Source organism: Anastrepha ludens, chromosome 6, assembly GCF_028408465.1.
Source record: "Anastrepha ludens isolate Willacy chromosome 6, idAnaLude1.1, whole genome shotgun sequence".
NCBI lineage: Eukaryota > Metazoa > Arthropoda > Insecta > Diptera > Tephritidae > Anastrepha > Anastrepha ludens.
The window spans coordinates 116,327,276-116,471,454 of record NC_071502.1 but is presented as its reverse complement, the minus strand read 5'-3'; the positions used below and the strand labels follow the sequence as shown (position 1 = coordinate 116,471,454).

General features: G+C 34.4%; 10 protein-coding genes, 1 long non-coding RNA gene and 4 other non-coding genes across 16 annotated transcripts; 10 read left to right on the top strand and 5 right to left on the bottom strand.

The window, feature by feature from the left end:
- Positions 1 to 19,935: 19,935 nt before the first annotated feature.
- On the bottom strand, positions 19,936 to 21,944 carry LOC128868411 (lysozyme 1-like). The gene is made up of 2 exons (XM_054110478.1): positions 21,891 to 21,944; positions 19,936 to 20,503 (listed from the first exon to the last, which is right to left on the bottom strand). Exons 1-2 carry the CDS (start codon positions 21,927 to 21,929, stop codon positions 19,994 to 19,996), a joined length of 549 nt encoding a protein of 182 aa, XP_053966453.1. The 5' UTR covers positions 21,930 to 21,944; the 3' UTR covers positions 19,936 to 19,993.
- An 8,234-nt stretch (positions 21,945 to 30,178) lies between these two features.
- On the top strand, positions 30,179 to 30,801 carry LOC128868409 (lysozyme 1-like). The gene has a single exon (XM_054110477.1). The coding sequence runs from the start codon at positions 30,224 to 30,226 to the stop codon at positions 30,716 to 30,718; it is 495 nt and encodes a 164-aa protein (XP_053966452.1). The 5' UTR covers positions 30,179 to 30,223; the 3' UTR covers positions 30,719 to 30,801.
- Positions 30,802 to 30,803: 2 nt separating this feature from the next.
- Positions 30,804 to 32,837, bottom strand: LOC128868410 (uncharacterized). Its single transcript, XR_008455112.1, has 3 exons — positions 31,507 to 32,837; positions 31,172 to 31,272; positions 30,804 to 31,108 (listed from the first exon to the last, which is right to left on the bottom strand). It is a non-coding gene; the product is annotated as an uncharacterized LOC128868410 (long non-coding RNA).
- Trnae-uuc (transfer RNA glutamic acid (anticodon UUC)) lies at positions 31,366 to 31,437 on the bottom strand. Its single transcript has one exon. It is a non-coding gene; the product is annotated as a tRNA-Glu (tRNA).
- A 5,881-nt stretch (positions 32,838 to 38,718) lies between the features above and the next one.
- Trnad-guc (transfer RNA aspartic acid (anticodon GUC)) lies at positions 38,719 to 38,790 on the top strand. Its single transcript has one exon. It is a non-coding gene; the product is annotated as a tRNA-Asp (tRNA).
- Positions 38,791 to 40,696: 1,906 nt separating this feature from the next.
- LOC128868407 (uncharacterized) lies at positions 40,697 to 53,163 on the top strand. 2 transcript variants are annotated; one of them, XM_054110476.1, is made up of 9 exons: positions 40,697 to 40,844; positions 41,460 to 41,796; positions 46,647 to 46,840; positions 47,098 to 47,211; positions 48,296 to 48,478; positions 48,560 to 48,886; positions 49,061 to 49,163; positions 49,228 to 49,380; positions 49,484 to 53,163. In XM_054110476.1, the coding sequence occupies exons 2-9, from the start codon at positions 41,572 to 41,574 to the stop codon at positions 50,963 to 50,965; spliced, it is 2,781 nt and encodes a 926-aa protein (XP_053966451.1). In that variant the 5' UTR covers positions 40,697 to 40,844; positions 41,460 to 41,571; the 3' UTR covers positions 50,966 to 53,163. The 2 variants fall into 2 exon arrangements, with proteins under 2 accessions (XP_053966451.1, XP_053966450.1); XM_054110475.1 differs by lacking the exon at positions 40,697 to 40,844 and adding an exon at positions 41,153 to 41,257.
- Positions 42,224 to 42,295, top strand: Trnae-cuc (transfer RNA glutamic acid (anticodon CUC)). The gene has a single exon. It is a non-coding gene; the product is annotated as a tRNA-Glu (tRNA).
- On the bottom strand, positions 43,058 to 43,129 carry Trnae-cuc (transfer RNA glutamic acid (anticodon CUC)). The gene has a single exon. It is a non-coding gene; the product is annotated as a tRNA-Glu (tRNA).
- Positions 53,164 to 57,109: 3,946 nt separating the features above from the next.
- On the top strand, positions 57,110 to 61,586 carry LOC128866027 (lactoylglutathione lyase). The gene is made up of 5 exons (XM_054106492.1): positions 57,110 to 57,337; positions 57,533 to 57,669; positions 57,795 to 57,881; positions 57,955 to 58,068; positions 61,305 to 61,586. Exons 1-5 carry the CDS (start codon positions 57,266 to 57,268, stop codon positions 61,426 to 61,428), a joined length of 534 nt encoding a protein of 177 aa, XP_053962467.1. The 5' UTR covers positions 57,110 to 57,265; the 3' UTR covers positions 61,429 to 61,586.
- On the top strand, positions 59,670 to 60,430 carry LOC128867910 (uncharacterized). The gene is made up of 2 exons (XM_054109523.1): positions 59,670 to 60,044; positions 60,105 to 60,430. The coding sequence occupies exons 1-2, from the start codon at positions 59,926 to 59,928 to the stop codon at positions 60,388 to 60,390; spliced, it is 405 nt and encodes a 134-aa protein (XP_053965498.1). The 5' UTR covers positions 59,670 to 59,925; the 3' UTR covers positions 60,391 to 60,430.
- A 1,581-nt stretch (positions 61,587 to 63,167) lies between the features above and the next one.
- Positions 63,168 to 76,708, top strand: LOC128867339 (gustatory receptor for sugar taste 43a-like). Its single transcript, XM_054108473.1, has 12 exons — positions 63,168 to 63,337; positions 64,237 to 64,291; positions 66,888 to 67,032; positions 68,687 to 68,786; positions 68,852 to 68,908; positions 69,443 to 69,586; positions 69,719 to 69,844; positions 72,672 to 72,750; positions 72,847 to 73,039; positions 73,116 to 73,184; positions 73,270 to 73,359; positions 76,646 to 76,708. Exons 1-12 carry the CDS (start codon positions 63,184 to 63,186, stop codon positions 76,706 to 76,708), a joined length of 1,275 nt encoding a protein of 424 aa, XP_053964448.1. The 5' UTR covers positions 63,168 to 63,183.
- A 9,357-nt stretch (positions 76,709 to 86,065) lies between these two features.
- LOC128867257 (gustatory receptor for sugar taste 43a-like) lies at positions 86,066 to 107,186 on the top strand. Its single transcript, XM_054108362.1, has 10 exons — positions 86,066 to 86,169; positions 97,130 to 97,274; positions 98,878 to 98,977; positions 101,998 to 102,075; positions 102,811 to 102,889; positions 102,982 to 103,174; positions 103,301 to 103,369; positions 103,476 to 103,565; positions 106,384 to 106,461; positions 107,166 to 107,186. The coding sequence occupies exons 1-10, from the start codon at positions 86,066 to 86,068 to the stop codon at positions 107,184 to 107,186; spliced, it is 957 nt and encodes a 318-aa protein (XP_053964337.1).
- A 4,240-nt stretch (positions 107,187 to 111,426) lies between these two features.
- Positions 111,427 to 125,983, top strand: LOC128866885 (gustatory receptor for sugar taste 43a-like). The gene is made up of 12 exons (XM_054107925.1): positions 111,427 to 111,580; positions 111,645 to 111,699; positions 119,619 to 119,763; positions 119,827 to 119,926; positions 120,618 to 120,680; positions 120,787 to 120,930; positions 121,001 to 121,132; positions 124,831 to 124,909; positions 125,048 to 125,240; positions 125,329 to 125,397; positions 125,566 to 125,655; positions 125,900 to 125,983. Exons 1-12 carry the CDS (start codon positions 111,427 to 111,429, stop codon positions 125,960 to 125,962), a joined length of 1,287 nt encoding a protein of 428 aa, XP_053963900.1. The 3' UTR covers positions 125,963 to 125,983.
- Positions 125,984 to 127,915: 1,932 nt separating this feature from the next.
- Positions 127,916 to 134,636, bottom strand: LOC128866674 (ATP-dependent RNA helicase DHX15 homolog). Its single transcript, XM_054107579.1, has 7 exons — positions 134,454 to 134,636; positions 133,552 to 134,345; positions 133,015 to 133,488; positions 132,688 to 132,951; positions 129,041 to 129,163; positions 128,607 to 128,960; positions 127,916 to 128,533 (listed from the first exon to the last, which is right to left on the bottom strand). The coding sequence occupies exons 1-7, from the start codon at positions 134,504 to 134,506 to the stop codon at positions 128,406 to 128,408; spliced, it is 2,190 nt and encodes a 729-aa protein (XP_053963554.1). The 5' UTR covers positions 134,507 to 134,636; the 3' UTR covers positions 127,916 to 128,405.
- Positions 134,637 to 134,948: 312 nt separating this feature from the next.
- Positions 134,949 to 139,223, top strand: LOC128867785 (kinesin-like protein costa). Its single transcript, XM_054109280.1, has 4 exons — positions 134,949 to 135,718; positions 135,773 to 136,517; positions 136,581 to 137,032; positions 137,097 to 139,223. The coding sequence occupies exons 1-4, from the start codon at positions 135,106 to 135,108 to the stop codon at positions 139,031 to 139,033; spliced, it is 3,747 nt and encodes a 1,248-aa protein (XP_053965255.1). The 5' UTR covers positions 134,949 to 135,105; the 3' UTR covers positions 139,034 to 139,223.
- Positions 139,224 to 144,179: the final 4,956 nt, after the last annotated feature.

Below are 144,179 nucleotides of genomic sequence, written 5' to 3'. Positions count from 1 at the left end.
AAAAAAAACGCATTTTAGTGCGTTTTTATATCCAAAGCTAGGCAACACTGCAGTAGCGAGAGAGAGATTTGACTGCCGAAAGCAGAAGAACACCAACAACACCTGCAATCGCGGGCAATACCATCAGATGTTAAAAAAAGTAAAGCTAAATAAAACTGGGTGAATCATTTAAATAATTATTAAAAAATGTATATTTTACAAAATTATAAACATTATATTTTAATTAGAACAGCTAGAAAAATATCATGAAGAAAGAACTAAAACTCCGAGACTAAATAACAAAAAAAATGCTAAATCAAATTACGAAAATGGTAATCTGGACATACTGGAGCTAAAATCACGTAACTAGTTGTTAAATTCGCTGAGAGCAAAGTAACGGGACCACGATCTCATTATTCTCTCCATCGTGGGGGACAACCATAGTGAAAAGAATTGAGGTGTGACCAATGACAGAATGTTATCAGGCTCTGAGGGGCAGACTCAGCTAAGGGGCTGACGTAACTGGAGTCGCGAAGCGGTATGTTTGCGAAAAAACTAAAATTATGTTAGTGATATAGGAAAAAATTATCCCAATGTCACTTCGTTGCCATCTGAGCGGTCTCCCTATATACCTGAATCTTAGTAGTCTCGATAAGCAACCAAGCTGAGAAGTGCCATAGGTGCTGAGGTAGTCGCATTGAATATAAGTGCGTTTAATGCGCATTGCTCACATGCGAGATTTGAAACTTTGTTCGCCTTAGAAGTTCCCTTCGAGTTTGCAGGTACTTTCTTTATTTAGTTATGTAGTCATTACCTTAGTGGAGTAAAAGAAAATATGCGGAGCTTCATAAAGATTAGAATAGAGTTAAAAATTTTTCCAGCTTCCAGAAAGCTAAGACTTTTAGAGTTGAGTATAAAAAGGCCTTTTAGATGCTTCAAATGAAGAATTACCATAACCAAACCACATCGAGCAGTTCTTTACTCTTACCTTCTTTGAATTATATTAGAAAAATTAATTATTCACATAATACTACTTGTAGCTTAGACAAAAATACAAAAAAAGCCATTACTTGCTTTCCTTTTCGCTTAGCCGAATATTCTCCAAAAATTGTATTTAACAATATGTCCAATAAGCACTAAAAACCCTACAGCGGATGTTTCCCGTTTCACGTGCTTAAGTGGCAAGATAAGCCATCAGAAGATAAATTCAAGCATCTAGCAAATAAGTTCAGCCAAGTCTGTAGGTGGTTCCCCAACAGATAGATGATTTCGTCCATACCTATATTGCAGCCAATGTGTCAAGTGCATTTATTTAAAAGCTGCAAACGCTGTCTGAAATTTTCAGTTTGTTTAAACCGTTTTTAGTAAACAGTTCGCAATGTTTTTGTTGCTATTACAGCCAAATAATTCAAGCATCGATAATATTTTATACGAGTGCAAGGGCAGTTGAACTTTCTTATTTATTTTTTATTTTCTTATTTTATTGCTGAGTTTTTTTTTTATATGTTTGTTTTTATTTTCTTATTGAAAATTGAACAAGCAAACAGGAGAAGCTATTTGAAATCAGCCTTAACCGATCTTCGTTTCGGAAGTCATTCATATTTTTATGGCGCATTATTTTTATGATTACAATAAAAATTGTGGCTTGGAAGTGGGGTATAGAATTCAAATTTCGAAAAATTTCCTCCTCGTGGTTCAGATGAATTTTTGGTATAGTGCCGGCTCAATTTCCTTAAAGAAGTGTTAAATCTCGATTTAGAAATCAGAAATTGCTCTTTACCACATGCCCGCTGGCTTGACCACCCTGTATTAATTTCTACATTTTATTTAAGCACACCCAAGTTCTTTAAAAAACTTACAACTCCACCGACTTCGAAGTTAATACCCCAAAGTCGTGAAGAAATGATTATAACACTCGTCTAAAGCCAAAAAACCTCAAGAAGCAGAACTGCAAATTTGTATGTAAACTCAGTCGTTAAGGCCACAAATCTATTTAAAACTTTTTGCAAATCATTTTCTTAAAATATAAATAAACGAAATTCACATTTTAGCCAAAAAAAAAAAATGTTTTTTCAGTAGTCTGCAGGCAAAAAAAAAACACTCAAGAGCCAGAAAAGAAAATTCCTACGTAAGGTCAGTGGCTAAGTCCGCAAATCCACATAATAATTTTTGAAAATCAAAATCTTAAAATACAAATCGAAAATTTTCATATTTTTGCAAAAACTAAAAATTTTCACTAGTCAACAGGCAAAAAAACCCACGAACCAGAACAGAAAATTTCTATGTAAACTAGGTCACTAAGTCCGAAAATCCACACAAATTGTTTTGAAAATCATTTTCTTAAAATATAAATCAAAAATTTTCATATTTTTGCCAAAAATTTTTTTTTTTCACTAGTCTACCCAAGAAGCGGAAAAGCAAATTCCTATGTAAACTTCAAAAGTTCACATAAAAAATTTCGAAAATAATTTTCTTAAAATATAATTAAAAAAAATTCTTATATCAAATTTCGAAAATAATTTTCCTAAAGTATAAATAAACAAAATTTCATATTTCAGCCGAAAACAAAATTGCTTCAGTAGTCTGCAGGCAAAAAACACCCAAGAATCGGCAAATTTCTCTGTAAACTCGGTGGCTAAATACGAAGATCCAAATAACAATTTTTGAAAATAATTCACTTAAAATATACATAAATCGAGAATTTTTACAAAAAAAAATTTTTTTTTTTTTTGAGTTTGTAAATATTTTCAAAAAGTTTAATAATATAGTAAAATTAAATAATAATAAAAAAAAAAAAAATTAATATAGTAAATTTACTTGCCTTCAATATTGACTTTTTTCAGTTACGGTATTCTCCAAATACTAGAAATTTTAATGATCTACCATTTTTTCATTAATCAAAAACCGTTATTTGGCGATATCTCGACAGAAAAGAACGACTGGTTAAAAAAGAAAAACAAAAATTAGGAATTTGATGGTCCCGTTCTTAGGTGAAAGAAATAATTCATTATTTGTAGACCTGTGTAATTTAAATAAAAATTCGATTCAATTTAAAACATTTTCAAAATAATATTAGAGCATATTAACTTTTTTCCTTTTCTTCTATATATTTTTTCAAGTTTTTTTTTTTTTGTGCTAATTTGCCTATGAAAATATCTGCATATGCACAAGCCAGACCTAAAACCTGGTACCTACAAATGCAAATTTTTTCAACTAGTGAGAAGAAAATAATCAAACAGTTGACAGTTTGTCAACATAAAAGTGGCAGCTGTCAACAACTCAGCAAAAAATAAATACAACAAAAAAACGCAACAAAGTTGCGAACCTACGATTGAGCGAATAATCAAAAAAAAACCTTACCCACAGTGGAAAAAATACCGGAGTTGCTTATTTATTAGACTCGAGGTGGGAAAAAGAAATGAAAAATCGCCAACGACAAAAATGTAAATTAATTACAATACATTTTTACTCCTGATTGGCGCACAAAAAAATGCATTCGCATGGGGCGATGGTGCATAATTTAGGAGCTACAAAAGCGTGTGGGAGCTGGCAGCAAAAAAGCAAGCAAGAAAGGGTTATTGCCAACAAATAAGAGACGAAGAGAAAATCACTGCTATGGCAGATGATGTCGTAAGCGGAAAAAAAAATGTTTCTGCCGAAATAAAATTTAAATTTGGCAAATAATTTCTAAGTTATAAAATAAACGCCGTAGAAAGCGCACGGCACAGCAGCTGAAATAGCAAATAATTACAAAAGAAAATTATGGAAATAATAAGTGTAAATAAGCAATGACGTAGAAGCACAAGAAATCCACAAAATAAAAATAAAAATTAAGAAGCATAATTGCAAAGTGACAGTGGTAATAAAACAATTATGCGCCGGTTTGACGGAAGTCATCAAGCAATCCGTTTTCATTTTCACAAAAACCTCAACAAAGCCTGTGTGAATGCCGCAAAGTGTCAACGTAGAAGTTGCTAAAAAAGTGACAAACGAGCGACACATCTTGATTGCATTTAAGATAAGCTAAAATGCCATCAACGGCAGCAGCAGCAGCTGCCACACGATTAAATTATTCGTCATCAAGCAAGAAGAAATGAAGATAAAGAAAGCATTTACATTTGCCAATGTATGTGTGTGCTTGAAAAAACCTATCTAAACGGCGACCCAGCTACCGAGTTACCGAGTCAGAAGCGTCATGAGAAATCCGCTTACAAAGATGGAGATATTTTCCCATGCAGCTTCGTAATCAGCAATAAAATAGTCATCATGTGACCGCTTACTGTGCCACGCAAAACAAATGTCGAGTGAAGAGAATTTTCAGCATTAAAATTAATTTATTTTAGTTATCTCTCACTCTTTTATCAAAGAAAGTTGGCAAAATAAATTATGGCCCAAACTCTTAGTGTTATTCGCAATAATATTCGCCTACTAAACTATAAACAGAAATTTCTTCATTTTTACCGACGACTTTTGCGCTACGATTCGTCTGGAAAAAAATACGTCCCGTGTCGTTTGCGTGAATACAAATTTTTGACTTTGGTTAATAATTATTTTTTTAACGAAAATAGGCATACCCCCATCTGAAAAGATAAGTTTTTGTTTCGAAAAAGCAGTAAAAAGTGCCCTGATCTTTGTTTTGCTGATGTAGCCAATTGTGTGTTCGAGTGCTCCAAAATGGAGGTAAAAAAGACAAAATTCAATTAATTCCTGAGTACCATTACGGCTAAGGTCAAAAGTTGGAGCAGGCGGTCAATGAAATTGTGCTGCTAATGGAACCAGTGTAGTATCAATGCAACAGAAAAGCTATGGTTCCAATTATTCCATTCTGGACGGACATAAGGACGTCGAAGATCTCAAGAATCGACAAAATCATGGAAATCGTGGGTTCAGACCAGCATAAATTTGAGCACTTAATCCATTACTCAGGAACTGAAAGTTAATCAGACAATCATTTGGAACCATTTGCACAAGGCTGGTATTAAGAAGGAGCTCGAATGTGAGTGCCTAACGAAATGATGCAGAATATCCTTTGGATGGATTCACGATTCTTTGGCGAAGTCAATAAAGTAGTAATAAAGTCAACCTATTTTTCAAGCGTATGATAAGTAGCGATGAATAAAACATACGAAAACAACAGCCGAAGGCAAATGTGGCCAAATCGCGATGAGTCAGCCTAGCCCGGCCCAGCCTTAATTGTAAGTCAAAAAGACAATGAACTCCTAAGATAAACACTCAATTAGGACCTTTAATATCAAAAGCTGACCAAATTGAGGCAAACAATCGACTAAACACGTTCAGAATTGACAAATTGGCAACGTGTTTCCGCACATTTTTTCTTACCAAACGCCAGAGGCTCAAGAAGCTGCGATTGGAGATTCTATCGCATTCGCCGTATAGTCTAAACCTTCCATTAAGCAATCATCACCTTGTGAAACTCTTTCTTGATGCTACACAAAAGAGACCACAAAAGATGAATTTGAAAGTGAGCTCGTCGAGATTTTCATCGATAGTGATGAGAACTTTCAGTGATGTAACTATGAGAGGGGTTTCAAAATGGGCAAAGGTTATGGGGCCAAAACGGCGGATATTTGATTTAAATCGGATAATCTTAACTAAGTTTCGTTAATCTCAGGACGATCACTTGAAGTTATATGCAATGAAATGCAGGTAGCTCTAAATAAGATTGAGTATTGGTGCGAATTGCATTGTCTTTCGGTGAATCCTACAAAAAGTACCTTAGTGCTTTTCACTAGAAAACACAATATGGAAGGCCTGTTACTACCCACATTGAAAGGGGTAACACTGCAACTGTCTTCTGAGGTTAAATATTTAGGAGTAATCATAGATAGTAAGCTTACCTGGAAGAAGCACGTCGAGCAGAAGGTCTCTCGAACACTTAAAGTTCTCTGGCAGTGTAAGAGAACCTTTGGCAAGACATGGAATCTAAGACCGGCGATAGTACACTGGCTGTACATCACCCTGATTAGACTCATTATTACATAGGTCTCTGTAGTATGGTAGAAAGCCTCAATGGTTAATTCCAGAGTAAAACCCATAAACAGGCTACAGAGAAGTGTGTGCTTGGGTATCACAGGTGCCATGAGTACGACAACTCCCAACCTCTCGATATTCAAATTCGAAAGGAAGCAATGAAGGCGGCGTACAGGCTCAAGTTAAACGGAGTCTGGGGAAATGAAGTAAGCACTGGCCACTGTCGGCGCGGTGCACACTGTTCTCGGTGGCCAATCGGGTGCCTGTCGTTGGCCTCGGTGGGAAGTATGACGTTTTGATCCCAGATAGAGATCAATGGTTAAGTCCAGAGAACCTATTAACGGGATATCATCACACTTTCTACACCGACGGATCCAAAACCAGGGATGGAAGCGGATCTGGATGGTACCTAGACGAAGACACTAAGCACTCCTATGCCACAGGACAGATGGCTACGGTATTCCTTACGGAAGTCTGTGCTATCTTGAATGTGGCGTACTGGCTAATTGAGAAAAAGTGGCGGGGCAACAGTATTGTAATTTGTAGTGACAGTCAAGCTGCACTGAAAGCCCTTGCTAACCCACGCTGCTCTTCGAAGTTAGTCGGTGAATGTAAGGCAAAACTGAACAGTGTTGCAAAACACAACAAAGTTATCTATCGAATGATTGATCTGCAAATGGCACAGGCCCTGAACCCTTTCTAGGTGTAAATTCCGCATCGATTCAACTATGGATTGACGACTTCATGCGGTCTACCCACAGAGGTCGTTGGTCTGAGTTGAACTCGTGCAGAGTAGCTAAGTGCTTTGTGAAAGAACCAAACAGGAAAATAGCGAACTTTCTCCTAAAACTCAGCATAAAGGACCTGAGAGTACTGGTGGGTGTAATCACAGGGCACAGCGAGAGAGAATGACGACACTACAGAGCATTTTCTCTGTAGCTGTCCAGCATTTTTCAGATAGAGACTTAGGATATTGGGTTGCGATATACTGAGTATGGATAGAGTTCATACTCTTTCTCTTCCGGATCTCTTAAAATTCATCAATGAATCCAAGAGATTTGTGGAAGAGTGACCAAAAACTAATTTATCCGTCTTACCATCCACTTTTTATCTGTCCTATCTCTATTCTTTCTACTGAAATTTATCCGGGTGTAGTACAATGGTGTTCTGACTGAGGGCTTGGACTTGTCCAACCCCCCACAAATCCAATCTAAGTAAATTTCGTCGTCGAAATAAAGCAAACAAATTCTAACACCTTTTTACTTCACTGAATTTTTAAACATATAAAATGTATATTATAAAAACCAAAGCAAATCTATTAAAGGTAGTATCGGTTAATCAGCTGATTTGTTAGTTTTTTTTCGTTTGCCATATCCTTGGGGCTGTCCTCAGGCGAATTCGTTCTTTGCATTCTGCTTTACCAATATTTTGGAGACAATCCCACGTACAAAACATTATTGTTTGTGTAGTGCCACCAGCTTTAAATAAAAAATTTAATAAAGGCAAGATATCTCATATCAGTTGAACAGCAGGGTGGTTAAATTTTTTATTTTCATGTAAAATCAGCTAAACGCATTTTGGAATTAAATAAGCGAGGCCAATAGGACTATGGGATGAGATATGAAATCACACCGAGGAGTTTCCAGGGATCTAAATGAAACTAGTAAAATTGAGCAAACAATTTTTACAATTGCAATGGTCCTACGGCGACCACCAACTGATCTACACTTGCGAATGACATAAAATAATAAATTCCTCTTTTTAAGAAAAAAAAAATTGTATGCAAATAAAAAAAATTTGGGGACGAGCATCTCAAATATTCCAAAAAATAACTTTTTTCAAAAAAAAAACAAAAATTACTTTACATACATTTTCTTCAGTTTATATCTTCCTTAGTTTTAGAATTATATTCAATTTAATAGAATGTGGACAAAAACTAGCACAGCTTCGAACTAAGTGAACAATTTGGGCTTAAAACAAACCTCAAAGGTTGCTTTATGCTTTATTGTTGCAAAACAGAATAAGCTTGTACTTATATGGATTCCAGGACACTGCGTTGCTCAAGTGAATGAAATTGTCGGTGAACGGGCCAACTGTGGATCAGCGGTCCCCCCACAGGAACCAGAGGCAATAATCGGGATCAGTTCTACAGGAATCATGAAGTGAATCAGCGATTATTTTTCATAAAGAGCGATGGTCCGGTCTATAACGCTGCAGAACTGCAAAGTGTTTTGTGACAAACCCGAACAGAAAACTGTCGAACTTTCTTCTAAAACTTGGAAGAAAATACATTCGGTTGATGGTCAGTATTGTTACGGGACACAATCCATGGGGTCAACATATGACCACCATTGGAATCATTCAGGACTCCATTTACCTGCTTAGAGGGGGCGGATAGCACTGAGCACTTTCTCTATGAGTGTCCCGCATCTGCTAGAGCAAGGCTGCGAATTTTGGGTTCCATGGTCATGAGAACGAGTAAAATAATGTTTTCAGATTTGTTAAAGAAACAGGTCTAACTACCTCTATTTTTCTATTCTATCCTATTTTTTCCTTCAGTTGCTTCTCTCTTTTCCGCCTTGACTATCTACCCTTTCACTTTCCAAAGCTTTGAATACAATGGGCGTTTGAGCTTGCGTGTTTTAGGAGTTACCAAATCTCTCAGTGCTTCGAGGATAGACTTTTAATTTCAAGCAAACTGCAAGTAATTTTTAGATTTATTTTTAAACTTTGGGAAATAATAGCCTTAATACTGTAGGACAGTTGGGAATCTGAAAGGCAAACGGTCGCAGTGCTTTCTTCCAAAATTTAAGAGCTCCGAAAATTTAATAGCTTGGATGAATGTTTACTAAAAATTGCATACCATAAAATTTATAAAATATAATTGCGTTGATATTTGGACCTGGTTGGCACAGCCGAGAGCTCGTGTGCATTAGTTTTATTTTAGGTCGATATATCGACAAAAACATCAAAAGCTATAATTTAATTTGTTGGTTTTTGTTAAACAGAAAACCCATTGGAGGCAACTAAAACAGTTTAAATTTATCAGTTTAATATTATTAGGACAAAAAAAATCAAATCATAAATTTTATTTTTTATACTAGTAGACTCCTTAAAATTTCACCTTTCATTAAAATAAGAAAACTATGGAGACTTCAATAGTTTTTGCAAAAACAAGGTCAGTGACTATATAAATAAAAGTGTTGTTAAAATTCCTCTAAATCGATTGTAGGTAGTGTAAGCCAAATAAATTTACCACAAATTACGCATTCCTCCTATCTGAAATGTTATACAATACAAAGTGTAGACAAAAGTACTTAATCGCTACCAATCGTTCAATGAAAATCGAAATCACACTTTAAACTAATTAAAATGCCATTTAACAATTATTTGCACAGCAGCTGAGAATTTTCAACTTCCATTGCACTACTTGAGCGCGCTCTTAATATTTGCACAGATATCATAACACCTAAGCGCCTGAAGTATTTACTTTTGTACACCCATAGCACATGCTCTACCCTATAAGCACACATCAATACATGTAAATGCGTCTGTGTCTAATTGCCTAACATCTGATTATTGGCTGTTCCAACATCGGCAAAATAATGGTGACAAGCACTTTAGTTTTCAGAGCGAGCGCCATGCTTTTGCGTGCGCTCCCAAACCCAAGTAAACAATTCGACAACTCAGAGCGGGCACACTCTCCACTAACAACATTAATGCAGCAGCAGTACTGTAAATGCAATAATAAATGCGGATCGCGTTTTGTTTGCATTGATTTTTTTTTTCTTTTTTATCTAATCACCTGTCCAAATTTACATCACTTCAACACTAATGAACGCAAATTCTTTTACTATCAAACAATTTGTTAAATAATTGCATGTCAGGCTGTGTAAACAAGGCAATACTTGTAAAGTGTAAATAAAAATTTTAATTAATTCAAAATGCCAACTTTGCACTGGCGAAATGCATAAAAAGGTAATATATATGTATGTAGATGTGATAACTGTAGATGCAAGCAATAATCGGCTAAGTTGATTTAGGTAATAATTGAATTATGTTAGGTGAATTAAAAAGTTCCGAGTATTTTAAGCTAGTTGTCTTAAAGAGCTATAACTCGAATGACATTACGCTTCGAAAAAAGTTGCGAAGGCAGTTGTGTGTTACAGCGTTCCAAAATAAAAGTAAAAAAGAGAAATTTCGATATATTCTTCTGTAACACTACGACTGAGGTGAAAAGTCGATGCAGGTGACTAAACAAATTTTTGTTGTTTATTGACTGCATACTGCCAACGAATGCAATACAAAAGCTGTTATCCCACCTGCCCCGTTCTGGCGTATGGACGTCGAAGAGACATACTCTGTTAAGGCAATCGTCGAAAATGTTAATAAAATAATGGAAATTATAGAGCAGGACCGCCATTTGAGCACTTATGTGTAACATTACCCAGGAATTGAAGAATAGTGCGAAAACTGGATAATTATAGCTATGTTAATTTCTTGAGGTCCTATATTCCACCTAGGAACCACGGTGAAATATATACATATGTATTAGGCCGGGTCGATTTGTGCGGAGGCAAAAAAATCGCCCATTGCTCTCTGAAAATCATATTCTAGGGATCAAAATAAGAAACTTTGCCGAAGGAACCATACCTCTAAAACGAATTCTGATGTCCCCCAATTTGGGTCGAACTTTTTAGTTTCTTTTCTCATGTAAAGGCCAAAAATGGTGATATTTTGAAATGATTGTATGGGGAGTTCCAGGGGGAGTTCCAGGGGGTGTGCCACTGGTATGGGTGGATCGGCCGTCCAAAGTTAGTGGGGGTCGGCCATACATTTGGTGTCGATTGGAACACTTTAAATGGGTCAAAGTGGGACTTTTCGTTCGACCCAAATTAGCGGCAAAGTTTCTTATTTTGATCCCTAGAATACGATTTACACATACATATTATGTATACTCATATATATACATAATTTCCTCCTCGAAATTAAACGAGAAAACTTGGAGAACTTTATACTTCTTCTTCTACTATATTTAGTTTGTATGTATGTGAGATCGCTTATGTATGTGCCACACACAATGTTTTTTAAAGTTATTAGTAAAAATATATTCTCTTCCAGGTAATTTATAAACATATGTATATAAAATGATTTTTCCCACAAGCAAAATATATGTCTCAGGCGGTTATTGATTTCAAGTCACATAGCTCTTAAAATGTGCACCATAAAACAACTATCAACCCTCAACCGTTTTGTTCATTTTCGCTCCACTCATTTCATTTCAAATCATATCTCTGAATTTCCTGTCAACCACATTCGAATCGTGTTGAATGCGACAGTTTTGCCGATAAGCCAATTATTTATGATTTACTGCTTAGACTAAGCATTTGACTATTTTTACACCATAGCTTGACTCGAACAGGAACACGCCCAATGCGGCAGCAATAAAGTTAGTTATAAATGTGAACACATTTTATGGCGCTCTATGGTATATACACTCATGGTCAAAATAATAAATACAGTATATTTTGACCAGTTTTGGCAACTTATATTACTTTTTTTAATTTTCATAATTTTTTTGTTTCAAATATAGTTATTCTACAATACATTTTATATTAATCAAAGCTTAGAATTTTGTAAAAAAATCAATAAATTCACATTAGAATTCAAAGCCTTTTAAACAGAGTTTTCAAAAAATAATTGGGTACACAGTTTGATGATTATTGAATTTTAGTGTAATAAAGTCTAAGTTTGAAGCGGCGCAAACATCGTGTTGATTTTTTTACAATTTTTTTACTAACGACTTGGGAATTTTCTCCTTAAAAAAAAACTTCAAGCATTCGTTCTTCCATATAAAAATAAATTTTAAAAAATCAACGAAAGTTTTAAGCCCGTCAAACTTGAACTTCATATGATGGACTATAAAACTGCGTACCCATTTTTTTTTTTTAATTCTAATTAAAAAGTTTCAAATTTTGTTGAAAGTTTGTCGAATTTTTATTAATTTTGTACAACGTTTTGAAAACGGATTTAGATGCTATAGCACGAATTATTATATACTTTTATAAAAAATTTATGAAAATTCAAAAAAAGGATAATAGTCAAAAGTGGTCCAAATTTAGTGTATTTATTACGTTGGCCATAAAGCAGGAAGCAGGTCCACCCAGGACTGTCATACTAAGAAAGAAGAAGAAGATTAAGGTGACTATGAGTGTATACGTGTGAGTATATTGTGTTATTGTAAATTTTAAATTCTAAATCTTCTCAGCAATTGGTTGGTGAATCCACGGGTGGTGGTGTCTTTATCACAAATTTTCCATTTTATGACCTCTGCCAAGTAACCAATTGCTGTTTGCTGATTGTCTAGACGACATTTTAATAAATAAGCGAGGTAGTAAAATTGAAGCTTTGATAGATTGAAGCTTTTAACTAGAATCGCAAGCTTTTTATACACAAAGCTTATAGAGGATTTTGAGCAACTGACTTTTATTACTCACTTCTTTTGTGTGACATAAACGCAGTAGAAGGTTCGTTTCAATATGAATCGACAATCGTTGTTAAGTATATAAAATCAATTATGAAAATTGAATAAATATAGTAGACTTTTGAGACCCACAAGTTTTGGCTATTTTTGATCATAAAATTTGGTAATAGTCCTTCTAACCGTCGTATCCGAGTGTACTTACCATTCTATTGTTCCGTGCTTGAAGCCCTCTATGAACAGAAAACAATAAATTATGTGGAAGAAAATTTTACCAGCAGTCGCTGCTTGGCACAAAGCGCATTTATGTCACAAAAAAAAAAGTTTTTTTTTAAACTGACATTCGAAACATCAAAGTATTAAAAAAGTTTATTCTAAAGGTGTTTGCCTCTCCAAAAGAAATGGCAAACTTCCAATGCTTTCTGAAAATGCCTCTCTTAAAAACTATGGAACATTTGGAGCTGGGAAGAAAGTGTAGATCACTCAGTTTATAGAAAAAAAAACCCCAGTTATTTTGTTGCCAATGATGTCAGTAGAAGAGAAGATTTTTTCCGATAACCGATTTTAAAATCGATAATAAAAAAATAAATCAATTCAAATAGACCATTTATTGTGTTGGCAATAAAAAAAAACAAATAAATAATTGGCGCGTACACTTCGGTTAGGTGCTGGGCCGAGCTCCTCCTCCTATTTGTGGTGTGCGTGTTGATGTTGTTCCACAAATGGAGGGACATACAGTTTCAAGCCGACTCCGAACGGCAGATATTTTTATGAGGAGCTTTTTCATGGCAGAAATACACTCGGAGTTCTGCCATTGCCTGCCGAGGGGTGACCGCTATTAGAAAAATGTTTTTATTAATTTTGCTTTCACCAAGATTCGAACCAACGATCTCTCTGTGAATTCCGAATGGTAATTACGCACCAACCCATTCGGCTACGGCGGCCGTGTTGGCAATGCTGTCAATAAAAAAAGAAAATTATTTCCGATAACCGATAAAAATAATCGAAAAAAATCGATAATAATTTATTTTTGATTAAACGTTTTTTAAATACAATATTATTATTTCGTATTTGAAATGTATTTATACTAAATAAATGACCGAAAAACATATGGTTTCATGAAGGTATTTTATCATTTTCCATGTCAGTATTTTTCATTATTGGGTCATAGTGAACTGCGACCTCTAATGTGGTCTATTGTGCTTGACCGCGAGCCTGTGATTGAGGGTTTCTAATGAATTTAAGCACTTTCTGCGGCTTTTCGCTTCATATCACCAGTGGATATAGAGTCACATCACTTAAGTGCATCCAGGTGCTCGATGCTTCCGCCGTGGACGGAAGAAGACGCATTCGCGTAGAAGATTTTCTGGCGATTCAACGTCCAGCCCGCCGTATTTTTACTTCATAGCCAATGCCATAAGTAAATTTGATAAATTAATTTTTGATAATATTGTAATAAAAATGTTAATTATTCGACTCTATGCAATACTGGTCAACAATGAAAAAATACTTTACCTCATATGCGATTATCCCATAAAAGTGCCATTTTTTCTATCTGCTTCTCTTATTACTATTATCTTCATTACTCAGCACTGAAATATTTTATACATTTTATGCATTTTTTTATATTTACTGTATATGCTAGTGTCGGAGGACTGATGCCATTTTTAGTCGGAAATCTTTAATATTCATGCACAAAAAAAGCCTTGCACCACAAAAAGTAGGCGAAACTATGCATGCACATAAATACATACGTATATGACATAGCTATACACCTTTTGGTGTTTACATTGGAGTTAAGGCAAAACGACATCTCAAAGTGTAGTCCCTCTTTCACGCTTATTTGTCACTGCCATAAACAAAAAGATATAATTTTAATATAAAAAATAGCATTGCCTCTTAGAAAATTTACTGTCGCACACATCAGCACTAATAAACATACTTCAAATTGAATGGCATATTGAAATGGCAAAACATTGAGTTGCAACGTGCATCCGCAACTTATGGCAGGCGAACATAAATTATTGGCCATTTTGGCGTAAGCGCCAATGACAAAATCGGCGATTACATCGAGTCTCGGTCTCGGTGGAGTTTTACGCTGTCAACACCCGATTTACCCGAGAGCAATTAGACACTCATACATACATACATACATATGAGTACATACGTAGTGTATGTATAACTCAACTGTGACAGTTAAGCGAGCAACAATTCAATAAAAATTTTATTATAAAATACAGTGTGTTGCAGCAGCTGTGATGCATGACCGATACCAGTTTGTTTTCGATTTTTCAAGGCAGAAGCGGTGCAGCAGGCGAAGGCCAGAGTTGGCCAATAAAAGTGAAAACGGGGCTGAAAAAAAAATTATTTCACTTTACAATAATAATAAATTTTCAAAGAAAAAAATCTATTGCAGCAGTTCACTGCGTCGCCGGCCAGGAAAACAGTGCTGCTGCCAAGTTGCAAGACAAAATAACAAAGAAGTCCGATTAGCGACTTTTGACAGTTGCACACCAACTAGGCTGGTGTGCATGCAGGCGGCTGGCTAATTTGCCTGTCTATTTTGCTTGTCAGCTGCTACAAATGTTGGTCACCGCTCACTATACTCACTTTGCTGCTGGTGTACCCAGTATTGCAAGTGCGTAATCGTTACAAAAACTCGTTGATTGCTCGTTGGTGTCCATCCGTCGTTAATTTGTCGACATTTAATGCTACCCAGGCGCTGCACATATCTAAATGCCACACGAATGAAAGTGAAAATTTTACACATGCATTGGCAATATGTTGCTAGTGAAAATACAACAACAATCGACAAGACGTAAACAAATGAAACGTCACGAAATGAGAAAAAAATCTCACTTAGCGCAGATTCGGAGTCTTAGTGAAGTAAACAAATCGCAACCGAACGCATGCAACCCTCTACACAGTTAAGAATCAGTTAAAACTTCCATCCAAATGTTTTTATGATGTCTTCCGATCACAGGCTTTAACTGGCGTGGGTCGCTAAATTAGACGAGTAAAGTGCTTAAGCTCCACTTCGTCTAGTTCACTAAGATCGTGCACGCCAGCAGATGGGTCAGTTTATTGAAGCTTTTCATTGGCACTGAGCTCGTAAATAAGGTCTGCAAATGAAAAACGGAAGGCGAAAGAGGAACGAGAAAGAGGAAAGGGGAAAGAGAATTCATAGCACACCAACAGACTCAATAAGTTCATTCCAAAAGTGCGCTTGGATGGATGAATTTGCGATCGTACTTGGAAATCCAACCAGGCAGTCAGAGATATCCATGGCACCTGCGCTAAGGCCCAAGACAGGAAGTAAGAATGAGCAAAAGGGGGAGGGAGAGGGATGTTACCATTTTAACTTTTCATCAAGCTCGCCCTAACTCTATAATGAACTAAAAACATGTGCTGAGGCTAAGAAAATGTAGCTGATAGCTGTTTTCTGGTCCACAAATAATCCTTCTGCGCCTAGCGAGTCCTGCATAAAAATTGAAAAAGTGCTCCGTACTGTCATCCCTCTCAGTCTTCTCATCCACCTCCAGACTAATGGTACATTTTTTTTTATTAAATCCTTGTTTACTTCGCTCGGGAGAGAGTAGGACCTCGACAAAGCTCTTCCATCGTACATGGTTGTGGGCTGTTGTTTTTGCGCCGACGTATGTGATGTCGGCAAGTGATCTTTGGCCGACCGCAACCTTTACTCCCCTGCACATTTTTTTTTGTTAAATTATCATTCACTCCTCTCAGAAGCATACATAGGATCTCGACAAGACTCTTCCATCGTACACGGTTCTGGGCTGCTGTTTTTGCGCCGTCCGATGTGATATCGGCATCTGGTTGCTCGCGCAACATCGCCCTTCTCCAAGTGATCTTTGGCCGGCCGCGACTTCTGCTCCCCTGAGGGTTCCAATTCAGGGCCATTCTCGGGATACCATCTGGTGGGTTTCAAAGTGGATCGCCAGTATATCGGCCGGATTAACCATGCCTCCTTCCTTTTTAGGTTAATGAGGAATTCCGCTACCAGCCTAATCAGCTTTTTCAAGAAGCAATTAGTTATTTTGCGGGCGTGAGACAAAGTCCGTGTGTTTGTTGTGCAAAGGATCCAGCGAGACTGGAACGGTAATTGGCTCTGATTCCTTTAAGTAAGCCGCGAATCCGCATTTCGCCACTTCATCAGCCTATGCGTTACTCTGACACAGTGTCTTCGAAACCCATATAAATGAAAACTAATTCCCCTTTGCCACAGAATTTAGCCACAACTTACATTCCTATTTGGTTTTTTAGGAAATACGATGGTTTTTAAGTGCCTTTAAATTAGTTTGGCTGCCGTTGCAGACTCCGATATGGTAACCACGCTACCTCCTCTCAATGAACCATTTTCCTAAAATATACTTTAAGCTTCCAGAAATCGAAAGGAAGCCATTTTCTGACAGAACTCGCAGCTTTCGCAGAGCTTTGAATGAGATGCCTAAATAATTGTTAAAAAGAAAGCGGATTCGCCCGAAAATGCGAAATCTTAGTTATATGTTGATGACGACGAAGAGAACACCCAAGTAGCTACTAAAAGCCATTTTTTGCTGCCATAATCTTCGCATTGTTGATACTATTGAGGATTTCGTGGACAAATGCTGCAAAAATTTGTGCTCATCCGCTTCTAGAGAAGTTCTCCGTTACTCAACTATCTCTGTTCAATCTCCTCTCACACACAACTTCTGCACGCATGGATACCAAGAACCAATGCTCAGTAAGAACGCTCTCGCAATGTCAGACCTGGCTTTGGCTAATAGACAGGAGAACAGCCTGGTTCAGCCCAAATGAGTTTGACCTCCACTTATGCCGCCTATGATCCGATTGCTGAAGGGAGTGAAAGTAAAGGTTCCTATTTAGTAATCTTAGCATTCAAGCAGGCATCCAATCATTGCTTGAGATTTTCAAAGATCGGCTTGCTTGCGGGAATATTTTGATTACCAGCGGATCCAATTTCATCAACCGATCACTGTTTACAGACCAATTCTGTATAGCTTATCCTGCGTCTATAGGGTTATGATAGGCTTCACTGCTTCAAAATAGCTACGCTGAGTATATGAAAAGATGAGGTAGAATTTCCTTTGAAAGTGTCGCGATTTAGTACACTCCTAGAGGCAGCAGGCTTTGGTAATGGCTGACACTTTTGCTTGGAAAAAACTCATAAAATGGGCCAAATGAAAATATCTTCTCTGCAATAGTTCAAAAAAGAAGTCTGGAAAATTGTGAAAAATTATGTTGTTTATAAAAAAAATGTATATGACAACAATAACAATGCAAATTTATATTTATATCCATTTTTATTTAATTAATCAATTTTATAAACCTCTGTCATTTGTATACTTCCTATTTTTCCTTTTCCAGCTCTTTATTCCGCTTTGCAATTATGTTATAATTTTCCTAAGTATTTTGCATATACCTTTTACTCATTCATATTTATTGTCTACCTACTTCCATTTTGTTAATAAATTGAAATTTCCACATTTTTCCAGCAATTATAGCCGAACAAGCGTAAATTTAACGTGCCTTATTTCCTATCCATTTATTTTCTTTTCTTTCTTTTAAAAGCAAAGCAAATTTCAAATAATGTAATTTTACAAAATTTCTCCTTCATGATTTTCAAGAAAAGTGAAATAATAAAGTAAATTCATATTTTGCTTAAATTTCGCATAATTCATTGTGCACGCAGCTTTATTGCCCACCGCTACTCTACCTGTTCATGCACGCCCACCTTTCATTGCTTCCGAAGGCAGTCGAAAAACACCCACCACTGCCAAGCGATTGCTCATTTACCGTTGCCTACCTTCCATCAATTCACCAACACCCAACACCCAACACACTTTGCTTTCCTTCCTCTTTCCCATTATTATTTTAATAAATGCTTTTCGCATTCAAAAGCCTTTGGCGGCTGTCAAACAATTTTTGTAGCTTTGCAGCTCAACTTCACTATGCGAACTGCACAAAAGACGCGCCTGCGCAATGCAACGCATTCCAGTGATCTTTTCAATTGAAAATCGCTCCTAATTAGCAGTTATTGCAAAGAAACTTTTTCCCATTTTATTTGGACTTCTGCAGATAGTTGATTTGATTGAAAATTTGCATTCCAAACTGGCTACGATTAGCTACAAAATTTGAAGCAATTTTTGTTATATTAGATGTTCTATTTTAGTTTGTGGGCTTTCATAGAAATTACTCGATTCAATAACAATGAAGTTGGGAAGAAAATTTCACCGCTGGAGGTCACTTTTATTGAAATTTTATCACCAACTACTTGCCCAAACCGCTATAAACTCGTGCCCCTACTATTTCTTCCCATAAACACGTCGTTGCAAAAACAAAAGTGCATGGCCCAATTCCATAACCCACAAACATAACTCACTCTTCCCCATCTTTTCTTTCTCCGCTTTAATCCCACAACGGCATGACAAGGGCCCAAATGTTGTGTTTTCGCCCAAGTGGGCCTTCGCATGGGCAACCATATAACCTAATCTAACTTAATATTTGTTAAGAAGAAAAACATTAAAATTAATAAAAAAAAATTAATAAAAAGAATAAATTAAAATATTAAAAAAAAACATTAGTAATTGTCGTCTAAACCTCATCGACCTTTCCACACTTGCTAACCGCCTAATCGTAGCAAAATTCTAGGTATAATATTTACTTATTACTCACAAGGCCAAGTTTTAGCGTATTTCTTTTAGCGCTAGTTAATTTTGACTAAATTCAATAAATTAGTGATAAATTTTTATTCAAGAGATTTCAGTTGTGGATTTCGAGGCGCCAGCTCCTCCTATTTGTGGTATGCATATTGATGCTGTTCCACAAATGGAGGGGCCTACAGTTTTAAGCCAGCTCCGAACGGCAAATGGTTTTTATGAAGCTTTTATGGAGCTTTTTCATGGCAAATATACACTCGGGGGTTTGCCATTGCCTGCCGACGACGGACAGCTAATAGAAAAAACTTTTTCTATCCTTTGGTGTTTCATGCACGGAAAAAAATAAATACAAAAATAAAAAAAAATAAAAAAAACATTTTTAGACAAATAATGGAGTAATTTTTGTTACAGTATTTTAGGAAAAAAATGTTTTTAACAAATTTCATTCTCGCGCAGTTTAATAGTTAACCTCGCTTTTATTTTTGATGTTTGGGTACAACAAGAAATCAATGGGTGTGAAATAAGGATGTGTGAGCCGATACGTGAGAGCTCGCATCGGCTTGGCGACGCATGAATCGTCATCGGCGGTTGGTTTTCCTTAATTCACGGAAAATTTCTGGCAAGCAATTAGTTGTGTAGCACTCAGAATCAACCGCTTTAAGTTGCGGTATGACCAGATTTTCCGAAAAGAAACCGGAGACCAAATCAGCTGCTACAGCGGAATCACCTTATGTGGATTCGAATTGTATAAGGCTATGAAAAAGTCACAAGTCTACAGGAAAAAACACACACAAACACATTCAATACTTGCATATAATTGAAATTTATTTAACAGCCAAGCAATGTAACATCACAAATCCAATTAGAAACAATCGTTAATGCTGGGCAGCGCACCATTGCAGTATTTCCAGGTGGACCAAGCAGTCCAACCTTGCTGTTTTTGGATCTTGCGCGCGCATTTCACAGAGTCTGCGATGTTATCGGTCAACAGTGCATTGCAGCTCAAATTACACTCGTTATAGGAGAAGCGTCCATCAGCAGGCTGACACCAATATTTATTGTTGATCTGGAAGATACCGTAATCGTTGGAACCATTAGAATTAGTTGGACCGACGACGTTGGTACGGAAAGAGCTTTCGCGTTGAGCAATACAAGTCCAACGGGCCAATTGATCTTTTGGTACGCCGAGAGCATACATCTCCTTAGCCAGCGAGCAGCGATCGAAAGTTTTACCCAATGCTGGAGCCGCCAAAACCAAGGCGAGCATGAAGAAAGCAACCACTTTCATGTTGATTAGTTTTCGTTGATTGGTTCCGTTGGCGCGTGTTTTAAGTGTTTGTAGTAAACTTATGATTGAAGTGCACATTTTGGACTGCTTTTATAGTAAATATTTTGCAAAAGTTAGTTGTACTTATGACGCGCAAAAGAGATAAGAATAACACACCAAATTGCCGCATTAGGCAACATTCTGTCAAACAAGTACCGGGAATTGTTCGATACAACCCAAAATAATTGTTTAATCATCAAAATTTATTTTGCCGCCTTCCAAAAAGGCTCCATTCGAAGCAAAACACATATGCCAATGATTAGTGAATTTTCCTTAACGACTTCTATCGGCTCAAAGCGGCGTCCGCGGTGTAGCAATTTAAGTTTTGGGAAAAGGAAAAAGTCAAAGTTGCGGTGGTTCTTTGATGATATTTGTCGAGTTTTTGGTCAAAAAAGAGTTCACAAAATGAGTCTTGTGAGACGGAGCGTTTGCATAGTGCAAGATCCATGAGTTTTCTTTCCACATTCTTTTTCAAACGTCGCATAACTTACGAATAATATTTTTTAGCATGACTTTTACTTTTCACCGACTTTGACGTGGTTTTTTGGGTTTCAGCTCACGTGCATAGCGCCATTCAGCCGCCTGTTGACTGGTTTGCATGTCAAATTCATATACCCACGTCTCATGACCTGTTTATGATGCGCTGGAGCAACGTTGGGTCCGAATTCACTTGCCCAAGCTTGTCTTCGGCCACCTTCTTCCGATGAATTTTTTGAAAGAAATTCAACTCTCTTGGAACGAGTCGAGCAGCCACGCGTCGTCACGATGGTGTAAATGTTGCGAACTGATTTGTGAGACTCGCTAAGGTCACGAGCTACCTCCCTCAAACTTAAATGATGGTTTCCAGCACCATTTCCTTGACTTTGTCGACGTTTTCATCCGTTGCAGACGTTGATGGGCGATCAGATCGGCGAAAATCTTTCATGACTGCGCGGCCTTATACCACTCGTAGACCCGTGTTTTTGATAAAGTACATTCGCCATAGGCTTTCTGCAACATTTTCAACGATTCGGCATACGAAATTCCATTCAAACATACCAAATTTAAGACAAATTCTTTATTCGATATTTTTATCCATAGTGAAAATCGCAGAGCACTCCTGAGGTTGTCTGATATACTTAAATGCCAAAAAAAGCTCATTGATAGATAACGCTCAAACTCAGCGATACTACAGAGGACAGTTGCACCAACATTCCAGCAAAAAAAATTTAGACTTATGTGTAACGCGCGCTTTTCAAATGAACAATTCCTGATTTTTTTTTTTGACAGAATGTATACACTGTATTCTTGATATTTTCAGCAAAATATCTTGCTATATATTGTAATTATTTCAACAACCACAATGTAAAATGCAATTAGTGATAAAAAATTGCAATTTTAACAAACTATTTTTTTGTTAATAACTTTTGAACGGTTAAAAAAAATTGCGCACCGTTTTCGGAATATTAATATCGGGACCAAAACGCGCCATTGGTATCTCTATTGGCACATTTTCGCACACGGGCTGTTAACTATATAATTACCTCCAGTTTGAATAATCAAAAAAATAAAATAAAAAAATCTGTGCTCTAGGCATGTTAACTGTCCGAAGTTATCATTGAACGATTTACGTATACATATACATTTCTTTATGAAGTCTACTGATTCAATTAATATGCAATGTAAACGAAGATAATGTTAGTGAAATTTAATTTCACAGTACGCACACAAACTCGACTACATTTTAAATTTCTGTTAACTTGTTAAAGCTGTGTAAACTGCTCTCTTTAACTTCGTATGCCATATTGGGATACTCTTTACTCACATTGGCATATTAACAGTGCACCGTAGAGAGTGAACAAATAGTGTTAGGAAGAAATTCTCAAAAAATTCTTATCATTTCCCTGCTTCCATTGAATACTAGTAACTTTGTCTGCTTCATCTTCAGCGTGTAAAATCTGTACTTCAAATTTTAGCAAGGTTTGCTCACTCTATTAAAAAACATTAGTGTAATGTATAGATTGGCTTAAAAGTATTAAGAGCGACATTTATTAACCAGTAGAGGAATCAAAATGTATACGCCATTTTAATATTTCTCTGTCATTTGCGCACCCAACAATTTTTATTTCGATTTGTTAATTCCTGTTTTGCTTATAAGCTATTTGAAGTTCACGTGTCAGCGTATTTTTCCACAATGGAACGAACCGAGAATTGGCAGTGAGAAAAATGTTTGTTTTTGAAGGTTTATCAGCAAAACAAATTCATAAGAAATGGTAAATATTTAAAGGACATCGGTGCATCGATGGGGCTCAGAGTTGAAACGTGATCATGCAAGCGTTGAAGAATGGCCACGTAGTAAAATGATAACGAAAAAAGCAACAACACCAATATGAAATATATAATATTGTTTGTTTGACTAAGCGTATAATTGCTGATACTAAATAAATAAATTACAAAAAATAAGAAAAATAAGTAGAAAAGAGGTTGTCTGTAAAGTCGGTTTACTGACGATAGTTTAACGTGACAACGTCATAAGAAAATGTTGATGGAATGGTTGCAATTTTCAAAACAAAATTTTAATTTTATTTGTTTCATAGATATTTTGTATGGATATAGAGGAGGAGGTAAATGGAATTGCAATGGAATAGGTCAAGTTACATTTACACAAACGTGAAAAATGACGAAACATTTATCAAATTCATGAAAGATATCTTCAATTTCGATTGTGCATCAGACGTTAATAAATCCACAACACTAAGAGGCATCATCATCGATTTGACTTTCTCAAGACACATTACACTTGAAACACTCCCTTTCATTTCCTATTTTTTCTATCATCGTCCTATTCTCAACCATTTCTGGTTCATTACCATGCACACAGGAAGAAGGCATTGCAATTGCAAACGGAATAGATTCGTATATATGATATGTCCATATGATTTGTATGCATCTTTACATATAGATTTATTCTTTTTGAAAATTGCGCGAAATTGTATATGCATATGCATATTTATATACATATATTACTATACAACATATCTTATAAGGTATGTGGTAAATATTACCATACATTTTTTCTTTCATATATAATAAAAAAATTAATAATAATAACATTAAAACAACGGGTATTATTCACAAACTTGGTTTTATTTTAAATTCTTCAAGTAAATCAAATTAATAATAATCAATAAGAAGGCATATGCAAATACAAATAAGTGAATTTATATATGTACATATGCGCATATACATACACATATACGCTCACTTAAGTAGGAGAGAGCAAGGTGTGGAACGTTGCCGTTCGTTTGCTTTGTCGTTCGTTCCGCGCTTTCGCTTGCAGTTCATTCAATGCAATGAGCAAGGTAACGACAAATGAGTAAGGTAACGGCAATGAGCAAGGTAACACTAATGAGCAAGGTAACGACACATTTTTTCGTGCGTGCAGCCTGTTCAATCGAATTATAAGACGTTATCACGTCAAAAAAACTATGTTTAACTAACGTTACGTAGCTAACTTCGCTTTTATTTTTGATGTTTGGTAACAAAAAGAGATCAACAGGTGTCAAATCAGGGCTGTAAAGCGGCTAATTCAATCTTTTCAATGTTCAAGAGTTGTCTTGCGTGAACCGATACGTGAGAGCACGCATTGGCTTGCTAAAGCATAGTTCGTCTTCGGCACTCGGATCAACACTCGGCACTCAACTTCATATTCTACATGAAGAATTATACATATGTACATAGGAAAACTGTTCGGAAATTTGGCCGCATTCGTTGACATTCCAACAAAAAAATCAGGGGAACTATATTTTGCACAAAGCTTCCACAAAGTGGATTGGAGAAGTGATATAAAATTAATGGAGGATTATTGGAATGAGTGTATGAAGTTGAGGACGATTTTATTGAACTTTTCAACCAAATTATATCATTGTTGGAAGCTCTTTAAGGAGCTTGCATTTCAGTTCAAAAAACTATAAAATGCTCTTGAATAGAATGGAATTGGCGTTGAATTCGCTGTGTGTGAAAAAATGCTCAACTCTCTCAAAAAATTTTCTCAGCGGCACCTGCACTTGGTTATACATATGTGCGCATACATAGGTACTTGCTAACCACACAAATGAAGACGAATTTACGTTGCTTTTATTGCTATTATACGAATAGATAACTTAAAATTATACTACTAAACTTAAGACCTCTTACGTTTTCTATAAATTTAACATTTTAACTAACAGAAAACAAATAAATAAAAAGTAAATGAAATAGCTAGAGAGCCTGGTTAAGCCTGGCACTCATAGGTGGACGAGCACACATACCGCTGTAGTGGAACCGTGTTATGAAAGTCTTTTGTTGTAGTTAAGGCTGCGCACATACATACATATGTGGCCCTATGCTTCACTATGGAGTAAAAGGAATAAATATACGAGGTTACCTTCTTCTTCTTAATTGGCGCTATAACCGCTTACGCGATTTTGGCCGAGTTTAACAAAGCGCGCCAGTCGTTTCTTTCTCGTGCTAACCGGCGCCAGTTGGACACACCAAGTGAAGCCAAGTCCTTCTCCACCTGATCTTTCCAACGCAGAGGAGGCCGCCCTCTTCCTCTGCTACCACCAGCTGGTACCGCATCGAATACTTTCAAAGCCGGAGCGTTTGTATCCATTCGGACGACATGACCCAGCCAACGTAGCCGCTGGATCTTTATTCGCTGCGCTATGTCTATGTCGTCGTAAAGCTCATACAGCTCATCGTTCCATCGTCTGCGATATTCGCTGTTGCCAACGTGCAAAGGTCCAAAAATCTTACGCAGAATCTTTCTCTCGAACACTCCAAGCGTCGCTTCATCGGATGTTGTCATCGTCCAAGCTTCTGCGCCATACGTTAGGACGGGCATGATGAGAGTCTTGTAGAGTGTTAGTTTTGTTCGTCGAGAGAGAACTTTACTACTCAATTGCCTACTTAGTCCAAAGTAGCACTTGTTGGTAAGAGAGATTCTACGTTGGATTTCAAGGCTGACATTGTTATCGGTGTTAATGCTGGTTCCTAAATAGACGAAGTCTTTTACAACCTCAAAATTATAACTGTCAACAGTGACGTGGGTGCCGATACGCGAGTGCGCCGACTGTTTGTTTGAAGACAGGAGGTACTTCGTTTTGTCCTCGTTCACCACCAGACCCATTCGCTTTGCCTCTTTATCCAGTTTGGAGAAGGCAGAACTAACAGCGCGGTTGTTAAGGCCGATGATGTCAATATCATCGGCATACGCCAGCAATTGCACGCTCTTATAAAAAATTGTGCCTGAGCGATTAAGTTCTGCGGCTCGCACGATGCTCTCCAACATCAGGTTAAAGAAGTCACACGACGAGGTTACCTAGGCTGATAAATTAGGGGAATAACTTCTGATTATGAACTGTCGGCAGACATTCGTTGATATTTTCAGCTGGTATTTTATATTATTTTTATTTTGAATCACCTAACATGCCTTTAAGTTAGATAGTAAGCACTCAAGTGGACTATCAATTAGAGATCGCAATGCCAACAGCAGCTTCTGGACAAATAACAACAAAAATTAATCAAATGCTCAACATTCGGCTAACATTTTTATCTCATACAAGAAAACAATATAAAAAACAAATAGTAATATAATATAAAATAATATTAAAAAAAAATAATAGGAAAAATCGCACTTTGTATTATGCGAATACGTTCATCCACTAGTGCGTTAAAGTAATATTTTCATGCAATTTTTTAATTTTTTTTATTTATTTTTAATTTTCTTCACAAAAATATGTTTATATTTTCATGTGCTCACAATTTTCGCTTTTCGCAACAAATGAAAAATCGTAAAATCGTAATCGTGCAAAATTTCGCACGCTTCAGCGTATGTATATATGTATGTACGAGTATGTTTGTCGCTACTCGTGAATTTTGAATTACTGTAAAATATAGTAGACATAAAAGAGGTAGTCAGTCAGCCGCCACTGCGCGATTCACACAAAGTTCAACTGCAGCTACTTACAGTACAAATGAATGACTGTAGGGTATGAAATAGCAATGTGCAAAAGTGCACCAACAACTTCGTTTTTGTTGCTCATGAGGGCCAATTGTAAATTTAAAAGTGCCTGTCAGCGCGTGTATCAGCGTATTATTCTCCATTGCCACTGTCATTATATTTATGTGTGATTTTTATTGCATTTTTATTTTTCTTCGCTTATCATTATTGGTTTTTTTTCTTATTGAATTTTGAATTTTCTTTTTTTATTTCTACTTTTTAAATGTTTGCTGTTTTATTGTACGTTTTCGTGAAAGTTAATAGTTGTATTTGTTTTTCAAGTTGTTCCAAATGATTGTACGAAAATTAGAAAAAGCAAATCATGTGCGTGGAAAATATAGGATAGAGAATATGAGTTCGGATTCAAAAAGAGAAAACTCGCCAGTTTTTCGGTCATTTGTGTAGATTTTCATGAGATGATTTTCAACGAGAGCTTCAAGATCGATTAACAGTTTAGTTCAAATATTTACATAAATATCTGAAAACTCTTTGCTTTTAATAGTAATTGTTTTTTTTTTTTTGTATGTTTTTGAAAAGTCCCCAAAATTTTGTTACCACAAATTCTATTACAAAAATAGTGCTATGCAAAAAATTAAAATAAATAATTTAAGTAAAAAAATTTCTAAACTCATCTTATAAACGGTGTTACGCACGTTTTTTACTCAGCTTTGAGTAGTCAATTGAAGTTAACAACCAAAAATCTTAGATAATTTTTTAAATATTTTTTTATTACTTTATGCTTTTTTCTTTAATTTTTAAATTTGTATATAATAAAGAAAACCAGAAATTAAAAATTTGTTAAAAATGGTAATAAAATTGTCTAATATTTTATACGAAAATAAAAAGACTTAAAACTTATAAAAATTAAAAAGAAAACTTAAAAAAACAATATAATTCCTTCTCTTATATTTTGAATATTTATAAAAAATTTACATTTACAAAGAATTAAAACAATAAACTCAATTAAGAAAAAGTTCTTAATAATTCTTTGTTCTTTAATTTAAAATAAAAATAAAAAAATACAAAACAATAAATAAAAATTTGCTTTAAACACTTTAATAATTTTTACATAATAACGAATCTTTACACAAAAATATTTTTTTTTAATAAAATATTTAAATTAAATTTATTTAAATTAAAACTAAGAAAGAAAGTTTAAATTTTTTTTTAATTTTTCTGTTTGGATAATTTGTTTTCAAATTTATAAAAATTGGAGCAATAAAATTAAGAAGAAAAGCCTTTTAATAATTTCCTTTTAATTTGTAAATTTGTAGGGAAAATGGAAAACAAAAATTAAAGGCTGGTTCAAAAAATGGTTTAAATCTTTTATACAAAAGTAAAAAAAAAACTATTTAATATGTAGAACTTAAAGCATTCAAATCAAAGAGGCAAAATTTGATCAAAAATTATAATTTTTCTTTAATTTTCTTTTTAAATTTTTGTAATAAAATTAACTTTTCTTTTGCAAAAGAAAACTTTGGTATTTTTTCATAATAATAGGCATAATTTTTAATAGAAAAATAAAAAATAGGAACCAATTTATAAACAGTTAAAAATTAAAACTAAAACGAAAAATTTTCTGAAAAAAAAAATATTTTTAACTAACTTTTTAACTAATTAAGGTTAAAAAGTTATTATACATTTATAAAAATTAAAGCAATAAAATTAAGAAGAAAAGCCTTTTAATAATTTCCTTTTTAATTTGTAAATTTGTACAGAAAATTGTAAACAAAAGTTATAGGATGGTTTAAAAAATTGTTTAATCTTGTATACAAAAATTAATAAAAAAAAAATATTTAATATGTGGAACTTAAAGCGTTCAAGTCCAGAAAACAAATATTTAGAAAAACAATTACAGTTTTTCCTTTAATTTTTTTTTGCTTCTCTTTTTAAATTTATCTAATAAAATAAATTGTTTTTTTTTTCAACAGAAAATTTTAATACTTTTTCATAATAATAAACATCATTTTCTCATTTAACTTTTTTTACTTTTCTTTTTAAATTTGTATAATAAAATATTTATTTTTTTTTTTGTAAAGAAAATTTTAATATATTTTCTTAATATTAAACTTCATTTTTTATGAAAAAATAAAAAGAGGAAAGAAATTGATAAAAAAATTAAACACTTAAACTAAAAACGAAAAATTTGTGAAAAAAAATTATTTGTTAACTAATTTAAAATTAAAAGCTAATTAAAATTTTGTTTTCTTTTAATTTAACGAAAAATTTGTGATAAAAAAAATTATTTGTTAACTAATTTAAAATTAAAAACTAATTTAAAATTTTTTTTTTGATAATTTAAGTATTTATAAAAATATTGGTATTTTCTTTTCTCAAATTTATAAAAACTACAACAATAAAATGAAGAACGAAAGCTTTTAATAATTCTAAATTTGTAAATTAACTTCAATTAGTTTTCAATATAAAACTAGTTTTTAAATTTGTAAGCCAAAAAAGGAAAAATTTAATATAAGAAATTAAAACATTCAAATTAAAAAACGAAAAATTTTGTACAAAAAAATTATTTTTCTTTGAATTTGTTTTTTTTTTATGTAAAAAAAATCTGGGTTTTTTTACATATAGAAAAATAAAAAATTTATTATTATTTCCTTTTAGTTTTTTCTACATTTTTTTTTAAGTTTCTTTTTCATATTTCGTGCACTATTTTTTTCAATTTTTTAATTCATTTGAAAAGTAATAATTAGTTGAGAGAATGACCTTAAATTAGGTTAAATAAGTTTCTTTTTCATATTTCGTGCAGTATTTTTTTCAATTTTTTAATTAATTAAAGAAAATATTGATTAGTTGAGAAAATGATCTTCAATTATGTTAAAAAGAAGGAAATCAACTTAAAAGATCAGGGAGAGCTTCTTTTCATACACGTCTTCTCTATTTCCACAGCAAATAAAGACTCTCATACTCAGACTCTTCTCATGACGCCTCTAATTATCAAATGATTTTCTTGAGAAGCTTTCCTATAGCTTAAATACATTTGAAAGCTGGACATAATCACAACCTCAAAGTAAATATCGGTCTCGTAGCCATTGATCTAACGGTCCAAACGCTATTACTTAAGCTAGAATTTGTTAACATTTTCCGATTTGCTCTCAAAATTTCAATTCGAAAAATATCGATTTTGTTGAAACTAGCGAAAATGGAGTCTTCTTTCGAGTTCTTTAATGGATAACTCACGAACGGCAACATTCAAATGTGCACAAAGTTGGTCGACTAAATAATTCAGTGATTTTGTATTTAAACACCCATGTCCAATGCAGCCAGTGTGTTAAAATTGTTAGTGCAATATTTTATATTAATTATATTAATAACTTAGTTGTTTAGTTCTTCTCTAGCCTACGAAAATTCATTTAAACAAATTTGTATAGAATATTCATCGACGTGTACCCAGTAAGGAATTTAAGTTTGGAAAAATATAAACTTGCAAAGCGAAATCAGAGCTTTTGCAATATTTTTTCCAATTCTGCTTTTTTACTTTGTACTTAACGCCTTGGGTTGTGAAATTGTTGCGAAATGCAAAGCAACTTATCGCTAGAAAAAAGTAATTAGAGACTTAAGTGCAGGCACTATAAAATCCATATTCTCCGACACCGAGTTCGTGATACTTTTGATTGAAAAGTAAAGCCATAAAGTAAATTGACATTTCTCGTATTAAGTCACCTTCTATAAAAGCTCCACTTTTTGTCCATATATTTGTCAGTGTTCTGAGAAAACTTTTAATCGTTCAAATGGAAATTGCAATTAGTTTCATCGCCGCTTTAGTCTTGGCTGCACCAGTTTCTGGTATTGTCATGAACCGTTGCTCGTTAGCTCGTGCGATGTATTGCTTGGCTGTACCAGTTTCTGGTATTGTCATGAACCGTTGCTCGTTAGCTCGTGCGATGTATTGCTTGGATGTGCCGAAGGACCAGTTAGCTCGCTGGACCTGCATTGCCGAACACGAAAGCTCCTTCCGAACCAACGTCACTAGCCGAATTAACACGAACGGTTCTAATGATTACGGCATCTTCCAAATCAACTCCAAATACTGGTGTCAACCTCCTGATGAACGTTTCTCCTACAATGAGTGCAAATTGAGCTGCACCGCGCTGTTGACCGATGACATCAGCAACTCTGTAACATGCGCTCGCCAGATTCTAAGGCAACAAGGTTGGACAGCTTGGGCCACTTGGAAATATTGCAATGGTACATTGCCAAGTATCGATGACTGCTTCTCAGCATAAAAAATTTATTTTAAAGTTGTTTGTTTGTTTTGTATATTTCATTGTATTATCGAAAAATGTATAAAATTTGCTAATGTGGTGTACGAGGGTTGCTATTTTTATTTCTGAAAAAATTAATACTAGTGGTTGTAGTAATAATCAATATAATTTTGCATAAGTTTAAACAAATTTTCGAAACACTTTGTCCGAACATGCAAAATCTTAGTGCTGATCAGTATACTAATGTCCAAGTATGCCTCAATCTCACTGCATGTGACATGATCATCTTACCCAATCATTTCCGCTGGTAATTATTATATGGCAAACCTGGAATGTGTTGATGACTACTTCTTCTAGAGGATGGTGCTCACTCAACTTGTAATGAGTTTTTTTTAAGGATTTATCTGGGAGCTGTAAATATTATATAAAATTATTATCTCGTAACCTTTTTCTTTAGAATGTACTATTTTTCACCCATTGCGCTTTCGTATCTGGCCATGCTCATAAAACTGATATTAAGAAATATTCATAGGAAAATGCACCAAATTACGAAGAAATTTTTTATTATGAATTCACTGAAATAATTTCAAAAATGTTTAAAAATGCGCAAAAAATAAACAACAGCACTATAAAAAACAATAAAAACAAGTAATTAAAAAAAATCGTACTTCCCATACCGGGAATCGAACCCGGGCCTTCTGGGTGAAAGCCAGATATCCTAGCCACTAGACCATATGGGAGGTAAATATTTTAAGGCTCATTGTAACATATTAACCTTTAACATTACTTCTTCTAATACACGTACTTACCACCATGTATATTAACATAGAAATGTTAACTGCTGCATACAATACATTGCGCTCTTCTGTCCACTAACAGCAGTAGTCAAGTAACAAAATACAAGTAGAGAGAGAAAGATTACTGATACAACAACAACAACAACAGAAAGATTAGGTATGAATTAAAGAAATGATGGTTTTTGGATTTGGTTATGTATATAGTATTTTATATTTACTTCATTTAATGATATTGCAAAAAAGCAAAAATATATATAATAAAAAAGTATTTTTGTAAGAATGAGACAAACTCATTTCAAAAAATGCCTGCTTATTGATTGACTCAAGTTTATTAAAATAACTTGGGCAAACGCCCCTTCCTATAATCTTCCACAAATAGAAATATGTCAACCCTTTCCTTCGTCTCTACCAGCAGGTGTCTCATCGAATATTTTCTGTTACTGAACATCCAGCATCATTAAAGAAATAGTGTGAGTTTGTAACTTTTTCCGAATATTAGCGATATTGAATTTCAAATTGGAAAAATTGTATCCTGATATTTCAATCACAAAATTATTGCGTCTCTATTAAAAGAAAAAAAATGTCATTTCAATTTCATCAAAATTACCAAAATATAAAGAGAACAGAAAGCTGCTGAGCAGGGTTAATCAGAGTACTTGGGGATATCTAGTGAAACATGGTGACTTTGCATACCCTAAATTTGAAGTGAATTGCACTTCCGTATTATATATACCTAATTTTTCATATACTTCTACAGTCTGATACGAGTATCCTAGTAAAAAGTAAAAAGTCTGTGAAACTCTTTCTTAACCCTCTTTAAAAAATGTTGAAGAAATAAAAATGCCGCTCTATGAAAACAAAAAGCAAATCCTTCTGCATGTTAGTCACGTGCGTAACCAATAATCGTTATTGCTGCGCTCATAGCATATGAAATTATTGCAATAACAAACAGACAAGCATGAACAGGTAGTAGGAAAATATTTTATGCAGAAACTCATGACAAGAAATTCGTAGGAAATTAAGTAATGAAAAATAGGTAAAGGCTGTGAGTTTGCATTATAAAATCTTAGGTGGCTGAAGGCTGAGGAGAGTAGAAAGAGCAGGATGAGCATTGTGAGAAGCAAGAGTGATAAAAACTAAAGCTTATATAAAATAAGTTCTGAACACTGAATTCCAATATATTATAATTGGCGCCTAAACCCTTTTTGGGTGTTTGGCCGAGCTCCTTCTCCCCTTCTCTTATTTGTGGCGTGTGTCCTGATGTTGTTCCACAAATTACAATACATCGTAAAAAAATTAAGACCTTTAGGCAATTTGTTGTTGTGAGACTATAGCGGCACTTAGGCAAACGGATTAATTTGACGATAATATAAAAATATTAAAAATTTAGAATGAAATATGTGCGCACGCATGTATTAAAAAGTCATATAAATTTTTATTATTCTTTTAAAAAGAAAAAAGCAAAAAAACGTCAACCGTCAACCGCAATCGGCAATCAGAGCCCACTGCCTGCTTACAGAGTCAAAGCGAAGAATCGTTACACGTTCACCGGTGCGGCTGACCGATTGCTTAACTTTAAATTTTTTTTACTTTCGTTTATGCATTTTTCCCCCAATACACGTTTTGTTGACAGTCCACACTTTGTAGAAATACTATAGTGGACACAATCGTTCGACGAGCCGCCAATCGCCACTGTCACCTGTCGCTGATGGAATTCCGATTAACGCCTACAGAACAGAGCGCGTTAACTTTTCATTGAAGACTTTGTGTAGGTACAAGGCACGAAACAACTGAAAATTGTTATTGTTTTTTTTTGTTCTTTTTTTTCCTTGTAAACTTACAGCTTTTTGTATTTTATATTGTTGTTGCTTTGTTTTTTTATATTTTTTGTATCTCCTTACTTTGCTGTGACAGCACCAGCACCGTCGCCATCACCAATGGATCAACAACAACAATTAAGCGTAAACTATTGAGCCCACTGTCATAATTCGCGCTTTGGAATTTCGATTTGTTGAAAAATAAATATCAATTGAAAGGGGAAAAACTTTTTTGAGCGGTCAAAGAGGTACCGTTAAAGAAAAGTGTACTACCACTACCGCAAGCATGCATAATTACATTGCTAGGTGGCTGGTAAACGAACTGGGTACAGTTTTGAAAATTATGCGAATCAGTATTGAAGATACTAACGGCAAGAACAAGCAAAGCCACAATAAAATGCATTAAATAAACGGAACAGCAATAAATAAATATTGGAAATGAATAACTGCATGGAAAATGAAGTTATGGAAAAGAAGCGGCCAACTAACGGTCTAATGGGCGATTCAATGAACGTAAAACTGGTGGTATTGATATCGCATTTACTTTTTGTAGTGGAAAAATTTGTCTGCGCTATTTTTAATCTTATTTTGTTATTGTATTGCATTTACGTTTTTCTGGTTTGTTTTTTATAAAATGGAATCAGCTTTTATTAATAATGATAATGCGAACATAACTGATTTTAAAAAATGAATTCAAACAATTTTTTTTAGATTTAAAAAATTCACACTAAACTTAAAAATGTATATATACATATTTCTTGTGCATTTTTAAAATTTTTTAATTTTATTTCTCGCATTGGAAAACCCTTTTTCATTTTCTTTTTTATGGAAATATCTTTACCAGTTAGGCACCAAAAATGGAACTGCCTAACAGAATTCTAATGTGACTCAAAATTTAGGGTATAATCTCTAATTGGCAGTAAAATTTAACGGGTCTCATAGATTGCCATCGGACAGTACCTGCTTAAGACTCCTCACCACTAATGAGAGCTGCGGCTTTGTTAGTCTTAAGTAGGGAGCTTTAACCGCCCACAAATTAAAAGGGCCCATTTTGCCCGAAAAACACATAAAACAAAGGAATTAAATTTTTTACTATTGTATAATACATTTTATTAAATTTTTTTAATAAAAAAAATTATTTTTGTTTACTGAATAAAATTTGTTTTACTAAAAACTGTTTACTGTTCTGTTTACTTAAAATATAAAAAAAATTCCAAACAAGACACACCTTGAAAACAATTTAATACATAATTTTTTTCTACTTAAAATAAAAAAAATAAGCAAAGAGACGTCATATTTCGAAAAAAAAATTTCGAATAAAATTGAGTGCAAAATTATTTATAAATTATGAAGAAGACATTTAAAAAAAAACACACACACAAGCACACACACTGAAAAAAAACTTTTATTAAAAAATAATTAAATTTTGTGTACTTAAAATTAAAAATCTTACGAAAAATAGCGCCATATAAAATTTTAATATTTTTTAGGTTTAAATTTTAGTGTAAAATTTTTAGTAATTTTAAAATAACATTTTTTAGTATTTAAGCGGAAAAATAAAATGGCGGCTCCATTATAAATACAATTTTACTTAGTAAACACAAATAATTTTTTCTACTTAGAATTTAAAAACGTACGAAAAGTAACGACACATTTTTTAAAATAAAAAAATAAAAATTTGTTTAAAAAATTTTTCGGGTAAATTATAAATTATGAAGGAGATAATTACAAAAAACAAAACACACACTGAAAAAAATCTTATATAAACTTTTTTAATAAAAAAAATATTGTTTTTTGCTTTTACTTACTTTAGTTTAAGTCATATAATTTTTAATTTTTTTTATTTGACGTCAAAAAAAATTGTATTTAAAAAAATGAACAGTAAATTTTTTAGTAATTTTAAATATCTTTGTACAGATAAAACAAGGTAAGGGTTTTAACTCAAAGACAGGCATAATACTTATATAATATATTAATTCGTATCCAAATCTTCGTGGCTCATGTCGATACAGTGAGCAAAATAAAAAAAAAAATCCCTTGAAACCAACGATACATGTGATTTGGCAGCACTGCATTATTTTCGTTTTGACAGTTCACAAGAAAAAACAAATCTAAAGACAATTTTTTGTGATCAAAGAAAAGCAAGCGAGAAATATTTCTAAAACGAAAAGATATCTAAAAAATACAAAAACGAACAATGAACGATTACATTTGGTAAGAATAAGCATAATCCGTAAAATAGCCCCACTTACTCGTATACTTGGAAGCACTAGCGTAAGCATGTCGCTTGTGGGTTGCGCGGCTATAAACAAAGTCACTTGGACATCGCTAAACTGTTATTACTTTCGCATACAAATTTTTCGCTTGGCGAGCAGATAAGTGGTGAATCGAAGGCAGCTATTATTTCTTATGTTTTCTTTTTTTAACTCACATTACTCTTATTGGGAGGTGCTTTCTGAACTCTTTTTGAATTTCAACTTTCCTGTACAATTTTTTCGTTTTTTTTTTTTTGACATTTAAAATTTTTGTAATACTTTTATGACAAAAATTATGATTATTATATATAATAAATTTTCTAAATTTCATATTTAACGTGTGTTTAATTGGTAGTGAAAGTGAAATTTCGTCGACAAGCTTCTTCATAAAATTGCTTTTGATTACAATTTTGCAAAGAAAATTAAAAAAGCAAATAACTGATCTTGAAACTTAATGGGTCTATGCACTTTATAGCCCAACCAATTCCTATCCTTTCCATACAAAATCAAAAACCATAAAATGCATGAACTCACTCATTGGCTCACTTTATGTTAATATTTTTTTCTCCATCATCTAACTGCCTCCCCAAAAACTGCCACTCTTTGTCAGTTATATGTCTGTGAGGCAGTTTTATCGGCAATGATAAACAAAACTGACAAAACAAACGCATTTGCTTACATGCCATGGACAGGTGAATGCAACAAAAGTCATGAAAATAAACTTGAAAACTTGAAAACCGAAGGAAAACTGGTTTGTAATTTTTCCTAAAGTCCATTTTTCAATTTTAGTACATCAAATCGCGCAGCCACGCCTCCATGCAAAGCACAGCTGCGAAGACAGTTTTATTTTAATTTTTTTTTTGTGCTTCCCATAACTCGCTTGCACATTTGCATGTGTGTATGTACGCGGTACTAATTGCGTTGGTTTAGCATCAAATTAACGGTATTGGGCATGACTTTATTACCTGTAATGAACCACTTGAACACAACTTAATTAATTGTAATTTATTAGGTTGTTGTGAAAGGTGCGCTCCTATTTATTTTTATATGCTGATATTTTCTATAACAATAATAGAAAAGAAGTAGGCAGTGTTATTTCTCACTAGAAATTAGCAACCACAAGGAAAAACTCAGGAAAAATGTCTAAAGTGCATCTAAGATATATAAATATAAGGTATCTGTTTCCTCTTTCGCGGAACGAAAATGCCTAAAACGTTGCATGGCTTTGAAATTTTAATCTCCATTCTCGCTCGTCCATCGACGCCTAAGAAGTTTCACTTCAAAAAATATTTGTATAAACAATAAACAATAACAACAAAAAAAATTTTAAAAATCTCAACTCCGGACTATAAAATTCTCTCAACATCGGTATGCATAGCCTTCTGTATTCTTTCAACCGTGTCGTTTACCATCCAAGAGTTGTTTAGAGAAAGGCGCTTGAAGGTAGTGGAACGGGCGAATGCTTTGGGGATAAAAATCTGCATATGATCTAGATTTGGTCTACGGACTCTTGTCGTTTCTGCGTTCAATCTCAGAAACTCCAATGCACCTTCTCTTGGAATGCAGCGCCAGAGCGCGGTGAAGGTTAAGACATCTTGGCGAACAGCAGCCAGAAGAAAGGCACATACGCTCAATCCAACTCAGCTCCATCCTGAGTTGAATAAGGGAATTGGGTCTGAAGGAGGTACAAGGACGAGTAGAGGGCACAAAAGACTCTGAGGTCGATGTGCAAACCTCATAAAGAATCTAATCTAATCTAATAGAAATATACCGCCTCGAAGCACAAGGTATCTTTGCAATTTTGAAATTCTTCTTCACATCTCATCTAAATATAATGAAATTAATAGCATTTTTAATAGTCTCCATCTTTATTTCGCCCTTCCTAGATCTCTATTTTTATCTAGGCTGGAATCAAATTACTTTTTAGTCTTAACTTTAAGTCCGTTTGTACCGCTGGGCTGTAAGATTTTGTAACAATGAAATGAAAATATACGTCTTGGCGAATTTGCTCTCGAAATTCTGCGTAATTCTGTATTCTATTATCTTAGGCGCGCAATGACTTAAGCTGCGATTAGTCGTGCCGTACCTTAGCCTTAACCGTAACCATAGCAATCAGCTGTTGGACATGAAAGAAAAGTTAAGGTGCGCACCATAACCCCGTAACCGTAAGCAGCTGTGATATTTACGATAAAAATTCGAATATAAGAAATGGACGACGAAAAATTAATTGACTTAGTGGAAAATTATGACGAAATGCAAATTTTGATATTAATTCTACTTCGATATCAGTTGTTTATGGTTAAGGTATAACTAATCGACAACTCCTGTAATGTTGCGGCTGTGCTTATGGTTACGGCTTTTTCGTTATGGCTACGGCACCCCTAATTACAGCTTTAAGTTAGCCTCGCTTTCTAATCACCGAGAGGTCCACATCAGTGAGTAAGCAATTTTGAAAGAATAGTTTTTTTCTTCTGTGCTTCGAAGATTTAGTTGTGGGTTAGTATTAAAATTGCTTGATTTTTTTAAAAACTTCCACTCTTATTTTTATTAACGCAATATTTCTGAGTATTTGATCACTCAGGTCTAGAGCATTTAGTACAGGGATGTAGTTCCAAGAGTCTGGATGTAGTTCCAGTAACGTCATTTTAGAACTCCAAATTCTCGGATTTCCCGAAAGCTTAAAAGAAATTTTCGTGAGTGAATGCTTCATGCAGGCTACAGTGGACGTTTACAGGTAGCAATGCGCAATTTTTTGACATGGAAGAGATTTTTATTGAATGTCCTTCAAGATAATGCAACATGAAAAAATATAAACAGATGAGAATACTGATACTTAGATTAATTATTAAAATTTAAATTTAAGACAAATTCAAATGCTTGTCTACCTCCTTTCACATCCCTTTACCTTTCGAAGTTGCATTGTTATACACTTTAATCCTTTTCTTCCTGTTATACTGCCACATTTAATGTGCTCGTTTTCCTTCAACCTCAATGCGCGTTGTTTCCCTCTTTCTTTTTTTTCTACCTTCCTTCTAGCACGTTTTTGTTTTTGTTCTGTTGTCCTTCTTATCCTTTTTCAGAACTGTTAGCAAACATAGTTATGTCTGCCGCTTTTGTAATGCATTGGCAAGATTTGCGATTTATTTTAAGAGTCCTCGGTAGTATAGTGGTCAGTATCCCCGCCTGTCACGCGGGAGACCGGGGTTCGATTCCCCGCCGGGGAGATAAATTTTTTTTTTGCGATATCCTTTTTTATATATTACAGCGACTAATTAATATTTATTCTCTACATAATGTGTACCAAAAATGGTCTCCTACTCGGTTTTCACACTTTTGTAGATTCCTATGGTAAATCGGCATACGAAACTGTTCAAGAAGATGTGTTCAGCAGTTCGATAGAAAAACTAACGGCAAACATTTTCGTGGAGCATTTTAACCCTCTAACTCCCTCATGTATGTGTATTTTTTGTCTCTGTTGCGTGAAAATGCCAAAAACTTTTTAACGGAGAGATATGCAGTGTTAAAATGTACCACAAAAACGTTTGTCATAAAATTGTACTATAAGTCTCCCAATACACCAAAGCTCAAAATTCAATTTAAAAGTTAGAAAAAAGCCAAAACGGAAAATGTGTAAGGGTTAATTTCTTCAGCGTGAATAGAAAACAGTGAAAGTTACAGTTATTGTCTCTGGAAAAAGTTATTGTCTCTCAAAAAGGAAAAGTCAATGCGTTCTTCCTTGATTTGCGGTCAGTAAATTTCATTTCAACAACTCTTTAAATTTCAATTTAAAGCCAAATTTCTATTCATTTTTCTGTTTTCACAAACAAAATGTGTGGATTTTTTGGTATTCGAAATTGAGTCGGATTCCCCATGTAACCCTGTGAAGATTATTAAATGAGAAGAGCAAAGTATGTCATGAATCATAAAAGAGAAGAAAAGTGGAAGAAAAAATTTATGTTAAGCATATTCGGCTGCCGTAGGCGAATGGGTTGGTGCGCGACTACCATTCGGAATTCAGAGAGAACGTTGGTTCGAATCTTGGTGAGAGACCAAAAAGCAGAAAAAGTTAATTCCAATAGCGGTCGCTCCTCGGCAGGCAATGGGGGGAAACATTCCGAGTGTATTTCTGCCATGAAAAAGCTTCCCATAAAAATATTCTGCCCTTCGGAATCGGCTTGAAACTGTAGGTCCCTCCATTTGTGGAACAACATCAAGACGCGCGCCCAAAAATAGGAGGAGGAGCTCGGCCAAACACCCAAAAAAGGTGTACGCGCCAATTATAAAAAAAATATATGTGTATATTAAAAAAAGAATATGAAATTTTGAATTTGTTTTTTTTTCAGTTATTAGATTATTTTAAAATTATACAAATAGGAGCACCAAACCATAAAGGAAGGGGATGTTGCGGTCTTCTCAGTATTTCAGCCTCTAAATTTTATTTCAAGTCCTCTCTAAATTTCCCAATTTTAAAGCCCAATTTCTCTCCATTTTTCAATTTTCACAAACAAAATCATAAGATAGCAAACCGCGATAGAGCGTAATTGCGCGTATCTGAACGCGAAAGTCGATAACTCAATAAAAATGTACTTGCCTAAACATAAAGATCTAAAAATTTGCAAATTAAAAATAAAACATTTTTTTTTAATTTCGAAGGGAATAGTATATTATTTATGCATTATTAAATTAACGTCGGTCCAATGCTTTATAAAAATGTTTCCCCATTATTATAATTTTTTTAATTTCGAAGATGATAGTCGATTATTTACACAATATAAAATTATCTTCGGTCTCATTGAAATTTTGAAAAAAATTATTTATGCAACATAAAATTATCTTCGGTCTCTTTGAAATTTTGAAAAAATTATTTAGACAACATAAAATTATCTTCGGTCTCATAGAAATTTTGAAAAAAAAAATATTTATACAACATAATGTTATTTTCGCTCTCATTACTTTATAAAAATGTTTTGCTCAAATTATTATTTTCTTTTTTGCACACTTTTATAAAAATTATAATAAGAATAATCATTATTTTCATGTTTTTTTATTTCACTTTCTTACTCATTTTTCAGTTACTTTGAAGTATTTCACATTTCTCACCCATTCACATCATTTAATTAATCTGGTAATTACGCCCAACCCATTTGGCAAGTGAGTGAAAAATCACTGAAACAATTAACGCTCTTTCCTGCTGTCCATTTAGTGTCATTTTTATGGTGATTTTCCTCCACCCAAGCAGGCACCGCACAAGTGGGATGTCAATGCAGCAAAATTAAAAGTAAATAATGAAGAACATAAATTTTAATAAAAAACAAAAGCATGAAGGAGTTGTAAAACAGGTTTAGGAGCGGTTAAATAGTTTAATCCGGCAACATTTTACCAGACGGTACAGTGTAAAGTAACAGCGCAATGTTGGCGGCGGATAACAACTGACCACAACATCTTCATCACTATCATTCAATGGCGGAGGTAGTAATTTTGTGTGTGCAGGATAACAAGACAACAGGGTCATTCAAGTGTGAAGGCTAAATGCCAAGCCTGCAAGTATCTGAAAATTAATCAGTCATGCTGAACTTTAGTGCAAGACACACCCGTAACTGGGCACAAATCTTACGGAAAAATGCCTTAAGTGAAAAGTGGCAGTCAAATTAGTTGATCCTCACTCTCACTGCGCCGACGCAGAACTCAATTGTTAGTTTCAACTTCATTAGCAAACGGCAAGCCGTATTATTCATTGCCGAAAGTTGCATATCCCATCAATCAACAGTTATAATCATACAATTTTTCTCTTTTTTTTTTGGTTTTTTGGTGTTTCTCTGTATTTTCACTACATACCAAAAATCACTGCTTTACTAATAAATAATAATTTTATATTTGTCATTTCTGCTTGCAGTGACATCTCTGCCTATTATCAGCAACGCTACGCACCCACTCAGCAACATCACCACCAGCTGCAGCACCAACAAAAACTTCAACGTCAACTGCGTCATTTAAATAGTTATCCGATGGCGCCGAGTGTTTGTCAAAATTCACCAAAATTAACTGCAGCCGCTGCACATAGCGCCACCGTGACCACGACCATTGGTGGTGGTGGTGGCGGCGGTACAACAATCTCTGCGCCATCCATTACACAGAAAAGCAATTGCGGTGGCAGCAGCATTAACGGCTCCATGGCTTCGTACAAAATGTCCAGTTCGGAGAATAGCTGGTCACAGGCTGTTTTCAATAAGGTGCGTACAATTGAACCAAGTTTATTTGTGTGTATGTATGATTCAACTCTCCTTCGTCTTCTCTGCAAATGATATATTAACAAAGTTTGCTTAAATAAATGCTTTATAGCCAGCATTAGTCATGTTCATGTTAAAAATTGCCTACATTTCTTATGAGAGGGAATGTTAATGAACATTCTCTGTTATGAGCTAAGTGAGCAGCTGTTCAATTTGTACAGCGCTGTTGTATCTTACGGCTGCTAATTAACAGTTGATTTACAAAACGCCGTGTTGAAAGCGGAATGTTATAAAAAATAAAAAGTGGATTATTAGCAAAGAATGTTAATAAAATGAGAAGCGCAATCTCTGTTATAAGTTATTGGTTATGTGTAGAGATGCAGTTATGAACAAGTAGTTATATTACAGTTTTAGTTTAATATTGTCAAACTCCCGTATTGTCTAGTGGTTAGGATATCCGGCTCTCACCCGGAAGGCCCGGGTTCGATTCCCGGTACGGGAAAAATATATTTTTACAATAAAAAGATTTTAGAATTCTACAATTATTTTATTATTGGAAAATTCCTTTAAATTTTTTTACTTAAACGTTAGTTATGAAGCAATTTAATGAGTTTTGGAGAGTATTACATATATATCTGCATAACTGGTTAATTTTTTTTTGCATGAATAACCTTTCTAATAAAAATATATTTATTTTAATAAACTTGAATATTTTATAAATAATTTTTATTTTTATAATTTTATAATAATTTTTATTTGTATCATATTTTAATAAAATTCATATTATTTACGCAAATATTTTACATATCTGAGTATTGGGACTGTTTGCCCACACGCATAGTTCAACTCTATATTTGTTTCGTTGGATTGCTGGATTTATCCTGAATCGGATATGCAAAAAAATACATTTGGAGGTATTTTTATAAGTTGTGCTCTCACGATTTAACACGCGTCACTTTGTTTTCATTGGTTTTTTCGTTGAAATCTCACAAATGACTATATTCCCAAGCCATTTACTGAATTTTCACAAACATGTAATTTCTCCTTCTTTTGTTGTTGTTGTTGTAGCAGTGTACTCCTCCTTTTCTTCGTTTGTTTTGTATTGGAAAGGAGCCTGACGTCACACTTATAAAAATCGTGAAAAATTAAGTAACTGTTTTGTGAAGACGTCGCCTTCAGTCTTCAATTCGCTATTCATATACATATTTATATGTCCATATGTTAAAAAAAAAATTTAAAAGAAGTGTTGAGAAAAAAATTTATTTTCCCGTACCGGGAATCGAACCCGGGCCTTCCGGGTGAGAGCCGGATATCCTAACCACTAGACAATACGGGATGTTACAAAATCTAACAATTCAATTATTAGAGCTTGTATTTCATACATATATACGTAATATATTTATATATTATTATTGTAATTATTTTTTAGTAAAAATTATTTAAAATTTACTTGCTTTCTGATCCCATTTCTCTCTGAAAATAGCTGCAAATTTAATAGTGGCTTTGGGTGCGACATGGAAGCAATTCGTGTAGAATTTACTTCCCCAAAACTATAGCAAAGACGAATAATTTGAAAGCACCGTATAGCATTTCAATTTATGGCTGGATTTACCACTTTTACTTGTAAATATTTTCATTGCCAAAATTTCTCAAGTAAATTGGTGCAGAGAAACAATGAACCGCTCACTTTTCCGTCATTGCTTTTTTGAAATATAACAACCAGATAATCAGCTGGCATCAAGTGCATATTTTTGCAAATTTCTGCTAGAGGACAATAATGTAGATTTCTCTCTTGGAGAATCAAATATTCCTATGGAGAAGAATATGCCTACGGAACGGTGCCAAAAAAACCAAGAGGAGGCATGGTTTTAGTGGAATCACAACACAAATATTAATGACGGATAGTAAGCATGGTGGGAAGGCATTTTTAACCCAATCTGAGCCAAAACAAAAAAAAACCAAAACGAATTAGTTGCATGGTAACATAGTTATATACCATTTAACAGCAGTGGTTTTTATTTGTATTTTTTAGCGTAACTTTCGCTAAAAAAAACAGCAAAACCAAAAGGCTGACAATATTGACATATTAGTCCGAGGATGAATAACAAGAAATATAATAGTAAGAGAGTTATGCCTTTTACTTACTTCTCTCCTATGGGACAACAAAAAGTTTGTTTTTTACCTCAAATTCTGCAACGCTGCTCATTAGGTTATGATTATAATACGCAGCTAATTCAGCAGTTAAATGTGAAATAAAGTTCATTTTTAATTCAAGTATAGCAAATAACAATCACTTTAGTTATTTAAAACGCATCATGTACTCGTACAAGAGCCCGTTATTTGGAAAAGAATTTATGCTAAAATGCGATAAGTGAGAAAACAGTTAAGTAATATATTCATATAAGGCATATAACAAAATTCAGTTATATATTCAGTAATAATTCCATTATGCCTGTATGTATGTATATACTAAGAAGTTTATGTAAAAGTGTACAGAAAGCGCAATACCCAGTATCAATAATTTATAATAACAAAACTTGATTCTGATACCAATTTTTCACACACCCTAAATATACGAGGTGTGTTCAAAAAGTATCGCGAATTTTGTGTTTTTTCAAAAATTATTTATTTATTCATTAATATCTACTTTGTTCCCTTCAAAGTAGTCCCCATGAGATATTATGCACTTGTGCCAACGTTTCTCCCAATTTTTGAAGCACTTCAATAATCAATTTTTTTTTATCTTGTTCAGCTCCTCCTTCGATGCCGTCTTTATCTCGTCAATAGTAGCGTAGCGTCGCCCTGTCATGGGCCTCTTCAGTTTCGGTACCAAGAAAAAGTCATAGGGGCCAGATCTGGGAATACGGAGGCTGTGGTATCATTAGTGTGTTGTTTTTGGTCAAAAAGTCGGGCACAAGAGTAAATTTATGTTCTTCAACAAATCCGGGCGTTTTGGCGGATTGCTTAGCGCAAATTGCGCATAACTTGCAGGTAATATTCCTTATTGACCGTTTTTCCCTCTGGCAAGAACTCATGATGCACAACGCCCCTGCAATCGAAGAAAACGGTAAGCAAAACTTTTACATTCGACCGAACTTGGCGCGTTTTTTTCGGTCTTGGTTCGTGCGGTAGCTTCCCTTGAGATGATTGAGCTTTGGTTTCTAAGTCACAACCATAAACCCACGATTCGTCACCAGTTATGACCCTCTGGAGCAAATTTGAGTCGTCGGTCGTCGCGGACAGAGTCCAACATCTCATTAGCAATGTCCATGCGAAGCTGCTTTTGGTCGAAATTGAGCAGTTCTGGTACGAATTTTGCGGCGACCCGTCTCATGCCCAAATCATTGAAAAAAATCGAATGGCAGGAGCCAATCTAGGTTTTCAGCAACTTCTCTAATGGTGATTCGACGATTGGCCAATACCATTTTCTTTACTTCATCAATTTTTTCGTCTGTTGTTGAAGTGCTGGGGCGTCCGGCACGCTTTTCGTCGTTCACATCTTCTCGGCCTTCTGAGAACATTTTTTACCACCGATAAACGTTGTAGCTTCTCCGTATGACACAATCTACATTCGGAATGCATCAGCTTAAATTCGTTTTTCACACAAAATTTGATACAGATTCTTTGATCTATAGGTAAAAATCGAAGACGAGCCGAAACACGTGCAGGCAAAGCAGCTGTCAACAATTAAATGAACATTCGAAATGGCCGAACTCGTCGGCATGAGAGAGAGACATGAGTACCAACCTATCGCCACAAAAAATTCGAACATACGTAACCTGCGAAAAGTAAAAATTCACGATACTTTTTGAACACACCTCGTAAATAAGTCCAAATACGTATGAGTGCATAGAACAGTTTGTACTTCTTAGTTCAAAATATGTGTATATTTTTTATCGCCGTTGTCGAATTTAAGGTATAAGATATAAATATGTATCAATGAAGAAAAAGCAATGTTAAAAAAATAAGAAATGAAATAAAAAAAAAAAATTTAACGGCACCACCAACATAACTCCTCGGTAAAGATTTGAACCCGGTAAAGATTTCAACCCTGCCGCCTCGTGCGATGGGCGACAGTATTTGCCACTATACCATCGAAGAGAACAAATATAATTTTATCAAAAACTACTTTTCACGCCATCCCCCAATAACACTGATACTTAATCAATAATTCCGCCATAGAAATTTAGCTGAAAATATTATTCTATTCAACTAACCATTCCCACCACATCGGTAAATTTAACATTTCACCTCTAATGTGTTTTGAACTTAACATGAGAAAAGTTAACAGATGTTGTGTACATGAGCTACTAAACTGTTTGCATGAAGTAACTATTTGTCATGCGCTGGGTTTAGTTTTGCACATTTACGTAACTAATTATTTTTTATTTGCCAATTTATTTATTTTTATTCTCTTAAAGCTTCAATAACAATAGAATTATTAAATAAACAAAAAGATAACGCAGCGCTGGCAAAGGAGGCCAATTGTTACATGCATTATTTCATTTTTACTTTAAGAAGGGTAACTCCTAACTCAGCAATATAAAATTAAACCAAAAACTTACCAAAAAAGTTTTTGTGGGCATTAAACAAAATACGTGCATAATTTGAACGATTTCTAATTGAAACAAACATTTTTTGTTACAGTTTTTGTCAAACAGTGTTTTTGCTCGTTTTTCTGATAAAAGCTCATGTAGTTTTATTTAGTCTAGAATTTCAATTTATAATTAGAATTTTTAACTTTCCAAATACTTTAATAAATTTAACAAATTTCTTGTATGTACAGATATATGTTTGCAGCCTAACTTTTCTTTCTTTAATTTTTGATTATTTTCCTTTATATTTCTTTTCAGGAAAATCAGCGCCCACCAGTCTACAATCCAGAGGACTACGTGCAGTCATTGAAAAAATTCGGTAAACGTCAGAGTGGGCAAAATGTGCGTTCAATCTATGATAACCATAATGAAACAACGGCAACAACAAATAGCGGTCACAAAGATGAGAATCATAAATCATTAACATTGCCACATAAGCATGCAGAATATAAGTAAATATGGTTTTGAATAAAATAAGTATATAAAAATAATATTTGAAGTTAAATTGACGCAAAAAAATCAGTTTACAAGAAAACGAAAATAAAATGAACCTTAAAAATCTAGTTTTCGAAAATCCAGGCTGCGACTAATCCCTTCATATTGAACATTTATACAGAAAATAAGAACTGAAAACGCAAATAAATTTATTTTGCATAATTTTTAAAATTGCAAATATTTTATATTAAAATTTACTATATTTTTCACTTAGAAGCCCCATACCGGCAGCGCCAGAGAGTGATGGTGAGATGTCCTTGCGGCAGTTTGCGTCAGTAACGGACTTACTGACAAAACTTCGTGCAGATCTAAGAGTCTCGTTTCCAAGGTTAGTATTAAATATTCTTAAAAAATATTTAATGAGCAAAGCTGTATCTTTTTTACTGGTGTAAAATGAAATGAAATCCACTAAATGAAAAAAATAAAATAAAGCAATTTACCCAATAGCTTTTGCTGCTATTTGACTTAATTGTGTAAAAGAATCAATTATAATTATAGCAGATGTTCATAAATAAAAATTAAAAAAAAAAACTTAAAAAAAAATTAAAAAAAGTGCGTGTAGCGTAGTACACATAACAGAAGTAAAACTTTCAAGGCAGACAAAGAAAGAGGGAGAGACCCGAGAGAGAACGAGAGAGAGAGAGAAAGAATATATATCTGAATAAATCCACAACATTTGCAGAGAATACAAATAGACAAAATTTACAAAAAACGGAGAAGGGTCGACCGGTGTAGGTAAACGCCGGACACAAACCGACAACAACGCGCACTACCCCGAGCGTTTATCACCCGCACAAACGCAGCGATTCCAGGACCGCAGCAACGGCAGAATACCAATAAATCCGACGCCGGAATGGATAGCACTTTATAGTACTCACAAGCACTAGCCAGGAAACGGAAATAAGCGCCAAAAAGTAGCCACCAAAAAAAAAACGCCCAAAAAATTGGGACCAAAAAACGCCCCAAACAGTAAACATCACGGAAATATAACGCCAAAAAGTAGGCACCAAAAATATATTTCCTACAAGTATGCACCAACAAACAAGCGCAAAAAAGTAGGCAGTGTTATTTCACACTAGAAATTAGCAACCACAAGGAAAAACTCAGGAAAAATAGCCTAAAGTGTATCGAAGATATATATAAGGTATAGCTCTCTCTCTCCTTTTCCTCTACGTTATATCTTTTTCCCCTCTCGCATGTTGCATGACCTTGAAATTTTACTCTTCATTCTCGCTCATTCATCTACGCCTAAGAAGTTTTACTTCAAAAATATTTACAAATAATGCACCGTTGCCTAATTTCAATTATACTTTTTTTGCTTATCTAGTTTAACATTTGCCGAATGTCGATTTAAATTTTTTCCAATCACATTCAAACAATTTTCTTTTCTTTCCCCATTCTCTACAAAACAGCTTCGTTCAGGAATTCGTCGCAACACCTTCGGACGGCATCAGTTTACTTCTCGAAGTGCTTCGCGCCATACAACTTTCCCAAACGAGCAACTCTCCCCTGACACCAAATCAAATGTCCGCCTCCATGCCACGAAATGCGCCCTCCTATCAGAGACGTGCGTTGCTTGACGAGTTGGCTTGCCTGTAAGCATACCCCACCTCTCATTTAGAGCTTTAAAATTTTTATATAATTTTACTTCATAAATTGCTCACATTTTCTTTCAGTCAATGCCTCAGCATTTGCTGCTCTCGTTCGTTGGACGCAACCGCCCGTTTGGGCACAACGCCAGTCGGTCTAATGCCTTTGGCCTCCTCGGCTACAGGTCAGGGCATACGCGCTCGTATCTTGGCCATGCAACTGATGTCAGCCGCTTGCGATAAGACGGCGCTGGGACATGGTTCACAAAAATCGGTCACAGCTGGGCATACAGCCGTCTCAGAGGCTATGTCAACGTTACGTTTACGCTGCAGTGAACCAGTACGTTTCCGTCTGCTTGTGGGGATGCTCAACAGTGGCGGTGGTTCGGGCGAATTGCAGGCAGTTGGAGTCAAGTGAGTGGCGTGAGCAATTAAACTAAGTGAGGGAGGTGAAGTGGGAAGAGCTCGAAGAGCCTTAGACTGAACTAAGAAAAGAAATTCCGCCCAACAACGGTTTCACTTCCGCTTCCACTTTTGTATTTTCTTTTGTTGGGTAGTTTCAAGTGATTTTAAAATTTCCTTTCATAGGTTTATTAATTCCTTCCTGGAGAGTTCGGAAAATCTACAACAGCGTTTGTATCTGCAAGCAGAACTGTTTCAGGCCGGTTTCGAGCCAGGTTCCTTAGCCAAGGTAAGTGACGGTTTGTGAAAAATCCCAACTGGGCCATTTGATGTTCACTCGTAAACTTCACTAGACTATTTCATCTGCTTCGTCTTGGCTGGAAAAATTACGTAATGAGATAAAACGTTTTCACGAGCTTTATGTAGATGTGGACAAAATGATCACGCAGGCGCGTGAAGCCGATCGTGTGCGCACTCAGATGGTCATATTGGAACGCCGAGTGCAGGTAATGAGAGATGAGATAATATAAGAGTTCTAAAATGCGCCAAAAAATCATTATTTTTTCACACTCAATTTTTCTCTCCTTCATTTGCGTCTATTCCTTTAAGATCCTACACGAGGAGAAAGCCGTTCTCACCTCTATGGAACGTCGTCTGCAGGAGCGTTGTGCCGAGTTGCAGCGCGAAATATTCCGCCTGCAGGGCGCACAGAATGAAAATACCTTCAAATCGCTAGACAAACAACCAATAGCGCTGCCACGACATGTACCGCCGGGCAAGAATGATAGCGAACATGAAGATGAGGGCATAAGCAGCTCGGAGACGGGCCCCTCACTTAGTCCAGTGCCCATATTAGTGTTACCTCAGAAAGCAGGCGTTTCCATGACCACCAAACAACATCATAAAAACAAATCCAAATCACCGGAGAATTCAACGGGCGACAGCGGTGCTGCCACCGGCACTGCCACCACCATTGAGGATGTTATGCAAGAGCTGGATCACGTTGTGAGCGAGGCAGAGAAACAGATATCGACACGCCAACTACAGCAACAACAACAGCACCACCAACAAATCAAGCAGCAGCTAAGCCAGTCCAAGGCCGCCAAGGAAAAAGATATTGTACCGGTGAATATTGTGCCACAACCACCACGTAAATCGCGTTCACTCGCACATCTCGTATCACAAGCGGATGGCTCCGAGCTAGACGGCTCCGAATATGGCATGTTAGTGTTACAAAATCATGGCGATGGCGCAGCCGTGGAACGCGTCACAGCGCTGCAGACATTCTTCGATGAGACGGACTATGAGCTACCCGCCGATATAGAGAAGCCATACATTATCGAATCGCCGGATATACCGGAAGTGAATGCAACCAACGTCGCATACAATGCGAGCACGACGCGTGAATTGCTTGATGTCATAATGAATGCACGACACACTGAAGATGATCCGACAATGAAAGCCTTTCGCGAAGCGAGTAACCAACACACGCATCAACACCCACATCAGCACCAACACCAGCATCAGCACCAGCATCACCAACATAACAACAATGGTGGCGGCGGAAATGCAAATAATTGTGTTAGTAAACGACAAAGTATGTCAGCTGCTGCACCACCACCACCACCGCCTTTGGCAGCCAAGAAGCCACAAGCGCCAGCGCAACACTTCAACGGCGTCTTCTTTATGACGGGCATGAATACGCCGCAAAAGTATCCAAAGCCAGATGTAACAGCTGCGTTGCAAGCGCGTCGTGTGACCAAAAATGTGGAGCGTCTCGAAGCGGCTTTTGCTTCGTCCAGCCACGAATCATTGTTGGAAGGCGGTACACCGCAAGTGGTGCATCATGTGGTGCGTGAGAAATCGCTCAGCAACCAACAGATCTATTTCGGCAGCAATCCGGCAATGCGTCTTAGCAGCGGCAGTAATGGCGGTGGCACCAAGAATGGGGGTGGCAACAACGTGACAGTGCTGGTGCAACACGGAGCAGGCATGCAGACGGCGCAACAGGCGAGCAACAGTGCGACGATGCGCACGCGTTCCTGCCCGCAAGGCTCAAAAGTGACCGATACGGTATCGGGATTGTATTGAGAAGCAATGGAAGTTTTGTATTTGAAAAATTTGAAGCATTTATTTGGTGTCTAATTAGACGAAGTAGTCATTGAAGTGGAATTGGATTTCAATTCTTATTCAGCTCGAATTGTAATTAGTGTGTGGAGTTTAGCATAAATTTATTTGAAAGGATCTAGATTTTAGTGCTGCTCTTGAACTGGAAGCTTACGTGAACTAGCGCTTTAAACTCTTTTATTGTAGAAAAAAATTGGTATAATTCGGGCTATGGCCTATTTTTAAAGCCACTTTAGAAATTGCGATTTTTTTTATTTACAATATTTTGTTAATTAAAAAAAAACATAGTGACAGGTTTTCGTATAAATCAAAATTCCAAACTTTGCATAAAATTCACAAAAATTTAACGAATTTTTCAAATTTTTAATCAGAATTTTTACCGAGCTTCTGAGTATGCAATTTTATAGCTCATTCAATTTTAGTATAATAAAGTGTAAATTAGAAGTAGTTCAAAAATAGCGCTGATTTTTGATAATTTTTTTTTTTTTTTTGCATACAATGTTGACAATTTTCTTTCATATAAAGCTCATGTGCGGAAGTCTATAAACACATACAACACATGTTTGCATATCAGCTGAAAATGGGCAGAACATTTTGCTTGACCTAGTACTTAATAAAGAGTGTTTTTTTAAGAGTTTGATAAGTTAAAATGGTAATAAAAAACAAAAATATTGTTGTAATGATTTTTTTCTATTTATTATAATCTGGCAGATAATTTAATGGCATTTATTTGTCTGAATTTGATATTTGGCGTATATCTGGCGCGACTACAATTCACATGGGCCATTCATCAGTCCAATTTTTGACTACTTTTTGCGAAAATCTGAATTAAAATCTGGATTAAATCAAAATGAACCCCATTAAGCAAATGAAAATCCTTACGTAAAATTGTCCACGTGGTCGAAGAACAAAGGCCAACAGGTTGAGAACGACGTACGTGTACTGGGAATGTTTATGCTGCTACAACGACAACAATAACAACAACGAATTGACATTTCGGCATCTTGTTCCACACTTCGCTCTACGAACTTCGTGAATAGATTTTTTTTTTTTTTTTCAAACTAAAAATATCCACAATATGGCAGAATTTTTCTGGCGTTAAAGGGACAGATACCTGTAAACGTACATATTTTTCCTGATTTTCATTAAAATTATTTAAAATGAAGAAGTCAATATATTTTTTTCAAAATTGGCATACAGTTTATTAGGATTATATTAACATTTTATGAAAAAAAAATTTTTTTTTTCGAAATTTTACAATAAGATATAGTAAATTTTCTAGATAAAATTTTAAATAATTTTTTTTTAATCAAACAATTTTACATAAAAGTGCGAGGTCTTAAAAAAAGTTGAAAGTAGTTAAAGAGAAACATAATTTGTAGTCTAAAATCGCCGATATTTTTAATTTTTTTTTGGAAGTTTCTAGCGACAACGGTTGGACTATTTTAAGCATAAATATATTTTAATATAAAAAGTCACTTTAAATAATTACAAAAAAAAAAAAAATACTTTTAAAAATAAAAAATAGTTATGTTTGCATATGTTTTTATATTTTTATACGAGTGTATATTTTAATTTATTAAAAAAAAACAGCAAAACAAACAACAAGCAAAAAAAAAACAGAAAACAAAAAATACCGGTTTTTATATTCCGATTTTATTTAAGAAAAATTCTTTTTAATTGCTTTAGCTGTTAGTAAAAATGTTTTTTGTGAATATATATTTTTTTATCGCCTGATCCATCCGGTGTTTAAGTATAATTTATATATTAATTTAAGTATTTGTAAAAATTCTATCTGTTTGTAGAGTTTTTAATAAGTACAATACTTTTCCCCACTGCCCCTACATAAAAATACCAATTATTACAATTATTTTTCACTATTTATGCAAAAGTTAAGCTATTTTTATGGCTAATTCTAGAACGACAGATGTCAGATTAACATAAGTTTACTTTATTATCATAAATTATAATTTTTTTTGTTTTAATATTTAAACGTAAAATATGTCATAGCATAAATAAATAAAATATTTAAAAAACAAAAACAAATACAATATATTATATAATTAGTAATAGGCGCTTAAATGTATAAACTTGCTACATACATACGGTTCCATAATAAAAAACAATTTTCGAAAAGAAAAATTTGTATTAATAAAAAGTGGTCAATAAGGCCGAAGAATTTATTTTACAAATAAAGCACAACAAAATGTGTCGAACTTATTTTTCTATATCATTATATTTTCTAGTCCATGGCAATTATGTAATATATGAAACACCATTTAAGGTAAATGTTCATCACAACTCCTCTGGCATCACAGGATGCGCATAACAAAATTTCCCATCACTTTTTGCCATAGTTCGGGCTGTATATCATTTAAGGTACTTGACCACCTTATAAGTTTCAAAAAATTAAATTTTTTTTTTTTACATTTTTTCAATCCTTATACTTTTAAAAATCATCACCTGAAACTGTTTTTTTAAATTCGAATTCTAACAAAGTGAAATCAGTGAAAATGTGCAGGCGCATCCTGCACTCATTACTTGCTGACTCAGCGGAAAGAAAATAGCAAGTTTTAACTTTAAACGCGTTTTTCCAGAAATTACTTTTTTTCGAATGGCGGACACTTTATCTCCGAAACTGCTTAGCCGATTTTAATGATTTTGGTCTTGTTTTATTTGTTAAGATGTTTTGTATGCCAATTTACCACATTTTGCAAAAAAAAAGTTAATAAAGTATTGCTTTTTAAGCATAACATTGTGAAAAACAGGGGTGTTTTCTTAACTTTTTTTCAAACATCCGCCATTTTTTTATTATTTTTTTTTTTGTCAGTTTGTGGTAAATTCTCACGCAAGGAACCTTCCTTTTGAAAATTTTGTTTCTCTCTTTTGTTTTAGAATTACCATTTCTAAGATTAACTGTCCGCCGCAAGACATGATTTTCTTCAGGCCTCGACTTTGGCGCCTCCTGGATATATGTTAAAAAAAGAAATTTTAATAAATCAATTTTTTTTTGTATTATATAAGCTCTAAATAAAAATTTAAAAAAAAATTTATTTTAATATATTATACAGAACATGAAAAAAAATTATTGAATATGTTGTACTTTTTAGCTTTCCAAGGTGGTCAAGTACCTTAAGGCTTATATGATTTCGTTAATCAGCTCTGTAATAATCTCAGACTTTTGGGCATAAACCATTAAATTGAAATTTGAAAAGTCGAGCCAAGGAGCACCGAGAGTTTTGGTAACTTCTAAAACACTCGGGCTAAAAAAACTCAGAGTATTTAAAGATCTGGAAAATGGAACAGTCAAGGAGGAAAGGAGAGAAGCAACAGAAGGAAAAAGATAAGATAGAATAGAGAAATAGAGGTGGTTAGACTTGTGAGAGTTTTCCAGATTCTTTGGCAAATCTGAAAATGTTCACCAGTTTGAAAGAACGAATTTTACTCATAACAACGGAAGCCGAAACTCACAGCCTTGCTCTAGCAAATGCAGGACACTTACAGAGAATGTGCTCAGTGCTATCCGCCTTCTTTAAGCAAGGCAGGGTAATTGTATCCTCAATTATTCCATGAACTGTAGCTCTAATCATACCGACCATCAACCAAACGTCTTTTCTTCCAAGTTTTAGAAGAAAGTTCGACAGTTTTCTATTCGGGCTTGTCACAAAACACTTTGCAGTTCTGCAGGGGTAACTGCTGTTCCTCAGTTGGCAAATTCATAGGCAATTTCATTTCCCTGAACAACGCAATGTCCTGTAACCCACATTAGTACAAGCTTATTCTGTCATGCAACAGAATTAAGTTTCTTCTTACATTTTTGAACAATCTTGGTTGGGTACTAGGGGGGCTCTAGACAAATTTGACCAATTTTTGTTTTCAACCCTATTGTTTATTTTTTTACATGTTAGGGTTGACGGTTCCATAGATTTGTGTAAAAATGTCAAGCAAATCAGACGAAAATTGAGAATTATAGAAATTTTATTATTACCTTTTGAAATGTGTTAAAAAACAATAGGGTTGAGAACAAAAATTGGTAAAAAATTTGCCCAAAGCCGCGCTAGCAACTATTTTTCCTGTCTGAATCCTCTCAGTCAAAGTTGTACACAATTTTTCCTGCTGACGGTGTTTTGTGCTTTCCTCCATATATCCCCGAATACTCGAATTCTTTTTATATGAAGGAAAACACCCATAAAGGTATAATAGATATATATTACTTTTATTAAAATATGTTTCTTTTTTATAATTTTTATTTTTAATATTAAAAAAAAATTGCTTAAATTGTCTCGATCTTTATGTTATTTGAAATTGACTTCTTGAGCTACTTTCGAATGTGTGCTGGGTTGTTTTGGAAGCTTTTCGGAAAATTTCAACTTAAAAGACAAGTTTTCGTTCGCCACATATTCGTTTAATCTGCGTGGAGACTATTTATTGATACAAAAAACATAATTAACAACACGTCATTGCTGTTGTTATATCATGAAACATCCCCCCCAATATTCTTGGAAATGACCCAGCAAATCACACAGTTGGGATATACTTGCCTGCAATGGAGCTGGGTGTAGCAATTTAATTTAATTTCATATTTGTGTAATTTTATTTAAATGAAAGTATTACGAAATAAAATCCTAGTTAGTAGTTATAAAAAACATGTGAAGCAGAAAAATTATTATTTTATATATTTTTAGTTCAACTCGTTTCGTCTTATTTCATTTCATTTTGCTTTGATTTGATTTAATTATAATACATAACAAAATATGTAGTTTTATAAAAAATAATATTCCGAAGTAAAAAATTTATTTTAATGAATAATGTTTTAATTCATACAAAATAATATTCTGAAACAAAAACCAAAATATTGTAGCATAATATATTTTTATTAATTAATTTAAGTATTATAATGTGGCTTAAACTCAATTCGCAAAATTTTTTCGTTTTGATTCATACAAAATGATATTCTAAAGCAAAAAAAAAAAAGTTTTATCATAACATGTTTATTCATTAATTTAAGTAATATAATTTAATTTCCACTCAATTCGTTCAATTTTATTTATTTATTTTTCGTTAACGATTTATACAAAATAAAATTCTGAAGCATAAAAAAAGTTGGTTTTATCATAGTATATTTTTATTAATTCATTTAAGTATTTTATATTTTTATTTCAATTTGTTTTAACCTTATAATGTAATAACATATAAATATTCCAAATTGAGCTGACGCAACATTTCTCATCCAATTTTGCTTTTGAATACTTGTTTTTAAGAATTATTATCAATATTTCGATATATGAAATTGATAAAAATCTTTATTTTGACCTTTATGCGTTACATTCCTCGTATATTTGCATCAAGGTGGATTTAATAAGGTGACAGCATTCACCCAGCTGAATTTTTCACCGTAGGTATGGCTTACGTCAAAATGATATGCTTTGTTTGTATGTATTGGTATGTTTACATTCGTATGTTTACATTTGCTTGCTGATTTTGACATGATGCTTGCACCAAACGCAACAACAAATACATGTAGGGTTTTACTTATATGTGTTTGCTGTCACCTGTAATAAATTCGCCTTGATTTGCATACTGCAACTGTCTGGTTCACAAGTGTCAAATATTTTGACGTACGACGCCATTTGCCAAAATCATAAATAGATTTTGTGCCACCTTATATAAAAATGTGTGTATGGAGATATAGAAAATTAAAACAAAATGTTTGCAAGTATGTGAAACGAAATGGTTAATATGTATACTGTAAAATATTTATTTATTTATCTTTTTATACTCCATTTGATTCCATTTTGTTTGAGATTTTTTTCATTTCGTTTTAGATTTATAATACCTTTAGTTCCAGATTTCATCCGTTCGTTTATTTATTTATTTTTATTGTGCTTTATCATATTATTTAAATTCAATCTTAACTTCAATCTTTATTAGTTTCTAATATAGTCAGTGGGTTTCATTTCAATTCACTTATACTTCAAACTCTCCAATTTTTTCTACTACACACCTCTCGCTAGTACTCTACTAAATTTACTAATACGCAACAAGTAATTACTGATAAGTGGCAGCGCTGCAGCTAGTTGTTCAATTCCATTAAATATGAGTGCCAAATTTTTGCTGTCAAATTCCACTCGACTACTGTGCGGAATTATTACCTTCCATTGTGCCCGTTGCAAAAGTGCCGGCCGCATAGTAAATCCAGCATTTGAATTATTGCAAACTTGTACAAAGTTCTCCCGGACATTTGTTACTACTCAAGCAGTGAAAATGGCCGAAGCAACTGGTCTGACGAACGAGGAGGCAGTGGAATTATGCAAACCCGCAGACCCGGCTACTAAGGTAAGGCAGGCGTGATCACATCCGCTCAAAAGAATGCAGTTACATACATATGGAATAATGCTCAAAAATACATATATTTCCTTATGTGGACATTATTAAACATACTTATAAATATATACTAGTGCAAGTATGAACAAATTTGCATACCTACAATGGCAATCGTATCATGTTGATCGACAATGAATTACATTTTAGGATTTTCTTTTCCAACAAACAATGTATCGCATCAAAGATCCACGTAAATCGCTGCCTTTCTACACTGGTGTACTGGGCATGTCATTGCTGGTGAAATTGGATTTTCCGGAAGCCAAGTTTTCGCTCTACTTCATGGGGTACGTGCATGCATAAAAATCTATTTTAATCTATTATCTAAAGTTATTTGAAGTGCTGATGCCTTATCAGTTTGCTTTTTAAAATTGTATGCAAACAATTTATATTTATTTCACTCTGCTTACAGCTATGAAAACCCCGAGAAAGTGCCGAAGGATCCATTGGAACGTAGGCGTTGGGCTATGAGCCGCAAGGCAACTGTTGAATTGACACAGTAAGTGAAGTTTCTAGATTTTATGGAACAATATAATCATGATAATGGTAATAAATATTTAAATTTTTCTTAGCAATTGGGGCACAGAGAATGATGAAAACCAGTCGTATCACAATGGTAATTCTGATCCACGCGGCTTCGGTCATATTGGTGTAATGGTGCCGGATGTTTATGCGGCCTGCAAGCGGTGAGTATGAATAAATTATTGGATTTGGTTATAGAAATTTTGTCAACGATATTAAAGGCAAGAAAGAGATTTTCGGAATGTCTCGCCGCTTAGGAAAATTGGTAAAATTAATCTTAAAATTATTTCTATACGGTATGTCCAAACCACAATCATACAAACAAATTAGTGATTGTTTAGTCCCATATAAGTACAGAATTCGGTTCATATCTTATCGTATGCCAATATTCAAATAAATTGTCACCGCAGCTGAGTGGGTTGCTCTATGCTGCTATGCCCACTGTATTCTTCATCATCATCATGAAACGTCAAATTATAGAAGTAGTTTTTTCTAATAGCAGCAGACAACGGGCGGCGGCTAGCTATTTTTTTATGTGAAAGAAAAAGAAAATTGTAAATGAAAAATAAAAAACTTCTCATCTACTATGTGAATATTCATAAAAAATTATTAATAGCAGATTGTAAATACATATTTACCTCAAGAATCTTCGATTCCTTTGTTAATATGTATTATAATTTTGGGTGCATAAATAAAAGCTTTGCAAATTATTTGATTTGCTAAATAAACGTTTCAAAGGAAATATGATAAGATCGATAGCCAGGCAGTGTATGATTGGTTAGTTCTTTTTGATAAAAAAGCTACAAAAAATTCTTTTTGTGAAAAAATATTCAATTGATAAAAATATTGATTTTAATTGATTTTAAATTAAAAATAATAAAAGTACGTAATTGTTTTTTAATTCTATATAAGATTTTAGTTCTTTTTGATAAAAGAAAATTAATATTTTTGATAAAAAAATATTCAATTAATGAAAAAATTGATTTTAATTTATATTAAATTAAAAATAATAAAAGTAACTGATTTTTTTTTTAATTCTATATAAATTTTAATTCTTTTTGATAAAAAAACCAAAATTTTATTTTTGGATAAAAAAATATTCAATTGATAAAAACATTTATTTTAATTTATAACAATTTAAAAATAATTAATTGATTTTTTTATAAATTTTATACATTTTTTGATAAAAGTAAATTTGATAAAAAGATTGATTTTAATTGATTTTAAATTAAAAATAATAAAAGTACTTAATTTTTTTTTAATTCTATATATGATTTTAGTTCTTTTTGATAAAAGAAAATTAATATTTTTGATAAAAAAATATTCAATTGATGAAAAAATTGATTTTAATTTATATTAAATTTTATTTCTTTTTGATAAAAAAACAAAAATTTAATTTTTGGATAAAAAAATATTCAATTAATAAAAACATTTATTTTAATTTATACCAATTTAAAAATAATTAATTGATTTTTTTTTATAAATTCTATATAAAAGTTATACATTTTTTGATAAAAATAAATTTGATAAAAAAATTGAGTTTAATTTATATTAAATTAGAAATAATAAAAGTAATTGATTTTTTTATTCTAAAGGGTTTTTCAATTGGCGCAGGTCGATTTTGGCGGTTCCAGCAGGACGGCGCTACGTGCCACACAGCAAACGCCATTTTATTCCATTTCAACATCTAGCCGCCCTTATTGAAAAACCCTTTATATAAGATTTTTGTTATTTTTGATAAAACAAAAATTTTATTTTTGATAAAAAAATTGGCCCCTATTATGAGCAACATTCGATCTTCGACTGTAGTCGAAAGTGCTGATCGAACGAATTTTCATTTGGTATTATGGTGCTCATTCGTTGAAGAATAGGACTATTGTGAATTTCGATCGCTCGACGCATTTACAATAGATAATTTTTTCTCAGCTGATACAGCAAATCAAAATAAAAGAAAAACCGATTGTGTTGAAATTCTTTGCTAACATTATTTTTAAAAGGTAAAAAAAGTATTTTTTGTGAAAATGAGTACAACAGAGTTGTGGTTCGACGATTCATCGGACGATGAAAGATTAGTGGAACTAGCTAGAAGTAGGAAACAATTGAGGGACGCATCCAACCACCTAGAAATGGCTTCCACTGAGTAAATTTAGAGCTTTCAAAATGTGTTAACGTACTTATTATTACAGAAATTTCCTTACAGATTTTTAAAGAACTTTAGATTATCTAAAGAGCCGTTTGTGAACCTACTGTCCAGTACAGAAAACCAGTTGCAGCAGTGCACCCGAGCCAAATTGATTCCAAATATTTTAAAGCTAGTCACAGTTCTGCGATTTTGTGCTCAGGGATCGTACCAATTGAGTATTGGTAATGAAGGTATGCTAGGACTTGCTCAACCCAATGTGTACGATGATGCTGAAGATATTGAAGTGGAGTCAAATAACGGAGAATTAGAAAACATAAGAAATGAAATTTTGAGAATATTATAGAAAAATCTAAAAAGTATTAAATAGAAACCTTTACACCACACTTTCTGTTTTATTTTTGTTATACATTTTCTTTATTCAATTATTCGTCATTCGAAAAAAGTATGAAAATGTATTTCTATAAACATCACAAAAAAAAACCATTATTAAGCTTAATCCATTTTGCTGCCGTTCTCACTGGTGGTCCCAAGCAATTCAGCTCCGTTGTAAATTCCTCCCATTTTTTTGCTGCTTGAAGTTTGGTGCAAATCCCTTTTGCGAATTGTGGATTCGCCTTTCTAATTGTTGTTTGGTACTCACGACTTTCGCCCTGCATAATATTAACAAAATTAGTATATATTTATTATTTGGTTACTATAAAACCATAAATAATCCCAAACAACTTACACTTTAACAAGTTTTCCCACTATACGCTACACGATCGAAAGCAAAATTGCATTCGACTCTAAATTCGGTAAACAACGAAAATTTCGATAGGGTTGCACCGCTCATAATACCAAATTGACATTCGATTTTCGATCTTCGACAACCAGCGAATATCGAAGAACGAATACAACTCATAATAGGGGCCATTGATTTTAATTTATACCAATTTAAAAATTATTAAATAATTGATTTTCTTTATAAATTCTATATACAATTTTAGTTCTTTTTGATAAAAAAGCAAGCAAAAAAAATAATGTTTCATATAAAAAAAAATTCAATTAATAAAATAGTTGATTTTAATTTAAATTAAATTTAAAAAAAATTTGATTGATTTTTTTTTTATAAATTCTATTTAAAATTTTAGTTCTTTTTGATAAAAAAAAAAATACTTTTTTGATAAAAAAATATTCAATTGATAAAAAATTGATTTTAATTTATATAAAATTAGGAATAATAAAATTAATTGATTTTGTTTTTATACATATTTCCAGTTTCGAGGAGCATGGCGTTGAATTTGTTAAGAAACCCGACGATGGACGGATGAAAGGATTGGCGTTCATCAAGGATCCCGATGGTTATTGGATTGAAATTTTCAACGCCAACACTGTATGCTAAAGCAAACCAGTAAATTTAGATATTTCTTGGGAATTCAGTTCTAAAATGTTGATTAAGTTTAATTATATGCTTACATGCCACAAGTTGTACATAAATAAAATTTCAAAATTTGTTAAAAAAATAAAACATAAATAATATAGAAGCAGCGAGCATTGAGACACTCGAAGTTTGTTTTCTGGGTCTACCGTTAGATGAGCTAGACGAAGACGACTGCTACTCTGACAGGGCAAACAACAACACTGGAAGTTTGTTACGATTAAAATTAATAAAAATTACACAATGTATCTTTCGCAAAATTATTTACTCTTAAAAACGTGTGAATGAAATCAACGCATTTAGCAATATTATTTACATTATTTACGGACAAATGACTGGCTGATTTACTTGGTGTTCCTCTCAACTACTATTACAGCTCCTCAAACTGTATTGCCGTTTCAATATGTTTCTCGTGTGCGGGCTTGCGGGCGCATTTAAGATAAAAATCTAACATTTATTTGCAACAAATTTTTTCCCAACTTGTTTCGATATATGTACTTCGACAATTTAACCAGACACGACCCGACGTATCTATGCGTATGCAAACATGTGCACGCATACGTATGTAAACATACCTGTACCTACTGCCTAGCCCTTCGATGTGCCCACTTTGTTTACCTCAACAATAAATCGCTTGTTTGCGCCTAAATGTATGACACATTAGTAACAACGGAAAGGACGAAAACGGTATTTACTAGCCATTGTTTGTGTGCCTATGCAGTGGCGGTCATTTATCAAAAGCGGGCATAATAACTTGAACTTGACGAAATTTAAATTTTCACTAAGTATTAGCTTGAGAAGGCGATGCCAGTTGACGAAATTCAGTCGGCGCGTACGGAGGTCATACGCTGATATCTTTCAAATAAAATTTGAGGGTGTTAACGGGAAGGAAAATATATATTATATAAATATATTTATGTACATACAAGTGGATGTGTGTATGCCTATATATTTTCATGCTGTAATTTTGGTGTTGAATTGAAAACTAATATATTAATTAATGTGCAATTAAAAAAGATAGGAGATATTGTGCTTATAATTTAAAATCAAATTTACAAAATGGAAAGCAACGAGTTTTTATTTTTAATTTCAAAATTTTTTCTTATTTCAGCAAACTCGTGGCATTAGCTTCGACTTCGATGCAGCAAAATGCAAAGGGCGTAATTGAGATCAGACAAAAAAGTAATAACTGCCCTCAAAAAACTCGACTGGTTTTGGTCTGGCAATTGGTGTGTTTAGTTATGAGGGAAGAAGCAGTTAAAGTTGAACTTAAATTGAATTTGTACAACTTGATTACTGCCTAGTCTCTTGACGTGTGTGCATTTTGTTTACCTCAACAATAAATCGCTTATTTGCGTCTAAGTGTGTGGCCCATTAGTGGCAACGGAATGTGGTGACGAAAATGCTGTTTACCACCAGTGCTTGTTTGTACACCGCCACTTTCGGTCATTTATCAAAATGAATGCATAACAACTTGTACTTGACGAAATTTTAATTTTCACACAGTTTCAACTTTAATAGGCGATGCCAGTTGCCGAACGGAGATCGTACGCTGTTGCATACGGAGGTCATATGTTGATATTCAGTTAACATTTCGGAGTGCTAACGGGAAGAAAAATATATACATATATAGTACATATATGTAGTATACAATAGAATTTCAAAAAAAAAAAAAAAAAAAACAATTTTACTTTTTTAATTAACAATCAAATTTAGAAAATGGAAATCAACGAGTCATCTTTAAGTGTGTTTTATCTCAGCAAACTTCTAGGCTTAGCTCCGATTTCGATTCGTCGAGAGCCGAAAGGCGTAATTGAGATAAGGCGTAGCATTTTGTTGTCCGCATGCTCGGCTGCTTTAGGCCTGACCCTGGGTGCGTATGAGCGCTATTTTAAGGGGTTATATACCTTGTGAGGCCGAAAAAATGGACGATTGTCATAATTTTTTTTAAATATGTTTTAGAACTTTTATTCAAATGAGGCATATATCATAATGAAGAGTAACTCTTGTAGAAAACATTTTGGTGTTTTTATTTTAAAAAATGTTATTATTTGTTTGTTGATATCACCCCTCCCCCGAAACGCAGTTTTTTAGAAGAGGCTTGCGTGATCACGGTAGCGCGAGAGCAGCTCAACTGAATTTAAAAAAACTAAATGATTATTGTAGAAAAATGTTTTTAGTAAATCAGAATGGTTTATATACCCAAACAAAATTTTTCTCGATATGAAAACCGCTTTGCACCAAAAAACGATTTTTGAGGGGTTGAAAAATTAAAAAAAAAATTAATTTCAGCGAACCATGCAAATATTTATAAAAAGGGAACCGTTCAGATTCACGAGGTTGTAACTTCGAATAATTAAAAAAAAGGTTTATGCAAGTCGGTCAAATAGTTTTTGATAAATAATGATCGCCCCGACGGTAATTTTCAAAAAAACACGATTTCGAGATAATCGCGTCTAAAGTTTTGCGTGCACTTCATTTATGGATAATTTGCGCGCTTCCACGGTCTGTAACTTTCGTTCTAGTGTTCCGATCTTTATGATTTTTTTAATTAATATTTTTAGAATATGCCATACAAAATTTTACATTTTTTAGTCCAACACCCCTTAAATAAGCAGTGAAAGTAGAATTTAAGTCAAGCAAAAAAAAAAAAAATTGAATTCATTTAGTGAAATGAAAGTAAAATGTATTTTAGTGGCAGCACAAAATAATAGTTCTATAATTCTCATTAAATGATGAAGTATGGTGTTATTTTTTATACATTATATGTAGTTGTTCTTAGCATCGAGGGCTTATTATACGATGTAAATTCGGAAGTTCCTTTGCGGTAAGTATTATTTTAAATCACGCTAACCTTTTTAAAATACGCATATATAGCACGCTAAGCTTAAAAATCGCTATATTACTAAGTTTTGGTTCCAATAGCTTAATAATACAATAATAATTACATATTAATTAAAGGAAAACATAAATATATTGTTCTCCATAAAATCAAGCAAATAAATATCAAAAATATTCGCATCCATTTTATTATGTTAAAACTACCATCAATCATTTACTGTGTGCATATGTGTTTTTTGTTTGTTTTTAATTTTAGTTCTATATATTTTAAATAATTTAAAAGCATTTATTTTATATTATATTTTGCGCCTGAATGTAGGCAACGACTTTGTATTTTGCCGCACGCATTTCAATGTTCAACTTCAACTGGCGCAGCAAGCACATGTCGCTAGCAGCATGTTGCGCTACAATGTTGCCAAAATTGCCGTCTTGTTTAACACGCATCAGTGTCCTGAGTCAATTTTACACTACTTACAAATGAAAAATAGAAACAAAATATTGGCCAAAATCGCTTCATTTTGTGTGAAAATGTGTAGTCAAATATTTATGTGTTTATTTGGCTTGCATTTTATTTTCGCGGTTGTTAAAGCCGATGATGTCAATATCATCGGCATACGCCAACAAATGTACGCTCTTATAAAAAATTGTGCCTGAGCGATTAAGTTCTGCGGATCGTACGATTCTCTCCAAAATCAGGTTAAAGAAGTCACACGACTGCAAGTCACCCTGTCTGAAACCTCATTTGGTATCAAACGGCTCGGAGAGGTCCTTGCCAATTCTGGCGGCGCTGCTCGTATTGAGCAACATCATCTTGCATAGCCGTATTAGTTTTGCGGGTATACCAAATTCAGACATCGCGGCATACAGGTAACACCTTTCCGTACTGTCGAATGAAGCTTTGAAATCGACGAAAAGATGGTGTGTGTCGATTCTCCAAGATTTGGCGGATTGTGACAGTGAAATCGAATATTATTTGCTTGTTATTTGCCGGCCTATTGCTTGTAAACAAACAAATTGTCGTCAAGTGATCAGAAAAACAACCCTGAATCTTCAACACGGCGGAGATAATTGAAATGCGTCTCAATATTTTCCCACGGTAAAAATAACCGACGGCAAGAGAGCCATTGCCGCCGCAATTCTGTGCGATTTAATGCGATTAAATGTGATGCAAGTAACCGTCAGCCGTTACCTGCTGCCCGCTGCAAGACTGTTTAGCACATAATACAAATTCAGCTAGTAAAAAATATTATATTATAAAAATTCTAAAGGGTTTTCCAATAAGAGGTGTTATTTTGATATTCAAAGAAAAATGCTATTTTTTATTATAATATAAATGATCGGATGTTTCTTTAATTATAAAGAGGAAGGTATACCGTTAATAGTCGAAAATAACATCAGGCAAATGACCACCACGACCACGCTTACAGGATAATATCCTTTTCATGAAATTTTCTATAACCGAATTGCAAAGTGGCTGCCCTAAGTCCTCGATAGCCCCACGAATTCCATCTTTGAAGTCTTGAATCGACCCTGGGCTGTTGGCCCTTAGACCTTATCTTTCACGTGGCCGCTCACTATAGCATTAAAAATATGCAAGTAATATTACTTGCGCGCAGAAATGTTGCTGGTGAAATTGTGGCTAACAACATGTTGCTCGCATTTATGCAGGATTTTTATTAAAAGTGAGTGCTTTTCTTCACTCATCTTATAGTAAATCATTTCAAGAATGTTGTGTCAAAATTTTAAGTGGATCGGAGCAGAACTCTCAAAGTTATAGCCTTTGTAGGCACTCTACCTCGAATGCGGAGCATCGATAATTTTTCAGAGTCATTTTGTCAAACGCGTTTTTCCCGAAACGACTTCTTAAAAGTCAGTGCCAATCACAACTCCGAGACTATTCAACCGATTCTTTTCAAATTTGGCACACGTTTTCTAAATCAAAAATACCTCCCCCCCCCCCCACTGTTTATTTTTTAAGGTTGTTTTTCACTTTTCGCCAAAAATGCTCGTTTTACGTTTTTTTTGCCACCAAAACTAAAGCATTACGTCATACTTTAACTGAAAAATTCGACTTTTTTAGTTTCAGATGATTCTACGACGAATGCCGATTGGCACCGCAGAGCACCTCTCGAATAACATATCTCCAAAAAAACTCTGTCAAGGGCTTATTTGTCAATATTTTATTATTAATATTTTTTAAAAACTTATTGAAAAGATGTACAATAACATGCAACTGATTTTATTAAGGTATCTTAAGCCATATTTCTGTAAAAAATTAAAAAAAAGTGTTTTTTTTTAGCGCTAAACCCTACCACCCCCTTAAATGTTTTGATGCAGAATTTTTGGAAAAGTTGAAGTTGGATCTATGAATTTGATCCTCTTTCACATGTTTTTTTAATTATTTTCTTATACTTTTCTTCTAACTAGAAATGACTGAAAGATTTTGTAGAAAAGTCGAAATTTATTCACTGTATTTTTAGACTCACTAAGTAGTATGAAAAGGTTTTGAGATCAAGTTCATATTTTATTACATCGCCTGCTTCCACAACTACAATACATAACTTACATCTTAATACAAATAATCAATCTTTTAGAATGAATACTTCTACCTCCAAAGTGGTAACTGCGTTCGATGTGACTGTGGTGGTGTTGTCGAGTGCTGCTGGCATGGGTTGCGGTCTCTTCAGCGTGAAGCCTACACAAGATCTCAATTCACGTTTAAGGAAGGTACATAATTTTTTCTATCCACTCTTCATAGATAGCATAAAGTTTAAGTGCTATAAGTCTAAGCTTTTTATTCTTAAAATTGTTTAAAACCGAAGGTACGAACACAGATAAGGACTCAGAAGTAAAACCATTAAGATACTCCACATTTAACATCAGCGAGATATTCTTCCACTTTTTTACCCAATTAAATGCGTTTCAATTTTTAAATAACACGAATTTGCTGGCAGGCCAACTGTTCGCCATCACTAAAAAGGTTATAGAAGCAAACAACCTTCAATATCGATCAAACAATTTTGTAATGCGATTGAATACTCAATATACTATACTTTCGAAGCATTAAAAAAATCAGCTTTTCTGATTCTGGATAACTAGTCTTCTTTAATATTGAATAATAACACATGGACTGAAAAGTTCTGGGCCAAACATATAGAAGGCACTAGTTTTATTGCGTTCACTTCTTTTTTAGTTAGTACTAACTTTAGACAGGCAGTTGTTAAAATTTCATTGTATTCTATTCATTAGTTCGTGAGTTATTGTGCTGAGAGTGACGCTACTGAGATTATTTTCAAACAATGGATCAAAAAGAATTTCGTGTTTTAATTTTACACCGCTTCTTGATGAGGGGGAAAACACCGTTCAAGCGAAGCAATGGCTGGAAATGTGTTATGGAGACTACGCTCCGCTCAGAAACAACAACAATAAACCGATGGTTTGCTGACTTCAAATGTGGTCGTAGAAGCACCGATGATGCACAGAAATCCACAAAATCGTTTTAAACGATCGAAAAGTGAAGTTGCGTGAGTTAGCTAACATCGTAAAGATATCAAAAGAACGTATTGGCTTTATATTGCTTGAGCATTTCACTATAAGAAAGTTCTGTTCAAAGTGGGTGCCGAGTTTTTTCACTGTTGGCCAAAAACAAGACAACGCACCGTATCCCAAGTCAATTTAACAATGACAAAACTACTTGAACTGAACTGCAAATCACTCCCATATCCATCGTATCGCCAGATTTGGCTCCCAGTGACTACTGGCTTTTCCTAATGGTCGCCGGTAAGAAATTGCGCTCGAATGAAGAGGTTATCGCTGAACTGAGGCCTAAGTTAAATCGTTCTACAAAAGTGGTATTGAAATGTTAGAGCGGCGTTGGAATGATTTCGTTGTTCTTGATGGAAATTACGTTGATGAATAAAGCTAAGTTTAAACAAAAAACCTGTCTTCTTTGTTAGGCCCGGGACTTTTCAGCCCATGTGTTATTTTGGAACATCTCTAGTTTTTTCAAATTTTGCGTATTTCAAGCTAAAACAGTCTCAAACGAATCGATTTCCATAACTTTGATGAAAAGTTTTGGTATTCTTTGGGGCCTATTACAGTATCGGTGAATATTTTGGACTTAGCAAAGTTACTTATCATGCAGAAGAAACGGTTAAAAATAAAAGAGGTAGTTTAATAGTTTAGGAAATGACGCATTTTTTTTATTTTCTTGCTGCTGGCATTAAAATAAATATTTTCGGAAAAGTAGACCTGGAAAATTTTCACTACAGCGACATGTGAAACCTGAAACCTATAAAAATTATTAAATAATTTAGTACCCAGCATTACGAAGAGAATATTTATTTCTTATACACGTACATACATATCTTTTGTTCTACAGTTCGATGCCGAAATGCATTCTTTTTCGAATTTCAAACGTGATCGCATTGTAGCCAGACTATTGGCCACAATCCCGTTGATAATAACTGCAGTACTGATAGGTTGTATAATCATTTAAAAAAAAATAGACATTTGCTATTTACAATTTCAAAAAATTTTGTTGAAGGGTTTGACATATGGACATGGTTACTCCAAGTCGAAATCGGACCAAACAAGTCTCGCAGTAAGTGATTGAAAATAACCTATCGCTCATTTGCTGCAAGAGCGCCATAATCCACAAGCCAATAAGGTAAGAAAAACAATTTCAAAGGTTTAAATTGGCTATGCCTTCCTAAGTCAAAGTAAAGACACGTATTTTATTTGGTATTGCCATGATTTTTTTTTCACAATTTAGAAAAGAGCTTATGGCCATTTCGGCAAATATATCTAAAATTAAATAATTTTTTTTTTGTAATATGGCATTCTTGTAGCAAATGACATTTTTTTATACAAGGTGGCACAAAATTAATCATCCAAATATCTATATCATCCATAAATAAAAAAAAATATTTTCAATGATCGAATTCTTTACATTGACCTTTACCCCCTTCATTGTTTGTGGGTTTGTATACTGCGGTTGTCTAGATTGTCACAAGTGGGAAACTTGATTGTCTTACGACGCCATTTGCAAAAATTATGAATCTTCCGATAGGGTGGTTAATTTCGTGCCACCCTGTACATATAGAGCAACATGTATCATTTGTTGGTTTTGTTTCAGAAACCAATATCGAATGGTATTCACCATTTTATTTCCTTTATTTTATCATGATGGGATTCCATGTTTTATTCGCCAACACTGCCTTTGGACTTGGCAGACGTTTTCGCCGTTTAAATGAAACGTTGAGGAGTCATTATCTTACAGGTAAGGGGTATAATAAGTACAAGGCTGAGAGTGTTTATTTTATAAGTAAATATTTGAAAAAAAGCGATTTAAAATACATTTGTAAATATTTCATTCAACACTAAACTCGTATATTTTTTTTTCTTTTTGCAGATAAAAAAGTTTACGGTGTTATGAAAAATCATTCTAATAGCATTAGAATCACTCCAGGTAATACGATGTCACTACATCAGAGTATACAACATTTGCAAAGCGAATCAATGAATAAAGAAAATTTAGGTGAGTTTAAGCGAAAAAAAACTAGTGAAGCAGAGCTTTAATTCGGTTGGAGCCGAGCTTCATATAGCCGGCGCATGTTTTAGGTGTAATAATATAATATTAAATAAAACACGAATTAGTATTTCCAATGATTTCTTTTTCATTAGACGTTTTTTTTATTACACAAATAAGCTCAACCCTATTTCACGGCTGGCTGTACTGTAAGCCCATTCGGCGCTGTGAACCCAATTTTTTAATACATTTTCGATATTTGGCAATTATCTCATCAAAGTGTATATCAATTTCGTGTTTCAACTTTTGAAAAGTCTCCGGATGGTTGGCATAATATTTTTCCATAATGGAGCCCTACATTAAACTGTTTAATGGTAGGCAAATTGCTGCTCCGAGGCGGCCAATTGTTCTAAGTTTTCAGAAATCGCAGAATTCAGACGCAAATCTGGTCGTCTTGTTTAAACCAGATGTCTTCAATGGCATTTTTTTTACAAGGTGGCGCAAAATTAATTACTCTAGCGGATGATTTATAATTACAGTGAAATTCCTTATAACCGGACACTCACCGTCGCAGTGTTTTTGTCCGGCTATGGGAGATGTCCGCTTATAAGGGATGAAGTCACAAAATATATACTACACATATGAATTGTATTGTACCTAGTTTATTTAAGAAATTTTTGGAAGTAAAGAATATTTGCATACTTTGGTATTACATATACATAAATACATATATGTATGTACATATAGCGATTAAGTACAATACATTGTACAAGTCTTTACATTTCAATACTAGTTTGATTGAAAAAATTAGGTAATGCTTGATTGCTTTAATTTAAAATGTTCATTTTCAAAGTGACTCTCGATATTTTTAATGTGCTGAAAAGCTACATAGTAATTTTTTGCATATTGTTTCAAGCCCGCAACAAGTTTTAAAGCCTCATCCTATGATGTTATAGGCTCACTTATTTCTTCTGAAAATTCATCTTCTGAATCACTTATGTCCATAGTATCATCTTGTTGGTCAAATTGAACTTCTATATTGTTGTCCTCAGTGAAAACATTTTGATCCATTTGGAGAAAACCTTTGAACGCAACCATTCGCATGCAACTGACTTAACAAACTGAATGGAAAACTACTCTTAATTTAAAACACAGGACTTGAATGAGTGTATACATGTTAAAAGGGGAATCACCTGTTTCATTTTTATAATGAACAACAAAGCTTGCTTGTGATATTTTTGAATTTTGTCCGTTTATGAGAAATTTTTTTATGAAAATGGTTTGAAATACCTTGTCCGCGTCCGGTTATTAGAGTGTCCGTTTATTAGGATGATATTTGTATGAAAAAATGAATGAAAAACCTGTGTGCCCAAAATTTGTCCGGTTATTGGAGCTGTCCGGTTATAAGGACTGTCCGTAATGGGGAATTTCACTGTATTACAATTTATACAAATGGACAATTAATGGAGCGCGTGAAGGTCAAAACAAAAATGTTCATGACTCAAAATCATTTTTTTTGTATTTAGTTCATAAACTTTTTTTTCTGTTCATTTTTTTTTTTTTGTTTTTTTGTCGGGACAAACTAGCAAGTACAGCACTCAGGCAACATTAAGTCCATCGTACTGCACTCGGGTTCCCTTTTTAATTTTCTTTCAATCTATCCGACCTCCAAAGAAATTTGAGTAGATCTTGTGGTGCCAAGAAGCTACGGTGGTCATTTCTTAACACATCAGTGCCAAAGGCCTCAAGCCTGATTCGAGCGAAGGCCGGGCAGACACACAGAAAGTGGTCCGCCGTCTCATCCTACCCTCCACATGCTGGGCCGAGTGCACTGCCTGATATGACCACCTTTTCCATGTGCTTTCCCAATAGAAAGTAGCCCGTCATCAGGCCAACCAGCTGCCTACAGTCGTTTCTGCTTAGTGACAGGAGGATCTGCGACAGTTGGTCGGTCATGACAGGTGACATCAGTTTTGTCCATCTGCAGCCAAGCTCGCTTGAGGGTTCAACCGTGGCTTTGATGGCTGCAAAAGGGGTAGCAGAACAGGCTCCGGCCAAAGAAGTTGACCTCAGAGTCCATTCTAACTCGAGAGTCAGGGGTTTCGTTTGATTTGATTTCTGTGCCATATTTGGACAATGTACGTTGGTCACCCTCAATCAGTTCATCAGCCTATTAGTTCTTCTTGTTGATTTTGATGCAGTCGTTCATAATTTATTCATATGGGCTGTATATAGTCATAAGTACGAGTATGTCTATCTGTTCTTTGCCAATTTTCAAAAATTGTTTTCCTCATGTACAAATCCTACTCCTGTCTCTCAGATAATTTCTTAAATAAAATATGAGCAAGTTTTCTTTAGTAGCTACCGAAGTGTCGAAATTACTATTCTGTGGACTATGGACTGTGACTATTTTCTGGTCTTTGGTGCCTATTGTCCGATTTCGCTAATTTTTATACCAATTTATCTTTCACTCGCACTAGGAAGCTTGCGATATTCCAACTTTTATTCGATTTATCTAAATGGGTTCCGTTACACCATGCATTACAAACAACCGTTATGTGAAAAATGTTGTATTACTTTAGTACACTAGTGCGCACGGGTGTACAAATTTTAAATCTCCCTAGTTGCTAAAGTCGTCCGCAATATATCAAAGTTAATACGCAATAATTTCAAAGATATAGCGGCGCGCAAGATTGTGAAGATTTAAAAATTAATGTTCCATTTTTTAAGTTCAAAAAACCATTGTACAAATACATATAAGAGCAAGAAATCGTGCATCTCTTTTTAGCTTCACGCCCATTTTCAATGCCCAAACTATTTTGTTCTTTTCTTTCAGGAAAAACACGAGTTTGCCTGCTGCGATCACTTGCCGACCATCACGAATCTTTGGGCAAATGTGTGCAAATTTTTTCACAGTAAGTAGTACGAGTATCATATAAAAGAAACCTAAAAAAATCAAATAAAATTTTCCAAATTAATAAGCCCAAATAATCATTTTTTGCGCCCGCCAGCACCTATGGCACTGCTGTGCTTTTCATCCTAGTATCCTGCCTGCTGCACGTGGTGGCAACTTCCTATTTTCTATTTGTAGCGTTGCTAAATCGAAATGCTACCGGCTATGTATGGGGTCAAGCATTGTGGATTAGTTTGCATATAATGCGATTGTTATTGGTGGTGGAACCATGTCACATTGCGACGAGGGAGGTGTGTATAAAGTCTTCCAACATCATTTGTTTAAAACTTTTATATCAAATTATTATAATAAAAAAATACTAACCAGTCCAAGAAAACTATACAAATTGTGTCCGAGATCGAGCGAAGAACTAATGAGCCTATACTAGTGGAAGAGGTGAACCTTTTGTTTTTGTTGCTCATGCAAACCGTGTGAGCAACTAAATTTGTAATATAAACTTTTGTTTTTTTTTCAAGCATAGATCAAAAAGTTTTGGCAACAGTTACTTGTTATCGATGTAGAATTCTCCGCGCTGGGGCTATGTCGTATTAATAGAAATATTTTAACATCGGTGAGTAGACAAACTGGAAAATATTTTATTGTTATTCATTAAATTAGTAACAAGTTATAGAAGATGGCACAAAATTAATTCCATTTTTTATTTTTTAATAACTTTTTTTATAAAATACAATTAAAAAAATTATTTAGAGCGATGAACATCTTTATTTTTGACCTCGTTTAGTTCAGTTCACAAGTGCTAGTTCTTCTTCTTCTTAATAGGAGCGATAACCGCTTACGCGATTTTGGCCGAGTTTAACAAAGCGCGCCAGTCGTTTCATTCTCGTGCTAACCGGCGCCAATTAGACACACCAAGTGAAGCCAAGTCCTTCTCCACCTGATCTTTCCAACGCAGAGGAGGCCTTCCTCTTCCTCTGCTACTCCAGCTGGTATCACATGGAATACTTTCAAAGCCGGAGCGTTTGTATCCATTCGGACGACATGACCCAGCCAACGTAGTCGCTGGATTTTTATTCGCTGCGCTATGTCTATGTCGTCGTAAAGCTCATACAGCTCATCGTTCCATTGCCTGCGATATTCGCCGTTGCCAACGTGCAAAGCTCCAAAAATCGTACGCAGAATCTTTCTCTTAAACACTCCAAACGTCGCTTCATCGGATATTGTCATCGTCCAAGCTTCTGCGCCATACGTTAGGACGGGCATGATGAGAACCTTGTAGAGTGTTAGTTTTGTTCGTCGAGAGAGGACTTTACTACTCAGTTGCCTATTTAGTCCAAAGTAGCACTTCTTGGTGAGAGAGATTCTACGTTGGATTTCAAGGCTGACATTGTTATCGGTGGTAATGCTGGTTCCTAAATAAACGAAGTTTTTTACAACCTCGAAATTATAACTGTCAACGGTGACGTGGGTGCCGATACGCGAGTGCGCCGACTGTTTGTTTGAAGACAGGAGGTACTTCGTTTTGTCCTCGTTCACCACCAGACCCATCCGCTTTGCCCCTTTATCCAGTTTGCAGAAGGCAGAACTAATAGCGCGGTTGTTAAGGCCGATGATGTCAAGTGCCAGTTCGCAAGTGCCAAATATGATTGACGTACGACACTATTTGCAAAAATTGTAATTCTTCTTAAAGGGTGATTAATATATACGAGTAAATGAGCCAAGCTGCCAAAGTATTTGGATCGTTTCATCCAGAAATTGGTTTATTTACAGTTTTGAATATCATTTTAATTATTATTTATTTATTATTATTTACTTATTTAAGAGGTTGCACTTATTAATGAGGTTGCACGGATAAGATTCTTAAATCTTTTATAATATTTACATCGCTGTCGGAAGTTACAGAATTCGAAAGCAATTATTTTTGAACTAATAATAAATGTATCATAATTTAATAAGAAAAAAACAAAACAAATTTCTTGAGGTTTATTCAATATTGAAAATAATGGTATAGAGTTTTTTAAAAATATAAAATTCTTCGGTTTTTCGTAACATTTTTATCCATATTTTTCTAATTCATTAGCATAAAATATACTTAAAAAAAATTATTTGAGAAAGAAAGTTTCACGCGCTTGTTGCTCTCAACTGTGTTGCAAACGACTTTGAGTTGCAAATTATACGCAAAGGAATTTTTTTTTATTAAATTATGTGAAAAGTAGAGACTATATTATATTATTGTATATTAATTAAGTTCACTTAAATAATTTTTTCAAATTTTTTACTAATCTTTTACGAGGGTTTTATATTATATATTGCGCCCAATAATGAAAACACAGCAAAATATTAATGAAAATGGCTTTATTGTTTTTTTAAATATTCTCCTTCGAAGTCAACACACTTCTGCTTTCGCTTGAAAGCTCCTTCAGGCATTGAACAACGTTGACCTCGCATTTTATTTTTGATGTTCGCGAACATAAAGTAATCATTGGGTGACAAATCAGGGCTGTAAGGCGGATGCCCCATTAATTCGGGCTTTTGAGTGCACAAAAGTCTCTTGTATGAGCCGATACATGAGAACTCCGACGACTGTCGGTTCTATTGTATGTTCCTACGATAATCGGATCTTCGTTATCGGAACGACCCGGATTTATATCCGGTCAAGGACTGTCACTTCAGCAACATGTATAAGTAATATTATATTTATGCTCGTACAACAGCAACAACCTCGGTTGGGCGGTTGGTTTTCCTTAATTCTCCGAAAACTTCTCGAAAGCAAATGGTTGTGTACCACTCAGAATTGACTGTTTGTTATAAGTTTCTCTAGTGGTATAGTTGCGACATGTCTAGATTTTCTGAAAAAAACCAGGCAACCCTTTGCTTTGAGGTGCTACTTCCGCAAAGCTCGTTTTGGAACACCCATATCGGCGATTGCTGTGTTATTTCCGGCTCATATGCATAGATCTGGTCACCTGTTGCAATGCCATACGAGACGTGCTTTAAACCACCGCGGCAGAGTTTCTTCAACATTACATTACACCATCTGACACGAGTAAAGGAATAATCACGAGTAAGGGAATAACAAATAATAAAGAAATACTAATTTTTATTAGGTTCTCTCCACTTTTTGGTGCCCTAATCTTCTTTGGCGTGTATTTTTCCAACCACTTTCACCAAACGTGTATATGTCCAGACTTCTTCGGTAAGACTTCACCTAACAAAACTTGGAGTATATATAATATATGTATATAATTGGCGCGTACACCCGTTTTGTGTGTTTGGCCGAGCACCCGCTCCTATTTGTGGCGTGCGTCTTGATGTTGTTCCACAAATGGAGGAACCTATAGTTTGAAGCCGACTCCGAACGGCAGATATTTTTTATGAGGAGCTTTTTCATGGCAGAAATACACTCGGAGGTTTGCCATTGCCAGCCGAGGGGCGACCGCTAAAAAAGGGGAGAGCAAAACCGTTTTTTTAATTTTTGATCTTTTATCGAGATTCGTAACGGAGGTTCTATCTCTGAATTCCGAATGGTAGTCACGCACCAACCCATTAGGCCACGGCGGTTAAAATTTGGAGTACCTACCCACAAATAAGGCGTTTGTTAGAACTTAAACTTAAGCAGCTTAGAAAGCTACAGCCCTTAGATTATTCAACTATAGCTTTCTGATAAACTGGTGCTTTGGAAGAATGGCTTAATTAAAATTTTAAAATTTCTCCTCAAACAAATTTTAAAACAAAATATCATAATTCCTTCAAAAAAATTTTATAAAACTTATATTAATTATTGTATAATCACCATAAACATAAGAAATTTTTAGTAATTTAATGTTCCGTTTAAATCAATAGTGCTTTGATATTTTTAATTAACTGGCTTAAATGTGTTTTCAATTTTTTATTTGCAGTTGAGCTCAGCCGTTGCTACGTATCTTGTCATTTTAATACAGTTCCAGAAATCCGGTGGATAATGGGACAGCCCTTACAAATTGAGAGCTCTGCCAATGCTGAAAAGCAGCTGAGAAGAGCAGTAAAAATAGAGTATAATCATGCCATAGCCAATGTACCAGGGGCCGTAATCATTATCAGCTTTATGAAAAAAAAACACCCAATCATAAGTTATTTTATTTAATTTTTTTATTTGATCATAATTTTGAGATTTTCAAATTTCAGTAATAATAATTTATTTCTGACTTTTATTACATTTCTCAGAACAAAAAGTCATACATATATCGAGTTATATATGTACCCATAATTATGAAAGTGGTGTAAGTCATATATTAAAGTCTAAGTCATATATTTCTTGTTTCGAGATATTTAATGAATTGAGTTTAAACGAGTTAAGAAACATTTTTATATTATGCGATATTTTAATTTATAATTTTCTTAGTCTTGATTAATGGAAGTTTATTATTATTGTAATATGAAGTTTTGTGTGAATTTCATACGAAAATGTTGTTTTTAAAGCTCTAATTGGCCTAGACCATTTTCAAAATTAATTGAATGTCCTATAGATGACTTAGTGCAATAAAGAACGATGCGTTTTATTTGAAACAATAACTTTAACGAAGTAATGTATAAACATTTATTAATTATTTTTAAAAAGTAATTCATTTTTATCATTTTTTCTAGTTTTTAAGATTCATATGGGATGTATAAAATCTTTATGTTTTTCTTCCGTTACTGGATTAGGAGTTGTGTATAATGTAAGTAATTTAATATTTTTCGTTTTCCTCTTTTAGATGAAAGATCCAAAACGTGGAATTTAGAATCATCTAAAGAAGTTTTGTAGAACATTTTACATGATTCGTTTCTTAAGAAACGCATCCACTGAATTTTCAGCGAAGAGATGATCCGCCAGCGGGATTTTTTACTCCTTCTGTTATTGATTCTTCTACTGACTTTGTAGAAATAAAATCCGACTGCGACACTCGTTTTACCGAAAATGGCTTTTTCCTTCTACACTTTTCTATAAATTCATTATAATGCTCAGGGTTGTACGAGTATAAGTAAGCTTCTTCTTTGATTTTCATTTCTATCAAACCGAAATCACGGTAATTCGGTAGAAAGAAATGACCCAATACCAAAAATTTGTGGTCTACCGTTTCATTATTATTATTATTTGACTGAGTAATTTTAATGAATAATGTTAATGCTACTTTAATGTTACGATTTTAGCCTGAACACGCATCACTGTAAGCTATTACGAGTTTTTGAGTAGTTACATATACATAATATCCTCCATATGCGCTAAAATGCATGATGCTACTTCCTGTCCACTTCTCGATGCTGTAGTTTCATCCCATACATACATCTTGACATTGTCATTATGGAAGACCAAGTTATAAACGTACATATTTCGCTTATAATAGACTAACGAAACAGACAGTTTTGGGTACGGAACTGCTTTTTGTAAATCAAACGCGGATGCATAGTATTCGCTGACATTTTCTTTGGCTTTTTTCGGGTCCTCTGCAAGACAACTCCTAGCTCTTTCGGCATTTTGTAAATCTACAGCATGACTTTCTCTAAGATGTAATTTCTCTTCCTCATTATTGCATGCTTAGATTTTTTCATTCAGTAAATATAAATTATATGTAATTTATTCCAATTTTTGACATAGACCACTTTCATAATTAACACTAAGGAATTCCATATAACGTTGAAATTACATCCTCTATCTATAGGTTCATTTTTGACAATATCATGAAAATTACCTAAAAAATATATAAAGGGTGGTTAAGTGTTAAGGGCTGGTGTGGATTTTGAATAAAATACAATTTTTTTAAGAAATTATTGTCATTTTTCTTTATCTATATCCGGGGTAATCTCAGCAACGCGTGTAAGGAAAACAATGAAAGTTTCACACATTGTTGGTGTTGCTTTGGCAAAGGTTTCTGTGAAGTTTGGTTGAAATCCGATAACGCGTGTGTGTGCGGTGCGTCGGTTAAGTGAGTGTGTTTTTGCTATTTGCCGCTCGTATTTTTTGTACCGCACAGAGCATTCATTAGAATTGAATATGGAGGTTGAATTAGTTTTAAAGGTTTTTTTCGAAGATTTCGGGCTTTATTGTGAAAAAACGGTACAAAATATTTTATTCGAAGTATTGGCCATCGCTAGCTATAACTTTCGCCCATCTTTCGGGCAATTTCCGGATGCCGTTTCTCCAAAATTCTGGCCGCTGCTTGGCTATCCATGACTCAACCCATATTTTGGTAGCCTCGTACGAGGAGAACCGCTGGTCCGCCAAATCGAGACTCATATGCCGGAACAAATGATAATCGGAGGGAGCTATGTCTGGACTATACGGCGGGTGGGGTAACACTTCCCAGCCAAGCGTTCCAAGGTATTTTTTGACAGGTTGAGCAACATGCAGCCGAGCGTTGTCATGTTGCAAAATAACCTTGTCGTGCCTTTTTACCGTTTCCGGCCGTTTTTCTTTCAATGCCCGGCTTAAACGCATCAATTGCAGTCGGTAACGATCCCCCGTGATTGTTTCGCCCGGTTGGAGCAGCTCAAAATATACGACGCCGACCTGATCCCACCAAATGCAGAGCATGATTTTCTTGCCGTGAATATTCTGCTTGGCCGTCGACGTTGATGCGTGGCCGGGCAAACCCCATGATTTTTTGCGTTTTGGGTTATCGTAGTGGATCCATTTTTCGTCGCCAGTCACCACCCGATGCAAAAAACCCTTCCGATTTTGTCGCTCGAAAAAGTCGCCGTTCGACGTCGCGCAGCTTCAACTCGTACGGGACCCAATGTCCTTGCTTTTGGATCATTCCCATCGCTTTTAGACGCTTGCAAACGGTTGATTTATCAACGCCCAATGATTCAGCAAGCTCTTCTTGGGTTTGGCACGAGTCCTCGTTTACCAATTCCCCCAATTCCGCGTCCTCGAACTTTTTGGGCTGGCCAAGACGCTCCTTGTCTTCGGTGTGAAAATCACCACTTTTGAATCGTCGAAACCAGTACTCACATGTTGAAATCGACGGAGTATGGTCTCGGTAGGCCTCCTGCAGCAATTCACGGGCTTGGGCTGTATTTTTTTTCAAATTGAAGCAGAAAAGCAAAGCTTCCCGCAAATTGTGTTTCGACGGCACGAAAGTTGACATACTCGGAGCACGAAAACACTGCGTTGTTTATACTTCAGCGAAATGACAGATACTGATAAACAAAGCCTAGGGATGAGGCTTTGTCATGAATATATATTCAGTATTGCCAACGCGATAAAGTGATAAATAGCGCCATCTGTGTGTCACCTTTAAAACTAATTCAACCTCCATACATTTTGGTCGTGTGTGTCTGGGCCGATTATTATGAAATTTGGTATATATATATATATTTTTCCACGGTGAAGGTTAGTATAATATGCTTATTGATTCCACTCGCCACCAGGTGGGGCTGCCGAAGGCCAAAACAAGGACCCGGGTAACCCTAGGATGTGTTTTTACATTGTGGGTATCAAATCAAAGCTACTGATGAGTGCTTTCATACAGAGTATTTTTTAGATCTCTGAGTGACAAGGGTCTCGAGATATAGTCGAAAAGGTGGACCAAGGTACCCTTGGATGTGTTTGTACAATATGGCTATCAGATGGAAGCTGTTGATGAAAGCTTTTAAGTGAAGTAATTTTTACTGCCCGTTTCCGGGATAAAGAAAGGAGATGGAGCTGGAGATGGAAGAGGAAAATGAATAGCTACAGGAAGAGGAAGAGGAAGACTACTTATTATTAAAAATTAAAAAAAAAATTCTAAAAAATTTTAAAATGTTACATATACGCTTATTATATAAACGTTAATCTGAAGTCAGTTATAGTGAAAAATTCATTGTATTATTGCCGGCGTGATTGGTGATCGTTTCCTTAATTTTTTGCAGAAAGGTTATGCTAATATGAGATATTACCTATATCATTCATATATTTACGTATTACCTGTGTACTCACAAATATACGGTTGAAGCAAATATATGTATGCCAGTTTTTTTACTTCGCCTGGAAAAGTTTATATAAATTTAAGAAGAGCAAATAGAACTTATTTCATTTCAGACTTCACGCAAAAGAGTCATTTGCACCTGAACACATAGCTGGGTTAAAGCGGGGGGAATAGAACAGTTCTCTTCTCCTTCTCCGCTTTTTCGCACACGTAATTGTATGGGATGAGTGCACGATGGCACATAAAAAGTCACTGGAAGCGCTTGATAGGACATTACGAGATTTACGTAGTAAAAATGAAATGTTTGGTCGTGCCTTAGTGCTGCTGGCAGGTGATTTTAGACAAACACTGCCTGTTATTCCTCGAGCAACTGTAGCAGATGAATTGGCTGCATGTTTGAAATCATCATATTTGTGGAGACATGTTCAAACACTCAAACTAACTACAAATGTACGTGTTCTAATGCAAAATGATCCATCAGCTGCTGAATTTTCACAGCAATTATTGGATATTGGAAATGGCAAATGGCTTAATAACTTTATAATCAAACTTTTGTCAAATAAGTCAAACGAAAGAACACTTATTTCAAAGTATTTTCCCAAATTTGCCTAAACATTACAAAAATTATGATTGGCTTAGTGAACGAGCCATCATGGCTGGCAAAAAATAAAGATGTGAATGAAATGAATGCGGCTATTTTGGCTAACATACCAAGTCCAGAACAAACATATCGATCCGTTGACACTGTTACAAATCAAGATGACATTGTAAATTATCCCAGTGAATTTTTGAATTCCTTTGATTTACCTGGATTACCGCCACACATGCTAAACTTGAAAATAGGAGCACCGATTATTATGTTGAGAAACTTAAATCAACCACGACTATGTAATGGCACTCGATTAACAGTTAAGAGATTGATGAATAACGTCATTGAAGCAACAATTTTGAATGGAAAATACTCTGGTGAAGACGTTCTAATACCGCGAATACCAATGATACCATCGGATATGCCGTTTGAATTCAAACGTCTTCAATTTCCTGTTCGCCTTGCATTCGCTATTACTATTAATAAGTCACAAGGCCAAACTGTATCAATTTGTGGTATTGATTTAGAATACTCATGTTTTTCTCATGGCCAACTTTATGTTTCATGCTCAAGAGTTGGTAAGACATCGGTATTGTTCATTTATTCAACAACGCATGGAAAAACGAAGATTATTGTATACCAAAGAGCATTACAATAAAAAAAGTAATAAAGTAAATCACATCAAACGTTTTTTAATTGCTTCTACTATTTAAAACTTCTTTCATTACTATTCATTCGCGAGAATTTTTATAAAAAACACAGAGTATTTTTCGGCTTAATTTAATTAATTAATTTAGATTTTTTTAAAGACGACCAGCGGAACGGGCGGGTTTTCGCTAGTTATGATAATATTGGTATAGCTCGATTACGCATGGAACAAAATATTGGCCAAATGGTCGCCGCGGCCTCGGCGGCACACCTCCAACCGATGGTCCAAATTTTCGATGACGCTGAGGCATAATTGAGGTTCTATGCCGTTAATGGGCCGAATTATCTCAACCTTTAGCTCTTGAATTGTTGCTGCCTTATCGACGTACTCCTTTTCTTTCAAATACCCCATAGGAAGAAGTCCAACGGTGTCGTTGACGTTTAGGTGGGGCTCACATTCAACATCGGCCCTTGGAATTTAACCACCCTTTAGTTTAAGATAATGTGGATATGAAATAAGTGATAAACTCATTTTTTTGAAATTTTGACTTAGACCACTTTCTAATTATGGGCACATTTTTTTGCACAGAAATAGAGTTATTTTTTCGAGTGTGATTTTTTGGTTCTGAAATAATTTTCGGAGTTAGGTTTTCTTATTAGAAATATTGATTATTTTTCGAGGTATATTTTTTTGATCAAAAATATAGTTCATTTATTGAGCGATATTTTTTCTTACAGAAATGAAAATTAATTTTTGAGTTTTATTTTTATTTTTGGCAAATCGAAACACTCAAAACGCCTCACGGCATCTCAGCTCAGCGAAGCAAATCGCAAAGCCAGTTTTATTTTTGATAAAAAAATATATAACTCGCAGTATGTTTGTATTCTGTGAGCGATTAAGGGGGAACGCCACTGTGGGGGGTTAAAAAATAGTCGATTTTTGGGAATTTTTTTTTGTAAGTAGGAATCATTATTTGAGGATCGGACAAAAGCAGTTTATTATATATGTATTAAACTATGTAGCCGTTTTTTTTTTTGACAAAATTGTGGTGATTTGAATTTCGATGTGTGTTTGTCACCATTTTTTTTGATTTTTAACAGGCTCAAAAAATAGTTATTTTCAAAATTTTGAAAAGCGGCTACGTACAACGATAGCCAATGCGAAAAAAAAAATTTTGAAAAAAAAGAAAATTAAAATCGGTTGATTAGTCTTCGAGAAATCGTTGCCACCGCATCAAAAAAAGTCATTTCGAGAAAAACGCGTTTGAAATAAAGCATCGTATCGTAAGCGCTACGGGGCCGAACCGTGAGGCGCTCACTTAAGTGCACATAGAATCGGGAATAAAGCGAATTTCGATTTACAATTTTTACCACATTCTCTGGAGTAGTTATACTAACAATTTAGGCAAAAAAAAAAATTGATTTTTTTTTACTCTTCACAGTGGCGTCCCCCCTTAATTAAAACTCGAAATGTGATTCGTAATAATAATTTTTTAGATATCGCTCAATAATTTTCAAATTATAAAAGATTCCGACAGATCATAAAAAAATATGCATATGTGTATGTTCTTAACTACTCTACGATATTTGGAAGCTTTTGATTTTTTTGATTAAATATTTAAAAGTAATGATTATTTATGGTCCCTGGATAATGATACATACATACATTAAAGTAAGCAAAGAATAATATGAAATTGTAAACCGGAAATATAAAACACAAATATAGATGCATATGTGCAAGGTGGCGCAAAATTAATAAGATAGCAAGATTTATAATTTTTACGAAAGGCGTCCTACGTGCATCATATTTGACACTTGTGAACTAGACAGCTGCAGTGTACAAAGTTGGCAGTAAAGTTAAAGTGCAGTAAAAGTTAAAATAAATATTTCCATCACTTAAAATCTTTTTTTATTTTATTGTATTTAGTAAAAAAGTAGTACGGGCGGCCGCCGTAGTCGAATGGATTGGTGCGTGACTACCATTCGGAATTCACAGAGAGAACGTAGGTTCGAATCTCGGTGAAACACCAAACTTAAGAAAAACATTTTTCTAATAGCGGTCGCCCCTCGGCAGGCTATGGCAAACCCGCCATGAAAAAGCTTCTCATAAAATATCTGCCGTTCGGAGTCAGCTTGAAACTGTAGGTCCCTCCATTTGTGGAACAACATCAAGACGCACGCCACAAATAGGAAGAAGGAGCTCGGCCAAACTCCCAGAAAGGTAGTATGCGCCAATTATATATATATATATTTAGTAAAAAAGTTATTCAAAAACTATATTGGATGATTAATTTTGCGCCCCCTGTAAAACTAAAACTGATTTTTTCAATTAAAAATTGTTTTACGGTTTAGTGGTGAAATGCTGAAACTCTTCCTGAGATTTATTTTAAGTTACGATTATTTGCTAATATAAGATGAAAATTCTTAATTTTTAGTCGGAGACAGACGTATCTATGTTTCGCTTTTCTGAACCAGCTAATTTAAAAGAAATATTTTTATTATACAATATATTTGCAGTTCGGCTCTGAGCGAATTTGACCGAATTGGCTGATGAGCTGACGTCACTTGGGGTGTGTTTAACTAAATTTAGCTTGTGTTGTGTTATACGAATGCCATATGGCATGAACATTAGCTGTGTTGATTTTTTTCCTAGCTAAATTTTGTTAAACATATCCCAAGTGCCGTGGCAGCCAAAGATTTCCTGACATTTTTTTTCACCATAGCTATCAAGCTTGAAATCTATCATCCTTGTTTTATTATTAATTATGATTTTCAAAACTCAACTCTAACACTGAAAGCTTGCGTATCTTTAATTGATTACAATTAATGTTTCCCCCCATTTGGGCCGTTCAGACCTGTGCACGAAATTTTGTATTTAATTTTTCTTTGTACTTTGTATTTATTTTTTTTTCATTACATACAATGTTTTGCATTGGTTGCGTATTGGCTATTTATTGTTTTTATTTTTCGATTGCAGCGCAAAGCTTAGCGCAATTCTCTGCCCAACGACTTTGACTGCTTTCATTCAAAAATAAACGATAAATCATTGGAGGAAGAGGAATGCAAACTTACGAACGAAATATTTTGAGAAAATTTCTTAATCGAGGAAAACGGAAAATAGGTTCTTCCTAATATACGTTCATACTCTTCCTCTTCCGGATCTCTTAAGATACATCAAATAATCCAAAAAAAAACTAGGGTCTGTCAGACTCACGCACGGTAGAAGTGAAACTTCTAAGTTGGTTGTTCCATGCATGGGAGCCCCGGTTTAGATCTCTCCCCCCTCTCTCGTGTTAAATTCAGGTTTTCTTATTTTTGAAGTGAAACTTCTTTAGGCGCGTCGGGGGCCCCAAGGCAGATTGAAAATAGGCGAGTGAAACGGTAAGTTCGGAGCGTTACCGAAATCCGTCAAATGGGCGGGGCCAAGGAGCAGCTGCTCCTTCCCACTCTCGCCTATTCGCTCTCTCGCATCGCAAGCGCTGAACGATGTGAGGGAGCCACCGAGACACGCCGTCTCTCCCCTTCTCTCTCGAATGCCTTTCTTTCTCTCCCGTTTGCTCTATAGCAGTGCTGTCCAAAATGAAAAATGTGAGTGTATAAGTGAGAACGAGAGAATGGGAGCAGCCAGTGGGAAATTTAAACCAAAATAAATAAATATTGGATTGGAGTAGAAAATTTTTGTGGGAGGAATCGAAATGCCTTTTGATATTACATCTATAGCTTCCTTTGAACGACTTGTAACATAAAAGGCATTGCAAGTCGCCAAAGGCACTTTCTAGCATAAAAAAGTTCTCACAGGACATTGTATTGCATACATTAAGCGTCGCGGACAAACGTGTTGTTTATTCGTTGCTGGTTTGCTAACGACTGAACGATGGAGAGTAAGAATACGTGTCATCAATTGATGTATGGGATGGACAGCACTGCTCTATAGCAAACTACCCACGCCGTGCATCAGCCGTTCAGTAAGTGTGAAGCGAGGTTAGGATATTGCGTTGACCTGTGATTCGCACTGAACGAAGCGATATTCTTAATAGTTTTTAACAATATCGCTAAATCGAAGGAATATACGTATTACGGCTATTGATTTTTCTTTATTGCGTAACTATTTAGAGGAAATTCAGTGTGTGTTGGTGAACAATTAAGTTACGGGCAAAATGAGTCAGAGTGAGACTGATGTGACGCAAACTTGCGCATCAGATGCGACTCATCAACAGATAGTTGTCTCCAATATGGCTGATGAAATACATGGCAATCCAAGGTAAATATATATTAAGTAAATATATCAAATAAATATATCAAATATGAAAACCTGAATTTAACACGAGAGAGGGGGGGAGAGATCTAAACCGGGGCTCCCATGCATGGAACAACCAACTTAGAAGTTTCACTTCTACCGTGCGTGAGTCTGACAGACCCTAGATTTTTTTTTCTATATCACTCCACATAAATTTGTATATTACTATTTATTTTTGTCCTTATTAGCTTCAAATTTGACACTTGGGTGCAGTGTTGCACTTGACGCTGACATTTCTTTGCACTTCCAATGGTATTTTTTGCCTACTTTTGGCGCGTTAATCAATTTGCTTTGATCACCGAAACGGTTGAAATGTCATTTTACAACCTTCTACTTCAACTATCGTCACTCGTTTGGCAAACGCACTCATTGTATCGCTTCGTCTCCTCCATACCTACCATCTATTTACTTCACAGCAGTTTCTTATTGCTTTCCCGCTTACACACATTCAATCGGCGCTTTATCTGATACTCACACACAGCACTCATTTGCACGGGCTATGGTTATCTATAATACCCGTTGTCGGTTGTCGATTGTCGGTTGCCTGCATGTCGCCAGTCTACTTCAATGCTTACTTGTGTGCTATATACATTTCAGTTCATATTATTTCGAAGACGGCGTGTCTCGGTGGCTCCCTCACATCGTTCAGCGCTTGCGATGCGAGAGAGCGACAGAGAGAGCGAATAGGCGAGAGTGGGAAGGAGCAGCTGCTCCTTGGCCCCGCCCATTTGACGGATTTAGGTAACGCTCCGAACTTACCGTTTCACTCGCCTATTTTCAATCTGCCTTGGGGCCCCCGACGCGCCTAAAGAAGTTTCACTTCAAAAAAAAAATGTGGAAGAGTGACCTCAAAAAAAATTTTTCCGACTTACCATCCATATAATATCTATCCTATCTCTCTATTTTTTCTACTGTAATCTATCTGGATGTAGTACAATGTTGTTCCTGACTAAGCGGTTGGACTTGCCCAACCCTCTACAAATCTAACCTAAATATACGACGCTAAATTAAGTTTACGTAACTCGGCGTTTTCTGTGTCATTTCAGAACTTGATATTTTACCTACAATAATAATTATACAAAAATTCTGCTAAGGTGAATATTTTATTTTTATTAAAAAAAATTGCATTGTACTGTCAGAAAAACTATTATTTTTTTCATACTTACATACGTATTCATATAGTCTTGTTTACATGGAAAATAATCATCTATCCACATCGAGGTAAATTCAAATTCACATCAATACGGAAACTTGTAAATACCCATTTGTTATACAATCGATCATCACGCCTTCTCAAATAAAGGCAGACACTTGTTTCCGCAGCCTGTATGGTTATGTACGAGTATATTGGCCTAATAGCTATGAGCAGTACAAAAATGTTTGTTTTCGCCTAAATGGCATATTAGCACCATCGTGAACCGGACTGACTGGGGTGTGCTTATTTTCAATTACTTGCTCGCTCACACATACGTGCATATGGACATGGAATTCTTTGTCTCACTGGCATATCCTCATTCTTAAATTCCCTCACGAAATGTTTCACTTGCAATCGTTAAAGTTTTAATTTTATAGCCCATTTATTGGTGTTTCTGTTTTTTTTTGTTAACACACACAGTTTTTTAAACACATACATTCATATGTGTTCATTTATGAAAGTTTTCAATGAATTTCACGAAGCACTTCTGCACTTAAGACCATAATTACTGTGTCACTGTTACGAGCTCTAATGATTATTTATACTTCAAGAGGCGCTATTACAAATCGCGTTGATATCAATTAACCCTCGATGAGTTGATTTTCAAAGCATTTAATAAATTGGTTATAATTTATGAAAAATTCTCTACTTATCTAGGGTATTAATTTATATAAAATAACTACTAGTTAACAACTGATTATTTTAAAATAATTATTTTACATTATACTAATTTTCTTGTGAATTGCAGGGCTTGCTTGGTGATTATTTCGTTGGGAACGAGAAGTTCATAAAGAAATAAAAAAATACTTAACATTTTTCCAATCTTCAGAAATGCTAAATGTTAAATGTTAATTCAAATTCGAATAAAAACTTACACTAGCAATACGATTTAGCGATTTTTTTCTTTTTCTCAATCACTTTAATTACAATCTGTCGTGAGACATGACCAAACAGATTTAAACATAGTATATATTATATTATGTTGTTGTTGTTGTTGTTGTAACAGCAATGCAAGCCCTGGCAGTGTAGTGTATATCACCAGTCGTCTTCGTCTAACTCATCTGAAGGTAGACCCAGGAAACATGCTGTTTCGGCAGGCTGGGTCCAGAGGGAGAGGGTGATAGATGAGTGGGGCATGTGAAAAGGTGGTTAGTGCCGTTCGGGGTGCCTTCCCATGTAGGACATAAGTATGTTTAGTATGTCGGAGTCAATTCTGGATAAGTAACAGTTTAACCTGCTACAATATCCAGAACGTAATTGTGCCAGTGTTACGAGGGTCTCACGGAGAAGCTGGAGTTCTTCATCTGCTGTAGGTTGTGGTTGGACTCCGATTACGGCATTCGGTGATCGGGATTTGTCTATCTAAACACTGTCCGATCCAATAAATGTCTGTTCGTTTTGTCATGGATCTCGTCGGCGTAATTGAGGAGGTGTCTCCTGAGGGGCCTGAGAGGCGGCTTTGGCTCAAGCAGGTGTCTGCAAGAGTGAAACCTGCGGTAGCTCCCAAGCAGAAACTGTTTGCTGAGTAATTTATTGTGCTCCTTTACTGGGAGCATCTGTGCCTCGTTGTGAAGGTGTTGAAGAGGGGACATCAGGAGGCAACCCATCGCTGTCCGAATGACAATGTTTTCGTAAGTCTGGAGCTTTATCCACTTCGTGTCACTAATTCCAGATGACCAGACAGGCGCAGCATAGTTCAGAACCGGCCGGCCAATTGATTTTATTGTCGCCAGCAACATTTCTTTGTCTTTGCCCCAAGTGCGGCCGGCTAGCGATTTGAGAACCTTGTTCTGATTTTGGACTTTAGTGGCAACTGTGGTTGTGTGCGCAGAGATGGAGAGCAAACTGTCAAAGATTACACCCAACATTTTGGCATTGTTAACAGTCGAAATTGGTGTGCCATCGACTTTTACCTTGAGTTGCAGTTTGACCTCCCTTGTCGAGGTGGTAAAGAGGGTCGCCGAGGACTTTGTGGGTAAAAGTTGTAGATTCCTCGCAGTGAGGAAGAAGCGAGAAAGGTCGGTGAGGTAGAGATTCACTTTGGCGCAGAGCCCATCAATGTCATTACCCGACGCCATTATCGTGCTGTCGTCAGCGTATGAGACCAGGAGACTCCCTCTGATGGTTAGTATTTTGTTCTTAAGACTTAATTTAGATGTCGGACCAAGCAGCCAGAACATTTTACGAGCTTTTGCTTTCAGTTGACGCCTTTTAGCTGTGCTTTGTAATCGCCATGTTAGAATTCTATCTAATTGTAGACCGAGATACCTAGCGCTACTGGATTTCGGAATAATAGTTTGATTAACACCGAATAATCTTCTTAAAGAACTTGAAAAAATGTTAGGTAAGATAATTTTCTACGCAGATAGAGTACGCAAAGCTATGACGACGTTGTACTCCTGCGGCAGGCTAATTGGGAAGAAATGGGCAAAAATGCCTAGAATGATATATTGGTTCTACACAGCAGTGCTTAGGCCAATTCTCTACTATGGTGAAATGCCCTTGAGATGGGTGTGGACATCAAGAGAATTGACAAGGTTCACATAATAGCCGCACCACCGATGAGGAGCAGGAAGAGACAATCTCGCACTTTCTACATCGTTGTCCTGCTCTATCCAGAGGTAGGTTTATTATTCTAGGTAGACAATTTTTTAATGACTTGGAAGATCTCAGTTCTGCAGAAATCAGGGATATACTAGAATTTTTGAAAAGCAAATACTAGTTTTTAGAGAGATAGGGACAAGTTCCTCACGCGGCATAACAATGGGCTATGAGCCTGAGTGTGTCCCACAGGGCAACTGCTTCAACCTAATCTAACCATGGTTAATACTCACTCTAGGGCAGTCTTCTTTTCTCAGTGTGAATGTGACATGAGCAGATTTTGAGGCATTTATTAAGATGTTCCATTTTCGAAGCCAAGTTTCTAATTTATTCAACTAGGTTTTAACAATTTCAGAAGCTTCATTAGCCGAGTGGGAAATATTCCTCTGGCTTATATTATATTTAGCGAAATAGCTGGCAATAAAATTGGCCTATAGGAGGCCTTGGAAAAATCGCCCTGCTTTCAAAGAAAGATAATTTTTTTTTAGTAAGTTGAATCACATCTTCTCGAAGCATCGCTCTATGCCCACTAAGGCGGTCAATTAAGCATTTAAAAGGTGGCACAAAATTAATCATCCAATTTAGTTTCTGAATAACTGTTTTACTAAAGAAAAAATTAAAAAATTATCTTGAATAATGCGAAAACAGCCTGCAAGTTTATCTTCTACCAATGTTGGGAATTAATTTAATTTCATTTGGTGCGCGCCTTATTTTTCCAGCTTTCGATATATAAGTAAATTCATTCTTCCTGTTGATTTCATTGTGGGTTAATTAATGATGCCCGTAAAAAAATATATTGACAACAGGTGATGATGACACACAAAGACGTAGTCGAATAGATGCTTGTGCTCAGCATGTTGGTTAGTGATCCGCATGTTACGTGTTCGATCTTCGTGTCGAACGTAAGATATCAAAATGATAGAAAAAGTGTTTTCTTACAGACATCGCCAACAACAATTACGAAGTGTTTTGAATAAGTGGTAATCACATTAACTTCGTAACTTAATTAGATGAGAATTTTAAGATTTGTTTTTGCCAAACCACCAAATTGTCTTCGGTAGACTTAAATAAATAAATAAATTAATTTAAGAAAAATAGGGAAATAATATTGCCGCTTATTTAAAGTATCTCCTTGAAAAGTGTCAGGTCAAGCTTATCCAATTTGGGCTGTGCCACTTGATGTTTTGATGTTGTAGCCACCGAAAAAAAGATGAATTGGTATGAGCAACTATTTCTTCTACAGTGGAAAACGAACTGAAGACCTACTGGCTTATCTGTATGTCACTCACAAACACATTAGGCCACTATGGACGCCCATGTTTATGCCATTACTCCTCTATTACTATTAACTCCTTATACAGGATGGTACGCATACAAATTTCTTTTTAAACGAAACTAGATTAATCTGTTTACTCGCAAAAAACATTGGAAAATATGACAAGCTGATTTCCATAGTATTGCTCAATGAAGCGTTAATAGAAAAGAAGTTTGGTCTTCGGGACCTTTGGAATTGGGCATTGAATTTGTTCGAAAATACTTAAAAGGCGCGCCTTTTCAGCTGGGGCGTTGTTGCTCTTGAAAATCTAAGTAACAACTCGCACGTTATTCTAGAAAAATCAATGTATTCGCTGAAGGTAGTTTTTTATCGGTAAACGGTTAACTCGCGCTGATTACGTTAATTTTGATCATATTAAAGAAAACCAGTTCTGGCTAATGAAGCGATGCCGCAAATGAAATCATGTTCGATAAATAATGAGATAGTTTGTAGTCTCAAGTTTTTTTTCTGGGATGATGCCCGTAAAGAATAGACTCCGGCATAGCAATATGCATTACTGCTAGCCTCGCAACTACACCTATGTACGTATTAAACACCTCTCCGTCAAGACGAGAATGGCAAACTCAAAGAGCATGGAGAAGAGGGAAAATAAATTTTTACACGGATGGATTCAAGCTAGAAAATAAAGTAGGCTATTGAGTTTTTCCAAAAGAATTAGTATTAGAACTATATGTCCGACTTCCGAACTACTGTACCGTCTACCAGGCAGAAGTCTTAGCCATAAAGGAGGTAACAAAAACTACGATAAATATCTTCTCGAACAGCCTGGCGGCCATCAATACAATGGAGGTAGTAATACTAAGATCAAAGGCAGCTCAGGTACGCCTTGCAGCTCTAAATAATATTAGCACCATCTTCAAGGTCGGCCTTATATGGGTTCCGAGATATAGAGATATTGAAGAAAATTGCAAGGCCGATAAGCTAGCCAGAAAGGGTACTAATCTTCCACTGCTTGAAAACAGAGGCAATATTGGGATTCCTATGGCAACTTGCAAATTAAGAATAAAAAATTATATTCTCCTGGAGGCCAATAGATCATGGAGAGAAGAAAATACTTATATTACAAACAGGCTAATTTGGCCACAAATAGATAAGAAAAGATCAGGAGAATTACTTCAACATCTCGAAGGTCGTGGCTTGTGTCACTGGTCATTGGCTGTTAGGTAGGTATTCGTCTAGGCTTGGAGTATTTTCTCATGAATACTGCAGATATTACCTCAGGTATTGCCTCACGGGTCTGGTTAGCACAAAAGCGTCAACGCATCTCCGCGCGTCTTAAATCATTTTGAATATGTATTAGATGCGCGTCGTTATTAGCTGATTTCAGCAAAAAATTCACAATATTTTCTCCGTTTAAGATTCAGCGGCGGCCGCCGCACAGTGCGGCCGATTCCCGAAAAGCTGGCCAAAACTCAAAAAATTAAGTAATTGATTGAAAATTTCTTACTCGGGGGTTGTCGGGGTCGCTGATTACGAATTTGATCTTAAAATTTTGAAAATCCACCCCCTTCCACCCCTATTGGCCATCCCCTCACGTGAAATAGCGTATATTCTAGAACATAATCAAGATGCATGTTAATTTATGTTTTCAGGGTCGCTGATTACGAATTTGATCTTAAAATTTTTAAAATCCACTCCCTTCCACTCTTATTGCCCCCCCCAGCCCCCCCCCCCCCCCCCCTCACGTGAAATAGCGTATATTCAAGAACATAATCAAGATGCATGTAAATTTATATGTTTTCGGGGTCGCAAGGTAGCAAGTGGTAGCAGCTGAATCTTGTTTTATTCAGTAACCATTACTTTTTTGAGTAACCTTTAATAGGTTTCAAAGCAGCATATGACGGCGTTGTATTACTATACAGTTTGAAAACTCAAATTTCATAAAAAAAATTGCAAAAAATGTATCTACGTATTGCTGCAGCTAAAAATTTTGTGTCGAGGTATTGATATGTACTAAAGATTTCTCGTATTTTACTAACCTTCCGAAGATCATTCCATTTGGTTTTGTTCAATTTACTCCATTACAAAATCTTTCAAATGTGTACAACTTTCACTATTCATCGACAGTAATACGATGCTCAAACGAAGGCCACGTTGCGACTGAAAATACAGAGGATAGTTAGGGTACAGGACGTTGCTATGAACGGTTTTCACTACTCAAGGCATTACTGTAGCCAACCCAAAGACAAAAAAACTCTATCTAGAAACTTTTTTTTTCGACTTTTGGCCAGCTTTTTGGGAATCGGCCGCACTGTACGCCGTAGCCGAATGGGTTGGTGCGTGACGTAGAAGAGCGTAGGTTCATATCTCGGTGAAACAACAAAATGAGGAAACAGTTTTTTCTAATAGCGGTCGCCCCTCGGAAGGCAATAGCAAACCTCGGAGTGTATTTCTGCTACAAAAAAGCTGCTCATAAAAAATATCTGAAGTTCGGAGTCGGCTTGAAACTGTAGGTCCCTTCATTTGTGGAATAAGATCAAGACGCAAGCCACAAACAGGAGGAGGAGCTCGGCCAAACACCCAGAAAAGATGTACGCACCAATTATTTTAATATAAGATTTTGAGGTTTCGGAGGCATAGCGTTGGCATTGGAATAAGACGTGATCAACATTTTTTCCCTCTCTGTACCGATTTGGTAGTTTAGTGAGACCGTCATCACCTCATCTATAGAAGTATTTTCTAAATTCCCCGTGACCTGAAATGCATTGCGTTAGGTGGTAGTTTGTTCTCTCCTGGTTCCTTTCTAACCACGTCGTAAGGATGGGTATTAACTTATGCGTCCATGTACACTTAGGTGATCTGTTCCACCGGTCTTGCCAGTGCGCGATCGAATAACGTCTTTCTTCTGCTGCAATTTCTTTACGACTTGCTCTACCGTCGTGTTCGGATAGTTCATTATACTCAAGAGAAACTTGTATTTGGTGCACCCTTTACAGTGATTCATACCTGGCACGCAAATAAATATGGAGTAATCAATTTCAACCGTGACTTTTAGTATAAAAATTAGTCGATTTTGTATTTTCTCGCACAATTGTAACGGCTGAATTAATTCAAGAAATCAAGTCGTCGCGTGCTAAAGCAACGCTGTACTCTCTTCTCGGGATACCTACTGTGTAATTAATAAAGCATCGTACAATATGGAAATCAACGAATTGTCTTTAAGTGTGTTTTATGTAAGCAAATTTTTAGGGTTGGCGCCGATTTCGATTCGCCGGAATGCAAACAGCATAACAGAGATACGACGCAGTAAACTGTTAACAATTTATTCGGTTTTCTTGGGTTTAATGATAGGTGTGTGCAAGAGTTATTAAAATATACAAAAATTTAAATTTTTGTTTATTCCATCTATAAGTAATAGCCACCAAATACCAGACTTTCGATGTGGACACTAAATTTTCTTTGCGGTGAGTATGAATTCAAAATTCTTCTATGAAGGTTATTCGGAAAAGATTTGATTAAGTTAATTCAATATTTTATATTTAAATTACACGAATTTTAAACTTTGCATAATGCGCATAGACCCAGTTTACAAAGGTGGCTCAGTATGTATGTAGCTGAAAATTAGAACAGATCGTGTAGCCTCCTCGAATCCGAAGTTCTGTTTGTCAAAAATCATCTTGCAAAAGAATTTAATTTTCTGGCTGATTTGGCAGAAAGTTATACTCAAAATGGATGCTCACAATTTACAATATATGCAACTTCAAACGAGCGCTTGGCGATGTTCAGTGGTAATCCACATGAAGCAAGCGCGGACGAATCGTGGATGTGACACAATACACCAGAGGCCACAGAGCGACAGTCAGGGCAGTTAGGACAGTAGACTTCTCGTGGGGGCATCGGAACCCAAGAAAGCCGATATGGGTGTGTTAGTCAGTTTATTTCCGATGAATGCGGCATCACTGACATTGAATAGCTTGAAAAGTGAAAGGCGAAGAGAGTGACCCATATGCCATACGCTAGTGAATGAGTTTTGACGCAAAAATGGTCGTATTTGGCGAGAAAAAAGAGTTTCTCTTTCAAGACAACACATCCGCTGCTTCTAAATAGGAAGAATTGGCTCGGCGGTAAGAGGTTTGAGTGGAATGAAGAGGTTATCGATAAAATAATGACCTATTTACAGCACCTCGGCAATTCATATTATATGAAGAGCATCAAAAATGTAAATAAAGTTATGTTATTGATTTATTAATTAGAATTTTAGGGGACTTATTAATACACTCTTTCTTTTAGCGCTTTTCTTTTGACACCTACATAATTTCTCTAATTAATGAAATAATCGCCGTAGCCGAATAAGTTGGTGCGTGACTACCATTCGGAATTCACAGAGAGAACGTAGGTTCGAATCTCGGTGAAAAACTAAAAGGAAGACATTTTTTGTATAATACTTGTAGCGGTAGCCCCTCGGCAAACCTCAGAGTGCATTTCTGCCATGAAAAGGGTGTACGCGCCAATTATAGGATATATATAATAAAATAGGTATATCGAGTCTTAGCGGCTGCCGCAGCCGCATGAGTTGGTGCGTGACTACACAGGTTCAAAACCCGGGGAACGAAACACCAATCGAGGGAAACATTTTCTTTCTGGGAGCGGTCGCCCTCGGCAGGCAATGACAAGCCTCCGAGTGTATTTCTGCCATAAAAAGGCTCCACATGAAGAACCATCTGCCATTTGCAGGCGGCATAAAACTGTTGTTGTTGTTGTTGTAGCAGCATAAAAATTCCCCGTACTTGCATACGGGGACTGCTGCTGGAGTGACAGTCCTTGGCCGGATATAAATCCGGGTCGTTTCGGTAACGTAGAACCGACTGTCGTGGAAACGAGTATGTCCCTTCAATTGTGGACAAATATTTCAAGACTCACACCACAAATAGGCGGAGCAGCTCGGCCAAATAACCAATATAGAATATATGTATGTATATATTATACATATATCGAGTCTTAACCGGGACCAAATTATAAATTTTCCCTTTTCGAGCATAACTGGGTGTATGATGATTTTCTGTTTTTTTTTTTAATTGCAATACAATGTTTTTCGAGCTAAATTTTTAATGATTATTTTTTAACAATATTTATTTTTCAATTGAAACCAGTTTGATTTATTTTCAGACAGGAAATTCAAAAAAATTTCGTAATGTTTGAAATTTTGAATTTGAAGTTTTTATAAAATGTTCAGGTACGGTGGCATAGCTCTCGAGATTTCAATAAAATAAAGGCAAATTTAAAGTGGCTAAAAAATCACTTAAATTTTAAATGATTTCTTCGACCAGAATTTTAGTTAAAATATTCAAATTTTAAAAAAATTTGTACAAAATTTTAAACTGTGCATTATGTGTTTTTTGTTGTAGTATGAATTTTAATTTTATAAAAAACAGTGCTGCAAGGGTGCGAATTAGTAATGCATCAGGCAATTAATGAATTCTCGACAGATACGAATGACTATAAGCAAATTAACGAAGCCATTCAGCTGGAAAAAATTTCCAGCTATCGAGGGTTATCCAAGTTGCCGAAATTTGTTACGAATTATTGCGATTTTCAACTCATCCAGCTTATCGCGACTCAACTGCGCATATTTTATTTGTACTTAAATTGAAGTGCATTCTTCAGAGAAGAGAAGTAAACAGGAAAAGAACAAGGGACTGTTTTTATTTGTTTTTTCTAAATAAATCTTTTTAACTTGGAAATAATGCAAATATTAGTCCGGGCCTAAGATTTTTATTATTTATCGCTACTGAAAGTTTGGCTATACTTACCTACGCAAAACTCATCTGATTCTATTCCCTTAATACATATAGTCAAAATTTAGGATTGCATTCTACAACATTAACAGTGGTAGTTAAGCTAGCCATGGGAATAATGGTGGTGACATGCATCTGCAGCATTGGAAGTGGTATCTTCAGCATAAAAGCAACGCAAGATCTTAATGTGCGTCTAATAAAAGTAAGCTGCGTATCTCATTTAAATTTCAGTATCAAAAAGTCAAGCAAAATTAAAAAACTAAGTTTTGAAATAAATAAAGTTAATTTCTCATTTGGTAGAGAGTTTAGTTTTATTGAAAACTACATACAAACTCTCAATGTGTGTTTGGGGGTGGCAGTTCCTCCAGACAACGAGTTTTTCAAAAAAAGTTTGCGATAAATTGAGATTATTTATTATCTTAAAATAAATTACATATTGATATTCATGCTTAAATGAATATACAAAACTGTTTTCGAAATAAAAAATAATAAAAAAATTGCGGCACGACAGCTGCTCAAACGTGGCTCCCTTAATTTGCGCCTTGGAATGTACAGCCTCTTGTAATCAACCGAAATCAACTAGACAAAAATGTTTCATTAAAATACTCTAAGATATTTCGCTTAGCACTTACCTATTTTTAACGAAAAAAAAAAATTAACTTTTTAAGTGAAAAAGAAAAAATTACAATATTTTTATAAACAAATTGCTTAAAACAATATTTTTAGTGATTATTAATATAATATAAAATTTGAGTGCATGCAAAGGCCAATGTGTTAAAAAATATCCCTGTGATATTAAAGTCGTTTGAGTTATATTCGACAGCGCGAAAAAAAAACGTATTTCGAGAAAAACGCAATTAAAGTTTTCGTTCTTACTCATCTTTCGTTCGGCGCTCATCACTTCACTGACTGTATTAGGGACTTTTTAGGCTTTCTATTCAGCTTAAAATATTCAAAAGATATTCTTTAGATTGTAAATGAATTTTTAAGGGAACAGATACCTGTAAAATTTCGAAAAAAAATTTTTTTTTTCATAAAATGTTAAAATAATCCTTAAAGAATATGTCAACAAAATTTTAGAACGTAAATTTAAGTATTTCTTATATATATATTATAGATCGTCAACCGTGACGGCTCAATTATTTGCGTTCGAGCGTTTTTCTCAAAACTATATTTTAAGCATTTTAATACGCGAATTTTTTTCCCATTTGTTTTTAATTCGTATAGAAATTATGACATTAATAAACAAAGAAAAATTTGGTTTTTTGTATTCAGGTCACTGATGCCGATGCTAGAATGCCTGCCGATTGAGAAGCCCCGCTGCGACTTTCCTGGAAGAATTGAGTATACATCCGCCATTTTAAACGATTAAAAGAAAAAAAAATATTTTTAAGTATAAATAAACTGTATGCCAATTTAGAAAGAAATACATTGACTTCTTCATTTTAAATATTATAGTTTTAATGAATATCATGAAAAAAAACATGGAAAATTTGAAAGTTCTGGAGGATCTGTCCTCCTTAATAACTATAGTTCAGGGGCTTACTGACAAGTGTTATGATTTCTTTCTTTCTTATTTAATTTTACAGTTTTTTTTTTTCAAGAAAACATAGTTATTCTCCCACAAAACCATTCAATCAAAAAAAATTTAAGTTTTCATCAATTTTCCACTCTTTTTAATCAGAATTGTTAGATAAATCGCGTTGATTTTTGAATTTATGTTTTTTTTGGTTTTTTGCTAGCGGTCTTGTGCATTTCCCCCATTTAAAGAATGACTATTTCTAAAATTTTTCGCTACTTTTCAGATCGACGTCTGCTTGCATTCTTTTTCGAATTTCAAAGTCGATCGCATCACATCCAGAATAATGGCCACAATTCCATTATTTCTAATTTCTGCACTAATAGGTTGTTGTTGTAATAATTTCAAATCGAATTGTTATAAATAATTCAATACATTTTTAAAGGTTTCGACTGTTTTGCATGCACCAAACATGAATCAAAATTTAAACTAAGTAAGTATACGAGGATAACCGACTGAATGACGAGATTGCAGCTACACAACTTATGAGTTTGATTTGACATTTTTACTTATAACCTAAATACAACTCTCCTACAATCCTTCCTTCCTAATCCGGACGAGGGCTATGGCTGCGGTAATTCAAAAAAAGCGAAAACTATCGCATCCGAAAGCAAAGGTTGGCTGGTGTTTCTTCTACAGCATAGCCAGCTTCGTTATTTAATGTGACTGCCTTGTAAAATGTAAATTTATATTCATTTAGGATTTTTATTATATTTTTCAGAAACCAGCATCATTCAGTATTTCCTATTTTATGGACTTTTCTTTGTAACACTGGGATTCCATGTTTTATATTGTAACACCGCCCTTGGACTTGGTCGACGTTTTCAACGTTTGAATACAATGCTTAAAAGCATTTACTTGCCAGGTGAGAGATTTTCAGTGCATTTCATAATTATGTATGCACTATTTTTTAATATATGGAAATATAAGCTGATTTTGAACTAGTGAAATTTTGCCCGTTTAGAAGTTTATTCTGTAGACATCGCTGTAAAATCGCTTAAATTGGCATAGCACTTTTGACTTGTTAAGCAATACACTACAGGGTTTCAATGCATTATTTAATTTATTTTTAACCACTGTACAATAGCATTTTTGGAAGGGGTGAACAATTCCTTTGCAGAACACTGGCCTCCACAGATTTCGTCGACTTAAAGACAAACTTTTTTAGTGGTCACATTAAGTTGCAATATTTGTGACCAAATTTGTTTGGAAAAGTTAGCAATAACTTTTCAAGTAAAGGGTCTTTCAAGTGACGCCTAGATACCAGTAGTGAAAAATTCCTAGACGACACCTATTTTTTATGTCATCTTTGACATTTGTAAAATAGACAGATGTGCAATTTAACACGAAAGAAAAACGCGTTAAAATTATTGAAACTTATTATGAAAATGGTCGATCTGTTAAACCAACTCATTGCAAAATTCGTGATTTTTTTGGTGGAAGTAATCGCCTGAATGAGTCGACAATTCAACGATTGGTGAAAAAATGTCAAGAAACTGGATCTGTGCACGTCGCTCAAGAACATCCGAAAATATTGCTGTTGTAGCCGAAAGTGTTGAAAAAACCCAGGTTTATCCATTCCTCGTCGTTCTTTGGAATTAGGCATTTCACAAATGTCATTACACCGTATTTGGAATAAACATTTGGGTCTTAAGGCTTATAAAGTCCAGTTAACACAAGAACTCAAGCTGGCCAATCATCAACAACGTCGAGTCTTTGCTGAAAATGATCCGGAAAATTCCATCGAAAAATCATCTTGAGTGAGATTTCCACCTCGGTGGCTTCGTCAACAAGCAAAATAGTCGGATATGGGGCTCAGAAAATCCAAAAGTTATTGTTGAAGAGTCTCTCTATTCTCAACGTGTGACTGTTAGGTGCGGTTTATGGTCCGGTGGAGTCATTGGACCTTACTTTTTCCAAAATAAAGCTGGAGCAACAGTTAAGGTGAATGGATTGCGTATGGAGAGATGCTTAACGATTATCTGGGCAACGTTTATTTTCAACAAGACGGCGCTTCGTGCCACACAAGCAACGAAACCATTCTTTGGATATCAAAATAACACCTCTTATTGGAAAACCTTTTATAATGTTCGGGCATATGAAATTAAATTTCATGAGTAACTTTCTCGTAAAGCATTTTAATCCAATATTGTTTCTCATAGTGGCTGTTATGGACCGTTTATTTAACAAATATCTAAAATTTCCCGTTAAAAAAGAAGTTAGAGAATTAAAAAGCTCTACAATAGTATTACTTACTATAAATTTCACTACAGGTCTTCTCTCACAAGAATTTCATGCGATTAATGAAAACTTCAAAAAAAAAAAATAATAATATCTAATAATACCTATGTACTAGGATGGGACGGACTTTTTTTTTGCTGAATCGTATGATATTTTCAAATTTTACAGTTAATTCTAAGGTAAATTGTAAAAGAAACCACAGGTCAGAAATTTTTGAGTCTGCCTTTTTTTACATAAAAAAATTGTCTTTTCACAGAATTCAATTCTTTTCATTCCTTGTTTGTTTTATGAAGTAAAATACATATATAAAGTACATGTGAATTTTAAAAAAGATGGACAAACTGAAAGAAATATTTTATTACACAAATAACGTTTTTTGTATCACAAGAAGCACAGGCATGCTTACAAGATCTTTTTACTTTTGGTGCATCGAGGGTTTTAGGTGATATTTTTCATTTATTTTATTGCTCCTTCTACACTTTCTCTTATAATTATCTATAGAAACTGTAAATACCAAACGATTTGTTGAAAAAATTTCGTCTGAACAATTTGGCTCACCTCACTACACTGCATCAAATGATTATAGCTTAGAGATTTATTGACAAATTTGCTTTACTTTGGATTTTGTAAACTTTTTCAGAAAATATACTTCGTTTTCCTACAAAACTTAAAAAAAAATTAATTACAAAAAAAATTTTCATAAAACAAATCAATTACAAAAATTAAAAAAAGATAGAAAAATTTCCTTAAAATTTATTTTTTTTTTTTTTGAGTTACTTAAAATGTGTCGAAATTCAATGTGTTATAAAACGGCGTACCTGAAAATTTTCCAAAAATTCTTATTCAAAAGTGTAACATTTTGATGCAAGTTTATTCATTTTTTTTTTTAATTTGAACAAATTTTCGATGCGTTATAAGTGAGATAAGGCTGGTTATACTTGAAAAATTGTCCAAAATTGGGAATATTTCATAAGGCCAAAAGTAGTGGATATGCCTGAAATTATTTATAAAGGGGGGGAAAAATAAGTAAAATAAAGTAAATCGCATAAACCTCTTAATTAAAGCAGTAATTGATAAATAAATTAATCACATTTTCTTTTCGTAGATAGGAAACTCTACGATGCAATGAAGACGGAAACTCCAGAGCATCTGAACACTGAACCATTGCCTAAAGAAAATTTCAGTAAGTAAAAGGCAAAAATTTAAAAATTGAGTGGCGGTAAACCATACCTAGAAGTTTAGGTGTGTTAGATTACAGACTACAGATCACGTAAATTTTGGAAGCATGATTGGGACGTGGGTTCAAGATTTACTATTATTTGTAAAGATCGGCATAGAAACAAGATTTCCGTCATCTTTACGTATGGCTCTAAGTTGAACGACAGGATAGAGAGAGGAATGAGTGCATTCTGCTTTAATCTCCCCGAACTGCTGAACCCAATAAAATTTCTGTAAGTCAACAGTACTGGCTATTGAATGTAGCAAGGCCTTGAATATGCTGGCTTCGTAATGCACCACTAGTGTAGTATGGATACCTGTTGAAAAGTGCGTCCTTGGAAGCTGTGGCTGTATTAGTGAGGAAAAGCATCACGTTACTCTATGCGAATTTTGGCACGAAGACAGGCATTCCACTATCTTGTTGCATAAGTAAGTGCTGGCTTAGATCATTTGGAGCCTCTAACTCAAAATTACTTAATTTCTACTCGTACATATATAAGTAGAAGAATAATCCGGGGGGGTTGGTAAACATAATTTCATAAAATGGATCACTGTCGGCAAAATATCGCTGTCTGCCGAACTTAAAAAAAATTGAATAAACGCATTGAAAATAAATAAATAAAAAAGAATTCATAGGAATGGAAAATATTATTAAAACTAATATTTTTTACAAACATTTTTCTTTTTTTTTTTGGTTTAGATAAAACCCATGTTGACCTATTAAAATCATTTGCCGATAACTACGAATCATTGGGCAAGTGTGTGGAAATTTTTTCAAAGTAAGTAAGCAAGTAACAAGAAAAAACGGCAATAAGAGAATACTTCGCTAAAAAATCGATCGACATAAATAATTATATTTCACTCCTGCCAGCACCTACGGCATACCTATGGTCTTCGTCCTGGCATCCTGCGTCATGCACATCGTGGTCAATGCATATTTTCTATTCTTAGCGTCAGTGGATAAAAATATTACTTGTCTTGTGTGCGATCAGGCGATGTGGATTGCTTTGCATGTACTCAAACTGCTGTTAGTAGTTGAATCGTGCCACATGGCAAACGCAGAGGTAGGTGAAAAGCATGAGATATGCATATGTATCTCATATAGATATACACATGTATGTCTATAGGTGTTCAAAAATTTGGTGTATTTTAAAATTTTAATATTTTTGTGTTTAAATATATTTTTACAGTCCAAGAAAACCATTGCAATTATGTCCGAAATCAGACGTACCTTTCATGAGCCGCTACTGGCAGTGGAGGTGATTTCATACACATTTCTTATGCTTTTCTAAATATATCAAGAATCGAGCATTGTTGTGTTGCATTTTATATTTCTTGTATTTTTTTCCTCAAAATTATATGCAGATAAAAAAGTTTTGGCATCTGTTTCTGGCCATTCATGTAGAATACTCGGCGCTGGGTCTCTGCGCAATCAATAGAAATCTGTTGACGTCGGTGAGTGGACATAGCCAATACTTGCCCTAACCACTATTAATTCGTACCTCTACGATTTCTTCTCATATACACGACGTTTCAAAAGTATAAACATATCGCTAGTTTGTTTTGATTTTATAATAATGAAGTTTATACTACAACCAAAACCATATAACGCAAACTTTCAAACTTTGTACAAAATTTTTGAAAAATGTATTAAAACTTGTTTTTCTAGGTAGGTAGTTTTCTAGTTCATTGAATTTTAGTCTAACAAAGTGCAAGTTTCAAGTGATTACAAAATACCTTTGATTTTTGACAATTTTTTTCGCTGAGGTGTCACACTTTTTCTTTCATGTGGCAAAAGCCCAACACCGTCAACCGAAAAAAAAATGCCAAAAATCAACGGTATTTTGTAATTACTTGAGAGTTGCACTTTGTTAGTCTAACATTTAATGGACTGTAAAACTGCATACCCAGAAAAATTCGAAAAATTCTGGTTAAAGAGTTTATAGTTTTGATGAAATTTTAAAAGTTTTCGTAAAAAGTTTGAAGTTTGAAACTTTGCGTTATATGGTTTTGGGCTCAGAGAAATCCTTAAATCCATAAGGGGCATACTAGATATTTAAGGTCGCAGTGCTAAATCCCCTCATAATAAAATTAAAATGGTTTTGATTGTAATATGAACTATATTTTTACAATATATTTATAAACGGGATGTATATGACAAAAAATCGTAGGAGTACAAATTCATACCATAGTAGTTAGGAAGTACTCAATATGTATAAGGTGGCGCACAATTAATCATTTTTGTCAATCCATTCTGTTTGTACACTGTTGTCGAGATTACAAATGTCAAGTATTCGCAAAAATTATAAATCTTCTTATAGACTGATTAATTTTGCGCCACCTTGTATATTACTTTAATAGAAATTCTTATTTATGTTATTGTATTTACTGCAAAATTCAGAAAAGCTTTTATTATGTTTGGTATAAAACTATAAGAACTCATAGCTTTGAAATATTTTTCCCGCAGTTAGACCCATGAATGAGTTAGCTTCTCCTTGGTTAACAGTTTAATGGCGAAAAATATTTAAAAACTCATTATTTTTATAAAAAGATGATATTTGGAGGTACTTTCTTAAATAAAAGTATTAAATAAAAATTTCATAAATTTTATAATTCCGATGGAAAAGGTACAGGTTTTTGTTAGTCTAGAGAGTGAAGCGCCCGTACTCGTGTTTGGATGTCAAAAAAAAAACAATTAAAATTTGAATTTTTGGCAGAGTTTTTTTACAAAAGGGTACTAATTTTTTGTATGATTTGCGTTTTCTGCCATGAAAAAGCTTCCCATAAAAAACCATTTGCCGTTCGGAGTAGTCTTAAAACTGTAGGTCCCTCCATTTGTAGAACAATATCGAGGCGCACGCAAAGATAAGAGGAGGAGCTCGTTCCAAGACCTAACAGAAGTGTATGCGCAAATTATTTATTTATTTTTATTAGACTTCTAAAATCAGTTGTGATAACAAATGCCTTCATCCAAATACTAGTAAATTATATTTTGAAGAAGTGGAAAATATAGTATTTGAGCAAGATTTTTTAAAAAATCATATCTGACTTCAAGAATAGAGTTGGGTTGGGTTGGGTTGAAACGGTTATCCGCTTTGGGACACACTCAGACTCATAGCTCATTGTGATGGCGCATGGGGAACTTGCACTTACCTCCCCTAAAACCAGTATGCACTTTTCAAAAACTTCCACACTACTGAGATCTTCCAGTACATTCAAAAATTGTCTACCTAAAATGGTAAATCTACGTCTGCATAGAGCAGCACAATTGAGAGATTGCCTTCTGCTCTTTCTCATCTAAACAGCTTCTACATTATGTAAGTCACATATTTTCACGCTCATCCTCTGGGCGAATCCGCCTATTAGGTCACTGCCTCAGTCCCTTTATAACGAAAATCACTGTGCTAAGACTGTGCTTCTTTTGGCTTAGCAGAGATTCTGTGCGTTTAGCACTGAGAGTCGGCCACAATTGCCGTACGATTCTGCAGGTGGTTTCATACGGCATCTTTCATTCGCTGCTCTTACAATTCCCTCAAAGATAAGTAACTTACAAGTCTATCATTGTCTGTGTACTAATCAGTCAACTTGGTGCCAAGTCTCGCTAGTTCATCGGCCCAGCGGCTCGTTCAATGTCACAATGGCCAGGAACCCGTATTACCTTCTGGTGAAATAACTCAGCCATCTGGTTAAGAGATATGCGGCATTTCATGGCTATCTTGGAGGTTGTCGACTACTTTGGGAGGGCTTTCATCGCCGCCTGTCTATCAGATATCGTCTCCAGGCATCGCATCACACTGTACCAGTGTCACGGCTTTTATTGTTGACATCAGTTCCGCCTGTAAGACACTGCAGTCGTGGGGAATCCAAAAACAAAAGGAGATCTACAGAAATTCGGAATATACACATCCGCCCACCCTGCCCTTGAGCTTTGAACCATCTGTGCATACATGGATAGACTCGCTCTGTCTTACGTCGCCTCGTTCCCACTCTTCACTTGAGGATAGGAGCGTCGTCAACGTTGTAATGGCAATTGTAGGCGGAAGTGCATAGTCCACCAGATTTTTTGAAGATTTCAAACCTAATGCCATATAAGGCAAACAGAGTGGATGTTTTGGATTTAAGAGAAATTAATTTTTCTTGTAAAATAGTAGCGGTGAAGAAATTAGGGTTAGCTAATCAATATTTTGCCTCAAGAAATAGATGTATGTTAATAATTATAGTTCATAGATTCTAAGATTTTCCTTTAACCAACTTTTTACTTGTTTACTTACAGGTTAGTTCAGCAATCGCCACGTATCTTGTTATTTTAATACAATTCCCAGAAGTCAAGGAAAAATTTACACCGGAAGGGGTAGTGGAAAAAAAGCATTGAAAATAATCTGCGATTATAAATAAATGATGATTATTAAGAAAAGTGTTTTCTTTTTGCCCAAATAAAAGTTCAATAGACGTTCTATTAAAAAACAAAAATGTATATTCTCGCACATACATATTTCCTTATATACTCATTACAATTCACCACACAACATCACATCATCTCTCCACAGTAAAACACACCACTTGTAAACGCTAATGTGTTAAACAATCGATCACGCCTTCTTCAAACAAATCAAACAACTACACCCATAATAAAAATGATAATTTATATACGAGTATATCAACCGATTATACACAAACAACACTGGCCAGGCAAAATTCATTTGTTTGCGCCTAAATATATGCCGCATTAACTGCAACAACCATATTTGGTTGTGTTTACTTTCATTTTAGCGCACACCCACTCATATACAGAGTGTCCACGAAGCAGGTTTACAAATTTTACAAAGGAAAAAATCGTATTCACTGTTTCTTTAAATTAAGTGTAAATTTGAATAAATTAAAATGTTTCTTTTTTTTTTAATCCGAAGGCGTTTTGGCTTGTGCTGTGCTTAATATGTAATATATTTATTTATAAGTATGGTTAGTTTTAATAAATAAATAAGTAAAAAATAGATGTTTATAAATATGTATATGGTTTTTTATAATTTTTTTTTATTTTACGTTAATTCCTTACAGTATTGGGATATTAATGGCTAAGAAAAAATGGCTAAAAAAAGCTAAGAGTTAGTAAGTAGAACTATACAGAAAATTTTGAAAGCAAAACATGACCTCATTTTAACATCTTAAGAAAGGTTTTTTACAAACTCTTTTTGGACGAAAAAAACATAGAACATTAATTGAGGTACTTATTCAAAGTTTTTTTTTCCCGTTCCTTTGTCTGCCTACACAGCTACTAATCGACTTATCAAGGAGTGAATATGGGCCCCCAAATAATAGTTAGTTAAATTTTTCCAATATAAAGACCTTTTTAATTCTGCTCGATTTTTTAGCTGCCATTTTTTCATTTTTTTCTCACAAAAGTAACTTTTTTCTACGAACGTAAAGTTATCAAGTTCCGCCCTGATGTTTCCATAACTTTTTTCCAACTATATAGCAGACATATTTTAGCTTTAGAGATCTTAAATGTGATATCGCTATCTTGATGGCACCTAAAAGTTGCACTGTTGCCTTAAAAGCTCCCATTTTTTTGGACTTCTTGTGAAATGTGACCTCGAAATATCTGCAGCCGAATGAGTTGGTGCACAGATTCGAAATAACAAATGATAGAAAAAAACACCTTTTTATAATAGCAGTTGGTACTCGATAGGCAATGAAAAACTTCCGTATGTATATCTACTTTAAAAAGCTCCTCATAAGAGACCATCTGCCGTTTGGAGCCGGCATAAAACTGTAGATCCCTTCAGTTGTGGAAAAAAATCAAGACGGGCGCCACAAATATGAGGTGAAGTTAGGCTAAGCACCTAAACGAAGAGTATAAGCACAAATTACATATACAATGTGGCGCAAAATTAATCACCCTATCGAAAGACTTATAATTTTTTGTAAATGGCGTCGTACCTATGTCAGTCATATTTAACACATGTGAACTGGACAGTATACAAAAACTCAAGCAATGGAGCGCGTAAAAGTCAAAAGAAAGATTTACATGATTCAAAATACAATAACTTTTTTTTTTACTTAGTATAAATATTCTTTTTTTATTCAATAAAAATGTTCCTCAAAAACAAAATTGAATGATTAGTTTTCTATCACTCAAAATCATTTTTTTCTTATTTGGTAAAAAAGTTATTTAAAAACCAAAATGTATGATTAATTTTGCGCCACCTTGTATAAATTATAAAATATTAGCATAAACATTATGAGGCCAAAGTATTTTCAATAAAGGTCATATGAGAAACAGTCCAAAAAAACAAACGCAGAAAGTTTTCAAAATTCAAAAGTTGCAAATTTATTACTATTTTCCACACATTTTTACAGTTTTCGCCGCCTTTTAGTTATACCATAAATTGAATAGACAATTACTTTGAACTTATCACAGATATTCACATCATTAGCATGAACTTATCTCTATACTACGTAGAGCGCTTCATGCTGGTTCATCTAGCGTTTGGATTCTAGTCGTTCAATAGCAAAGCAGGATTAACTAATAGGAAAGTAGAATCAACAAATAGGAAAGTATTTAAAAACAGGACAACCTCACATCACAGGTTCATTTCTTCTGAGAAGATTTTATACGCTTTCATGGCAAAGCACTACACCAGGCTCTCCATTTGTTAGTCTGATAAGAACACTTTTTTCCCACACTGTACATTTTCGTGCGGCGCCTCAAACACCTAACAACTTTGCGCACACAAACTGGCACATCCCAATACGCCACTTCTTTTACCCAATGTAACATTTGAAATACTCATATGTATGTATGTAAGTGTGCAGGTGGTTTTATGAAAAATAAAAATGAAAGTTTTTCCCTGAACTTCGCTTGGTTGTTCGTATGCCACAGTTTGACAATTTAATTATGCATATAATTAGCCGAACTAAACTGATTTTAGTCCTCGCCATCGTCACGAACTCTAATGATTATTTACAATTTAATGGCGAAATGTAAATAGCATTTACGAGTGTCACAGACAGGCAATGGCAAACTGTTGATTGAAAGTTGGACTTTTTTAAGCGTAAGCACTTATGTACATACACATACACACATCTACATAAGGGGAAAATAGACAACTTTGTAAGGGATAGAAAAACTTCAGAACACTTTTTTTGAGAATTTGTGTTTCAACATTTGCTGCTTTGAAAACTCCATAAAAAACTCTCGAAAATTTGTCTCTAGAAGTTAAAAAAGTAATTTGTTTGAGCTCTTCTAAAATATCGGTTGAGCGTATTATAAGTATTTTTTTAATAAATAAAATTAAATAAAAAAAATTAAATTAAAAAGCGGAAATTAATTTAAAAAGCATTATTAGCTCAATGCATAATGAATATTTTTCTTTGTTTTTTATTAAATAGAAACTTGTGCGAATTCATTTAAAGTACCCTTTACAGTATCTGAAAAAGAAAAAAATTAATCTGTTCCATGTTTTTTTTACAAAGAAATTTGTGGGAACGATTTGCTCACATAGAATCCACGATAAGACCGGTCTAAAACTAAAAATTTTTTTTCATTAAAATATAAAACCATTACTTAAATTGTTAATCTGGGGACTGCATTCTGAAATTTCTTTTAGTTTTCAGCTTTCCGACTACTGCAGTGTCTTTCAGCCTGAACTGATAGCAATAATGAAAGCCGTGACACTGGTACAGTCAACAACCTGCAAGGTAGCCGTTAAATGCCGCAAATCTCAACGCTAATCGCACAGAACTCCTGCTAAGCCAAAATAAGAATAGTTTTAGCACGCTGATTTCCGTTATAACGGGGCACTGCCTAATAGGCGGATAAGCCCAGAGGATTGGCTGTTAAGAATATGCCAAAAAAAATTTAGAACGTAAATTTAAGTATTTCTTATATTATACAACCGTGACGATTCTATTCTTTGCGTTCGAGCGCTTGGAGAGGGAGGTTACGTTGTATTCAAACTTTAGACGCGTTTTTTATCAGAACTATGTTTTAAAATTGGTGTACACGATAACTCGAAAAATTATTGACCGTTCTCCCTGAAATTTTGCACACATCCTGTTTTATAATACTACGTTCTATGTGAATTTACAAGTTTTCGAAAATAGCAAAAATTGTAGGAAAATTCGCCCCAAAAATCATTTTTTTTAAGCATTTTATTCCGCAAATGTTTTTTTTTCCTTTTATTGTTAATTCATATAGCAATTATGACATTAATAAACAAAAAAATTTTTGGTTTTTTGTATTCAGGTCACTGACGCCGATGCTGCAATGCCCGCCGATTGAGAAGCTCCGGTGCGACCTTCCTGGAAGAATTCAGTGTACATACGCCATTTTAAATGATTAAAATATAAAAAAAATTATATTATATTAATGTATAAATAAACTGTATGCCAATTTTGACTTCTTTATTTTAAATAATTTTAATGAAAATCAGGGAAAAATGTGGCCGTTTACAGTTATCCATCCCCTTAAAGTTTTCTGAATATTTTTGTATAGATTTTTATATTATTATTTTTTTTTTAACTTTTTTTACAATTTAAAGATAGATTTTTAATTTTTCATTAAAACAAATAATTTGAAATATATGCAATTTTTCAAAATTTTCAAATCGGGGTTTTCGTTACTTTGCGAGGCCATGAAAATTGAAATAAAAAATTTTTGCCACACCCGTTTTCATATGGGATACATGGAAAATGAACACGTTTTTGTTTTTAAAAAATACAAAAATTTTATATAAGATATTTAACATATAATACAAAATTATTTGAGCAAAACCTTTTAAAGCACATCTATTTAAGACCAGGCTGTCTAGTTTGTATGCCGCTGCATATTTAAAGGCGGTGTAATTTTGATATCTATGAATACAGATATTAAAAATGCCCACGCGCACTCAACTACACATATATTCACCCATACCCACACACACACCAAACAAACATATGCACATTCGAACAAATATTTGTCAAGGTGTAGAAGAATTTGTTTACAAATTTTCACTGCGAATAAAGTTGTGAATTACTAACAGCACGAAATTCACCACTTCAACATATGGGAATTCAATCAGTGCGATGCAGCTAGGCGGAACGTTTGGAAGTAAAAATAAATCGAAGAATTCGTCGAACCAAAAACGGAATTATTTCAAAATAAAAATAAAAGTTACTTTTCATATAAATATAATATGGATGTTGCGTGCTAGTGATGTAAAAACTTTTAAGAAATATTAATTATAAAATTGTGTTAAGCTAAAATTTTCGCAATTTAACATTTTTGAAGTATTTAGTGCCATAAAAATTACATAAAGGGTAATAGTTTCGAATTATGGAAATTACCGAGCCCACACTGTGCGTTTTTTATGTAAGCAAAATTTTGGGGCTGGCACCATTCTCGGCACGCAGAAACTCAAAGGGTGTGCTGGATATACGACGTAGTATCATGTTTTCGGTTTACTCGGCCTCGCTATGCTTAATAATGGGTAAATTTATGGCCTTCAATTTGGAAAGATGTTAACTTTTGTATGACTAAAAAATTTTCTGCAGTTTTTTTGACCTATCAGGGATTGTTATTCGATGCAAATTCACAGGTGCCTGTGCGGTGAGTATTCTTGTTAATGTCGCGATTATTATTCGATATGTATTTTTTACCTGAAAAGTTTTGTAGTGACTTTTATTTAGCTGTAGATATGTTACTATGTAGAAGCTTTCTCTTTTATATGGTTTTATAAATTATTTTTTAACAATTAAAAGTAGTTGTAGTTGCTTCAATAAAATTGTAACTTAAATCAATACACTTCTTATCTGATCTAATCGAAGAAGGAAGAATTTCGGGTCTTAAATCGGTATATATATTATATATTAAATGCGTTATTAACTACGCTTACTTCATTCGAGTATTTGAGGTGGCCAGTTTCAGAATTAGGAATTAAAAGCAAAATTAAAAAAAATTATTAATAATAAAAGTTTATTTCAATAACTATTACAAAGAATTCAAATGTAAATTTTTTTATTATTTCATACAAATGTTAATCGTTACGTCGGGTACACTCTTGGAATCTGACCTCTGAACTCCTTTCCACTCGCTGGGAAAGTGATGTCGGGATGCCATTAACCCCACGCACGATATTGTTTTTAGTGCTGAGATGGTCGCGGATATATTTCATAGACTTTACTTTTGAGGTACCCGCACAGAAAAAAGTTCATAGGGGTACGATCGGGCGACTTGGACCAAAACGGCTTATCAGTTAATTAGGGAAGAAATCGCGCTGTATCAGCATGGTCTTTCTGGCCATATGCAACTAGACGCCATCTTGCTAAACCCATATGTAGGATCTTCTCTCATTATTGGCAGAAAAAAATCGTTCAGCATGCGCTGATAAGAGACACAGTCCACAGATAAAATATGGCGCAATTCTTCCACTGCTTGAAAATCCAAACCAAACTATCACTTTGGGATTGTGAAGTGGGGGGTTTAACTCCTTAGGTGACCAATAGTTTTGCTTATTTACATTTCTATTTAAATGAAAATGTGTCTCATTACTTCAAAAGTTGGTGTTTAACGTGCGAAATCGCTCTTACATTGTTTCGCAGAAATTCTAACGCAAATTGTAATCGTTAGGCTTAAGCGCTTGCACCATTTGAATTTTGAAGGGATGTAGGAAGTGTAAAACTCTTCCTCAATATTTATGCGTAATAGCTTTTGGAAACGTTAGGGCAGTCACTTTCTGACGAGCTCAGTATTTTCATTTGATCTCCATGTCCGGTTAGGCTCCGGGTGTGGGCTGTATGCCACCGAGCTTATTGCCCGGAACCTTTGCACGCATGTAAATGTCGAATATTGTAACGTGACCAAAATCAAATTTGATTTGGTGCATCCAGTAAATGTCGAATATTGTAACGTGAACAAAATCTACGACCTAAAAGTGAAAACGAAACTCATGAATTGGTAACCACAATTTTTCCAGAAGCCGCTGAAAATGCCGCTTTCCACTATACACCCTTAACTAAGGCGACGGGAAATTTCTTATTTATTAATTTTTGGTCTAGTTAGTCCCGAAAGATACGGGATATGATCCCACTGCAGATATGAAATCTTCAATTTTGTATTCTGTCTGTCTGTCATCGTCAAATAACGGCACTCGTCTATAATATTTTTCTGAAACCTTAATCGTATATGAAAATCTGATCTCGGGCACCTAATTCCCCATATTCACTGAGATTGCAAGAAATTGACTACATTGACGGGTATTTATTATATTTACAACAACAATTAAATCACCTGAAAAGTGATAAGTATATGCAAGGACAGCATTTTTTTATTACACGAGACGAAATAAGCTGTACTGCATAAGGTAGTATAGTCTGTTCAAATACTCATTTTTTATAGATATTTTTGAGGATTTAAAAAAAAAAAATAAAATGCGATCGTTCTGATTTTATAGTATGTTATTATTGTCATCAAATAGTATACAAAAACAATTTTTTTCACATATGTTTTTGTAGTAGTTTGGCACCAAAGTAAGCGTCTTAAAAAAAATAGGTGGCTTGTCAACAGGATTTTGGCTCTTCAGATCATCTGAAACGAAAAAGTTAAACTGATTATTATTCTGTAGGCTTGTCATTTTGGCAGGTGCTACTTTCGTTTCTTCTCAACGCTGATTTCCACCTGAAAAACATACCTTTCTTTCAAAAGTCCGCCATTTTGTTATTTTTCAAAAAAATTTTCCCATTGAAATATGAAATTAATTTTTAGTGACTTTTGTAAACTGCATTAAGTTTTGGTGCGCAAAGACATATAATGAAATTTTCTGGGGAATATATTTTTAACCCTCTAACTCCTTTTTTAGGTACTTGTCAAATAAAGAGTCAACAAGACCAACTATAAGAGACAAAAATGGGTTAACATGTTTTATATGCGCGAAATTAGCATGAATTGATATATTAAACGTTGTTTCTATAATCATTTTTCGGAACAATCTAGGTTCTAGGTTCATCATAGGTTCAACTTTTTGGGGGCTTTGGTATATTCAGCTTCCACTTCAATTTATAGGACAGGGTAATGTATATATGTGCATATGTACATATTGGCTTTGAGCTACATATTATTGTATAAATGTATATTAATGTGTGTATGTGTTTGTTTGCCTTCAGCAACCTGTAAATACTTTAATTGCAGTTCTTAAAAAATCAAGCGGACTAATAAAAAATGTGTAATAATGAAATGAATAATTAAAAGGTGACACTCCAATTTAACCTGTTCGTGCCTATCGATAACGAATAAACTATTTTTTTATTATTCATAGCCAAGTCATTATATAGAACTATTATCTGGGATCATACCCAGCTCGTTTGCGTAAAGCTAAAAAAGTACAAATTTGTGACGAAACCACTCTTAATAATGTGCCGTTTTTACATTTCCTCATTGTGCGATTTAGCTTCGAGTAACTTCTGGATTTCTGGCAATAAACTATATTAATAATGCCATCTGGGTACATCGAACCCATAGCTGTTGATTCTACCTTAACGACCCGAGCAATTACCAAAATGTTGTCAAAAAAACAACCGCCATGAAGCTGCAATTATTGGTGCCGTATCTGAGCCATAACCGTAACTATAGCTGTTCCCATCAAACATACGGGCACCACTGTAAACGATTATAGGTGCCGCACCATAACACCGTAATCATAACCGTAGCCGTATGTGTCTATAGAATTTTGTTTTTTTCCCGTAACCGTAAACAGCTGTAAAATACTTTATTTTTGTTTTGATAAAAATTTGAATACTAGAAATGAATAATGAAAAATCAATTCACTTAGTGAAAAATTATTCGTGTTTTTATGACAAAATACAAATGAAGTAATTAATTCAACTTCAATATCAGCAGTTTATGGCTACGTCGTGACTAATCAACAAATACGAGTACTGTAATGGAGCGTTGTAAAGTTGTAGCAGCACAAACATTCGCCGTGCATTTACGAGGAATGCTGCTGGTGTGATAGTCCTTGGCCGGATATAAATTCGGGTCGTTCCGTTTACTTAGAACCGACTGTCCTGGGAACGCTGTAATGTAATGGTGCGTCTATGGTTATGGTTACGGCTATGACGTTATTGCTGAACTGAAGATCGTTTAGCAACTTATTTGGAGATTTGAAAAAGAATTTACATAAATGTATTTTGTCAAAGGCAGGTGACTATTGTCGTTGTTATTGTTGTTTGAATAACTGCGATTCACAAAGTGGAAGATACATAATTACAACATCTGGCTGGCATCTGGAGTTTTCAAGAGTGCTATTTTCTGTAGCCACTTCGTTGTGTCTAGAAAGAAAAGAAGAGACCACAATTACGAGTATAATCCTGAAATTTCTTCAATGTTGTAGAAAGTAGACTACTTTGAGTAAGAAGTTTTGAAAATTTATACAGGATATTTCAAGTTTGAGGTTATTTTTTCTGCATTATTTTGTTTTGACAGCAGTTGCAGTTCGATGGCGTCACTTTTGAGAGAAGTTAAGTAGAAAATCCACAACATAGTACTAACGTGAGTTCAATTTCGCTGCAGAATCTTTTAAATATAACCTAAATTTATCATGAAAATGTATAATCTGTGAAACTGCGTTGTACAAAATTTTGAACATTATCGCTCGTTATAATCATAAAACAGACGCCAAGTTAATGGAAAAAACTTAGTCGACAGTCTCGATAAGAAAAATAAAAACTTGAGGTCGCTAAAAATGAAAATATCGCAGTCGTAAGAGAAAGCATTGAAGATAAAAATTTGTTAATTGAACGGAGTTCACAGCAATTGGATCTATCTGTACCCACCAGATGATAAATTTAGCACATGGATTCGGACTTTCAGCCTTACAAGGTTCAATTGGCGCAAAAAGAGATGTCATAAAAACATCAGCAACGTCGACAATTCGTTAATTTCATCCAAGCAAATTTGGATGGTTTTGCCGAAAAGTTCATTTTCCCAGGCAAAGCTTATTTCCACTTGAAAGGGTAGATAAACAAACGGTACTCACCATATTTGCGAAATCCTCGGCTTGCTGCACATTGAGTTCTTAGAAAATTATTTTTGATTGTATGGAAACCAAGCGGATCGCGCAGTAGTGGCTCATGGAGACGCAGTCTTAATGATGAAATCAGCGCCGCCAGACTCAAGAAAAGGGTTTTCAAACCGATGCGATGTTAAAAAAATTGCCGACATAGTCCAAATTGAAATTAAATGTCATCGCGAATTTTGCCAAAAGACGCGGCATCTGTAAATAAAAAATATCGAACTTGAAATACTCAGGACATTAATATTTCCGAATAACATAATTTGAATCATTTTCAAAGCAAACGTCTTTTGACAAGCTAAAAATTACTAAACGATCGATGATTATAAGAAATTCACAGGGCGATATGTATTCCATCAGCTCTCGATGGATTCTTTAAATAAATAGAGATAAGTAAATCTCCTAAAATTGTAACGAACGAATATACACCTACATACATATGTACGTAACAACTTTCGACTTATTACGTCCTAGAAAGTTAAGCGCACTTTGAAATTTTCATAAAAAATTAGGTCATTGTATTTAAAGTCATACATTTTGGATAATTTTTTTGTAAATAGAAAGCTATGATACTTTTTTCAGTATTTTGTATATTTATTCGTACTACTTAAATAATACGAATTTCATTGTATGGTACATTAGAATATAGTACAATAGAACTACTACATTCGGGTATACGCACATATATTTTTATAGAGAATTGCTTTACCTGCTAGTACGTCCTTAAAAATCTTGATAGAATAGCAAACCGCTCGCATGCTGACCATTGGAAGAGTCCAATATTTTTTAAGAAAAGCCGAAAATATACAGAATTAACTTTGATATGAACGAGGAGGAACCAACAAGTGTTTCTAAAATATACCAGATGGCCCTGCCGCCTTCAAACCAACATTTCGTTTGTAAAGAATCCCCTTTCGAAATAACGCATCTCGATTTTCTGGCAGATCTGCAAAATAGTTTTGTTGTGACAGCCATTTGAAACAGGTATTCACCTAAGTACCATGGTTCAGTTATTAACTTCTGATGCAACTAAATCACTAGCAGAAGAATATGACAGCAAATTAAATCTCTTAAAGTCTCGTGGAATTGATAAATTACACCATAATTTATTTCAACCCTTTCTAGTCAATAAAATTTGCGGTGGGATATTAAAGAGGTCATAACATTATCACATGTGACAGTGAATCTAGTAGTCCAAACATATTTGGATATACAAAATCTATCCGCAAGCTATTCACAAAGAAACGCAATCATTTCATAACTTCAAAAAAAATGTTCTGTTCAATTCTTGGACCACTTGTAGGGTGAAAGAAAGCCCTTCCGGTAGCCAATATATTTAGAACGTTTTGCTAAGACAGTACCAGATACATCGACAAGTTCTTCTCTACGAACCTTTAAAAATGATAGAGGGAAAGCTCACACAGTGCAAACTGGCTACGACTTTAGTGCAATCCTCGCAAACGTAAGGGGCTCCGGTGGTCTAGAGCTCGAAGAATTAAGGTATTTTCAAGAATTTGTTTTTACATTAAAAAAAATTAAGAACGATATTTAAATTTTTTAGAACTTTTATTTAACTCCTTTTTACATACATAAATGAAAAATGTATTTTTGTTAATAATTTAAAAAACGGCGCTGAAGTTGTCTCTCCCGAAAAATCGGACCTGGACGGTGTTGTCCATTTTGGCTCTTTTATTTATCTGAAACACAAAAACCATAAAAATTATGAATCGGTATGACTAGTTAGGTCCCGTACTAGATTAAAAAAAAATTTGACAAAATGGCGCTGTTTTGAATTTTACACTCTAAAAATCGGTTTTTTTCAGTTTTCAAATAAAAAAAAAAACCAAATAATTGAAATAAAAATAAATTATTAAATCATTAATAAATAAAATTTCAGACGATTCGGTTGAATGAACACCAGTCCGAAAAAAGCAGTTTTGAGATAATTGAGTTTAAAGTTTAGATCACTTAAATGCGACCATTGATACCTTCGCGTGACGAATCTGACTCTACCTGCTAAAACGGCTGTAGAATCGAAAATACTGGCACCATCCTTCCAAAAATTTGACAGTATTTTCTAAATAGCCGATACTTTCGAAATATCAAAAACAAAATCGATTGTTTTTGAAAATTCTACACCATCGGTACCCCTTAAGTGCTCATGCTTTTCTTTGCCAGAACGCTAGGAGTGTGTGGATGTTTAAAGAAGAGTGTATTTGTCCCAAACACTAAATCTTATTCGGAACCAAGAGAAGAATGTAAGTAGTCCAGCTGAAATTCCTCAAAGTCAGGAACAGTTGAAGCTAAGATGCGCAATTTATCCCGAGACCACCACGAATGCTTCGACCGCAATATTAAAGTGAAACCATTAACAATACAGCTTGCTGATTAGGGCAAATATGAGAGAATACAATTTTTGGCTATCCGAAACAAAATTGTGAGAGTAACTTTGGCTGTTCCTAATTTCAGAAGTATTCTGCTAGCCCAATACAGGCTGGCTTTGCTTGTTTGACTTCGATAACTGTCAAAAATGAATAGGGCAATACTGAAATATTAGAGATATGAAATGAGATCAAATTACAGCTTTGCTTGAAGCGCTGAAGTACGGCGAAGTTTGAAATAGCTCAATTTTCTATCTGCAGCGCTTTTGACATTAACGTCCCTGTCTTTCATTTACTTTGATTTCGTAAATAAATAAATGGTTGGTGTGTTTCTTGTTCATTTTTACTATTAAAAGAGAAATTCGCAATATTTTTGTACAACTTCTAATTAATATCATGTATTATGTATTATTGAATATGGTTAACATATCTCTGTCTCTTTTCTCCTTTTACGAAACATCTGATTGTTATGACAGCGTGCAAAGCGCCCATTTGGCCATACAAGTTTTCAACGCCAAGCAAAAGAAGTACAGTGGCTGCGTTGATTTTTTTCGTATATGTTGTAAATAAACCACTATAATAACACCTGTTACGTCAGCAAATCAGCTGATTCCTTCAAATTCGCTGAGAGCCGAGTAACGGCGAATGATATTGGCCACACCTTTGCATTCTGTACATCGCGGGTTAGGGATGCAATGAGACTTGGTATCTATGTCTGAATGTTGTATAGTTGAAAATAGTTTTCTATTGTTAAAAAGTAATTACTATGAAAATATATTTGCGTACAAACTTAAGACCGCCCCTGTACTTATATTCGCGTTTAAGTTACTCTTAAGTATCGCACTTCTGATATTTCGTAACCTGTGTAAATAGCTAAATTTCTTGTAGTTGCAATGTTTAGCTGAATTGAAATAATTGTTTACTTATTTTTAATACTTTTCCTCTATTTAATCTTTTACTCCTTTTCTCTCTTTCGCCTTTTGCTCGCATTGCGTGTGTAAATTTATTTCACCATTACAAAAAAAAACCGTTACGTCTAATGCACTACTATATATATTGTCAAAATTCAACAATTATAGCCCATCTTTTAGAATGAAATCGCCCACTTCTAAAGTGGTAACAGCGCTAGATGTTTCGGTGGTGGTGCTGGCGTGTTCGACGGGAGTTGGCTGTGGGTTATGGGGGCTGCGATCGACGCGTGAATTGAATTCGCGGCTGAGGAAGGTAATTCAGCAAATATTATTAAAGCTTGGCGTAATTAACGTAAGGCATTTTCAATTTCTACAGATCGATGATTCTTTGCATTCTTTCTCGAACTTTAAACGCGATCGCATAATGGCCATATTAATGACGGTGCTACCTTTTATAGTAATAACTTCGCTCTTAGGTACCGTAATACGAGTATAAGTCCATAAATGTGGTGCAAATTGAAATATATAGGGTGTTTTTTAAGAGCACGAGAACTTAAAATGATAATACTCAAGACCTTAAAAGAGAAATATTGTTGGAATGATTTTTTATTATTTTTGAGTATAATATTCTACACACAATATGTGCGCCGCGCCTACGAATTACACGGCCTATTCGATCAGCTAGTGTTTTGACTACTTTTTCCAATAAATCTGGCCTTGTGGTGTCAATGGTGGCCTTGTTATTGGCTCCCAATGCTCCAAAAGTTGCTGGTTTGCCAGCATAAACCAATGACTTAACATAGCCACATAAAAAGTAATCCAGAGACATTAAATCTCACGAACGAGGGGTCCAGTGAAGAGGACCACTTCTGGAAAGAAGATTGTCAGCAAATTCGTATTGCAATAAATTGATTGTTAGGGGAATGAACTTAAGAACTTCTCAAAAATATCAATTTTTTTTTTCAAAGTAAATTTTCACAATTTGGAAGCGTTGTTCTGGCGTTAAACAACTCATGATGACTTGCCAAACCTTACTGAACAGAAATATCAACACTGTTTGCCATTTTCAGCAGTCAAACCATAATTATCGATATCCATAGTTCTCATGTAGCTAAAAACACCCGATAGATATTTAATATGTTTTAAAAATGTGTTACCCTATTATAGGACTCGACATTTCGACATGGCTGCGCTTTGCCATTGGCATGAGAACTCCCGATGACGATACGGGTAATTTTTATTATTATAAATGATATTTTTTCTTAAAACTTATTTTGCTTACGCATTGCAGAGAATATTACATTTCTTCTTCTTTTTTTTTTTGCCAAAATTATAGAGATAAACGTGCAATGGTACATACCTTTTTACAGTCTGTACTTCATATTGACTGGCCTGCAAATGAATTTTGCCAATACTGCATTCGGTCTGGGTAGACGCTTTCGGCGATTAAATGTGATGTTGAGGAGCACTTTTCTAAAAGGTAATTGAACATCATACGAATTTTCAAACGAAGACCAAACATTTTTCAATTGTGTGCATATTTTTCATAGTTGAGAACAACAAAAAGGAAACTACGGGCAAGCCGCTAATTACGACAGTCAAAGTTGTATCCCAACATCCTTTGGCACTGCACCAAAGTCTGTCCAAATTTGCGAATGAAAGTGTGCAAAAAGAAGGGTCAGGTAAAGGAACATTATAAATACAACATTAAATAAGTAAAATATATTGAAATGAAATAAAATCAAAGTAAAATATTTAAGGGGGAACACTACTGTGAACGCGTGAAGGTTAAGTGATTTTCATGAATTTTTTTTATAAGTAGGGATGCTTATTTGAGGATCGAACAAATTATAATTTATTTAACATATATTCAACTATGCTGACACAAATTTTTATTAAAAAATATTAAAAATTACAATTGTTAAATATTAATATTAATGCGGTGAAAAATCATCTGATAGCAAAAAACCAAAAAAATTCTTAATCTATACATGAATGGCGTACGTGGCGTTTTATTTATGTATTTATTTATTTTTTGAGAAAATGGTTTGAAAAATGAGTTTGTGTTTTTACCCTTTTTTGTTTGTTTTTGAAAGGCTTGAAAAAATATTAATTTTTAGAATTTTAAAAAACGGCTATGTACGACAGTAGCCAATACATGTACAAAAATTAAAAAAAAAAATTAAAATCGGTTCATAAGTCTTCGAGAAATCGAGGCCACCGTGTTCAGAAAAGTCGTTTTGAGAAAAACGCGTTTAAAGTTTTCATTGGACGTTGTAACTCACTACCTGCACTTATTTTATTGTGTATAACTTCGTCAAGTTTCAAGATTTTAAGTTAAAATTTCTTTTACATATAATATTTTTGAATTTATCTACTTTAAGAAAATGCAAAACAATCGATTTTTTTTTAATCACAGTGGTGTTCCCCTTTAAAGAAATAAAATTTAGTAAAAATTGAGGTAATTTTTTTTAATTATAATACACAATTTTTTTTTGCTTTTTATGAGAAAGAATTTTTCTGAAATATGAAATACGATTAGGCGAATGAAATACGAAACAGCAAAATAAATAACAATAACAAACCAACTTTCTTAATTTAAAGCTGAGTAGAAAAAATAAAATAAAAACTTGTGATATAACACAAATTATAATACTAAAATAAATTTTATTAAAAGTAAACAGATACAAGATGGGGCAAAATTAGTCAATTTTTTTTCGATAGATGCAAAAAATATTGGTAAACTTTATGTAGGTATATTGAAAATAAATATAAAAAACTCAATCAAAATTAATTTAATTTAAATAGCTTAAAATTTAATCAAAATATATTAAATAAATAAAATATTGTTAAAAATATGCATTAATTTAATATTTAATAAAATGAGCACACTAAAACAAACAAAACTAAAACAATGATAATTGCCAACAAAATTAGACGAATGAAGAGCAAAAGCCCGAAACCAAAATTGCTTAATGGAAAATATATATATATTTAATATTTTATAAAATATATATATTTAAAAAACACTACTATACTAATAAAACTTAACTAAATTCAATAATCCTAGGTATAACTATAGTATATTAAAATCAAAAAAACAAAATAAAAAAAAATTACGTACTAAGATAAACCGCATAAAGAAAAATAAAATAAAAAATTGTGATATAACACAAATTACACTGTGGAACAAATTCAGGTTAGCAAAAATTAGGTCCATTCTGAGAGTGGCGGGTGAAAATAGAGGCGAAATTAGAAGACCCGTATCGCGCCGTTTTTTTATGTTAGTTCGAATTTTTTTTTTAATCGGCCTTCGAAGTTCGAAATCAGAGCAAAATTGTTTATATGGTTTTTTGGCTATAACTCGTCGACTAATTGATATTTTTTCAATCTGTAAAAGCCAAATTATTGCTAAAGACCTGTGGAACAATTACAATTTTTGAAAAAATTGATTTCGAAAATTTTTGTGGTACTTATGAAACAATATACTGAAAATCGGCATTTGACTGCAAACTTCGAAGGCCGATTAAAAAAAAATTCGAACTAACATAAACAAACGGCGCGATACGGGTCTTCTAATTTCGCCTCTATTTTCACCCGCCACTCTCAGAATGGACCTAATTTTTGCTAACCTGAATTTGTTCCACAGTGTTATAATACTAAAATAAATTTTATTAACAAAAAAATACAAAGTGGCCCAAAATTAATCAAAAAATGTTTGCAAATGCCAAAATTGTAGATTTCAGTAAAATATTGAAAAAATTTTAAAAATTCTTTTGCCATATCTGCCTAGTCAAAGGTCATGCCTCAGATAAAAAATAAAAGTTTTACAAAAGTCAAAAATGTTTTTACAAGGTGGCTCAAAATGAATCACCCTATCGGAAGATTTACAATCTTTGACACTTGTGAACTGGACAAATTGTCGAATAAAATGAAATTAGAAATGCATAATACTTAAAAACATCATTACAAAATTGCTCTATGGCATTATTATTTCAAAGCAATTTTTTTTTTGTTAATTATTTTCCAAGAAAAAAAAAGACTTTAACAAATTTTTTATAAATTTGCCTAAAAATTCAATCTAGAAATCTGAAAACCACAAATTTGTATAGCCACTATTATTAAATTTTTTTTTAAGATTGTTTTTCAAGAAAAAAATTAAGACTAAAAAAATCATTATAAAATTTCTTAAAAATCCGGTGCAGAAATTTTAAATTCTAAAATTTTTATAGCTATTATTTAAAAAAAAAAATGTTTAGACTTTCAAAAAATAATTTATGACTCAAAGATTTCGTTATTAAAATTGCTTAAAAGTTTAGTCAAGAAATTTGAAATTATAAAATTTCTAAAGCCATTATTATTATGAAAAAGTTCAGTCCAGAAATTTTAAAATTGTATAGCCATTATTATTTAAGAAAAAAAATTTTGTAAGACTATTTTTCAAGAAAAAAATTTAGGCAAAAAAAAATGCATTATAAGAATGCTTAAAAGTTCAGTCTAGAAATTTAAAATTCTAAAATTGTATGCCCATTTGAGAATCACAAATTTTTATAACCACTCACTATTTTCCAAGAAAAAAATTAAGATCCCAAAAAATTCATTATAAAATAGCTTAAAAGTTCAGTCCAGAAATTTGAAATTCTAAAATTTGTATAGCCATTTGAAAATCACTAATTTTTATTAACCACTATTATTAAAAAAAAATTTTGGGAATACTATTTTTCATGAAAAAAATTAAGACTCCAAAAAATTCATTATAAAATTGCTAAGGTTCAGTCTAGAAATCTGAGTATCAGAAATGTTTATAGCTACTATTATCTGGAATCAATCAATCGCAAATTTTGACTCAAAAAAAATCATCATAAAATTGCCTAAAAGTTCAGACCACAAATTTTAATTTCTAAAATTTGTATGGACATTATTATTAAATTTGTTTTTTTGTTTGTTTTTAAGAACATTTTTAAAGAAATAAATTAGCACTCAATAAATTGCTTAAAAGTTTAGACCAAAAATTTTAAGGTGTTAAAGTTGGACCAATTTTTTATTGTCATATTAAAAAAGATTAAGAAAAATAATATTTATAATATTACTTTGGTCAATATTAATCTCCACACTAACTCCGTATTAATTAAAGGCAGCTTCTTTCCAGCTGTGAGGTGCTCAGAATTGACTTAAGGTCTATACTCTAGTCTAATCCGAATCTGTTAAGAACGAAGTCGGAAACAAAATTTACCCACCCAAATTTTCATATAACAATTGAATAAATAACAAATAAGCAGAAGCAAAAAAGTTAAATAAATTGCAATAAATATATACAAAAATCAAATCAAATTAAATTAAACGTACAACTAAAAAAAGTCTTATATTTTTTACTATACAGGCAAAAATAAAGTTGTTTTGCTAAAATTACTTGAAGAAAATCACGAGTCCCTTGGAAAGTGCATGCGTCTGGTCTCCAAGTGAGTGCCTTATTGATTTGTAAACTTATTTTATTCGATCTGGAAAATCGCCATTACTGAAATATTCATTTTATATAATACTTCAAGTTCCGATTTCTTAACTTTCATGCATACTTTTTTTTCGCCGACTCTTCACAGCTCCCACGGTATTGCAGTGCTCTTCATACTGGTCTCATGTCTACTGCACTTGGTTGCCACAGCGTATTTCCTTTTTTTAGAACTGCTAAGTAACAAGGACAGCGGCATGGTGTGGCTCCAAGTACTGTGGATTATATTCCATTCTTCGCGCTTAATTTTAGTTGTGGAGCCATGTCATTTGGCGACAATAGAGGTGAGTAAATATTTGCCGCAATTGAAATCCATGTAAAATAACTGTCAAAGTACTAAAGTATTCATTAAAATTTGTATTTGCTTTGCAGTCCAAAAAAACCATACAAATCGTGTGTGAAATTGAACGTAAAGTGCATGATCCAATATTGGCAGAAGAGGTAGGTGTACGTAATACATATTTATGTATGTGTGTGAATGCAGGTGCCTGTGTGCGCAATCTAAATTGACACATTGAAGTAAATAATAAAACTTATAATTAATATTTGGCAAATTACGTCTTGCGCAATATTGAAAAAAACCTTTTCGTTTTCCTCTACCCCTCACAGGTGAAAAAGTTCTGGCAACAATTACTTGTTGTTGATGTGGAATTTTCTGCGAGTGGTTTGTGTCGCGTTAATAGAACTTTACTAACATCGGTAAGTATATTTATTTCCATTTATGTATGTATGTATGTGTCTAAATTCGTGAAGAAGCAACGCAGCTTGCATAACTACCATAAGAATAATAGATTTCGGTAAGAATCTAAGAGTTTCTTACTGAAAAATCGTGGCAATGTTTACTCTCGCCGTACGTTGTTACGATTTGAGTGACGGCGCTCAGTTTGATTAGCTTTTTGTTCACCATTTATTCATGCTTTTAATATTTATTTTTTAATTGCAGTTCAGCTCGGCTATTTGCACGTATCTGGTCATTCTAATACAATTTCAAAACACTAACGGCTAAGCAACTCGATATTTGGGAGCGTAGCTTATAAGTAAATTATTATTATAATTTTTTTATAAATTTTGTATAAATTGTTTTGAAGTTTTCAAATATTTAAATGATTTCCTAAATAAATTCATTTCATTTTTTAATTCGTTTGACTTGGTATTTTTTCTCACTTAAAAAACTATCCGATGTAGGCGCTTATAACATTTTGTCAGAAATTACTCAAATTGCTGTTGATTCCTTTAGCCGCCCACAAATACAATTCTTGGCGGTAGCGTAGAATCGACGGTCCCTCTCTCTCTTTTCGAGTAAAAGGTTAGGTTAGATTGAACAGTGACGCATAGGCGGTTGTTGCTGTTGTAGCAGCTTACTGAACCCCGTAAGCGCAATCGATCGTCTTCATCTAGCTCATCTAACGGTAGGCCCAGGAAACGTGCTGCTCCGACAGGTTGGGTCCAGAGGAAGAGGGATGTTAGCTGAGTAGGTTTGACGGGGCATGTTAATAGGCAGTTAGTAACGTGCGGCCTACCTTCACATGCCGAACATATAAGTATATTGAGTATGTTGAGATCGATTCTGAATAGTTAGGAGTTTAGTCTGCTACAGCACCCAGAACGTAATTAAGTCAAAGTCACGCGAGTCTCTCAGGATAACTCAAGCTCTTCATCTGCAATAGGTGGTGGTTGGACTCCGATGATGGCATTCAGAAGTCGGCAATTTAAGCAAGCGTCTCCCGATGAATGTAATTTAGCGTCAGTCTATATACTGTCCGGTCCAATAGTTCTAGGTTCGTTTTATCCTGGATCTCGTCGGACTAGTTAAAGAGATGCCTCCTAACGTGCCTGGGAGGCGGCTCAGGCTGTAGCACGTGTCTGCAGGGGTGAGACCTACGGTAGCACCTGAGTAGAAAAGCAAATTAACAAAGATTACTGCCAAAATTTTGGAGTTGTATACAGTCGGTATTGAGTCGTCGACTTTAACCTTGAGCTGTACTTTCAGCTCCTACCAATTCCAAGTGGTAAAGAGGGTCGCCATGGACTTAATGGGAAAAAGTTGTAGATTCCTCGTAGTGAAAAAGCGAGAAAGAGGTAATGTTGTTTTTGTTGTAGCAGCATAAACATTCCCCATGCTTACAGTCGGGGAATGCTGCTGGAGTGACAGTCCTTGGCCGGATATAAATCCGGGTCGTTTCGGTAACGTAGAACCAACTGTCGTGGAAACAAGAAAGAGGTAATCGTTTACTTTGGCGCACAGGCCATCGATGTCATTGGCCGACGCTATTATCCTACAATCGTGAGCATAGGAGACCAGGGAGACTCCCTCTGGTGGCTGGAGAAGATTTGATATGTAGAAGTTGAAAAATGAGGTTGAAAGGATACCATCCTGCAGGGCACCTTGCTTTATCTTCCTCTGTTTAGAGTTTTGGGATCGAAAACTTACTGGCGAGTGCCGACCACTAAAATAATTCACGGGCCACCTCTTTAGCCTTGCATAATATCATCTAGTAGCGTGCAGTGGCTGACTGTGTCGAAAGCATTCTTCAGATCCAGCGCCACTAGGACAGTCCTCTCGCAGTACTGTACACTCTTTGCAACCCATGCTGATGTGGGGCTGGAGCCAGATGTTTCGTGTAGAATAGGAGTCTTTCAAGAGTCTTCGCTATATCGTCTACTAACTCGATCCCTTCAATGCACTTATGGTCTGGTACCCAATAGAAATGTAGCTTACAATTCGCTGCCAACCCTCTTACTGCCTCCCTGCTCTGAAGAACGATCCTTAGTTATACTAAAAGTTCTAATTGCTTTAATAGCTGCCTGAAGATCTATGAAAAATCTTGGACTTAGTACCAGTAGTATCACAAGCTAGGTTTGCTGTCTTTCCAACTACGAAAACCTCAGTCTGGAATACACTGTAGTGATCTGGAAGCTTCCGCAGTTCTAACTCGAACCTCGAATAAAAGTCATCGTCTATTTTCCTTATCCATTTATTTTAGAATTTCTCATGAATTCCATTTAAATAAAACGCATCAAATGACTTGCTAAACCATAATTTCGGCAATAGTAGATAATAGTAGGTGTATATATAAGTATAGTTGTCAAAAATTGCTTTAGCAGCAATGTTCTGCAAGTATAATTTTTTTTTTTTTATTTATTTTATTTATATATATACTCGTATATGTAAGCTCATGCTTCAAAACAATTCTAAAACACATTCCGTACTATTTCTATTCATGGTATTCAAATTTGGACACATCCACCCGACCATTAAACGCCTTTTTTAAAATACCTTTACCAGTACTGTATGGACTGATTTTCTTAGTTAGCAGCTGATTATCTTGAAGTTACAAATTTTATTTTTTAAACTATTTGTATTCAAACAATTTGATGTTAATATTCAGTAAACCGTAAATGAATGCAAAACTTTTGGAATAAACACACGCAATTTATCAGCGTTTAAACTAAAATCCTTTTTGATACTGCTTCGACTCCAGACGCTGCTGCAGCATTTCTAGTTGCCTTTTAGCTTCGCATTGTGGAAAGTTTGTCATTTCGTAGTATTGCGGCGCTAAAGTGAGCAACCATTCCGCTGATGGTGAAAATAAAATAAAATTAATTACCGCAAAGAATTACAGCTAAATAGAATTCTGAATCCCACTTACGTTTAATATCTGTAACTGTGCGTATATAATTTTTCGTAGTCAACACAAATTCGTTATAGATGACCCAATCGGGTTTGTGGTCCAGGCAAGTGGATGGATGTAACTGTACGTTTTGATTGTCCTTGATGGTCAAGTAGTGACCGGTGCGCTCTAAATGCGCCACTTGCATGAAGAAGCCCTGCACCAACGCTTTACGTATATTGACATAATAATCTTTGGATGTGAATTCGGTGCTGCTGCGCTTCAAATTGAAACGATCCATTATACGCGCAAGCTGTTGACGCACATTATCGGCTGATTTCAACGAACGGAAATTTATGAAATTCTCATAAGACCAATTGGGGTCTTCGCTACCTAACAGAGGTAAGACAAAAGCAATGGTAAATTCAAATATTACAACGATAAATAAATTTAAAAAAAATAAAACCACTTACTCTGTTTGAAAGCATGGTAGACATTCAGTAGTGTCAAGTGATCACCGTCGATGTGTGCAAAGCGCATCTTGGCCTCATCTGCAGCCTTCTTAGCCTCATTCGGGCGCACAAAGCATTGTGGCACTGTGGTCGTTCGTGCAGGCGTAGATAAAAAGGTAACAAAGTAGAAAGGAAGAGAGAGAAAAAGTGGTTTGGTTTTGGGTTGGCGGCGTCACAGAGTCCATAGAACGCGGCACAATCCCACACAAACGCAGTTGAGTTATGTTTCACAGCATATTTGGTGATTGAAGGAGAGTCCTATTTTGCTTTACTAATTTTTCGTATTTAATTTTGAGCAAAATACTTCAACTTCTGATAATCTTTTCTTGTATTTTTGTTTTTGGTTTGTGAATTTTAAGTTATTGCAAACATTTGGTGATAGTGTTCAAGTATTAGGACTTGCGAGCAATTTTTTAGTACAGTACGCAATTGGCAACTAAAGACATCGCCTATATTGGCAAATGAAGTTGGATTTTTGTTGAGTAATTTTGTCGTGAGTTTCAAGAGCGATTTTTTCGATAAGTACTCGAAGTTTAAACCTTAAATATTTTTTGAAAACTTTGGAGACAATTACAAAATTATTAGTCGATTGAGATGACAGTGGTTTAAAGTTGTGTTATCGCTCGTGAAACTGTTTTCAGTGGTGAATGCAAAAGACAAATGAATTGAGAAAATTTTTCTTTTGCATTTTTACTAAACATAAACATGCTTCAGTTCGCATTGGTTAGTCATGTAAAAGTTTGTTGGAAACGAAGCTGTCAGTACGTTAGTCTAAATTACACCGATAATAAAAAGAACATAAACAAAACTTGGCTAATACAAAAATTCCTGTCTACTAAAACCTGCAGCAACCTCATTAAAAAACCACCCCATCACACACAATTTCAATTTCAAGTATCTGCGCTAAAACTAAGTAATAAGATTAAGTATTTTTCAAAGCAGCGAGAGACAAGGCCAATTTTGATTTATATATAAATGAATATAATATATCGGGTGTTTTTTTAGTTGCATGAGAACTATCGATAATGGTAACTATGGTTTGGCAGCTCAGGACGGCAAACTGTGTTGATATGTCTGTTCAATGAGGTTTGGCAAGTCATCAGAAATCATTTAAAAATCGTAAAAACAAAAATTATAAAAAAAAATTAAAAAAAAAAATAAAAAAAAAATAATAAAAAACCAAATAAAAACAAACAAATTTAAAAACAAAACGAATATAAAAAACTAAAAAAAAAAATAACAAAAAGATTTTATAAAAAACGAAATTATAAACAACAAAATTATCAAAAAAAAATTAATAAAAATTATAAAGTAAATGACAAAAGAAAAATTATAAAAAATTTTAAAGAAAAACAAAATTAAAAAAAAAATTAAAAAAAAAATTTAAAAAAAAATTTAAAAAAAGTATCAAAAACAAATATACAAAACAAAAACAAATTATAAAAAAAGTTACAAAAAACATAATAAAAAAAATTATAAAAAACGAAATTTTAAACAAACAAATTATCAAAAACTAATTATAAAAAAAAAATATAAAAAAATTATTAAAAAAAAATTAGAAAAAATTATCAAAAACAAATATACAAAAAACAATTAGAAAAAAGTTACAAAAAAAAATAATAAAAAAAAAATTTATAAAAAACCAAATTATAAAAAACAAAATTATAAAAAAACAATTATCAAAAAGAACAAAAATTAGAAAAGAAAAAAATTATTTTATTTATTTAATATATGGAAAATAACAATAAATTATTATTTTACAATAAAAGGAGCACTAGCTGCCAGGGCTTACGGCTCAGAAAAAAATTATAAAAGAAAAATTATAAAAAAAAATTATAAAACAAAAATTATAGACAAAAAATTATAAGAAAAAACATTATAAAAAACTAAAATCATAAAAATAATTATAAAAAAAATTATTATATAAAAAACTAAAATTAAAAAAATTTGTTTCAAATAAAATTAAAAAAAAAATAAAATCATAAAAAAATTATAAAAAACTAAAATCATAAAAAAAATTATAAAAAACTAAAATCAAAAAAATTTTTAAAAACTAAAATCATAAAAATATTTATAAAAAAAAATATTATATATTATAAAAAACTAAAGTTAAAAAGATTTAAAAAACTAAAATCAAAAAAAATTTAAAAAAACTAAAATCATAAAAAAAATTATAAAAAACTAGTCATAAAAAAAATTAAATGTCGATTCGCCGTCGTTCTCAACTTGTAGGTTTTTGTTGTTGTTGTAGCAGCATAAACATTCCCCATACATATACAGGGAATGCTGCTGAAGTGTCAGCCCTTGGGCGGATATAAATCCGGATCGGTTCGGTTACGGCCGACTATCGTGGCCTTTGTCCTTCGTCTACGTGGTAAAAATCTTGGCTTATGGGCACGCATAAGATACAGTTCGTGCAAGAATTGAAGCCAATGACCATCGTTTGCGTAGCATTTTTGCTAATTGGGCTCATTTAGATTTACTATTCAGAAATTTTTTGGAAAAAGTTGTCAAAAATTGGACTGACCGAATGGATCATGCAACTCATAGACGCGGCAGGCATATATCGTATTAAAAAAATTTAAGAAAAAATGTCAAATTATAAAACATAAATGCAAAAAAAAAAAAAAAATACCAGATTCTAATAAAAAAACTCATTCCAACAATATTTCTCTTTTGTATCATTTTAAGTTCCCAAGCTCTTAAAAAAACACCCGATACATATGCATTTACATATATGTACATTAAATTGCCACAAGATTTAATGCGTTCTTAAATGAGCCCAGAGCGTGTAGAGTAGTATACGTAAACGCATATCGATTTGAAAATAAAAAATGTAATTAATTTCGATAAGAACGACAAATGTAACACATAAACATAAGGCTAGATATTAAAGGAGCGCAGTGCGGCGTAGAGAACTACTTCGACCTCTTCTCATCACAATAATTCGTCTATGCCCACTTCTCTAGGGGAGTCTAAGAGCATACACGATATATTATTCAGATGAAAGAAACAAGTTCAGCGACGTATCTGCGTTCGAGTCACAGAATGGATACGTTTATTTGAGCTGAGCTTATGCAGATGACTTTTCCGTCTGCAAAGGGAAATGACGGTAAGTTAATCATTTTTGTTCTAATCTTTTATGACCTTACACTGCTCATAGGAACTCTAGCTAGGTAAGCTATTTAAACTTATATCGGCATTGACATTTTACTCTTCAGAGCGAAAATACTGGGCCCTCTACATTCGATTATCTTCAAGACATTCATATCAATATAGGTTGATCTCCTAAATATATCTGTATAGGTTTCAAGTCTGCTTTTTATTTATGTTCTTCATCACCCATCTCAATCCTGAATACTTCCTTGAAATTTATTACGTAATCTTTCCACATTATTTCTGCGCGAGTTAACTAGCGGCAACATATGCTGTAGCTCTTGAAATGTTTCTTTCTTATCACATATTAAATCTTGTTTGTGCAAAAAGCCTTGTCGCTCGCTCACGAAAAACAACCCAAAAAAAAACCTTACTGGTAAAATTAACGGTTGTCTAAAATGGCAAATAATAAGCTTAAAGCACGCATTGTGTAGTAATGCGCGCATTCTCACCCGACAGCATAGCCGTTATGGAAAGTATTTCATTCGAGCAGTTATGTTGACAGCTGGCAATCAACATTTTAGCCAACTGCGGATCCAATGGGAATTCAGACATAACTGCACCCAAGTCGGTAAGATTGCCATCATCATCCAGCGCAGCCAAGTAATTAAGCAATTCCAGTGCACGCATAAGTGTCTCTGGCGCAGGCGGATCCATGAAATCAAAGTGCACCAAATCATCAATACCGAGTTTCTTCAGTTGCAACACCACAGTGCCTATATGTGTACAAATTTTCAGTTTCACAATTTGCAAACGTATTAAATATTAAGCTGCCTTACCCAAATTTGAGCGCAAAATTTCAGGATATGTATTATCCTGCATTTCGTTTTTATACGCCTTCTCCGTGTACAAGCGGAAACATTTGCCCGGGCGTGTACGCCCAGCACGACCAGCGCGTTGTTGTGCTGAAGCCTTTGAAATTGCTGAAATAAGCAAACTCTCCACTCGTATACGTGGATTGTAGACTTTTTGTTTTGCAAAGCCCGGATCAATCACGAAAACGACACCATCAATTGTAAGTGAAGTTTCAGCAATATTGGTAGAAACGACTACTTTGCGCCCGATTGCACCATTGGCATTTCGCGGTGGTGCAGGCTCAAAAATACGTTGTTGTAAATTTGGGGGCAGAGTGGAGTAGAGGGGAATACATTTCAGTTCGCCTATATCGGAGCCCAAGTTGTCTGTTTCACGTTTTATACGCTTGCATGCCTCTTCGATTTCTTCCTGACCAGTTAAAAACATCAATATATCACCTGAAAATTGTGGAAATGTTACCTTAGACTGAATTTAAATCTGTACTAGTGATTAATTGATACCTTCAATATCTTCGCACATGTGAATTTGTATAACAGTGCGTATGGCTGCTTCTAAGTAGTCACGTTCTGGTTCAGGTGTATAGAAAATCTCGACAGGATGTGTACGACCCGGCACATTCATCAAAGGTGCATTATCGAAATATTGTTGAAATTTGCCTGCATCTAAAGTAGCTGACATCACCACTAATTTTAGATCATTCCGTTGCCTTATGACCTCTTTTAAAACACCCATTAAAATATCTGTGGCCAAAGTACGTTCGTGGGCCTCATCAAGTAATATAACTTGATACTGTTCCAACATAGGGTCCGACATGGCTTCACGCAACAGCATACCGTCCGTCATATACTTAAGCACTGTTTTTGCTGATGAGCAGTCTTCAAAACGTATAGAGTAGCCGACCTCCTCACCAAGGCTCACATCCATTTCCTCTGAAACACGCTGTGCAACAGACATAGCGGCCACACGACGTGGTTGTGTACATGCAACACCTTTTTTACCTTTGGACGTAGCAAATTCAACACACCATTGGGGTATTTGTGTGGTTTTGCCGGAACCGGTTTCACCGACCAAAACAATAGATTGATGTTCATTCAATAGGCGCATAAAATCTGCTTGATATTCAAATACTGGTAGAGTGATGCGCTTCTTGTAGAGATTGAAATAGCGCTGCGTAAAGGGCTTCAAATTGTAGGGATTTACATTACCCGGCTGGCGTGAGGCGCTAGCTACCGCACCAGCAACAGGAGCTGCTGCAGCGGTGTTGTTAAATGAGGTTGCAGACACATCGAATTCTCTACAATTGGACAGTGGGTTTGAGCATAAAAGGATTATGATATGTATAGAAAGAAAACCGAAATAATTAGCGCGGTTTGCGCCACCACAGCATGGTGTGGACACTTACTTTTTCGACTTCGTATTATAGGTCTCGCCCACTTCTATGCGTCTTTTTGACATTTTCTTTGCAATTAACTGTTATTTAAAGGGAATTTGTTAATTATAGAACGTTTCTAAACGATATTTAACAAAAAAATGCACGCGAAAAACACACGTTTGTGCAACTTTTGTTGTAAAGAAAAGAACACGAAGTTGGCTGCGATTCGCGACACCTGCAGTGTTGCTTTCATACCGGACTATATTTTACAAACATATTGGCGAATCATAACCTTTGCTTTACAAGAATAGTGATCCGTAATTAGAAATTCGTAAGAACCTCACATCAAACTTTCGTGGTATTGTAGCTGTGGATTTAAAATCGTATCTGCATAAGCGCTTTAACCCACAATATCTGTAAAGTGTGAATGCTGTTTTACCTCCATATTTTGCTCCCTTTTTGAGCGCAAAAGAAAACCAAAAGTGTTATATAGTTAATGTGACTTTGCAACACTGTATAGGCATATTGGAAAAAAATAGAATAGTTACTGTGTGTAACGTTGTGAAAATTACTTAAAATTAAATTAATTGGCATATACACACAATAAAATTAGTTCATAACAATGAACCAATACACCGAAATGTCATTAAAATAACTTTGTGTACAATCAAGCCATCCGAAAATGATGGAAATTCCGATACAAGTAGCCGTGCGTATCTACCCCTGTTTACAACCGGCTGCAACAATACCTATAGAAGCACCACCACCATCAGCTGGAAATGTTGTACATACGAAATCAAATACAGGATCAGATGAACATCTCCAATTAGCAACGCAAAAAGATGATAATGGAAATTTCAATTCTAATACAGTCGGCGAGAAGACAGATACGCTCGCACAAGATGAGTCGTCTGCCACCGAAAATATATTCTGTGTGCAGGCCATTCCAATGGCCGCACCAGGTTTTCTAAATACGGCACCAACAGCTCTGCCTGGACAATTAGACAATGGCATAGCTGCCGGTCTAATGCAGGTGGGACCCCATTCATTCCCAGTAACTCATGCGCTCCCAATGGACTGTACACAAAGTCAAATTTACCATCAAACTGTATTTCCACTGATTAGTTTGTTTATGGAGGGTTTCGATGCTTCAGTAGTAACTTATGGTCAAAGAGGAACTGGTAAGACATACACTCTCTACGGGCCTAATTTGGACTGTGTATACAGTGATTCCGGACAAGGTGTAGTGCAGAGATGTGTGCGGGAAATTTTCGCACATATGGAAAATCATCCAGGTAAGCACAAAATTATGGCGCATGGTTTTTCAATAATACTGAACTTTCAAATAGAACGTACTTATGCTGTTAATATTGGCTGGGTTGAAATAATCGACGATGTTATACACGATCTCTTGGGCGTGGGAAATATACATTGTGATAGTATCACTGATGTTTTTCACTGGCTACAATTGGGTTTAACTGCTAAACAGCGGCCAACAAATCAATCAGATGATGCGCCCATTACGCATACACTTTTTACGCTCACGCTTGAACAACAATGGGTTTCAAAAGAAGGTCTCATTCAACATCGCCTTTCTACGGCTAGTTTTTCTGATTTATGCGGCACGGATCGAGTTTTCATGTTGAACGCACTGGATCAACCCACTAGCTTGCCCAAGGATGCAGGTCTTCAAACTTTGGAGCAAGTGGTAAACACCCTCACCGATCCGGCACTTATGTATGGGGCCAATGGGAATATACCATATAATCAAACGACATTGACCACACTTTTGAAAGATTCCTTCGGCGGGCGGGCGCAAACTCTGCTAATTTTGTGCGTTTCCCCATTAGAACGAGATTGTAATGAAACTATTTGTAATTTGCAATTTGCTTTCAAAGTGCAATGTGTGCGAAACTATGTAATTATGAATACGTTTTCTGATGATAACACTCCCATATCGCCAGAGACAGTAATGCCTGAACTACCTGGAGCCAGTGTACGTGGCGTGCCAGTGGGAGCGGACACATTTGGATTACAGTTTGCAGCAAGTCAGTGGTACAAATTGGTATCGAATGCCGAAGGTCTCTTCTCCAAGTAAGCGGAATAATCACTTAACGTACCTAACCATAGTTTATAATATTATTAATTGCCCAACAGATTAGCTACCTCCAATGCTGTCACTGAATTGGATAAAGAACAAATTGAAGAATGGCTTTTTCTCAAGCAGGAATGCGAGGAATGTTTAAGCTCTGCGGAAGCTATACGCTCACAAAAGCAATTGGTCCCTATACAGGAAGCAGATGAGCCGGAGGAGGCAATGAGCGAACCAGAAACCTCACTGCAACAAAATTCGGACAATGAATCGGACTGTGAATCTCAACGCCCTGATTTGATGGAGAAATTAGAGGTGCTTATGGAGGAATTGCGCCTAAAGACAGATACATTAATAGAGGACAAATATAAAGAATTTATACAAAACCAACCCAAAGCGGTTATGGAGAGTCAAGAGAGTGCAAGACATAAAGAGTCAGCAAATAGCATGGAATTGGTGCTGAGCGAGCAACGTGCACCGAATGAAAAGTTAGACGAACGTAAGGCATCCATTGGTGGTAAGTTTAATTGCGTAAGTAAACTAACAATTAAATTTTATAATGTGAGCTATTCAATGTCTAGGACGGCGGCGGTCAATACAGCCCGGCGCCAGTCTCTCAAGCGCTGAGATAGCGATGCTCAATCGCGTGGCTTCACGTGAACAAGCAGTACCTAAAGTAGCCGATGATTTTCTCGAGGGCTCAGGTGACCTGCAAAATGCCTCACAGTTGCGTGCTGCAATCAATTCGCCCCTAGAGAATATACAGAAGAAATTGCGCAAATTAGATACAGATATCGAAGCACGGCAAAATCAAATTCAGGAAGTAGAACAAACCATGCAGTTGAAGCAGAATATTATAACAGAACTTGTCAAAAACAGTGACACCCGTTCGACCGCCAAGCAGCGATTTCATAAGAAAAAATCTAAACTAGAGTCCGAGTATGAGAAGACTAAAAAACAATTGGCCAAAGCAATAGTGCAGGGAAAGGACAAATCTGAAGTGGAACGTTTGCGGTCTTTAATTGCTCACATAGAACATCGCTTGCAAGACCTCGCTTCGATGAAGCACATCGCCGGCGAAAGTGGACAAAAGGTGAAGAAATTGCAACAGTCGATACATGAATCCAAAAAACTCATCGACGATCTACAAAAGAAACTGAAGAAAGATCGTAAGCAACGCGAACAATTAGAGCACGAGTTGAAAGCGCTCAAAGAGAAGGAAAATAATGGTAACGGCAACAGCAAAGCACTGGTGAAGTTAGACTCGCACGCACCGCACGGTGGTTCCAACAGCGTCGAAGATGTGGAACGCGGCAAAAATCTTAAAGAAGTACAAGCCCGCATATCGCATTTGGATCATGTGTTGCGCGAGAAATCGGAGAATCTGGAGCAATATGGCGATAACGCCGAGGGCGCAGGTGAGAAAGAGGGACTGCGACATGAGATACGCAATCTACGACGCACACGCGATCACTTACTGGAGCAACGCTGCACGCTCGATCGCAAGCTAAAGCGCGATAAAATGCTCTCGCATCGTGAAGAGCGCAAGCTACTCGAATGCGATGAGGCCATTGAAGCCATCGACGCGGCTATTGAATTCAAAAACGAACTCATCTGCGGGCACAAATCGATTGATACCAGCGAGCGACTGCAGCGTGAGAAGGGCGAGCAAATGCTGATGGCACGTCTCAACAAACTCTCGCCGGAGGAAATGCGCACGTTGCTGTATAAGTATTTCACTAAGGTGATTGATTTGCGCGACTCATCGCGCAAACTTGAAGTGCAGTTAATGCAGCTAGAACGAGAACGCGATGCTTGGGAGTGGAAGGAGCGCGTGCTGTCGAATGCAGTGCGACAGGCGCGTCTCGAAGGTGAACGTAACGCGGTGCTATTGCAGCGGCAACATGAAATGAAACTCACGCTGATGCTGCGCCATCTCGCCGAGGAGACATCAGCATCGGCTAGTTCGACAAGTTTCAACGAGGCACAACACCATCAGCAGCAGCAGCAACATCAACGTTACTTGCGACCTACAAACCTGGCGCTGACACATCAACAACAACAACTGCATGCGGCTGGCGGTGCCATTAACACTTCATCACAGTATTCCGACACCGATCTCGATTTAGACTTTTACAAGAATACCACCATACCGGTGAGTGGTAAAATTTTGAAGCCGCCCAAGCATGGCGAAATGGAAATTTGTCCACTGCCCGATGCACTGGCCAAATACAAACCATTGGATAAGTTCAAAGAGAAGGAGCGGGAGTCAAAGAATAAACTATTTGCCAAATTTCAAGTGCTCACACGCTATGCAGGCCAGTCTGTAACTGCTGCAGCGTCTAATTGCGCTGCGGCCGAACAGGCCGGCGGTAGTGGCCGCAAGAAGGATAAGGAGCAGTTGGCGGCGGCCATACCACAAGAGAACCTAAAACGCTTAATATCAACACCTCCCGCCACGAAAGTGACGCGTCAAAAGAATAAAATTATCATACAGGATGCAACACGTAAGAATTAATCGATGAATGGGCGAAGAAGAAGTAAGAATTTAAAGCACGTCATTTACTTGAATACATTTTTTATTCAGTTGCACATGATTTTCGAAGGATAGAGTAGAGTAAAGAGGATAAGATAGTGTCAAATATAATAATATGCAGGTTGGAAGAGAAAAATTACTGAGAATTTTAATTTTTTATTTTTTTTATTTTTTGTTGAAAATTTTAAACTAGTTTCACGTAGGGATATTGCCATAAAAGTGTGTATTTTCTACGCATTTCTAACTGGTAGCCATAACCTAAAGTATGATTTTATTATTTTTCAAACTTTTTTTTGCCTCCTAATTGTACAATTTTGAGGTAGAACATCCTATTTCATTTATCATATATTTCTCTTATTTCTGAAAGATTTTAATTAAGTTCTTTTTTTCGTTTAAAATTTTTTGTTTTAACACAAATCAATTTTGTGAGTTTTCGGTAGCTGTCGAAATAATTTTCAGGTTGTCTCAAATGCATTTGGTTATTGTTTTCCTATGTGTTAGGTGCTTTTGTACTTATAAAATATTTGTTTAAAATACATACAAACGAGTATATTACGTGCTTAGGAACGACAAGGGTATGCTACATATTTTTTTGTAGAATTGTTTTTTTTACTTTAAGATTTACTTTGTTATTTTTTGCACTTTTATAAATACATAAATAGTAAAGATGTATGCCATAAGAAAATATTTTTGAAATACCACCAATCAAGGCGCATTCATTAAAGGTGGTGGCACTAGACCAACAACAATGTTTTGTACGTTTGACTGTCAAAGCAAAGTAGAAAATTAAGAATGCATTTGCTTTATTTCACCCTGGGTTGACAGCCACATGGACACGGCGAGAGAAAAAAAAACAAATCAGCTAATTTAACGCTACCATCTTTAATAGATTCGCCTTGCTACCAATATTAGTAAAGTCAACTTTAATATTTTGACGAGAGATGCAAATCTCAGTTTGTTTTAAGTAGCCTTTATTTCATGTCCTTTGAAACAGATTTTTTAAATTTTGTTTGAGTCGCCTTTATTTCATGTCTTTTCAAGCAGATTTTTTAAATTTTGTTTGAGTCGCCTTTATTACATGTCTTTTGAAGCCAATGCTTTAATTTTTTTTGTTTTAAATTTCTTTAATTTTATTAAAAAAAAACAATTTTCATTGGGTTGCCTTTATTTCATGTGTTTTCAGAAAGATTTTTAAAATTTTTTTTCTTGAGTCGCCTTTATTTCATTTTTTTTTCAAGCCGATTTTTTAATTTTTTTATTTAAAAAAATTGTTATTTTTTTATTGAGTTGCCTTTATTTCATGTCTTTTCAGATGTTTTAATTTTTATTTTTAAAATTTGTTTTTTTTTTTTAATTTTTTTTATTTTTTTACTGTTGCCTTTATTCATGTGTTTTCAGGCATATTTTTAAAATTTTTTTATTGAGTCGCTTTTATTTTATGTTTTTTCAAGCAGATTTATTTTTTGTTTTTAATTTTTTTTATTTATGTTTTTTTTTTTTTAATTTTATTAATGAGCCGCTTTATTTCATGTCTTTTGAAGCAAATTTTTTTCCGTGTATTTGCTTTTTTTAATTTATATTTTCATTTTATTTTTTTATTATATTTAAGAGAAAAATTTTTTTTTTACTTTTTTTGTGAATATTTTGTAAATTTTTTTGAACTTGTTTTGTAAATTTTTTTTCTATTTTTTTTTAAATTTTTTTTAAATTTTTTTTTCTAATTTTTTTATTGAGTTGCTTTTATTTTATGTTTTTTCATGCAGGTTTTTTTGTTTTTGTTTTTTTAATCGCCTTCTTTTCATGTCTTTTAATAAAGTTCACGCCACGCACATTAATCAGGTTGCAGCAGGGAGCGTTTGAATTCTCTAGAATTTCAAACTGGAAACGCGTAAGATTTTCCATTTTAAAGAAATGTAAGCAAACTTGACGTGTATTTTGTTATTTCATGAATTCTCTACACAACAAAAAAGTAGAAGATACAAAATGTTGGACAGTTTAGAGAGCACATAAAATTAAAAAAGCTAATTTGGCTGGTCCACTACTTGTCTACTACCTGTCTTTTACTATTGATGTGTCTCAGGTTCAAGGTGCGTCCAAAATTTTTCAAATCGAATCATTTTTAAATTTTTTTTGTGTCAATTCTTTGTAGTTACTATTTTCTTAATTGATAATGCATATGATTCAAATCGTTTTAGATTATTCTGCTTAAGTACTGTTACAATCGGCTGCATTTCATGTATGGGCAAACATCAATTTTTTTTTTGAATATCAAATTTTTTGAAGTAGTTAATTTAATATTTTTAATATGAAAAAATATGTATTTTTTTTTTTGCTTTTATTAATTTCGAAAATGCATACATACAGTCAGAGTCAATCAGTCATGTGTACACCACATATTGATAAGTTTCGACTGTTTATTTATTTTTTAATTTCAATATTTTTTTTTTATAAAATGTTCATACAACAATAAGAGTAATATATAGCAAAGTTTCGAACTTTGTATACAATTTCTAAAAATTCGCGAAATTTTTATCAACAACTCAAACTTTTTACTCCGAATTTTTAGAAAGTTTTCGGGTATGCAGTTTTATAGACCATTAAATTTTGCTATAATAAAGTGCAAGTTTCAAGTGGTTCAAGAATCGCGTTGATTTTTACCTATTTTTACTGCTGACGGTGTTGAGTGTTTTCTTCCATATAAAAAAAAAAAAAACTTTCATAAAAAAAATATTTCTCAAAAATCCGTGTGATTTATATAAAGATTTAAATTTATTTAATGAATTGGCAAAAACTGTTGAAACCGAAAGTAATAATATTATACATAAAAGATTATTGATCGATTATATTAAAAAAAATATTGTATAAAATAATCGTAGCATTAGTCAATCCACACAAACAATTACAAAATTTAAAAAATCAATTCTATGATGAATTGCAAATAGCAAGAAAGCTAAATAAATTACAAACTACTTGAAATTTGCACATTTTTTACCAAAATTGAATGAGTTATAAAATTGCATACTTGAAATTTTTTCAGAAATTCTGGGTAAAAATTTGGAAATTTTCCAAATGAGCTGTAACACTGCATACTTGAAATTTTTTCAGAAACTCTGAGTAAAAATTTTGATAAAAATTTTGAAATTTTTCAAATGAGCTATAAAACTGCATACTTGAAGTTTTTCAGAAATTCTGGGCAAAAATTTTCCAAATTCCCAAAAATTTTGTACAAAATTTGAAACTTTGCTCTTTATGGATTTTGTTGTAGTAAGAACTGTGTTTTTATGAAAGCATAATTGAAATTAAAAAGAAAATAAATAAAGAGCCAAACATGTCAATATATGGCGTACACTTTCTTTTGACGTTGACTGTATTGCGAAAATATATTTTAATGTTAATTTTTGAATATTCAACTAATTTTTTTTGCTCACTTTTTGCTATTGCATTGCTTCCACAATTCATGCAGTTTGTAAACTGAAGTTTTTTATCATTATTTTTTTTTTATGAAAAAAGAAGTGTACGCCCATTTCTCCTTTATGATCCTAAAATCATTTCAAAATATTACTCAAGAAATGTTTTCCTAAAGAAATGTGCTAGTTTATTAATACTCATATATTAATAAAATTTACTTTAACAATTAAACAAAAAACAAAAAAAAAACAAATTATTGTACTTTAAAAAATGCGCTTCCTCAATGAATTAATTATAGTTTTGCAATTTTTTTTATTATACATACACACATAGATACATATGTGGACTTATAAAATATTTACTTTAATAGCATCTAAGTTTTCCATACATAATATACATACATACATATACATATGTATTTCTTAATTTTAATAATTTTTGTAAGTTTTATTTTTAAGCAGAATTTTGTACACATAATTTTAAGTGTAATTTCGTGTCATAATTTTTGGGCGCTATTTACAATTAAATAAAATTTAAGTTCTACATTTTAAGTTTACAAATTGAATATTGTACTCAAGTTTACATGATTTTTAATAATAACATAACTAAATATTAATTACTCAATACAAAAGTGAATAGGTTTGCTCAATTCAGCAAAGCAAGGAAAAAAATGACTAAAAAGAAGAAATCCTCAATGTAATACTCAAACCCACTTAAAGGCATTTAAGCAAATTCTCGTCTATTTGTAATGTATGTAGTGTATAGCACACACACACACACACACACGCAAAGTAATAATCTCACACAAGACAGATTTGAAGACTTAAATGAAAGTTATACAAATCCATATTTGAAGTTTAAAATTAAAAAAGACAATTTTGATATCCCGAAAGTTTTAAGAAATTATGTTGATTGCAAATTGCAATAGTGGAAAGACAAATTTTTATTCTGTGGAAACACACATACATATTATATAAGTACATACATTTTTTCCATTTTTTTATTTCGAATAAATTTACTTAAACATATTTACAAAAACCCTCGAATATTTTGACTCAGCGATTTTTTTTATGAATACAAATTTTCCTTTGAAACTAAATTATTCGATTAACACACACACAAACACACCTATCGCAGCAATTACTTCTAAAGAAGCAAATATGTATTACTAGTAATAAAATATCTATATATATGTATGTATCTACAAAATAATTTCAATTAATGCCATATAAATGATACTAAATAAATATGTATACATGCCATATACATACATACATACATACTTACAAGAAAATATGCGTCAATATTAACAAGTTACAATAAATAAAAAATGCAATAATGAGTAGTACTCAAAGTTTTTGAAATTGGGAATTTTTTACGGTTTGTGCGAGGTTGAATGTTGACTGTGATTGTGGGGTGTAACGCATGGACTGAAAAGTCCCTGGCCCAACACATCGAAGGTACTAGTTTAATTGCATTCACCTCCTTTTCAGTTAGTGCTAACCTTTAAAAGGCAGCCGTTTAAGATTTCATGATATTCTATTCATTAGTTCGTGAGTTATTGTGCTAAGAGTGACGTTACTGAGGTTATTTTCAAAGAATTTCATGTTTTCATTTTACACGGCTTCTTGATGGAGGGAAAAACCCGTTCAAGCGATGCAATGGCTTGAAAAGTGTTATGGGGGCTTCGTTCCATCAGAAACAACAATGAAACGATGGT

Excerpts from the sequence above, each read along its gene's own strand:
- LOC128867339 (XM_054108473.1), top strand. The coding sequence starts at position 63,184 with ATGGAAATCAACGAGTCATCTTTAAGTGTGTTTTATCTCAGCAAACTT. Across the intron at positions 63,338-64,236 it reads TGCTTTAGGCCTGACCCTGG|TTGTTCTTAGCATCGAGGGC; the intron begins GTGCGTATGAGC and ends CATTATATGTAG. Across the intron at positions 68,787-68,851 it reads AATAACTGCAGTACTGATAG|GGTTTGACATATGGACATGG; the intron begins GTTGTATAATCA and ends ATTTTGTTGAAG.
- LOC128867910 (XM_054109523.1), top strand. The coding sequence starts at position 59,926 with ATGAGTACAACAGAGTTGTGGTTCGACGATTCATCGGACGATGAAAGA. Across the intron at positions 60,045-60,104 it reads CTAGAAATGGCTTCCACTGA|ATTTTTAAAGAACTTTAGAT; the intron begins GTAAATTTAGAG and ends ATTTCCTTACAG.
- LOC128868411 (XM_054110478.1), bottom strand. The coding sequence starts at position 21,929 with ATGGCGCGTTTTGGTCCCGATATTAATATTCCGAAAACG. Across the intron at positions 20,504-21,890 it reads ATATTAATATTCCGAAAACG|TCCAAAATGTGCACTTCAAT; the intron begins GTGCGCAATTTT and ends CTATAAAAGCAG.
- LOC128866027 (XM_054106492.1), top strand. The coding sequence starts at position 57,266 with ATGGCCGAAGCAACTGGTCTGACGAACGAGGAGGCAGTGGAATTATGC. Across the intron at positions 57,670-57,794 it reads TTTTCGCTCTACTTCATGGG|CTATGAAAACCCCGAGAAAG; the intron begins GTACGTGCATGC and ends CTCTGCTTACAG. Across the intron at positions 57,882-57,954 it reads GCAACTGTTGAATTGACACA|CAATTGGGGCACAGAGAATG; the intron begins GTAAGTGAAGTT and ends AATTTTTCTTAG.
- LOC128866674 (XM_054107579.1), bottom strand. The coding sequence starts at position 134,506 with ATGTCAAAAAGACGCATAGAAGTGGGCGAGACCTATAATACGAAGTCG. Across the intron at positions 133,489-133,551 it reads CATGTGCGAAGATATTGAAG|GTGATATATTGATGTTTTTA; the intron begins GTATCAATTAAT and ends CACAATTTTCAG. Across the intron at positions 128,534-128,606 it reads CACAGTTACAGATATTAAAC|CGGAATGGTTGCTCACTTTA; the intron begins GTAAGTGGGATT and ends TTTCACCATCAG.
- LOC128867785 (XM_054109280.1), top strand. The coding sequence starts at position 135,106 with ATGATGGAAATTCCGATACAAGTAGCCGTGCGTATCTACCCCTGTTTA. Across the intron at positions 135,719-135,772 it reads ACATATGGAAAATCATCCAG|AACGTACTTATGCTGTTAAT; the intron begins GTAAGCACAAAA and ends ACTTTCAAATAG. Across the intron at positions 137,033-137,096 it reads ACGTAAGGCATCCATTGGTG|GACGGCGGCGGTCAATACAG; the intron begins GTAAGTTTAATT and ends TTCAATGTCTAG.
- LOC128868407 (XM_054110476.1), top strand. The coding sequence starts at position 41,572 with ATGGCGCCGAGTGTTTGTCAAAATTCACCAAAATTAACTGCAGCCGCT. Across the intron at positions 48,479-48,559 it reads CTTGACGAGTTGGCTTGCCT|TCAATGCCTCAGCATTTGCT; the intron begins GTAAGCATACCC and ends ATTTTCTTTCAG. Across the intron at positions 49,164-49,227 it reads AGCCAGGTTCCTTAGCCAAG|ACTATTTCATCTGCTTCGTC; the intron begins GTAAGTGACGGT and ends AAACTTCACTAG.
- LOC128866885 (XM_054107925.1), top strand. The coding sequence starts at position 111,427 with ATGGAAATTACCGAGCCCACACTGTGCGTTTTTTATGTAAGCAAAATT. Across the intron at positions 119,764-119,826 it reads TGAATTCGCGGCTGAGGAAG|ATCGATGATTCTTTGCATTC; the intron begins GTAATTCAGCAA and ends CAATTTCTACAG. Across the intron at positions 124,910-125,047 it reads TGCATGCGTCTGGTCTCCAA|CTCCCACGGTATTGCAGTGC; the intron begins GTGAGTGCCTTA and ends GACTCTTCACAG.
- LOC128867257 (XM_054108362.1), top strand. The coding sequence starts at position 86,066 with ATGAGTCAGAGTGAGACTGATGTGACGCAAACTTGCGCATCAGATGCG. Across the intron at positions 98,978-101,997 it reads TCTAATTTCTGCACTAATAG|ATAGGAAACTCTACGATGCA; the intron begins GTTGTTGTTGTA and ends TTCTTTTCGTAG. Across the intron at positions 102,890-102,981 it reads TGTGTGGAAATTTTTTCAAA|CACCTACGGCATACCTATGG; the intron begins GTAAGTAAGCAA and ends CACTCCTGCCAG.
- LOC128868409 (XM_054110477.1), top strand. The coding sequence starts at position 30,224 with ATGGAAATTGCAATTAGTTTCATCGCCGCTTTAGTCTTGGCTGCACCA.